This window comes from Mobula hypostoma, chromosome 3 (genome assembly GCF_963921235.1).
Source record: "Mobula hypostoma chromosome 3, sMobHyp1.1, whole genome shotgun sequence".
Taxonomy (NCBI): Eukaryota; Metazoa; Chordata; class Chondrichthyes; order Myliobatiformes; family Myliobatidae; genus Mobula; species Mobula hypostoma.
In genome coordinates this window covers 95,071,409-95,215,587 of record NC_086099.1, presented here as the reverse complement: position 1 = coordinate 95,215,587, position 144,179 = coordinate 95,071,409, and the positions used below count along the sequence as shown (strand labels likewise).

The window sequence follows — 144,179 nt, the reverse complement described above, 5'->3', positions numbered from 1 at the left end:
CTTCCCAGTCCTCTAACTTCCAAATAATTTTTGTGCTATTACATGCTCTCTCATTGGTTTTATGTTGACTTTGACTTCCCTTGTCAGCCACAATTGCACCATCATGCTTTTAGAACACTTCTCTTTTTTTGGTATGTTTCTATCCAGCATCTTCCAAATTGCTCCCAGAAACTCCAGCCATTGCTGCTCTGCCATCAACCCTGCTAGTGCCCCCTTCCAATTAACTTCGGCCAGCTTCTCTCTTATACCTCTGTGATTCCCTTTACTCCACTGTAATAGTCATACATCCAACTTTAGCTTTTCCCTCTCCCATTTCAGGGTGAATTTTATCATATTATGATCACTGTCTCCTACAGGTTTCTTTGTCTTAAGCTCTCTAACCAAATCCGGTTCATTATACAACACTCAATGCAGAACAGCGTACAAATTCGCTCTCGGGTTCCCGTACCAACTTGATTTTTGCAAATCTGCCAGTATATTGAAAACCCCCATAACAATCATAACATTGTCCTTTTCACACGCCTTTTCTATCTCCCATTTTAATTTATACCCCATATCCTGGCCACTGTTCGGAGGCCAGTATCTAACTCCCATCATTTTACCCTTGCAGTTTCTTAACACTTCCCACAATGATTCTACATCGTCAGATATTCTGAATCTGATATTCATCAGCCAGAGGTTTTAAGGGATATGGGTAAAGCTGAATATTTGGCATCAGATCACAGAGAAGCCTAGATCGTCTGGTTTGGTGGAACAGAACTGAGAGATTAAATTGCATACTCCAGTTCCCATGACTTGTTGTTATTGCCCAGCAATGATTTTGATAGTGATGCCTACAAGGCCGGCCAGACACATTGCACACTTTTCCTTCTGTTTGACCTTCAATGTAAGAAAATGAGCATCTGGAAAGTAACACAGGATGTCACGTGATTTAAAGATAGACATTAAAGTGAAAAATATTATTAACTGCTCGTCCACTGATGCTTTGTCTTTTTCTGTGTATATAAAACTCGTTGAGCAACTCACAATTGACTGCAGGAAACATAAACTGTAAGTGCCTTTATAGCTGGGATTCATAGTTCAGCAAACACAGTGAAAGAACAGATTGTCCCATCTAATAAAGGATTAAAGTGGAGCCAAGTATTATGAAGGTTTACATCATTCATTGTTGCATTCTGGTACTAGGGAGATGACATTGTGTTCACTGATTTAACAGAAAAACAATCACCAGATTATCTGAAGTACTAAATGCCACTAAATGACTACATATATGTAGACGAGTTTCAAGTAGTAAACATAAAGCACTTGAAATCAATGATGACTGGTTATCTTGGCCCATATCTCTCGCAAAAACGCCCCCAGAATGGATTTAAATGCAAACCCTTCTCAGACAAAAGACTTGATCTACTAGTAATTGTAAAGGGTTGAAACACATTTTTTTTGGAGTAGGGGTGGAGGCCATTGTGTCTTTCTTTAATTACAAGCAGGAGACATGTAGCGACCTGTCATAATTTTCTCTTTAGTATCACTCAGTACTTGCCTGCGCATGTCAATTTCTTGGAACTTGTTTTATTGCTTGATGTGAGAAATAAAGGGGGGAAAAACAGCCAAATAAAACCTAAAACAAAAGCAAACTATTGCAGCTTCTGACGATACAACACAAAATGTTGGAAAATGTTCACTGGATCAGACAACAGTTATGGAGGGAGGAACAAAGTGATTGTTTCAAACTAATGATATTCAATTAGAGCTCAACAATGAAGCATCACTGATTCAAACATTGACTGTAACTTGTTCATGAATTGCTGCCAGACCTAATAAGTATTTTCACCAATTTCTATTTTTCTTTCAAGTAAAATTCAAGTGTGTTGTGTTTTGTAACTCCAGAAATTAATCGAAAGAAAAACATGGGAGAGTCAGGGATAATGTGTGTCGAACTTCATTTTTTCACTTTTAGTGAGATGTTCATGTGGGACATGGTAGCATCATGATGTATGCCATTCATGTACTTTTACATATAACCCATAATGAATTATTTAAATAAAGAATGCTTATTCAAACAATAAATTTACTGATGCTGATTCTGAATTTACTATAGTATTCAAATATTACTGAAATAATACACACAACATTCCTCCCTGCTCAGCTATAAACTCCAAATCAACACATATATAGTATACTATATAATACAACTACTAGATTTCACATTTGTTATTGAGGGATAGTGCAGAGCACACCAGGACACCAACTTGCAGGATACTCAACTGAACTTCATTGATAACCCAGTATGTGGGTGTGGTTAACTGAGTGGATAGGAATACCACCATTAACTACCACTACATCTCCCCTTCTTGAAAAGAAATGGAAAAACTAGCTACATACTTCTTGTCCATAGAACTGCATTGAAACTATAGTCACTGGAATTGAGCGATTCAGGTCACTTTACCCATAGCATGTAACTTATGCTCCTTACATATAACAAAAAAAATTTGCCCATATTATAACTGTCTTTCTCTTTGTTTTTAATGCTCTCTCTCTCTCTGTTTTCCTCCTTTTTTCACTAATCATTTTTTTTAAAAGAATAGTCTCATTTTAACAAATGTTTTCAATATTAGAACTCTTTTTAAAAAAGCACTGAATCTAATGGAGTTCAGGGTAGACTACCTGAACACTCCAGCAATGTGAGAGGTCTAGTCTGCCTCCCTAGTCACTTGCCCTAAGCTGTTAGGCTCTGGAGTATATCTCTGTGGTGGGAGAGATAAACAACTCCATCCGGTATAGGTTCCTGGAACTGTTGAATTGGATGGAGATTCTTGAACAGGTGTGTCCACCTCAGGTAGGTGGTCCTCATCATAAAGATCGGTCAAACTTCTAAGCAAACTATATGCCTTTCCGACCAAGGCATTCAGCAAAACTGACACAACAGCACTTCTTTCACCTCAGATGGTTGAAGAAGTTTAGCATGAGTCCCCAAATCCTAAGGACTTTCTACAGGGGCACAACTGACAGCATTCTGACTGGCTGTGTCACTGCCTGGTATGGGAACTGTACCTCCCTCAATCACAGGGCTCTGCAGAGAGTGGTTCAGACAGCTCAGTGCATCCATAGATGTGAACTTCCCACTATCCAGGACGTTTACAGAGACAGGTGCGTAAAAAGGACTCAAAGGATCATTGGGGACCCAAGTCACCCCGACCACAAGCTGTTCCAGCTGCTACCATCCAAAAAACAGTACCACAGCATAAAAGCCAGGACCAACAGGCTCCAGGACAGCTTCTTCCACCAGGCCATCAGATTGATTAATTGACATTGATACAATTGTACTTCTATGCTATGTTACAGAGTCATAGAACATCACAGCATGGAAACCCTGTTGTACATACTATTTATTACAAATTACTATAAATAGTGCATTGCACATTTAGACAGAGACATAACGTAAAGACTTTTATGTGAAGGATGTAAGAAATAAAGTCAATTCAATTTAATTTGAATTCATTGCTATTTCATTTGCTTCAAAATTCTGCTCAATTCACTCAATATACATCACTAGTTCTCTCTTGTGCAATCAAACATATCCATCTTTCTGATGTAGCCAGCAATTTCTGCTTTTTTAAATTTATGATTATTATCACTCTGTATTTACTGTTTATGAACCTGTGAATTTCATCTGTTTTCTGCCTTTTTTGTTAAACTCGACTGACTTTTTCCTTCTGAAGAATGATCTTGCGCAATTTTTTTAAACTCAAATGTTTCTTTGCACTTTTTTTAAAAAATCGAACATCTCACTGTGCTTTAATAGGTATGTGGTCAATTGGGGTTTGCTTAAAACTTCCTTGTTGCCACTGTTATGTTTGTAAATCCAGAAATTAATTGAAGGAAACACAGGAGAACTGGGAAAACATGTGTCTAACTTTGTTTTTACTTTTAAATGAGGCACATACATATGACATGATAGCGATATGACGTATGCCATTCACATACTTTTACATATAACCCATAATTAATTATTTTAAAAAACAATAAATAAACCAAATATTTACAATATTACTGAAACTGAGGGGAATAATAGGACCATTTGGCAGATAAATGCGTGTTTGAGAAACTGGTCCAGTGGGCAGGGTTTCTGATTTCTGGACCATTGGGTTCTCTTCTGGGGAAGGTGTGAACTGTGCAAAACAGATGGGTTACACCTGAACCCGAGGTGGACCAAACCCCATGCAGGCAGGCTTGCTCGAGCTGTGGGGAGGATTTAAACTAATCTGGCTGGGGGATGGGAACTAGAGTGATGGGGCTGTTGGTTTACAAGCAGAGTCAGTGTTTAGTGAGATGCTCAGGAAAGACGGCAAAAAGTAGGGCAAATGTGCAGCCAGTGAGTTGAGTTGCAGTGTAAACGGGGGACAAACTCAAAAAGGGTGACAGATACAGGACTGGAGGTGTTATGTTTGAAATCACATTGTATAGGGAATAAGGTATATGATCTTGTAGCACAGTTAGAAATTGGAAGGTATGATGCTGGAAATATCACTGAGTCATGGTTGAAAGCAGATTACAGTTGGGAGGTTAACATCCAAGGAAACACATTGTACTGAAAGGACACGCAGGTAGGCGGATTGGGTGGCATGGCTCCGTGGTAAAAAATGAAATCAAATCCATAGAAAGAGGTGGTATAGGATTAGAACATGTAGAATCCTTGTGGGTAGAGTTAAGAAACTGCAAGGGTAAAAAGATGCTGATGGAAGTTATATACAAGCCTCCAAACAGTAGCTAGGATGTGGGCTACAAACTACAATGGGAGATAGAAAAGGCATGTCAAAAGAGTCATGTTACGTTGTCATGGCGGATTTCAGTTTGCAGATAGATTGGAAAAACAGGTTGGTGCTGGATCTCAAGACAGAGAATTTGTAGAATGCCTGCAAGGTATCTTTTTAGAGCGGCTTGTGGTTGAGCCCACTAATGGATTTATTGTTGTGTGATGAACCTGATTTGATTAGGGAGCTTAGGGTAAAGGAACCCTTAGGAGGCAGTGATCGTAATATGATAGAATTCATCCTGCAATTTGAGAGGGAGAAGCTAAAGTCAGTTGTATCAATATTACAGTGGACTATAGGGATGAGATAGGAGCTGGCCAAAGTTGATTGGCAGAGGGCACTAGCAGGGATGAAGGCAGAACAGCAGTGGCTAGAGTTCCTGGAAACAATTCGGAAGATGCGGGACAGATATATTCCAAAGAAGTAGTATCCTAAAAGCAGGATGATCCAACTATGGCTGAAAGGGAAGTCAAAGGCAAGATAAAACCAATAAGAGGGCATATAATAGAGCAAAAATTAGAGGATTGGGAAGCTTTTAAGCAACAACAGAAGGCAACCAAAAAAGCTTCGGGGGGGAGTGGAGATGAAATATGAAGGTAAGCTAGACAGCAATAGCAAAGGAATACCAATTTTTTTTGGGGTATATAAAGAGTAAAAGAGAGCTGAGAGTAAATATTGGACCACTGGAGAGGTAGTAATGGTGGACAAGGAAATGGTGGACAAACTGAATAAGTATTTTGCATCAGTCTTCAAAGTACAAGACACTAGCTGTATACTGGTTGTCTGAGTGTGTCAAGGGACAGAAGTGAGTGCAGTTACTATTACTAGGGAGAAGATGCTTGGGAAACTGGAAGGTCTGGAGGCAGATAAGTCACCTGGACCAGATGGACTACACCCCAGGGTTCTGAAACAGGTAGCTGAAGAAATTGCGGAGGCATTAGCAATGATTTTTCTAGAATCACTAGATTCTGGAATGGTTTTGGAGGACCAGAAAAAATGCAAATGTCACTCCACTCTTCAAGAAGGGAGGAAGGCAGAAAAAATGAGACCTCAGTGGTTGGGAAGATGTTGGAATCGATTGTTCAGTATCTGGTGTTGGGGCACTTGGAGGCACATGATAAAACAGGCCAAAATCAGCATGGTTTCCTTGAGGGAAAATCTTGCCTGACAGACTGTTGGAACTCTTTGTGGAAATAACAAGCAGGCTAGACCAAAGAGAATAGGTGGTTGTTGTGTACTTGGATTTTCAGAAGGCCTTTGACAAAGTGCCACACATGAGGCTGCTTAACAGTTTAGAGCCTATGGTATTACAGGAAAGATACTAGCATGGATAGAGCAATGGCTGATTGACAGGAGGCAAAGAATGGGAACAAAGAGAGCCTTTTCTGGTTGGCAGCCGGTGACTAGTGGTGATCCACAGGGGTCGCTTCTTTTTTTACATTTTATATCAATGATTTGGATGACAGGATCGATGGCTTTGTGGCCATATTTGCAGACAATATGAAGATAGGTGGAGGGGCAGGTAGTGCTGAGGCAGTAGGGAAGGTGCAGAAGAACTTGGACAGATTTGGAGAATGGGCAGAGAAGTGCAAATGGAATATACAGTAGAAGGAATAAAAACATAGACCATTTTCTAAAAGGGGAGAAAATTCAAAAATCAGAGTTGCAAAGGGACTCAGAACTCCTTGGGAATTGTGCACCATTCCCTTGACTGGTTTATTTATAGGTTGAGTTGGTGGGGAGGAAGGAAAATGCAAGAGGAATAGAATATGAAAGCAAGAATGTAATGCTGAGGCTTCATAAAGCACTGGCGAGGCCTCACTTGGGAGTATTGTGACGAGTTTGGGGCCACTTATTTAAAAAAGAATGTGCTGACATTGGAGAGGGTTCACAGGAGGTTCATGACGATGATTCTGAAATGAAAGGCTTGTCATGTGAGTAGCAACTGTTGGCTCTGGGAATTTACTTGCTGAAATTTTGAAGAATGAGGGGGGGACCTCATTGAAACCTATCAAATGTTGAGAGGCCTGTATTAGAGTGGTTGTGGAGAGGATGCTTCCTATGGTGGAGGAATCTAGGACCAGAGGGCACAACCTCAGAATAGAGGGAGGTCCATTGAGAACGTAGATGAGGAGGAATTTCTTTAACCAGAGGGTGGTGAATCTGTGGAATTCTTTGCCACAGGTGGCTGTGAAGGTCATTTCAATGGCGTATTTAAGATAGAGGTTGATAGCTTCTTGACAAGTCAGGGCATGAAAAGTTACAGGGAGAAGGTGAGAGATTGGGGCGGAGAGGAAATGGATTAGCCATGATCAAATGGTGGAGCAGACTCAATGGGCTGAATGGCCTAATTTTATGGTCTAAATATTAAATACACAACAAAGTGCTTTTAATTTACTCCTCCCCCTAAACTTAATTGATCCCTTTTGTTTAAAAAAAATGCTGGAATACATCCCCATGCTTACTGACAGCTGTCCCATACTTAGCCCAATTGTTTATTTCATCCTTATGATGTAGTCTGGTGAATGGCCATTGACCTGTAATGTTACCTCAATCTCTTCTGCCACGGATGTGACTTAACCTGTTGAATGCTTATGGTGATTTCTGTTTTTTAACTATTGATGTGCTCCTTTAGATAGGAAGTGCTACATATTCTCAAATAATGTGCTGTAAGTAGGCGTGAACATAATGGAGGGCAGAGTATAAATAAAATGGCTGGTTCTGTCCTCGCCTCATGCCCCAAGATGCACTTCACCTTCCCAGTTGCTGGGCACATGTTGTATACAGCTTTTCAAAGGAACCAGTACAACGTCCACCAGCTGCCTGTCCAAACCCCGTTCCCTGGGGTCACTCAGAAAAAAGTGTCAGCAGGTCCAAGATGGTAAAGCCCCATTTTTTTGTGAATGGAGAGGAAAAGTGCCTCTTCTCCCGATGCTATGGCAACACCAACCCCATTCACTTTTGTGAGCCAGAAATTCTAGGAGGAGCCTCTTACTACATTACTTACCAGTTCTGAGCCAGGAAAAGCACTCAGCATCATGCAGTCAGGATGAAAGTAAGAAATCTTGTCCCTTGATAACTCTTTGGAAAAGGGTAAGTCAGTGCCCTCCCAAATGTCATCAGTCTGCTTAACGCACTGGGCTAAAGAACACTGCAACAAGATGATCCCTAATCAATGTTCATAGCTATATACTTACATAAAGATGCCTGAGATAATAACTTACCCAGTTCCACCACTCAACCAGCTTGTATACCTCATCACAATCTGCAATTCTGCCAGAAGTAGTGGTCTCATTGGCAAATTTATAGGTGGTGTGCGAGCTGTGCCTGGCCACATGGGCATGAATGGAGGGAGAAGAGCAGTGGGCTAACCATGTACTGCATCCTTCAGGTAAGCCCGTGTTGATTGCCAGCGAAGAGGAGATGTTATTACCAATCCACGTTGACTATAGTTTCTCGATGAGTTGCAGGGGGAGGCATAGAAGCCCATGTTTTGAAGGTTGTTGATTAGGACTGAAGGGATGGTGGTGCTAAATGCTGAGCTGTAATCAATAAATAGCAGCCTGATGTATGTATTGCCATTGTCCAAGGCTGAGTGGAGAGCCTGTGAGATTGTATCCACAGTTGTGGCAGTAGGCAAATTGCAGCAGATCCAGGTCCTTGCTCAGGCAGGAGCTAATTCTAGTCATGACCAAACTCTCAAGCACTTCATCACAGTAGACGCGAGTGCAACTGGGCAGTAGTCATTGAGGCAGCTCACCATGTCGTTCTTGGGCACCAGTATGATTGATGTCCTTTTGAAGCAGGTGGGAACCTCAAACTGCAGCAGTGAGAGGTTGACGATGTTTGTGAACACTCCAGACGGCTGGCCAGGGCAGGCTTTCAGTACCCAGCCAAGTACACCACCAGTACCTAATGCCTTGCAAGAGTTCAATCTTGAAGAATATTCTGACTTCAGCCTCTGAGATGGAAATCACAGGGTCACCAGATCTGTGTCTTTAGTATATGCGTCTTTATTACATTTTAAAACATCCGTTACAAATGTCGCAGACAGCAGCTAGTCATAAAACCTAAAAATAATGAACAATTGACAGTATTTGGAACTGTATCAGAATACATTAAGGTGCTCAAGGAGTACAAACATGCTTTTGGTATACATACTCTAGGTATAATAAAGGAGTAGAAGTACCATGATGGTACAGATATATTTGGCAATTATACTCACAGTACTCATAAATACAAATATTAAGGTGTGTAGCCAATGACTGTGTGTACATTGCTATACACTGAGCATCATTCAGAATGCTGATAAACACATATTCAAGGGCTTTGGTCAAGGTTCTAATAAAGACTTGAGTATAGACATGCTGTTGATGCAAGAAGAGATGCTCAGGGAATATGTTTACAGTGCTGATAGACGCAGCTATGCTCAAGAAGTCTAGTCACGGTAGGCACATATTCAAGGATTGTGGTCAGCAGGAGTGCAGTCGCACCTGAGTACTCTGATGTTTTGAAAGTCTGCTTTTGGCTTGCCTGGAGGTTGAGGAGGAGTGGACTCAAGCCTGCAGAAGGATTGGAGCTAGGGGGATGAAGGATTGGAGCTGGGGACGGGGTGGGGATGAAGGCAGGGGACGAGAGCAGTTCAAAGTTACCCAGAAATACTCCATCAACAGCAGCTTCCTTCAGTTACCAAGGCTCTACGTTCTGGAATTCCTTCTCTAACCTCCAATGTTTTCCTTTATTATGAGTCATAACACCTGGTCATTGCTGTCAACTCCTTCAGTGAGGGACCTACTTAACGCCAACATGTCAACAAAGCAACTCAGGATGTTTTACTAAATTAGAAGACACTGTATTGTTGGTGTTAATAGAAAGACAGTAAAACAATTCATGCAGGGAAGAGCTCAGGAGATGGGAGAGACTGAGGATGGGATAAGAGTTGGGAAAAAGTATATAACATTGCAAAGTATGGAATCAAGAGAACATTGGATAGATCATTAAAAACAAAAGTACAGCTGGGGATGGAGAGGAGAGCAACAGGGAACAGAAAAAAGGAAGGAATTCAGTGAAGTTTTTAAAAAAAAGCTAAAAGAGAATGAAAAATTAACAGAACTATCCAGACTCCTCAAATCTCAGCTTCAGAATCTACTGCAGGCAGGCACCTCACATTGTGTCAATATGTAATACCTTACAACAGTGATAGCACTAGGGCTGGACAACATGATTACTATTTATAAACAATATTCAAGCATTTTCAGATACTAAGGTTTTGTAGATATTTGGTTTGCATATGGTATTTGAGCGGATATCAGAATATGGGCCGTTAGGATAATTTACCTTTCTACACCAAGGAACCTGCATTTTTTTGTCTTGGCCTTCTTGTCACATTCCATTTTCACAACCAGCCAGTGTGTTCCTGCATTTGGTTTCAATAAATACACTCAAAGTTCAACTTTGTAACAAATGATTCTCAGCATCAGCTTCTGATCACAATCCCAATGGAATTATAGACAAGTGGCACAAGTTGCCCACAATTCTTGGAGAAATGTGTAGACTAGTATGTTCATTAATAATGTTACAGATCTAAATTATTACTGGTTCTTCCTTCCCAGTTCATGTGGCACGTTCCCTTTCTTCCTCAATATTCCTTTTTTCCATTATCTTCCAAAATATCTGGAAAACTGGGATTCCCACCTACAGCATGTTATGGGAGTTGATGATGGCTGAATTTCAGTATCAGATCAGAGCTGGAAAAGGTGGAAAGGAAAGCACTGGGAAGTACAGCAAGGCTATCTTAGCAAAGTGTAATGACCCTGATCACAACAGATGTGAACAAACCACACACTACTAGTGTTCAAAAAGGGGAAGGTATAAACACAATTGCCACAAATTAAGTTGATCGCTGGGAAAGTTGGGCTGTCAAGGTAGAGTGAGAAAGGGGTAAACGGAAACTCTTCCCCCATTTTTCCTGGTCAGTACATCACAGATCATTTGTAAAAATCACAAGTTTTGGAACAGAACAGCATTCAGGCCCTCCAAAATGAGATTACCAAAATTTACAACCAAGTTTCTAGATAAAGGATGATTGACAATATGCCTAGCACCTGTACCATTGCATCTCAGCACAATGATTTTACATATTTTAAAAATAAAATTTTATAATTTCAAACCCCACTTCATAATCCTCCATACAGTCCATTCAATGGTGAAAGGTGTTTTTAAATGATTGTTGCAAGTTCTAAACTCAATGAAGATAAAGCAAACAAAAATTCAAACCCAAGTATGTTATTATGTATCAACAGGCTTCCGATTAAATTAAACTGTTAAAACGCAATCATAATGTTAAATATTGCACATGGAAATTCTCATTTTTAAATGGAATCATTTAGATTTGGCTCTATCTCAGTCCATTTTTTCATCTTCCTCATGTATTGAATGCAAGTGCATAAATTTATGCATTAGTTGAGGGGATCTAATGAGCGCAGAAAATGATGATCTTCTAGTAACAGCAGTAGATGATTTTTGCCTGCTGATGTCCTTAGCTGAGAATGTGCTGCTTATTTGAGAAGGCTTTGCAAACTTATGTTGAGGAGCACCCAACAGCTGGAAATAGTCTCTCGGAGAATCGCTATTCAGGTACTGCCAAGGTTTTTTGCCACTATAGTCCCTTATATTAAGATTTGCCTTACATTTGTTAACTAGGTATTGAATAACTTTTATTTGTCCATACATAGTGGCTAAATGCAGAGGAGTATAGCCACAGTTAGATCTAATGTTCACATTTAAAGTAACCTTACAATTTTTCGCACAATTAATGAATCTAGTGAGCTCACGATGGTTGCCATGCTTTGCTATCCAGTGAAGGACTGTATATCCAGAAATAAAGTCTTTTTTTATGGCAAAATTGGGGTTTTCACAGAATAAGGCTCGCGCTTGTTCAAACAATCCTGCAGCCGTTTGCACTATCCACTGATGCTCTTTCGGGTCAAGTGGAACCAATGAAGATTCCTCAGATGGTCCTTTATATTTTAAGGGTTCCTCCTTTCCCCATTCTCTGTGGTTTGAGGTCTGCATTGAACTTGCTGGCGGATCCCTTACGTTCAGAGGTGCATCAATTACTTTCGGAACAGTCGTATGATTCTTGACTTTTGAAAGTGGTAGCATGTTGTGAGGAGGTCCCTTCGTCCCTTTAAGAGGGATTTCAGACGAATCTTTTTCAGGATACCATCCATTACCCATTGGCTGTCCACTCGCAGCAAGCGGCCTACAACCCAGTTCTCCCTGGTTCTGAGGGATACGTTCTCCTGAACGTACGACCCCACCAGTCAATGGCTCTTCTGGTACTTTTGGATTGCTCCGGCCTGTCTTCGAAGACAAGCCCCCACAATGACTGGCCAGTTTTGTACCACAAGGCGGAGTTTCCTCTGTTCTCTGAGAAGCGTACACTTGTACAAGATTTCCAGTGGAATTATCGCTATATTTACACGGTGCGAATTCCGGGACGGGTTGTACAGAATTGCAGTCTGGAAGTTCTTCATCGGTATGTTTTCGCTCTTTATATTTAGCAACAGGCGGGGCACCATGAGAAAAGATAGGCGAGGCGGTGGAAGACGCCCAAACAGGTCCATCACCATTGAACAATTTCGCAGTGTCACCTGTACACTCTACAGAAGCAGCGGGACTTCTGTTGCTTTTATGTTCTCTGGCGCTCTGTGCTTTTGGCTTACAAGCAACAGATCTTTCAACGTTGTTGAGCACTGACGCAGTGCGACTCCTTTGACGAACCGGTTGATCCTCACTCGCTCGTTTGCTGACTTCCCTGGCCGGCTCGGGCCGTGAGCGACTCGCCTCATCGGCGCGGTTTCCACCTCGCACCACGGCGGGCAGTCCTCCGGACGAGGTGTTCCGCGCCTGTACAACGCCGCAGGAAACGTCCGGATTCTCTCCGGCTGAGTAGTTGGGCGGCCGCCGGGTCCTGCCGCTCCCTCTCGGAGCCTTACCTTGCCGATGCCTTAGCTCGGGTCTGAGTGCACTCGGTGGCCCCGAAACCCGCCGACTATCCCGAGGCAGGCTACATTTGGCTACCCTCGGTTTCGCCTTCTCACGTTCAACCTCTCTTGGAGTAGGAACCTCTTCGGGGATGAACTCCGCGTATCTTTTCTTGAGGACGATGTATTTAACACCGTCTTCCACCTTCACCACGGCCAGCGAGTTGACAAACTTTTTAAACTGCTCTCGGTTCTGCGGCTGCCACTCAGGGTCCCTCAAGAAGCTTCTGAAATAAGCGGTCAAATCCGCATTCCGCACCTTTCCATGGTGGCGAAGGAGGAAATCCAAAACGGCCTCCTGACTGAAAGCTTCGGCCATCCCTCGGGAGTATGTAAACATTCACATAAGTCACTCCTGCTCCTGAACCCCGTACTGGGTCAGCGCCGCTCCCCTCTGCGCACCTGCCCGTACGGCCCGCCCACACTGCACGGCGATTGGCTCTCAGCCCTGATAGAAGTGTCAGTTATCAAACCCGGTGACAACTACTCGAGTTTCGGGTGTTTGTAACCAATCAGTGGCCGCGTACGGCGAATGGATAGCTTTAGGTGAGTCGCGGCAGTTCGACGTGCAATGTGAGGCGGATTGCGGGGCTTCTGAAGAGTAAATGGTCTGCAACATGCTTGGAAATAAAGTGGCCCGTTTCTAGTTGGTTACCGGTCGCAGGCTTCAGTTATCTGGCAAGAGAAAAATATGTTAACAACACCACGATTTAAACTGCTGTTAGGGAGGTTGACCAACTGTACAAAGGTATTGCAGATAAACGACCGCACACTATTTACCTGCCAATATCCCCGGCATTGTTGATTCAGCGGCAGGACGTCCCAAGATAACTTTTCCAAGACTAAATCCGGATTTCATACATGGGATGTGGGCGTTGCTGATAAAAGTGGCGTCATTGCCTGTTTCTTAATCACATTGGAATAGCACGCTGAGCCACTGCAGAGTGTAATTATAAAGTGCCAACAAACTCGTGGATAAATTGGTTTATTATTGTCATATGTATCAGGGTACACTGAAAAATGGTGTTCAGTTCGGTATTGCAATGTAACAGCAAAATTATGCTTAATTATAACAATTTTTTGATTAACTTTTTAAAAAATTAATTTAACGTCTTGGTGTCTAACGTTTGACGTTTGAACTCGACATCATCTGGACTTTCGATCAAGCTTCAGAATTACCACTACAGAAACCAAAAGCAGAATTATAACCGAAGACTATGACCTATGGACTTAGTTTCAATGACTCTTTACAATTCATGTTCTCAGTATCATTTTTTTTATTTGTAGAATTTGTCTTCTTTTGCACAATTGTTGTTTATATAAGTATAGCGTTTCGGAAATTCTATTGTATTTTTTATTTTTCTGTAAATGTCTGCAAGGAAATGAACCTCAAGGTAGTATATGGTAACATATAGGCATTATGATAATACATTTACTTTGAACACTATCCGATTTATCTCGCTATCCTGCTCTTCGTTTTCACTATTGCATCCAATTTCTTTTTAAAGTTAACACTGAATTTGTTTCTATTATTGTGCCAATTTAAATTTGTGACATCTCTACACCAAGAAAATGTATTTATTTCAACAAGATCCTTCATAGTTTTGGATGCTTTTATTAAATGTTCACTTTTACTCCATAGTTAAAAGGGAAACAATTCCAGTTTTTCAAGTGTCTCTGACGAACAAAAAGACTTGTCTGAATCAGAATATCATTGGCATATGTCCTGAAACTTGTTGTTTTGCAGCAGCTGTACATTGCAATACAAAATAGTTTTAAAATCTATAAATTACATTGAGATACATTTTAAAATTAAATTAAATAAGTAATGCATAAAAGAGAGCAAAAAATGGGAAAAATATAGTACAGTGGTGTATATGGGTTCATTGTCTATTCAGAACTCTGAAGGCAGAGGGGAAGAAGCTTTACCTAAGATGTTGAATGAGTGTCTCCAAGCTCCTGTACCTCATCCTTGATTGTAGCAATGAGAATAGGGTATGTCCTGAGTGATGGTGGTCCTTAATGATAGATGCCACCTTTTTGAAGCATCACCTTTTCAAGATGTCCTTGATGTTGGGGAGGCTAGAGCCCATGATGGAGCTGGCTGAGTGTGCAACTTTCTGCAGCTATTTCTAATCCTGTGCAGTGGCCCCTCCATACCAGATGGATCACAGTTAGAATGCTCTCACGGTACATGTGTAGTAATCCCCAAGAGTCTTTGGTGACATACCAAGTCTCCTTAAATTCCTAATAAAATATAGCCACTGTTGTGCTTTCTTTGTAATTGCATCAATATGTTGGGTCCAGGGTGGATCCTCAGAGGCGTTGACCCAGGACTTGAAACTGCTCACCCTTTCCACTGCTGATTTATGGATGAGTGTTCCCTTGATTTCCCCTTCCTGAAGTCCACAATCAATTCCTTGGACATTGAGAGCAAAGTTGTTTTTGCGACCCACTCAAACATCTCTCTCTTGTACATCTTCTCATTACCATCTGAATTTCTGCCATCAATAGTTATGTCATTGGCCAATTACTAGATTGCATTTGAGCTGTACCTAACCACACAGTTGTGAGTGTAGGTAGAGTAGATCAGTGGGCTAAGCATGTATCCTTGAGGTGCACCAGTGTTGATGGTCAGCAAGGAGGAGATGTTATTTTCGATCCGCAGTGACATTGGTCTCCTAGTGAGGCAATCAAGGATCCATTTGAAGAGGGAGGTACAGAGGCCCAGGTTTTGGATCTTGTTGATTAGTACTGAGGGTATGATTGTGTTGAATGCTGAGCTGTAATCAATAAACAGCAGCCTGATTATTACTATTGTTCAGCTGGTCTGTGGCTGAGTGGAGAGCTTGTGTGATTAAATCTGCTGTAGAGCTATTGTGGTAATAGGCTAATTGCAGTGGGTCCAGATACCTGGTTAGGCAGGAGTTGATTCTGGCTGTGACCACCCTCACAAAGCACTTCATCACAGTATATGTGAGTGCAACTGGGAGGCATTGAAGCAGCTCTCGCTGCTCTTCTTGGACTCTGGTATGATTGTTGTCATTTTGAAGCAGGTGGGAATCTCCAGCTGCAGCAGTGAGAGATTGAAGATGCCCTCGAACACTTCTGCCAGTTGGTTGGCACAGGTTTTCAGACCCTACCAGGTACACCATCAGGGCATGATGCCTTGCAATGGTTCACCCTCTTGAAAGATATTCTGACATCAGCCTTCACTACAGGGTCACTAGATACCACAGGGATTTGCACAGGTGTAGTTTTATTTTTCCCTTTTGAAGTGTGCATAAAGGAGTTGAGCTCATCTGGGAATGAAGCGTCACTGCCATTCATGATGTTAGGCTTCGCTTTGTAGAAAATAATGACTGCTTGATGTTCTAGGTTGGGTGAGCAGGATTGAGTCAGAACTGCCACATCTATGCAACATACTGAGTTAATCCTGAACATAGTCCACCTGCTTTACCTCTGGAAGACTCAACTGTAAAATATTGTGTACCCTCTTCAAGGCATGAATATATTTGAAAATTGATCACGGATCTCAAACTGGAGTCTCGTCATAAACATTTAGTATTGCTTTGTTACCCAACTTTATCTTCTTTCAATCGGTTTTGTGATCTGGTCATTGCTGTTTGGTGCCCATCTGTTATTGCTTTTGAGATATTGGTGTGGAAGTGTTTTCTTGAACCTGTTTTGGTCTTTCTAGTGCACATATTCATACTGTGCTTTTGTGTAGGAAACTCCAAGGGCTAGGCCAAGCAACTATGAAGGTTCAATTATGTGTTTCCAAATCAGAAGGGTCTACAATTTACAAAAATCTGGTGGTGGTGGTGGTGGTCCTATCCTCCTGCTGCCCTTGACCTTCTTGGTGATAGAAGATGAAAATTTGAGAGGTGATGCTGGATTAGCCTTTGTGATTAATTCCAATGTATGTGGTTGACAGAACACACTACAGCCATTGTGAGAGAGAATGAATATTTAGGGAACTTGACGGAGCGCCATTGAAGCAGGTTGCTTTTTCCTGGATGGTTTTGATTTTCTCTGGTTGGAACTACCATCATTCCAGCAAGTAGAGAGTATTCTATTACATTCTTGACTTGCACCTCATATTTATTGGAAATGCTTCCAAGCAAACTAAATGGACCGTTTCTGTGCTGTAGTGCTCTATAACCACATGACACTATGTCAGAAATGGAGCCACTTACTATGAGATATCCATTCTCTGATTTGCTCTTGTGGCTAGTTAAGATTCTGGTCAAAGGTGACTTCTAGAAAATTGATGTTGAGGAATTTAAAAAAAGATGATGTCATTAAATATTAAGGGTAAATCCTTAGACTCTTGCTTGTTAGAGATAGTCACTGCCTACGTATTTGTGGTGCAAATGTTGCTTGCCAACATAAAAACAACCAGCATAATCATAGATTGTACCCAACCTAGCCGTTCTATCTTCTCTCCTCTCCCATCTGTTAGAAGATACAAAAGTCTCAAAGCATTCACCAGCTGCTGTAATAAGACTATTAAATGGATCCCTAGTACAACAAGATGGACTCTTGACCTCACAATCTACCTAATTATGATCTTGCTCATTGTTGTTTACCTGCAGTGAACTTTCTCTGCAGCTGTTACACTTTATTCTGCATTGCTATCATTTTATCTTCTTCTACCTCAGTGTATAATGATTTGATCTGTATGGACAGTATGCCAGACAAGTTTTTCACTGCATCTCTGTACATGTGACAATAATAAACTAATGCCAAGATTTAAACAATTTTGTAATCATAGCAATAAAACCTTTCCACATACCTTATCGAAGCTGGCAGTGATGCCCGTCTATGCTAATCCCATTTGTCTGTATTAGACTTGTATCCCTCCTATCCAAGTACTTGTGCAACGTTGTATCTTCCCAACCAATCTCATTTTATAAATATAGCCCTTCATTCCAGGCAACAATCTGGTGATTCTCATCTGTACTCCCTCCATTTCTACCACATCCTTCCTGTAGTGAGGCAACCGGAACTGCGCATGATACTCTTAAGTGTAGTCTAACCAAGGTTTTGTATAACTGTAACATGACAGCCCCAATTTTTATATTTAAATATATTTCTAATATTGTCTCTTATATTGACTCTTTTCAATACGCTATTCACCTGTGTCAACTCTTTCAGGGAGCTATGAACTTATACACCATGCTCTCTCTGCACATCAATGCTCCCAAGGTCTCTGCCATTTATTCTATATGTACTATAATGAACATTGATCTCAAAGTGCATTACCTCACACTTCTCTGGATTGAATTCTATCAACCACTGCTCCAATCAACTTTCCAACTGTGCCCCACTGCATCCTGGGACAACCTTTTTCACTATATATCAAACAATTTTTTTGTTGCTTCACTTGCAGACTTGTTAACAATTCTGCCCGCATTGACACCCAAATACTTTACAATCAACAAAATCCCAGCAGTGCGGTATATCACTTGCTACAGATTTCATTTACCACTACCCTCCATTTCCCATCACCAAGCCAATTTTGGATCCAGTTTGGCAACACCCATCGGATCCCTTGTGCCTTAAGCTTCTTGACCAGGTTTTCATGTGGAAATTTGCAAAAGCTCATGTAAAGCACATCTAGCACTTTGCCTTTATCAATTTTCTTAACTGGAGGAAAGGATCTTGAGTGCCCTTTTAACAATCTTTCTACTTGTCAGCCTCCTTCAAACAATTCTGGACAGTCACGCATTAGTCTTCCCTATTCGTGCATTCCTCTTAAAATTGTATAATCTGTTTAATATTGCTTTTAAAAAATTTCTTCCTATCAAATTAATGCATCTCACAGTTGTGGGTTGCAAGTAAATTTTAAAATCTCCCCATTTCACCAACTTAATAACATTCTCCTGAAGTCTTACTACCCTTATCTTTGTTAATTATGTTAAGCTGTACAAATTCTTTATTATATTTCATTAGTATCCAAGTTGTAATTCAAAACCCCGATTTAGTCATATACCTGCTATTTAATAATTATATTTAATTAGAGTTTCAGTAATCATTTTAATTACAGTCAGTTTCATTTCTAATTATGGTTGTTAGTATGATTCTTGTATTGTAGTACTTGTTTTGGTGAATGGAAGCAACTTGGAACCAACTTGGAACCAAGTCAATATTTGAGATGCCTAAAAACGTTTATATGCCTTCACTAAATGCCAGATAATTCAATGATGAAATGGTGGTGAATTTTGGATCTATACCACACTGTGCTGATATTTTTTGAACATTGTTATTGTAATCAAGGAGCAAAGTATTTCTAGAATATTTCATTGCAGTATAATTAAAGCTATAAGACATCAGAGCAGAATTTGGCCATTTGGGCCTTCAAGTCTGCTCCACCATTCCACAAAGACTTATTTATTATCCTCTCAATCCCATTCTCCTGCCTTTCCCCGTAACATTTGGCAATCAACAACCTATCAACCTCCCTTTAAGTATATCCAATGACTCGGTCTCCACAGCTGTCTGTGGCGATGAATTTCAAAGATTCACCACCCTCTGGCTAAAGAAATTCCTCTTCAGTTCATTGCTGATCAACCACGAGCAAAGCACAAGTTAACTTCCTGGAATTTTGCCCGTATTGGGATTTATGAAATGAGGTTGTATTAAAGGAGTGACACGAGTAGACCATTGAAAAGCCACTGCTGCACAGGATTTTGTGCTGAGCTTTAGATTTTCCTGCCGTCCTCTTGGTTTAGTGGATTAATTTTAGACTTTATCTGCAAATATTACATATTAACTAAGATGGCACCCTAGCATAAAAATTTGTTTGCTGATGGTGGCATTGCAACAGTATAAATGTAATAAATGATTTGGATTTGTGGTTTAATGCCACAGCGTAGAAATTGAAATTCAGCTGACAGCACTAAATATACAAAGTCAGAGCAGCTGTGTGAGGGTACTTGTTTCTGAGATTCAGTTCCATTAACTATAACGAAGCCAAACTGGGGAATGGAGAACAATGCACACTTGATGTAATAATTGCGTATGTTCACTCAATACCTCCTCCAAGAGGATCACAACCTTATCATTGCGTTTGGACCCAAAGAGCTCTGTCGGCTGGAGTCAGAGCTTTATGCTTTGGCTCTCGGTAGGATCACCCATGCTAAACAGGCCAAAGGGTAGAGGCCAGACTAAGAGTGGTCCACTGATTCCCACAGGTTCGGAGGTTCAGCTCAGGGTTAACAACCCTGACCAATAAAACAAAAATTGTTATGGAAACAGCAATGAAGAATCCTTCTACATCTGAGTGTGACGGTATTCCTGAGTCTCCACCCGGTTGACAGTAGTGAAAACTGAGGAGAAGCTACTGGCATGATGAATGAAGCCCTAAACATCGCCAGAGATGGAGGACCTTCATTGCTGCCTAAACACCAATGGTGCAACAGGCAATGGGTACTCAATAACTAGATGGCACAGGGAAGACTTTCATATTGAAGATCTTCTAGCAAGAGTGTGGTAACAAGAATTATAGATTATACTTAAATTCCACCTTTAAAGTAGTAAAATGCAACATTAAGCACTTGCAAAAGCATTCTCAATCAAAACTTTCCCTGACAATTTTTGGCTCTTACTTCTCTCATTGTCTTAATTAGGACAAATGATCAAAGGTTGGTTATAAAGGTAGGTTCTGAGGTACTGAAGAAAAGATGTGGTGTGAGATGGAGCAAGATCTCCTTGGTAGCTGAGGGCATAACCTCAAGTGATTAAATCTGGAATTGATCGAGGCTAAAACTGAAGACTGATGGTGCTGAAGGAAGGGAAAACTCCAGGATTTTGAAACTAAAGGTGAACGTATTAAGACTGATGTTTTGCTTAAACAAGAAACATTGAATGCCAGCAGAGAAAAGAGTGATGAATGATCATGGCTTACTGCGTGTTAGAACAATGGCGTAAGAGATGGAGAAAAGTAGCTAGGTGGGTAAAATGAAACAAAAAGTTCACGATCAAGTTGTTGGGCAAGTCAGGTTTATATCAGATCTGATATCTGGGATCATCTTTCGCTAAATTCACATTTATGGAATGCGTTAAGTGTTGACATAGATAAGTAAGAAGGCATTTGCCTTCATTAGCCAGGACATCAAATATGAAAGTAGGGAGATGCAAAGTTCCAAGTAAAGATATTATCAAAGAACATACATATCACTATATACTATCCTGAGGTTAATTTCCCTGCGAGCGATCACAGTAAAGAAATAGAATCAATTCTGTACACAAAGACGGGCAAAATATAAGAAATTGTGCAAATACAGAACAAAATAATAATACCAAATTAATAAATATCGAGAGCATGCGTTATGGTAAAAACTGGAATATTTTGTCCAGTTTTGGTTGCAAAACTCAAAAGTAAGGGAGTTATTATGCTGGGTGCATTCCAGCACAATCACACAGGAATATCTTACCAGAGTGATGCTTGTGACAGGGTGTTTCATTTGTGAGGATAGGTTGGGTTTGCTATATGAAGGGTTTAGACAATAGAAACATTTAGTTGGGACAAATTAGCAAATGTAGTTAAAACCAGAGAGCACAGGTTGAAAGGGAGTGTTAAGAGGGTTGGAGTACTACGCAGATCCAACAGGAGCATTCCAGCACAGGTCCGACAAAGAGCTTGAAAAAGCAGCAATTTTTTCCAACGGGAGTCATTGATTGGAGTACTACGCAGATGCAACGGGAGCATTCCTGCGCAGGTCCGACAAAGCTTTACAACGGGAAACCCAGTCCCTATAAAAGAGAGATACCGTCTGGTGGAGAAGTCATTGTGGGAGCTGTCACTGGAGTAGTCTGAGGCAAGGTAGTAAGGCTTTGGCAAGAACAGGCGGAGACAAGGCGAGTTCATTCCTAACTTCTTATTCAACTCTAGAGAGAATAGGGGGTATGTCTACAGGGCCAGTGTTCTGTTCTGGGTGTCCAATGTGGGATTTCCAGGAGACTCTCAGCCTCCCCGATGGCCACATCTGCACCAGGTGCATCGAGATGCAGCTCCTTAGAGATTGTGTTAAGGAACTGGAGCTGCAGCTCGATGACCTTTGGCTTGTCAGGGAAAGTAAAGAGGTGATAGACAGAAACTACAGGGAGGTAATCACCCCAGGGCTACAGGAGACAAATAAATGGGTGATTGCCAGGAGAGGGAATGGGGAACATCAGATAGTGCAGAGCACTGCTGTGGCTGTCTCTCTCAACAATGTAGTCCTTTTTGAGTACGGTTGGGTATAGCTACCTGGGGGAAGCAACAGGCACTGTTGCCTCTGGCACTGAGTCTGGCCCTGTGGCTCAGAAGGGTAGGGCACTGACGAGGATGGCAGCAGTAATAGGGAACTCTATACTCAGGGGGACAGATAGGCGATTCTGTGGACAGGAAAAGGAAACACGGATGATAGTTTGCCTCCCAGGTGCCAGGGTCCACGGTGTTTCTGGACACGTCGACAATATCCTGAAAAGGGAGGGTGAGCAGCCAGAAGTTGTGGTACATATTGGTACCAACGACTTAGGAAGAAAGAGGGAGGCCCTGAAAGCAGAATATAGGGAGTCAGGAAGGAAGCTGAGAAGCAGGACCTCAAGGGCAGTAATTACTGCCTGTGCCGTGTGACAGTGAGGATAGGAACAGAATGAGGTGGCAGATAAATGTGTGGCTGAAGAATTGGAGCGGGGGAGGGATTCAGATTTCTGGATCATTGGGACCTCGTCTAGAGCAGGTGTGACCTGTACAAAAGGGACGGGTTGCACTTGAATCTGAGGGGACCAATATTCTTGTGGGCAGGTTTACTAGAGCTGTTGGGAGCGGTTTAAACGAATACACCAGCGGTATGGAAACCAGGATAATAGAGCTGGGGATGAACCAGCAGGTTTACAAGTAGATGATGGGTGTAACATGAATGTAGGAAAGATGTGAATGATTGGGTACAAATGCAGAGTTATATTGTACCACAAAGGCAAAATTCAAAAAGCAAAATGTGCAGGACTGAAGGTGCTGTATTTAAATGCACATAGAATTCAGAATAAGGTGGACAATCTCATGGTGCAATCAGAGATTGGCCGTATGACATTGTGGGCATCACTGAGTCGTGGCTGAAAGAAGGTCATAGTTGGAAGCTTAACATCAAAGGATACACTTTGTATCAAAAGGACAGGCAGTGATGGTGTGGCTCTGTTGGGAAGAGACGGAATTACGTCCTCAGAAAGAAGTGACATAGGGTCAGAGAATAATTAATCTTTATGGGTGGAGTTAAGAAATTGCAATGGTAAAAACACCATTACGAGAAGCATATATAGGCCTCCAAATAGTCGCCTACTCAGGGAAAGGCTATCTCAGATTGGGTTCTGTGTAATTACCCAGATCTTATCAGGGAGCTTAACATAAAGGAACCCTTAGGAGGCAGTGATCGTAATATGATTGAATTCCTACTGCCATTTGAGGGAGAAGCATAACTCACATGTATCAGTATCACAATAGAATAAAGGGAATTACAGAGGAATGAGAGAGGAGCTTGCCCAGGTGGATTGGAGGACAATACTCGCGGTGATGATGGCAGAGCAGAGATGGCTGAAGTTTCTGGGAACAGTTCACAAGGCGCAGGACAGATGTGTCCCACAGAGGAAGAAGTTCTCAAATGGCAGGGGTAGGCAACCGTGGATGACAAAGGAAGTTACTGAATATATAAAAGCCAAGGAAAAGGCATATAAGGTTGCAAAAGTGAGTAGGAAGATGGATGATTGGGAAGCTTTTAAAATCCAACAAAAGGCAACAAAAAAAGCTAAAAGGCAAAAGATGAAATATGAGGTAATATAAAACAGGATACCAAAAGTTTTTTTTCAGTTATGTAAAGAACAAAAGGGAGGTGGGAGTTAATATTGGACCACTGGAAAATGATGCTGGTGAGGTAGTAATGGGGGACAAAGAAATAGCAGATGAGCTTAATGGGTACTTCGCATCTGTCTTCACTGTGGAAGATACTAGCAGTGTGCCAGAGGTCCGTGAGTGTCAGGGAGCAGGAGTGAGTGGCATTGCTATTACAAAGGAAAAAGTGCTAAGCAAACTTGAAAGTCTTAAGGTGGATAAGTCACCTGGACCAGATGAACTACATCCCAGAGTCCTGAGAAAGGTTGCTGAAGAGATAACGGATGCATTGGTCATGATCTTTCAAGAAGCACCTGATTCTGTCATGGTCCTAGAGGACTGGAAGATTGCAAATGTCACTCCACTCTTCAAGAAGGGAGGAAGGTAAAAGAAAGGAAATTATAGACAAGTTAGCCTAACCTCAGTGATTGGGGAAGTGTTGGAGTCTACTATTAAGGATGAGGTTTCAAGGTACTTAGAGACTAATGATAAAATGTCAAAGTCAGCATGGTTCCTGTAAAGGGAAATCGTGCCTGACAAATCTGTTAGTGTTCTTCGAGGAAGGAACAAGCAGGGTGGACAAAGGAGGGGCAGAGGATGTCATTTACTCAGATTTTCAGAGGGCATTTGATAAGGTGCCACACACGAGGCTGCTTAACAAACTAAAATCCTATAGCATTACAGGAAAGATACCGGCATGGATAACGGAACAGCTGACAGGCAGGAGGCAGCGAGTGGGAATAAAAGAGGGCTTTTCTGGTTGGCTGCCAGTGATTAGTGGTGTTCCTCAAGGGTCAGTATTGGGACCGCTTCTTTTCACGTTGTTTGTCAATGATTTAGACAATGGAATTGATGGTTTTGAGGCAAAGTTTGCTGATGCTATGAAGATAGGTGGAGGGGTAGGTAGTGCCAAGGAAGCAATGTGATTGCAGCAGGACTTAGACAAATTGGAAGAATGAGCAAAAATGTGGCAGATGAAATACAGTGTTGGAAAATGTATGATAATGCATTTTGGTAAAAGGAACAGTGCAGACTATTAACTAAAGGGGGAGAAGGTTCAAACATCAGAGGTGCAGAGGGACTTAGGAGTCCTCAGAAGGCAAATGCAATGTTGGCATTTATTTCAAGGGGAATAGAATATAAAAGCAAGGAGATAATGCTGAGCCTTATAAGACACTAGCCAGGCCTCATTTGGAGTATTGTCAACAGTTTTGGGTCCCCATATCTCAGAAAGAATAGAACATAGAAACATAGAAAGCCTACAATGCAATACAGGCCCTTCAGCCCACAAAGCTGTGCTGAACATGTCCTTACCTTAGGAAAATAGAGGGTATGGGTAGCCCTAGGTAATTTCTGAGCTCCATATACCTATCCAAGATTCTCTTAAAAGACCCTATTGTATCTGCCTCTACCACTGTCGTCGGTAGCCCATTCCATGCACTCACCATTCTCTGTGTAAAAAACTTACCCCTGACATCTCCTCTGTACCTACTTCCAATCACCTTATAACTGTGTCCTCTCATGCTAGCCATTTCAGCCCTGGGAGAAGCCTCTGATTATCCACACAATCAATGCCTCTCATCATCTTATACACCTCTATCAGGTCACCTCTCATCCTCCGTCGCTCCAAGGAAAAAAGACCGAGTTCACTCAACCCATTCTCATAAGGCATGCTCCCCAATCCAAGCAACATCCTTGTTAATCTCCTCTGCACCCTTTCTATGGTTTCCACATCCTTCCAATAGTGAGGTGACCAGAACTGAACACGGTACTCCAAGTGGGGTCCGACCAGGGTCCGATATAGCTGCAACATTACCTCGCAGCTCCTAAACTCAATATCACGATCTATGAAGGCCAATGAATCGTATGCTTTCTTAACCAGAGTCAACTGTTTCATCAGCCTTGAGTGTCCTACGGACTTGGACCCCAAGATCCCGCTGATCCTCCACACCGCCAAGAATCTTACCATTAATACTATATTCTGTCATCATATTTGACCTACTAAAAAATGAACCACCTCACACTTATCTGGGTTGAACTCCATCTGCCACTTCTCAACCCAGTTTTACATCCTACCAATGTCCTGCTGTAACCTCTGACAGCCCTCCACACTATCCACAACATCTCCAACCTTTGTGTCATCAGCAAATTTATGAACCCATCCCTCCACTTCTTCATCCAGGTCATTTATAAAAATCACGAAGAGTAGGGGTCCCAGAACAGATCCCTGAGGCACACCACTGGTGACCGACCTCCATACAGAATATGACCTGTCTACAACCACTTCACCAAGTTGCTGGTGAACGCAGCAGGCCAGGCAGCATCTCTAGGAAGAGGTGCAGTCGACGTTTCAGGCCTTTTATATTCTGACGAAGGGTCTCGGCCTGAAATGTCGACTGCACCTCTTCCTAGAGATGCTGTCTGGCCTGCTGCGTTCACCAGCAACTTTGATGTGTGTTGCTTGAATTTCCAGCATCTGCAGAATTCCTGTTGTCTACAACCACTCTTTGCCTTCTGTGGGCAAGCCAGTTCTGGATCCACAAAGCAATGTCCCCTTGAATCCCATGCCTCCTTACTTTCTCAATAAGCCTTGCATGGGATACCTTGTCAAATGCCTTGCTGAAATCTATATACACAACGTCTACTGCTCTACCTTCAATGGGTTTAGTCACATCCTCAGAAAAATCAATCAGGCTTGTAAGGCACGACCTGCCCTTGACAAAGCTATGCTGACTATTCGTAATCATAGCACGCCTATCCAAATGTTCATAAATCCTGCCTCTCAGGATCTTCTCCATCAACTTATAGCACTGAAGTAAAACTCGCTGGTCCATAATTTCCTGGGCTATCTCTACTCCCTTTCTTGAATAATTGAACAACATCCACAACGCTCCAGTCCTCCAGAACCTCTCCTGTCCCCATTGATGATGCAAAGATCATTGCCAGAGGCTCAGCAATCTCCTCCCTCGCCTCCCACAGTAGCCTGGGGTACATCTCATCCGGTCCCAGTGACTTATCCAACTTGATGCTTTCCAAATGATCCAGCACGTGCTCTTTCTTAATATCTACATGCACAAGCTTTTCAGTCCGTTGAAAGTCATCCCTACAATCGCCAAGATCCTTTTCCGTAGTGAATACTGAAGCAAAGTACTTATTGAGTACCTCTGCTACCTCCTCCGGTTCCATACACACTTTTCGACTGTCACACTTGATTGGTCCTATTCTCTTACGTCTTATCCTCTTGCTCCTCACATACTTGTAGAATGCCTTGGAGTTTTCCTTAATCCTGTTCACCAAGGCCTTCTCATGGCCCCTTCTGGCTCTCCCAATTTCTTTCTTAAGCTCCTTCATGCTAGCATTATAATCTTCTGGATCTCTTTCATTACCTAGTGTTCTAAACTTTTCGTAAGCTTTTCTTTTCTTCTTGACAGCCTTTGTACGCCACAGTTCCTGCACCCTACCATCCTTTCCCTGTCTCATTGGAATGTACCTATGCAGAATTCCATGCAAACATCCCCTGAACTTTTGCCATATTTCTTCCATACATTTCCCCGAGAAAATCCATTCCCAATTTATGCTTCCAAGTTCCTGCCTGATAGCCTCATATTTCCCCTTACTCCAATTAAATGTCTCCCTAACGTGTCTGTTCCTATCCCTCTCCAATGCTATGGTAAAGGAGATATGTAAGGGGTTTCTTCTTTTATGTTACTGCTAAGGCTAATAAAATGGCATCTTTGTCACGTTAAAAATAAAATGGCTTCTCTGTGATGTTAACTGCTGGGACAGTGGTTCTCTCTCTAGCAGCTTGTTTGGGTTATAATTACTGATAACGAGAATTGTATTCATTTGCTAACCAATTGAGATAGATGTGATTCTTTCTTGTGTGTCTGTAAGCTGTTATTTTCGCGGGCTTTGGGCAGAAGGCGGATGGGGACAGAGAGAGGAGACACGATGCTGTAAGCTGGGCGATGGAACGGACCCCGAGCGGGAGTCCGAGGCCCAGGGTCTTTGGTGAGGAGAGGAGACACGGACAGACTTGAGTAGAGCATTTGGTCGATCACCGAGGGTGGTCCCATTCGTGGGTCAGCAGAGTTCAGGCGACATTGGCTGGAGGAAGGGGGACCCGGTTCTATAAGAGCTCCAACGATGTGTGGACGAACTGGTTAATAATAATGGCACCTTTTTCTTTTCTTTAAAAAAAAGTTAAACAATTCTTATTTTGTTCCTTTACTATCTACATAGTCAAAGTTATAAAGTGTAATCATTTAATCGCATATGGTGTACTGTCTGTTATTTGGCGTGGTGGGGTACATCACACAGCATCCACACAAACTTGATTATCCACTTTGGCGGGGCCAAAGCCTGCTCCCCCTGGATGAAAGCGAGGGGCCTGAGTGAGCCTGAGGCTTACCAGGGGGCTACAGATAGAATTGTGATCACTATCTCAAAAATGCTCTCCCACTGAGAGACCTGACACTTGACCAGGTTCATTTCCCAATACCAGATCAAGTACAGCCTCTCCTCTTGTAGGTTTATCTACATATTGTGTCAGAAACCTTCCTGAACACACCTAACAAACTCCACGACATCTAAACCCCTCGCTCTAGGGACATGCAAATCAATATTTGGGAAATTAAAATCTCCCATCATGACAACCCTGTTATTATTACACCTTTCCAGAATCTGTCTCCCTATCTGCTCCTCAATGTCCCCATTACTATTGGGTGGTCTATATAAAAAAAACACCCAGTAGTGTTATTGACCCCTTCCTGTTCCTAACTTCCAGCCACAGAGACTCCGTAGACAATCCCTCCATGACTTCCTCTTTTTCTGCACCTGTGACTCTATCTCTCATCAACAGTGCCACACCCCATCTCTTTTGCCTCTCTCCCTGTTCTTTCTGAAGCATCTAAAGCCTGGCTCTCAAATTAAGCATTCCTGCCCGAGCCATCCAAGTCTCCGTAATGGCCACTTCATAAATCCACGCTCTAAGCTCATCCATTTTGTTCATGATGCTTCTTGCATTAAAATAGACACATCTCAAACCATTGGTCTGAGCGCATCCCTTCTCTATCACCTGCCTATCCTCCCTCTTGCACTGTCTCCAAGCTTTCTCTATTTATGAGCCAACCACCTCTTCCTCCATCTCTTCAGTTTGGGTCCCACCTCCCAGCAATCCTAGTTTAAACTCTCCCCAATAGCCTTAGCAAACCTCCCCGCCAGGATATTGGTACCTCTGGGATTCAAGTGCAACCCGTCCTTTTTGTACAGGTCACCCCTGCCCCAAAAGAGGTCCCAATGATCCAGAAATCTGAATCCCTGCCCCCTGCTCCAATCCCTCAGCCACGCATTTATCCTCCACCTCATTCTATTCCTATACTCACTGTCGCGTGGCACAGGCAGTAATCCTGAGATGACTACCTTTGCGGTCCTGCTTCCCAACTTCCTTCCTAACTCCCTGTAGTCTGCTTTCAGGACCTCTTCCCTTTTCCTGCCTATGTCATTGGTACCAATATGTGCCATGACCTCTGGCTGTTCACCTTCGTGGACGTGATCAGAAACATCCTGGACCCTGGCACCTGGGAGGCAAACTACCATCCATGCTTCTTTCTTGCATCCACAGAATCACCTATCTGGCCCCCTAACTATAGAGTCTCCTATCACTGTAGCCACCCTCTTCCTTTCCCTACCCTTCTGAACCACAGGGCCAGATTCTGTGAGAGGCACAGCCACTGTTGCTTCCCCCAGGTAGGTTGTACCACCCCCCCCCCCAACAGTACTCAAACAGGAGTACTTATTGTCAAGGGTACAACCACAGGGGTGCTCTCTAGCCTCGGACTCCTGCCCTTCCCGCCCTTGCCTATAGCTCCTATATATCACCTCCTCACTTTCCCCAATCAGATGAAGGTCCTCGAGCTGCACCTCCAGTTCCCTAACACAGTCCCTAAGGAGCTGCAGCTCGATGCACTGAATGTGTTGTCATTGGAGAGGGTCCAGAGGATGTTCACAAGGACGATTCCAGGAATGAAGGGGTTAACATATGAGGAGTGTCGGGCAGCTTTGGGCCTGTACTCACTGGAATTTAGAAGAATGCGAGGTATCTTATTGAAACCTACCGAATATTGAAAGGACTAGATAGGGTGGATGTGGAGAGGATGTTTCCTATGGTGGGGGTATCCAGAACTAGAGGGCACAGCCTCAGAATTGAGGGGTGACCCTTTAGAACAGAGGTAAGGAAGAATTTTCTTTTAGCCAGAGAGTGGTGAATCTGTGGAATGCTCTGCCATAGACTGCAGTGGAGGCCAAGTCCATCGGTATATTTAAGGTGGAAGTTGATTGTTTCCTGATTAGTCAAGGCATCAAAGGATACGGCGAGACAGCAGGTGTATGGTGTTGAGTGGGATCTGGGATCAGCCATGTGGAATGGCGGAGCAGACTTGATGGGCTGAATGGCCTAATTCTGCTCCTATGTTTTATGATTTTATAGTGGGGAAGAATTTTCTCCCAGGTCGACGGCAACTGGAATCTGAAATACACTACGTGGTGGAAGGAGATGAGCACAGAAATTCTCACAATACTAAGATATCTCCAGAAGCACTTGAATCTCCAAAGTATAGATACCTAGAGGCCAAGTGTTGGAAAATGGGATTAATAAGGATAGGTAATTAGTGTTCTGTATGGACAAGTGGACCAAAAGGCTTGTTCCAATGCTGTAGATTCAAAAATTAAACATTAAAATAATTCAGCACATTTTGCTCTTGTCATTTTTCTAACCTTTCTTATCATCTTGTAAAGTTTAATGGCGGTTGGCAGACAAATACAAAGTGCATTACCTCCACCTGAGTTGGAGTGTGGTGCAGAGACAGGAAGTATATCCACTAGATCCCCCCTCCAAAGGAAAACTCAAATAACATCAAAAAGGCCAATACACTTCAGAAAGTCAAATACACATATACATTACAATGGCAGTGATATCCTGTGTTGGCACGTGGCCAAGTGGTTAAGGCATCGGTCTAGTGATCTGAAGGTCGCTAGTTCGAGCCTCAGCTGAGGCAGCGTGTTGTGTACTTGAGCAAGGTACTTAACCACACATTGCTCTGCGACAACACCGGTGCCAAGCTCTATCGGCACTAGTGCCCTTCCCTTGGGCAACATCGGTGGTGTGGAGAGGGGAGACTTGCAGCATGGTCTTCCATACAACCTTGCCCAGGCCTGCGCCCTGGAAACCTTCCAAAGTGCAAATCCATGGTCTCACAAGACTAATAGATGCCTATAAAGATATCCCAACAAATTTTACACGTTAAACCCTGTCTGATTAGGAAAAGGGGAGGTGCAACGAGACCTGGGTGTCATTATACACCAGTCATTGAAAGTGGGCATGCAGGTACAGCAGGCGGTGAAAAAGGCGAATGGTATGCTGGCATTTAGAGGATTCGAGTACAGGAGCAGGGAGGTACTACTGCAGTTGTACAAGGTCTTGGTGAGACCACACCTGGAGTATTGTGTGCAGTTTTGGTCCCCTAATCTGAGGAAAGACATCCTTGACATAGAGGGAGTACAAAGAAGGTTCACCAGATTGATTCCTGGGATGGCAGGACTTTCATATGATGAAAGACTGGATGAACTAGGCTTATACTCGTTGGAATTTAGAAGATTGAAGGGGGATCTGATTGAAACGTATAAAATCCTAAAGGGATTGGACAGGCTAGATGCAGGAAGATTATTCCCGATGTTGGGGAAGTCCAGAACGAGGGGTCACAGTTTGAGGATAAAGGGGAAGCCTTTTAGGACCGAGATTAGGAAAAACTTCTTCACACAGAGAGTGGTGAATCTGTGGAATTCTCTGCCACAGGAAACAGTTGAGGCCAGTTCATTGGCTATGTTTAAGAGGGAGTTAGATATGGCCCTTGTGGCTAAAGGGATCGGGGGTATGGAGAGAAGGTTGGTACAGGGTTCTGAGTTGGATGATCAGCCATGATCATACTGAATGGCGGTGCAGGCTTGAAGGGCCGAATGGCCTACTCCTGCATCTATTTTCTATGTTTCTATGTTCCAAAGATCTCAATTTAGCAAGTAGATGTTTCCTTTGTACCCAATAGGAACTACATTTGAGCTATATATGCTGCACCCTATTTCTTGACAAGTACACGTCCTACAGATGCCAGTATCATGCTTATTAATTCTGAACAGGGAATTATTCAACCTAGTATGTCCAATATGTAAATGTCTATGTATAATTTCTCTCCTTTTATACTTAGCTCCCAGTTGAGTTCCCACACCCTCTGAATTTTATATAAATGCCATCCTTTCTTTTCCTGATACCAACTTTGTTGCCATGGTGATTGAATGGACTTTTTAAATTATGCTTTTCATCTCCCCTTTATGCAAAGGCACCACTACGTTTATATCCTTAATTTTAAATGATTGCTTGGCAATAATGTTTGCCACCTGTTTCCTTCAACCCCAACATGGACAGTAACCCATGTGAAATGTATAGACCGGCCTCGATCCTGCAGGCTCAACAGATGTTGTCCAATCTCAAGAAGAATGTCTGGTCAACAATTTGAAATACCTGCTTTAATAGACGTCAAGACCAAGAAAAATCAAAGCTTACTCCTTTGACCCATTCTAAGGCTAAAATGATAACAATTATCTCACATGTGAATACTGATACTTTGATAATCTTTTCTTAATAGTCACCTAAAGCTCTGAAACAAACATTTGTATGATCTGTCACTGGATCTTTTGAACCATCTGTGTAGACATGTAAGAATCCATAATATCTGACTTGCATATATTGCTGAATTATCTGTGCCACTGATATACAATCATTCTTCATCTTAATCTTTTCCTGAAGGCCCAAGTCAGCCACAGGCAAAGAGAAAAAATTATGGAGCAGTGACAGAAAGGGGTGCACTGGGACCGTCGTCCACATTGAACAACCAAGATTTTGCGCCCATTCATTTCCCATCCACCCAAAACTGAAGATTTTATGAATACAGTACACTCTACTAGTGTTACTAATATTAGACAACCAACTTTATGTTCTCTTACATTAACCCAACAAACCATTGTTAACTGCAACCCGCACAGATATACAAGTTCTTCATCCATTTCTACCAGTAATGCTGAAATTCAGGACTATTTAATAACACCACAACATAATCTCACTGTTTAAGATTGAACTTTATCTTGGGGCTTTAAGACTGCTAGTGAGGTTGACCTACCAGCGACACATCCATAATCAAAGCAATCTGATTAAAGCAATATACATTTAAGTGACTTCCTACTTGCACCTCAATCACAACCAACTAGGCACTTGAACACATTAAGGGCTTTTTTAACACTTCTCTAGAATTTTATTTACATGCACCTTTCATGTCAGCCTTGTGTCCATCCACATACCTAGAAACTCTACCACTGATTTTTGTTTGAGACTTAACATACAACTTGAGATCAATTGTGGGTGCAATGTTCCTTTTAGAAAAACAAATAACTTGAGTCTTTGCAACAGAAAATTTAAACCCTCACCGATGTCCCCATTCCTCTACTCTGTTAATAGTTGTGTGCGTTTTCCTAACTATATAATTTATATTCAAACAACAGGGATTCTGCAGATGCTGGAAATTCAAGCAACACACATCAAAGTGGCTGCCTGGCCTGCTGCGTTCACCAGCAACTTTGATATAATTTATATTTCTGCCTCTTTTCCACAGTGTGCCACCATCATAAAACAATGTGGAAATGCCAGAGACAACGTTTAAGAAAATATCATTATTCATAATATTAAAAAGGAGTGGGCTACACACACTCCAGAGTCCCATTCTCTATCTCATACTTAGAAAATGTTGTTCCCACCCTAACTTGTATCTTTATCACAAAAAACCTTGAATTGAATTGAACATTCTACCACCAATTCCCATTTTTCCAGTTTAAGCAGCAACCCTTGTGTCCATAATATTTCATAAGCTTTCTCTACATCAAATAAAACTGCTACCACTGTTCTTCATCAACTTGGGCCTTACGAATATCGGATTCTAAACTTAACACCGAGCCCATGGTCACTCTCCCTTTACGAAATCCAGATTAGTATACAGCTAATTTTCCACTACCTTCCACCAAATAAGAAAGCCTTGCTATAACAATTTGTTTCATTTTTGCACATCCACGTGCAGTTAGTGAAATAGGTCTACGACTGTAAGGATCTGATTGATCCTTATCAGGTTTCAATATCAGGATAACAACCGGTAATTGCCAGGAATCAGGAAGTCACCCTTCAACCCATATTGTATTAAAACAATTTCAAAACCAATACAAGTTTTGAATCTGATAACCGTGTAAACATACTATAACAAATATCATCTTTCCCAGGTGATGACTGATCAGCACTATTAATAGCCCTTTTAAGTTCAGACAATGCAAAATTGACATCCAGACAGGAACTTGAACATTCTTTTTCCCACTCGGCAATCTGAGGATTGCTTGTCAAAACTATTTCTTGATAAGGCCTGTCTTCTTTATCCAAATTGGCTGAACTATGTACACTAACACATGTTTTTGCAGTTACTGTCTCTGAAAAAGCAGCATTATTGGCAACCTTTGCCCACCATACAAAACCAGTAATGCATCAAGTTTTCTAACACTCCATCTTCTGTTATCATACCCCAAACTTTCCCTACCTGGGTCTTTTTCTCCCAGTGCTATCACACTGCATTTTCCAATACATTTTCTTTCCCCATCTTACTACTTTTCTAACTATAGCTTGAGCTCTTTTATATCGTATGAAAGACAAATAGGAGTGACACTGCCTAGCTTCCCTAAAAGCTGTACTCCACTCCTTCACAGCTCCTTTACATTCATATGTCCACCAGGAACATCTCTCCCTTTATTATCTCCCAACAATCTGGGAATCGATTCCTCAGCTATTGAGTTGAGTGCAGAGCACAAGGTATTACTACTCAACTCCATATCCTCCAAAACCAAACAATCAGGAAATTTACTTTCACTTAAACCATCAAATACATCCCATTTTGCCTTTTTAAAATTCCATCTGGGGATACAATCTCCTTTCCTGTTACACATCAATTCTCACTTTACAGAAATGATTACTCTTCACTGTTGTATCATTATACCCTTCCCAGTTATACATTCTTGTTATATCCTCAGATACTAGCACAAGATCTTATACAGTAGCAGAAAGAGTTGCTAGATTTAGCCTTGTATTTGAACCATCATTCAAGCACACCACTTTCCCCCCAAAGCTCTTCCACTACCTTTCCATACACACAACCCCGCATTAAAATCTCCCCATCATATCTTTAATTTTCCCATTGCCACCCACGCTTTCCAATATATCAAGTGTTAACCTTTCACAAGGGTTATAACAATATATTATCTGTGCTTCATTTTCCCCATTTTCAACCACAATTCACTCAAATAACTCCAATTTCCAAAACTCTGTATGCTATCCCTTTTCTGACAAAGGTTGCCACTCCTCCATTGCCCATTTTCCAATCATGTCTTTTATCAATATAACCTTGTATCTTAAAACTTGGACAAGGTTTCCTGTGAACCTATAACATCAGGTTTATTTGGTAACTCTTCAATAAATTTCTTAAACTCTTGACCATTAGCTAACAGGCTTCTAGCATTCCGGTATAAGGTTAGAAAAAGGCATTACCAACCCTCCTTTGAAGTCTGCACATTTACTTCTCCTTGTAAGGGATCATTAACTTCTAGAGTTAAGTCTTTCATCTCTAGTTGTTTTTCTGCAGCTCTTAATACAATTTTAATTTTTTTTCTGTTCTACTTTAAATTTGTGCTATACAATTTGCCACATCTGCCATGAAAGTGACAAAACTTCAGTTTATCGACTTTGTGCACTTTACACAACATCTTTAAACTATCTGTATTCTGGATACTAATATTCAGAAAACATTGACACTGTCTTCTGTACTTTCTGCTGAGCTTCTGCATATGAAATGCCCATTTCCACCTGAACATACTGCACTTCCAGTTTTCTGATATACAGGACACCCTGCATAATCAGAGCTATGTTCTCCTCCACAGTAGCTACAGTTTAGCCTAACACCTTCTCCACAATTGCCATAATCTTGTTCTCCACCACACCACCTTACACAGTTGATACCCGATCAAACTTCTGGCATTGATAACATCTCAGAGGGGGCAACACATAGACACGGAGCGACCACTCTCCGCTGAACATCGACGACTCCTCCGTAGAGATCATTAAGAGCACCAAATTTCTTGGTGTTCACCTGGCAGAGAATCTCACCTGGTCCCTCAACACCAGCTCCATAGTCAAGAAAGCACAGCAGCATCTCTCCTTCCTGTGAAGGCTGAGAAAAGTCCATCTCCCACCCCCCATCCTCACCACATTCTACAGAGGTTGTATTGAGAGCATCCTGAGCAGCTGCATCACTGTCTGGTTTGGAAATTACACCATCTCGGATCACAAGACCCTGCAGCGGATAGTGAGGGCAGCTGAGAAGATCATTGGGGTCTCTCTTCCCGCCATTACAGACATTTACACCACATGTTGCATCCATAAAGCAAATAGCATTATGAAGGACACCACACACCCTTCATACAAACTCTTCTCCCTCCTGCCATCCGGCAAAAGGCACCGAAGTATTCAGGCTCTCACGACCAGACTATGTAACAGTTTCTTCCCCCAGGCCATCAGACTCCTCAATACCCAGAGCCTAGACTGACACCAACCTACTGCCCTCTACTGTGCCTATTGTCTTGTTTATTATAATGCCTGCACTGCTTTGTGCACTTTATGCAGTCCTGGGTAGGTCTGTAGTCTAGTGGGTTTTTTTTGTGTTTTTTTTACGTAGTTCAGTGCAGTTTTTGTATTGTTATGCAGCACCGTGGTCCTGAAAAATATTGTCTCGTTTTTACTGTGTACTGTACCAGCAGTTGTGGTCGAAATGACAATAAAAAGTGATAGACTCAAACCATATGACTCGTATAACCTAATTTAACTCTACCCAACAACTCACCCCCCAATCAAATTTACAACATTCATCTGTTCTAATTTGACCATGAAACATTTAGCACCCATAACTTTTCCCAACAACTAAGTTGTTTTTAACTTAGTCCATGGGTACATCTAGAAGCACTCCCCAGACTACTCCCCACATCCACTATCATTCAATATCTCTTGGAGTTACTTTTCGTCCTCTCATAGCTTTCAACTTCAAAGCTTTTTCACGTTGCTTACTATTTTTACAAAATACCAAGAGTGCTTCATCTCTCAAAGGTTTCGCACCCCCAATACAGTATATCCTACTGTTCCCCCCACTCCTAGATTAATTGGATTGATATCAGAAACAGTACCACATTCAAAACGCAACAATAGTTTAAACTTTTTAAAAATTTAAATCCTGCCTTCTGCCTTCGTCACAACTCGCCTTCCTCCACACAACTCCTATCACCCAATAACACTTCCCCTGTCTTCTCCATCGCTTCCTGCCTGACAGTAAACTCCCAACAGCCGGCTCAGTCTACCGCTCCAACCTCACCACGTCCTCCCCAGATCCAGAAAAAGCTGCACACTCTCTCAATTCTACACCCATCTGCTGATTGGCTGCGTCCCCTCCATACTCGGGCCTCTAACTGCTCGTTTTGAGATTGCCGATCGCATGAATACTGATTGCCTGTATTGTACCTTAACAAATCATCGTTAGTCATGTGCGAGTGTATAACGATAGAACTATTAAAGTTGTACATTTCAAGCTGACATTCAGGAGCAATACTCTGTCCAAAAATTGTTTTTCCCCATCAATCCTGGAATTTGTTAAAACTTGAACTTTGCACATTGATCAATTATTTGTGAATTATAAAGATTTCTTTATAACATTGGTCCCGCTGTTATTCATCTTAAATCATAATTTTAAAAATCTTTACATATACATCTGAAGGTGGCTGCTCTCCTCATGCCACTTCAAATTGATTAACTGAGAGGTTCCGTCTGTACACACTAAAATAAAACGCATTCTCAACGAGGAAGCATCATTACCGCGAGTGGTCCATTTGAACTAAAACTCTACGCCAATTCAATTAATATTTGATGCGCATAGCCGATGACACAACCAAAACCCTGTGATGTCCGCCGATCGTGGAAGGCTTCAAGTATACGGATGGGCTCCGTGTGACTCACACATGGTATGTCCTGCTTTTGCTTCATATTTCTAGCATCTTTAAGTTTGGGTTCGTTAACGATAATGATTATATTGTCGGAAATGAACGATTTAGCATGTGTTCCATGAAGTTAACGCATACACCCGTGATGCAAAGCGAAATGATTTGATTATCCAAATGTGTGGTTTGAATGGCACATTAAGCGGCAGCGCATTAAACATTATGTTATTTAAGGTGTTTTTAGAATTCCGAAGTAATATTACGGAGGAAGAGCCACCGACACTGAACTTCCAGGAGAGGCATTCAAGTGTCTGTTTATCTCCTCCTCCCGTGGACCACAGCAAGTCGAGGCTGCCGAGAGGGGTGTCCGCTTCCTCTAGCCCTCTAAAAGTTGCCGTGACGGCGTTTCGCGGGGCTTGTCCCCCACCGGGGTTGTTGCTACGATCGGAACAAACCCACTGCACGGAGGTACCCTGCTGCAGGAGGCGGGCAGCACGGGACAAGTTGCAGCCGCGGACCCGGCCGCACCCTCCGTCGCTGGGGCGCGGGGTGCCATATTGCGCGAGCCGACGGGCTGCGAGTCCCGGGACAGGAGGCGACGCGAGGCGTCTGTTCGTCCGACCGACCGACCGACCGTCGTGTGAGCACCAGCGGCAGCAGGCGGGATGGCTGCCGTCGTCGGAAGGAAACCCGTGAGTGCGCATTCCTTTCATCGGTGTGGCTGGAGAGCGTGACTGGACTCCTGTCGGCGATCTGAAATACCGTTAACTAGCCTGATGGGCTGTCGCAAGGCAGCGGCTAAGGGGTTAAAAACTGCAGCCCGATTAGTTGCTTCAGTTGGAAAAATTGCGTTTTAAATATTTCGGCGAAAGCTGCCTGATATATATATTTTAAAATTTATTAGCAATTAGGTGGCCGAGGTTGACGTGCCCAGTCTCCTTTCCGTTACCCAGGGTTAATGGCGTCGCTGAAATGTTGTATTTTTTTTACATAAAGCGATATTGGAGACGAGTTTTCGATTAAGACCACGGTTCTCTAGTGGGTGAAACAGGATGGGTTGCGCGTCCGCCTGCCTCGCCCCTCAATGTTGAATAGACTTCCTATCGTCGGAGGAAGCTGAGAAACCGAGGGCCTGTACTCGCGAACTGAGCTCTTGAACTTAGCAAGCTAGGCACTTGAGTTTCTGTAATTTTATTTTCTTGTAAAAAAAAATTCTAAAGGAAGATTACTGGCTGGTGTAAAACTTTCTCTGCTATTTTATAAACTAGGTTCTTTTCATTTGATTTCTCTCTCTATTGAGACGCAGATAGGATTGTCTGCACGGTTATATGCAAACGTGCATCTTGAATTAATTTTACTCTCCGTTTGACATGTGGCCTCTGAATACTATTGGTTTGGCAAAAAGGAGGAGGGAAGAGAGATCGGGTGGAGCCAAATTAAAAGTTAGATAATATGCAATTATTGATCATCTTAAAAAAAAATAACGCTACAATGCCCTCTGACAGCAGCATCAATAAAATAAAACAATGATGAATCTAGGCAGGAAGGCTTGATTGAATTGGTCTTTAAATTAACACTCAACAGCTTGTGCACGTACGCAGTGAGGGAGGGATAAAATGCTCCCTGTAAGATTAATAGTAGAAACGTATTTCGCTGGAAACACAAAAGGAAATGATGGAGCAGGCCTGGCGTGGGGGTGGGGCGATAAGAGTGCATTGCTGAAGTAGAGAGAGTATAGAATGAGTGATGTGGGCTGAGATAAATGTAAGATGTGGCCAGGAATGTAGAGTTAAAGATCACTAAGATATTGTGGAGCAGCAGAGAGATTTTTGAAATAAGCAAAAGGATCTTGGAGCTTTTAGGACGGCTGGGATGTTTCACAGACTGACTTTGTGCAGGAGAGGTCATGGGCTGTGTTGGTCTAGTCAGTATTTTTGCAGAAGGTAGAAGGAGGTGTGGAGGTGTTAAAAAGTGTTAGTAAAGCTTGTTGGTATTATGAGGTACCATTTTAGCAATAGGAGCGGAGAACCGTGTAAATGATGAAGTGATAGAACAATGTGGCCTTTCTGAAGCTTGAAGAGCTGATTTGTCAAATTGATTCTGTTCTTCACTCAGTTCAGTTGCTGCTAAAACTTGTCCATGGCTTTGTAGTTCTTTGACATTGACTGTTTCAACACACATCTAAGTGACTTCTCTTGTATGCAAATTTGAACTCATCCAAAAATGCAGCTCGAGACCCAACTCACTTGATCTCTTATCAGCCTACAAATTGACCTGCACTGGCTTCTAGTTTAGAAATGCTCAATCACTCTGGAAAAATTAAGCTAATGTCAGAACAAAATATTCTATTCTGTAATAAGAATAAAGTAAAAAGAACATTATGTTCATGAGTTGTATATAAAATTACAGTTAGTGTGGCGATACTGTCAAATAAGGCTGTCAGTCCAAGGAACTGAGTTTATTTAATACCTTTTGAGTTTGAAAATTTCTAAATTTAAAGTGGACATCATTTTTCAGCAGTTTTGTTTAGTTGCTGCAAGTCTTCAAGTCAAACATGGATTTGTGTGAGTTGGATGCACATTCTTAAATGTAACTAAAATGAAGTTCTAAAGTAATATTTAAGCATTGTACAATCCTTCATCAAATTTTGGCCAACTGGTTCAAATGGCAAAAGAAATGTGGTCTTTAGACTGCTTTGGGTAACTGGTATTGTAGTGAGTGTGTGTAATTTTGGCTTCCATTTAATGGTTTTTTTGTTTACTCTTCAATGTGGGAGCACAGCATGGTATCTGTTAATCAGCATTCATGATACATGACATCCATTTTAACTGATCAGTTCATTGCTTAAAACTTGGAAGAGAAAAGTTAATCATTTAGTTATAACTACATGTGCTTCTTAATCCCTTTCCACTCTTTGTTTTATTTTCAGTCTTGAGCTTGCTTGGATAATTAGAAGCTTGAAGGCTTTAAGCAGTAGTAGAGTCATTAGAAATTGAATCCGAGAAGCTAGAGCTACACCTTAAAGAAACCAGAAGTTAAGATGTTTTTTGGAGTTTTGTTGGACTTTGAGACAGGATGGACTGTTTAAGCTGGGTTTCATCTCTGCAAGAGATGGACCTGTCAGGCATATCATTTCCCTCTTTCCTGTCAAACCAACCAGATAATTAGAGTTGGACATCTATCACACTTGAGTTTTCTTTTTCCCCCCACTTTCTGCCTCGGATATGCTATGAAGCTTGTATCATTTAAACATCTGGCTGAGAAGAATATCACCACCCATTGGAATTCCTGACTGTTAGTGACTATTGAGTATAGCAGATGTGTATGTCTTAAAATAGAAAAACTCTTCTGATGCACTTAGAGTAAAGGAAAATAGTCTTTTGACCAGGCCAGGAGGGAATAATTGGCCCGATGCACAAATAAGGTATGTTACTTATTTAGGGATTTGCTTGATTTGATTTATAGAAAAAAAAATCCTCGTTAATGGAATTAACCTAAGTAAATACGTTAGTCAGTTGTGCAAGATTTCCAATAATGGGACTAAAGCATGTTTAGTTGGGGGAATGTAAATGCAACATAGCTCAATTTCTAGTGTTGTAGAGACAAATTTGAATCTTGTAGAGAGAACTGGGATATTTAAATTCACGAATTAAATCTGGACTAGAAAACTATATTTTTATAATGGTGAATATGAAATAAAACAGATTATTTTTATTCCCATCTAGATTCTAAGCACAGGGATTAGCAGCTCTAGACCCATAGCAGTTTGACTCGCAACTTCCTTTTATAGCTTGACTATAATAAATGATCACATGTCTCTATGAGATAGATCTTTATCAGATTAAAAATTTTAAAAATAAACTTACTTGCTACTATATGCTATTATATCCATGTATAAACATGGATGAGGGAAATCAGTGTAAAACTGCAAGATTTTAACTCTTCCACATAGCAAGTGGGTAGTTTGTGTGTATCTTGTTTTAGTGTTGTCCAGTATCTTCAAACAGTCTATTTGATTCCTGGAAACTTACAAGTCCCTCCTAAAAATCCAGTTTATGTTCAACCATTGAACAATGCCAAGATTGTGTTATTTTTTTAAAAAAAATTAAATTTCTGAGCAGTGCCATTTGATTGGTAATGAATATTGTGTTTGGTCTGCATTGCATACTATAACTGCCAATAAAATAAGATTAACAATGCATGCCAATAATACTAAGGCATGACACTGTCAGAATTTTGCTTGTTTTAATGGTGGAATGTGTATTGGTCTAATGTGGAAAAACATGCATATGGAGAATGTTCTTTTCTGTTGTGCTTATTCACTGCTTTCAATTGTGTAAGTTTAATAAAGTGAATCAAAGTGGGAATAATGATAGAAACCAGAAAATATTGTATCAAAGAGAAGGAAGTGGAGGGAAATTAAGTAGAGGCCCAGAGTTGCTAGGAAAGGAGGGAGAGCTTTTGAGTTTTCTGTAGACTTTGAGCTTTCACTGTTGTAGTTTGCAGGCCTCACTCTCCTGCTCCATAGCTGTTATGTAAATCTTCCCACTCAATCCAAATTAGTTCAAGTTTCCTCTAAATTTGTAATGAGGGTGGTTAAACCTATGAAACAAAGTAATATAAGTGTCTCTGGAAGCACACTTTATCCATGACAGACTTCTGGTGATTCAAATGCTTAATGCCAGAATAGAAAATATAAATGAACAGTTCAGTTGCATTGTGCAGTCTTTGGGGGGTGGACTGCAGCTTTGGGACTTGTCAATGGGCTGGCAATCAATGTGCTCTCAGCTTTCTATCTCGGGCAGCTTGATCACAGGTTGCCTACTTAACAGTTGGCTGTAACTATGTTGTCATCCTGAAGTCACAAAAAGTGCTCTGTAAATGCAATATTTTTTGTATTTGTAGTTATCTGCCATCACCAAATCCTTTCTGTTGAAATGATAAGATAGCTGAGTTATGGTACCATTACTTTTATAGGGGAAGATGTTCTCTTAATTTAGTCATCTAATTTTTTTTCTTTGCCTTCAGACTGTGCCCTTTGTTTCCCAAAGAGCTGCTTGAATGATTTGTGTGAGCAGAATGAATGCAGATTTTTTTTTCCCCCAGTAGGTTTGGTGGGCATTTCCTGAGAGTTCCATAGCGCCAGAAGTAACATGATAGTTGACTTGCATTGCTGCAGAAGTTGAAATTGCTGACAGTGGCAACTGGATGACATGCTGGATGAACTCAGCAGGTCGGGCAGCATCCGTGGAAAAGATCGGTCGACGTTTCGGGCCGGATCCCTTTGTCAGGACTGTAGGGGGAAGGGGCAGAGGCCCTATAAAGAAGGTGGGGGGAGGGTGGGAAGGAGAAGGCTGGTAGGTTCCAGGTGAAAAACCAGTAAGGGGAGAGATAAAGGGGTGGGGCAGGGGAAGCAGGGAGGTGATGGGCAGGAAAGGTGAAGAAAGAATAGGGGAAAACACAATGGTTAGTAGGAGGAGGCGGAACCAAGAGGGAGGTGATAGGCAGCTGGGGGAGGGGGTAGAGTGACATAGGGATAGGGGAAGGGAGGGGGCGGGAATTACCGGAAGTTGGAGAATTCTGTTCATACCAAGGGGCTGGAGACTACCTAGATGGTGTATGAGGTGTTGCTCCTCCAACCTGAGTTTGACCTCATCATGGCAGTAGAGGAGGCCATGTATGGACGTATCTGAATGGGAATGGGAAGGGGAAGCAGAGTTGACTGTAATGCTGGTTTGTGTTTTTCAGGGATTAACCATACATTTACAAAAGATGAGAGTTTGTATATATAGTCATGCTCATTAAAAGGGTCACTTTTTGGTTGGAGGGAAGGAGGTGGAGAGAATTGCATTAAATTTTTGTCGTGATGATAATGGTTACTTCCTGCCTCAGCACATTTAATCCATTTTAGTTTGGTTGTATAACTCAAGTATTTATATCAAGGTTCAAAGATGCCAACTAAATCCAAGAAGTGTTAAGATTCCTATAAGAGAAATGTGTTTATGTAGATATTTTCAACAAATTCTCCCATCTCCTTACCATTTGATTAATGGCTTTATTAATTTCCAATTTGAATGACAGTAATTCCTCCAATCTATTGTCTGTTATTACTTCAGAGCACAAGCTGAGTATTGTACTCATTAACATGGCTCATTACTGGGAAAATTCTCGTTATGAGTTCCCTTCAAAATTTGCTTTATTTTCAATTGATGAGTTTATAATGCATCTCTAAGAGTTTCTGTAAAGAATGTGCTGCATACTATTTGATGAGGAAAGGAGGATATTATGTGGGATGCGTGATCTGATTGGAATATATCTACTCTCTGTTTAACCCATTGGTGCTCATTAGGATTATAAATAGTATTTACCTTGCCCTTTCACTGCTGGTTTCTCATTTTTGTTGTGATATTGGAAGAAGCTCTGCAACTCAATGAGTTGATGTTGACCACCTATCTCATTTCTCCTTGCTTTTCTTGCCCTTGCAATGCTCTGTAATTCACAGCCAATGCTTATGAAGTGTCTTTGAACTCTCCTGTTTAATAATAACCAAGAATATCCACTGTGGCAGATTGATTTGCAGCACACTAACTGAAGGGTCTGAAGATGATTTATCTCTTATTATTTTTTGGATAATTACCAAGACTACCCTCAAAGCTTAAGCAGCTCTGGCTTGGGTTGGGTTTGAAACTAGGGTTGTCCTGGTCTGCTTGAACCAGTTGCTCATCTAGTATTAGTGGAGAACAGTAGTATTTCACTTTTCAGGCAGGTCAACAGTCGAAGTATCTCCTTGGGCAGTGCTGTATTTCTGTGTCGTATAGTTCTTTTCTGCCTGCCAAGAGAAGTTTTTTTTTTCCCTAACTGAGTACTGCCTTTTCTAGCGAATTTGTTATCTGTGTTAATTAAAAATATAGAGTTGGGAAGAAGCCATTTGCATTTAAGTTGACTTCACGTACTTTAGAATCAATCAAGCACTTGGGAAAATGTAAATACTGTGGTTGTACAGTTGAGGATGACTAGCCCTTGACTTGGCAGCACACCCTCACCAAGTATTAGGCCAGGTCACGTACTGAAGTCTGCTTTCAAAAGTATGTTCATTCGAATTTATGCAAACTGACTTTGTTTAACCCTTAAATCTTAAGCCTCATTCCTATCTTCAGTGATGACAGGGCCTCCATGTGAGTGCTAAAGAAAAGATGAATCATTTGCAGTTATATTCGGCAGAAAGTGCCAAACACGGATGATCCATCTCTGCTTCATCCTGAGGTCCCCAACGTCAGCAAGTGGTCTCCAGTCAATTTGATTCACTCCATGTGATGTCAAGATACAGTTGAGTGTACTGGATACAGTAAAGAATATGGTAACATTCTGCCGTTAGTACTTTTAAGGCATGTGCTTTAAAATTAGCTATGCCTCTAACTAAGTTGATTCAATACTGTTAGAGCATTTACCTAACAACATGTAAAATTGCCCAGGTGTGTCCTCTTCACAAAAAGTACGATAATATTGTCCACCTAATTACCTGCTAATCAGCCTCTCGATTTTCAGCAACTAATTGGTGCTGCTGTCAACTGTGCAATAAGTCAGTAATTGCTCACTAATCTCACTCTTGCGGGGGGTGGGGTGGGGGGTCATGGACCAATATCATTAAGCAGAGGGTCTGTGAACCGCAGGTTGGGAACTCCTGCTCTGTTGCTGAGTTTGTTTTACCTCGACTTCATTACACAGTTTTTGTAGTAATGTGGACCAAACTGCTGAATTCCAGAGATTGGGGTAAAAGTAATGGTTCTTGACTATTAAGGTAGCATTTAACCTTCTGTGGCATTAAGCAACCCTGCTAAATGGATGTAAAAGGAGAAGGTTGGAGTTATATTTCATGTTAAGGTATTTGTGGTTGCCAGAAGTTACTCATCCCATAGACTTCATTGCTAGCTGTAAATCGTGGAGCCCCTCCTGCAAAGGACCGTAAGAGCATCTTCATCAGAAGAACTGCAGGACTTCAAGAAGGTAGCTTAAGGGCATTCAGGAATTCCGGTTTAAGATGGTGCTGATGAAGCGCAGTGACGACATGCTGGCAGCAAATACAACTATTAATCTCCAATCTTTTTCAGACAATCGCTGCAATCAATTACATGTAAACTTCCCTTTGGAATTGAGCTTTTGAGCTGCCTGTACGACCTGGCATTTTTGTGATGTGAACTAAAGTGTAGAAGGTGCTGGATGGTTGCAGTGAGGCTTGTAGGGCCAAATGGAGGTGATGGGGCCCAGGTCCAGGCCCAGGCCCAAGCCAAAGAGTGGGGAACAAGCCAGTGTTTGGCCATTGCTGGAGTGGCCTTGGAGGTGATTTGAAGCAGCAGGACATAGATGAGGCAACGATATCAGGGCCCAAGGCCAGGGAACGACCTGCTGTTCGGCTGATTTAAACACAGGCCAAATTTAAAAGGTCAAGGGTCACAACTGGATACCAAGGACGGGCTGGTGTTCAGCTCACTGTTTTGCGAGGTTTCCTCATCCCTGAGGCTGTGGCCTGCAACTCACAAGCTCCTGGCTTTTTTCCCCATGAACTTCAGTTCTGAGTGTTATTTGCTTGCTTTTATTGTTTGCACGATTTGTGCAAACTTTTGTGGTATTCCACTTAAAGATTTGACTTGTGTATTCAGAGATGCTCTCCTGCATACCACTGTAGTAACGTGGTTATTTGAGTTGCAGTCATCTTCCTGTCAGCTTGTGCCATTCTCCTGACTTCTCTCATTCACAAGGCGTTCTCTTTCCCCCCCCCACCCCCAGAACTGTTGTTTACTAGATGCTTTTTTGTTTTTTTTTTTAACTAACTTCCATCCTCTGTAAACTCCTGAGGCTGTTCTGGAAAATCCCAAGAGTTTAGCAGTTCTGGATATTGAAACCACCCCATCTGGCACCAACAATCACAAAATTACTTAGAACACATTTCTTCCCTGTTCTGATGTTTGGGCTGAACCGCATCTGAACCTCTTGAACACGTCTGCGTGCTTTTATGCATTGAATTGCTGCCAAATGATTGGCTGATTAGATATTTGCATTAAAGACCAGATGTACATAATGAAGTGGCTGAGTGTAGCTAGCAATGGGCACTTTATATTTTCAATTCCTGGTGATAATATGGTTCTGATTATACTTCTACTGTTTTAAAAGATTTATGTACAGATAAAATCTATCAATAATTAATTTCTAAATTACAGCGAGGTTGTTCCTATGAATTACCTTTAGATGCCAGTGGCATAAAGGCAAAGGTAGTAGTGTTGCTCTCTCAGGTTCTGTCCTGATCTCGGATGCTGTCCGTGACCTTACACATTGTCCCTTTTCCTGTGAGAATTTCCTCATGTGGTTTCCTTCCATATTCCAAAGGGGTACTGATTGGTACAGTAATTGGCCACTGTAAATTGCTAGTGTGTTGTAGCATCTGGGAATATTTTTAAAAAAGTGATATCAATGGATGATAAATTAAAATGGATGGTTAGTGAAGAGTGTAGCCTGAAGGGTCTGTTTCTGTACTGTAAAACACTGATCTAAAATAGTCATTTGTCAAGGAACTTTTAGCTAATAACTATCCTCCTTCCAGGTGTGATGCACCATTGTCACTTCTAAGTTTCTGCCCAATGGAATGCAATTTCTTTTTTCAGTCTTGTCTTTGTCCTGATAGGATCTTCATGTTATCGTCTTAATCTTCATTAGGTAATGGTTTTGATGTGAACTTGAATCTCTCCTGTCTGGTCTCCACATTTGTGTTGTAATCACTTGCCAATATAAAAAAAAACTTTGACAGAAATCTTGTATGTTTAGGTTTGCTTTTGGTGCCAGGTAAGCTGGGTAGATCTTGTCTGAGAGATATTTTGATGATCTATAACTTGGATTACTTTTATCCTTGTGTAAAGATTAGCAGCCTCAGTACAGTCATTAGCATAGGTCTTCTGGCCAATCATTTCTGCAGTTATCATCAAGCACTCTTTGCTCTCATCCCATTTTCTCTCCACATTCCCATTAGTCTCCCCCAACCCACCCCCACCCACCACAAGTTGTATAACCTGCCTGTACACCAAGAAAACTGCGGTGGCCAGCTAACCTACGGACAAGCAAGTGTTAGGCATCAGCAAGGAGACCGGAGCACCCCAGAGAAAATCACTTGGTCATGTGGAGAATGTGTAAATGCCACAGAGATGGCACTGGATACCAGGATGGAATTTGGATCACTGGAGGTGTGAGGCAGTGGTTCTATATCTGTGCTACTGTGTTTTCCCTATTAATCCAATAGACCAAAAAAAAATAGGAGAAACAAAATTCCACTTGGCAGCATTGGGGAGAAGACCCATGTGAAGTTGTTATCCTTGCTGTATGGCTTCCTGAGGTCTCTTTACAGCACTGCAGTGGACGTGGCATTAACTTGAGTTGTAAGGGTAGAATGAGATTGAAGCCCATAAAATATAAGGGAGGTTAAATAATTGAGTCCTGTGATACCTCTTTAAGGGTGTTAACCATATAACAATTACAGCACGGAAACAGGTCATCTTGGCCCTTTTTAGTCTGTGCCAAACTCTTATTCTCACCTAGTCTCACCGACCCGCACTCAGCCCATAACTCTCCATTCCTTTCCTGTCCATATTGCTGTCCAATTTAACTTTAAACGACAACATCGAACCTGCAACCACTTCTGCTGGAAGCTCGTTCCACACAGCCACCACTCTCTAAGTAAAGAAGTTCCCCCTTATGTTACCCCTAAACTTTTGCCCTTTAACTCTCAACTCATGTCCTCTTGTTTGAATCTCCCCTACTCTCAATGGAAAAAGCCTATCCACGTCAACTCTATCTATCCCCCTCATAATTTTAAATACCTCTATCAAGTCCCCCCTTAACGTTCTACGTTCCAAAGAATAAAGACCTAACTTGTTCAACCTTTCTCTGTAACTTGGGTGATGAAACCCAGGTAACATTCTAGTAAACCTTCCCTGTACTCTCTCTATTTTGTTGACATTTTTCCTATAATTCGGTGACCAGACTGTACACAATACTCCAAATTTGGCCTCACCAATGCCTTGTACAATTTCAACATTACATCCCAACTCCTATACTCAATGCTCTGATTTATAAAGGCCAGCATACCAAAAGCTTTCTTCACCACCCTATCCACATGAGAATCCACCTTCAGGGAACTATGCACCATTATTCCTAGATCCCTCTGTTCTACTGCATTCTTCAATGCCCTACCAGTTACCATGTATGTCCTATTTTGATTAGTCCTACCAAAATGTAGCACCTCACATTTATCAGCATTAAACTCCATCTGCCATCTTTCAGCCCACTCTTCTAACTGGCCTAAATCTCTCTGCAAGCTTTGAAAACCTACTTCATTATCCACAACTCCACCTATCTTAGTATCATCTGCATACTTACTCATCCAATTTACCACCCCATCGTCCAGATCATTAATGTATATGACAAACAACATTGGACCCAGTACAGATCCCTGAGGCACATCACTAGTCACCAGCCTCCAATCTGACAAACAGTTATCCACCACTACTCTCTGGCGTCTCCCATCCAGCCACTGCTGAATCCATTTTACTACAATATTAATACCTAACGATTGAACCTTCCTAACTAACCTTCTGTGTGGAACCTTGTCAAAGGCTTTACTGAAGGCCATATAGACATCTACTGCTTTACCCTCGTCAACTTTCCTAATAACCTCTTCAAAAAATTCAATAAGATTTGTCAAACATGACCTTCCACGCACAAGTCCATGTTGACTGTTCCTAATCAGACCCTGTCTATCCAGATAATTATATATACCATCTCTAAGAATACTTTCCATCAATTTACCCACCATTGACATCAAACTCACAGGCCGATAATTGCTAGGATTACTCTTAGAACCCTTTTTAAACAATGGAACAACATGAGCAGTCGCCAATCCTCTGGCACCATCTCTGTTTCTAATGACATTTGAAATATTTCTGTCAGAGCCCCTACTATTTCCACACTAACTTCCCCCAAGGTCCTAGGGAATATCCTGTCAGGACCTGGAGACTTAACCACTTTTATATTCCTTAAAAGTGCCAGTACTTCACCTTCATTAATCATTATAATTTCCATAACTTCCCTACCTGTTTCCCTTATGTTACACAATTCCATATCCTTCTCCTTCGTGAATACGGAAGAAAAGAAATTATTCAGAATTTCCCCCATCTCTTTTGGCTCCACACATAGCTGTCCACTCTGATTCTCTAAGGGACCAATTTTATCCCTCATTATCTTTTTGCTATTAATATAACTGTAGAAACCCTTGGGATTTATTTTCACCTTATTTGCCACCTTATTTTCATCTTCTTTGAGCTTCTCTAATTTCTTTCTTAAGATTCTTTTTACATTCTTTATATTCCTTGAACACCTCATTTACTCCATGCTGCCTATATTTACTGTAGATATCTCTCTTCTTCCGAACCAAGTTTCCAATATCCCTTGAAAGCCATGGCTCTCTCATACTTCTAACCTTTCCTTTCAACCTAACAGGAGCATAAAGATTCTGTACCCTCAAGATTTCACCTTTAAATGACCTCCATTTCTCTATTACATTCTTCCCATAAAACAAATTGTCCCAATCCACTCCTTCTAAATCCTTTGACATCTCCTCAAAATTAGCCTTTCTCCAATCAAAAATCTCAACCCTGGGTCCAAACCTATCCTTTTCCATAATTGTATTGAAACTGTGATCACTGGACCCGAAGTGCTCCCCAACACAAACCTCCGTCACCTGACCTATCTCAGTCCTTAACAGGAGATCCAACACTGCTTCTTCTCTAGTTGGTACCTCTATGTATTGCTGCAAAAAACTATCCTGCACACATTTTACAAACTCCAAACCATCCAGCCCTTTTACAGTATGGGCATCTCCCACAATCACAACCTTGTGCTTACTACAAATATCTGCTATCTCCTTACAAATTTACTCTTTTAATTCTTGCTCCCCATTTGGTGGTCTATAATACACCCCCATAAGTGTTACTACACCTTTCCCATTCCTCAATTCCACCCAAATAGCCTCCCAAGACGAGCCCTCTAATCTATCCTGCCAGAGCACTGGTGTAATATTTTCTCTGGCAAGCAATGCAATACCTTCCCCTCTTGTCCCTCCAATTCTATCACACCTGAAGCAATCCAGGAATATTTAGTTGCCAATTATACCCCTCCTGTAACCACGTTTCACTAATAGCTACCACATCATACTTCCAGGTATCAATCCATGCTTTAAGCTCATCGACCTTTCTTATAATGCTCCTAGCATTAAAATAAATGCATTTAAGAAATTTTCCACCTCTTACTCTGTTTATCACCAATGGTACAAACAACTTTACTATTTTCTTTTTCTTCCTTCTTCCCTACATCTGTTCCTACACTCTATTTCCCCTCCCCCCTTGTATCTAGTTTAAATCCACCGGAGCCTCTCTAGCAAACCTACCTGCAAGAATATTTGTCTCCCTCCAGTTCAGATGTAAACCGTCCCACCGGAACAGGTCCCACCTTCCCTGGAAAACTGCCCAATTATCTATAAATCTGAAACCCTCCCTCCTGCACCATGCCTTCTGCCACGTGTTGATCTGAGCTATCTTTCTTGTTATCACGTTGTTTCTTTTGTTTTTGTAATTGGCAAAATCAGGAAAATGATATATCGTAAATGGCTTTAAAAAGCTTTACATATTCCCTGAATATTTTTCTGAACTCTCATTGAAATTTCAGTGAATACTTTTGAAGTTTATTGCCAAATATAAAATGTGTTCTTGAAATTGTCTACATAATGAAAAGCTTTGACGAATACTTTTGTAGGGCATCTGTCTTCCGTTTGTAGTGATAATCCTGAACTTCCTGTTGCACGCCATTTAAATTTTCAATCCTATTCTGTGGCCACCTCTGTCATAGTGAGGAACAGCATAAAAGAGGAACAGCATTTTCAGTATCACTTCACTGTCTTTGAACTTTGCAGCTTCATAGAACTGTTCTGCCATTTGGCTTTGTCGGGCTTGCGCCTCTATTTTGCCGTTTCAGTAAAATGTCTTGCTGGTGGTTATTACAAGTCTATCTTAACCTATCTATATGTAGCCTTTTGTCTTGCACACCTCTCCTCTCTTCTCCCCAGCTTTACTTTGAAAACTAAACACTCCACTTTATTCTCTGCACCCTGCACCCAATTCTGAGGAAGGGTCACTGGCTTGAAATATTGAACAGTTTCTCTTTGCACAAATGCTGCTTGAATGGCATAGTTTTGGTCATCTTGTTGCCTAAAATTTAAGTTGTTGTGATTGGGTGGTCATTTGGGATCGGTCTGTGAGTTAAAATTGCCATTTTGGAAGAGTAATCAGAATTTAACATTTGGATCACTAGATCCTAGTGGAAGGCCCACTTGTCATTTGGCCTGAATGCTGTTGTGTGAAAACTCCAGAGAGAATATGTGAATGGACAAAATGAAGAGCTAAGCTGTAGCGAATGCTTGCAACCCACATTCCTCAGAACTCTGCTGACCTTTATTCTCTTGCCATCTGAAAATTCATATTTTTAAAAATAAAGTGGATATCTTGATATTTTTCATATTTCTAATTCCATGCAGATTTGTGCTTGGGCTGTCTCTGTCCCCTTGCAGCTTCCCTGCCAGCTGGCATTGCATAGCATTGAGTTTGCTTGTGAGTTTCCCATGCTGGTTTGCACTTGAAGATTGATTGATTTCAATGGAACTGTACTTGGGTGAAGAGCAAATGCTCTTTAAAAACGGGAGGAAGTGGTGATGGTATTAATGCAAGGACAAATACTCATAAACAGTAAGCAGAAAAGCTGCCAGAAGTGGACCTTAACTCTATTTTCATGATATTGGAATGAAGTCCAAATGCTGAGTGATAAAGGATATTCAGCATAAAGCACACACTCCAGATTTTGCCATTGGAGAGCACCACAACTGAAGACTTAGTGACCATAGAGACTTCAGCAGTGGTATAGAGTCTGGATTTTTTGTGGTGTAGATGTGATATTATAACTGTACCTTCAGTATAAATAATAGTGGGTGTGGGGTAGAGGTGAATATCACAATGTCAGCATCTCATAAAAACAGTACGAATCATTCTTGGAACAAATCGGCATATATTCTTGAATTTCTAAACATGATTCTATATCATGTTACCTTAACTTCTGTTACCTGTTTTGAGGAAAAATAGTGGTGAGGAGTACACTTTTTAAAAAAAAAGTCGCATAGTAACTGAAGTCCTTTTCAGTAATTGAAGAGAAAATACTAGCTGTTATGTGATAAAGATCTAACAATTATTCAGATTTGTGGTGTTGTGTCAAGCAAATGTATTCACAACAATGTATGGTATGTTGCTGGTATTGAGTGGTTGAAGGTTTGAGATTTTTTTTTAATGAGTGGTTTCTGTTACATTAAACACTCAGCAAAGAATGTTGTGAATTTTTTGGATTTATTCCAGAGAAATCCTATGGAATGTGGATGAAATCTGAGGCTTCCTTAATTGAATGGAAAGCCATCTGAAAATGTTTTATAACTGACTTTTCCACTGAATAATTTTGCGATAAATAACCGAAATGAAGAGTGGCTGAAGAGAAAAATAATGCCGCAATAGGAGCAGAGAATGAAATGAATGTACTTCCAATGACTTTGTGTTCCTTCTAGAATTCTGTTTTGTATATGAAAGAATATACTTCAGTAGCTGAAATCCTGTATTCCTGATTTATACCTGTTTGTTATTTGTGGATTGGATTTCACACTGATTAGCCCACAAGATGTAGCAGAGTCAGGCCATTTGGCCCATCAAGACTGCTCCACTATTTAATCATGGTTGATCCATTTCCCCCTCAGCCACAATCTCCTGCCTGCTCCCCATATCTCTTCATGCCCTGATTAATCAAAAACGTATTAACTTCTGCCTTAAATATACCCAATGACTTCACCTCACAGCTGCCTGTGGCAACAAAGTCCAGATTCACCACTCTAAAGAAATACTTCCTCATTTCCATTCTAAATGGGTATCCCTCTATTCTGAGGTTGTGCCCTCTGATCCTAGACTCTTCCCACCATAGGAAACATCCTCGCCACAACCACTCTATTGAGGCCTTTCAACAGTTGATTGGTTTCAGTGAGATCCCCCTCATTCTTCTGAATTTCAGTAAATATAGGCTCAGAGCCATCAGTTGGTCCTCATTTCTGGAATCATTCTCGTGAACTTCCTCTGAACTTTTTCCAATGTCAGCACATCCCTTCTCAGATAAGAGACCCAAAATTGCTCACAATACTCCAAGTGAGGCCTTACCAGTTGTCACATACCCCATGACGGGTTAAAGATCCAGCAGGAATGGAAAACACTTTTGAGTCTGGTATTGCTATTAACTAATGATATTTATTAGTAATTATGCAATACAGTAATATAAATGCAGATATATCAAACAGGTTAGCAATGGAAAAAAATATATGTGGAAATATATAAAAACCAAGCTTCTTCAAGCCTATGGGTAAATGGATACAGTCTTATGATGATGAGTAAAGTTCAGTTCGTGGTATTGAGTTGAGTAGTGATGGAGAGAGATATTTGTAATCCTGGGTAAATGCCGAGAGAAGGCAATTACGTCGATGTTCCACAGATTCCACAACAGCAATACAAAATAACAATAATGGTAGGTTTTATCTCCGAAGTTGTTCCACTCCACACACGAAATATCACCGACGGTGATCTTCAACGAATATCCTTTCAACACAAGTGGTACCACACCCGAATTCAGCTACGGGTCATTCCAAAGTGGTGGCCACAGGATACTCTAAACAGAATCCACATATGCTTATCACTAAGGGGACCCTCTTCAGGGGAACCAATCCCAAACACACAACGTGATAGCCACTTATCCAGTTCTACGACATACAAAATAACTCCAACAGTGATTTCTTCAGTGAGCTACCACACCCAAACAAGGGTAACACACAAGTGGTATTCACAAAGGTTTTCCCCCCACCAGAGATCCCACTCTTGTGGATTAACTACGTGACAGTCACACCTTCGTATTTGAATGGAACTCAAACTCGCCCTTACGGGCTATAGAGGAGAGTGTCCAAACTGTGACCTCTGTCACTAGGTTTCTTCTGTTTCAAACCTTCCTCTCCCTTCTCTTCCTTTAAAGTCACCAAATGTGCCCACAAAAAGGAGACCGTCTTCTGTGCTGGAGTTATCAACCCAGGCGAGGGTTGGGCACACTAATAACTCCCCACCGGTCACACCTTTAACACACTGTGAGAGCCACTGATTGATCCTCCAAAAACCCACCGTTCTGCGGGCACAACAAAACTCATCCGGTGTCCAAAACCATGTGTCCATGTGTCTATCAGCTGACCTATTTATCTCACCATGCTGAACACCGGCTGTCCATCAAGTAGCTCCTCCCACCTCTCTCTGTAAGAACGCAGAAGCTGGCAGTGTCCTTGCAAAAGTGTCAACATGCTGCACAGAAACCATAACACCATCTCAAAGCAGTCTTCGCCTCTCTCTTAATAACAAGGTGCTTGTGTTGAACAACTCACTTTTTAAAAGCACAGTTCATAGGGATAATTCAGGATCCCGTCACACAGTGCATTATAAAGCATCAATAATACATCCTTTTATATTCCAGCCCTCCCAAAAACCATGCTAATATTGCTTTTGCTTTCTTCGCCGTGGACTCCACCTCAAATTTACTTCGGGGAATCCTGCATGAGGACTCCCAAGTCCCTTAGCACCTGTGATTTTTGAATTTTCTCTCCATTTAGAAAATAGTCTACCCTTTCACTTTGGTAGAAGAAATGCATGACCATACACTTCACGACACTATTCCATTTGCCACCTCTTTGCCCATTCTCCCAATCAATTTTAAGTCCTTCTGCAGCCTCCCTGCTTCCTCAACACTACCTGCCCATCCTCCTGTCTTCGTATCATCCGCAAACTTGGCCACAAAGGCTATCACTTCCTTCATCCAAGTCATTGACATAATGTAAAAAAGAAGTGGTTTCAACACTGGACCCTTGTGGAACACCTCTAATCACCTGCAACCAGCCAGAAAAGGCTCCCTTTATTCCCGCTCTTTCCCTCCTGTCTATCAGCTAAGGCTCTATCCATGCTAGTATCTTTACTGTAATACCATGAGTTCTAAATTGTTAAGCAGCCTCATGTATGGCACCATGCTAAAGGACTTCTGAAAATCCAAGTACACAACACCCACCATTTCTCCTTTATCTGGCCTGCTTGTTATTTCTTCAAAGAATTCCAACAGATTTGTCAGCAAGATTTTCTGTTAAGGAAACCATGCTGGCTTTGGCCTATTTTATCATGTTCCTTCAAGTACCCCAAAACCACATCCTTCCCAATTTGCTCAATATCATCCCAACCACTGAAGTCAGATGAAGTGGCCTATAATTGCCTTTCTTCTGCCTCTCTCTGCTCTTGAAGAGTGGAGTGACACTTGCAGTTTTCCAGTCCTCTGGAGCCATTCCAGAATCTAGTGATTTTTGATCATTACTAATGCCTCCACGATCTCTTCAACCACCTCTTTCAGAACCCTGGGGTGTAGTTGATCTGGTCCAGGTGACTTGTCTGCCTTCAGACCTTTTCATTTTCCCAAGCACCTTCTCTCAAGTAATAGCAACTTCACTTACTTCTGCACCTGACACTCTAAAACCTCTGGCATACTGCTAGTGTCTTCCACAGTGAAGACAATGCAAAATACTTATTCAGTTTGTCCACCATTTCCTTGTCCCCCATTACTATCTCTCTGCCTTAATTTTCCAGTGGTCCAATGTCTACTCTTGCCTCTCTTATTCTCTATATATCTGAAGAAGCTTTTGGTATCCTCTTTAATATTATTGATAAACCTTAGTATTCCATCTTTTCCTTTTATAACTTTTTAGTTGCCTTTTGTTGGTTTTTAAAAGCTTCGCAATCCTCTAACTTCTACTGTTTTTGCTCTATTATATCCCCTCTTTTGCTTTTGTGTTGGCTGTGACTTCCCTAATCAACTATGGTTGTTACATCCTTCATTTAGAATACTACGTTGGGATGTATCTAATCTGCACCTTCTGAATTGCTCCCAAAAATTCCAACCATTGTTGTTCTGCCATCATTCCTGCTAGTGTTCCCTTCCGATCAACCTTGGCCAGCTCCCCTCTCATGCCTCTGTAATTCCCTTTACTGCTGATACATCTGACATTTGCTTCTCCCCCTCAAATATGCAGGGTGAGTTCTATCCTATTGTGATCACTGTTCCCTATGGGACAGTATACAATATTCCGTATGCTGCCTGTGTTCAAATATAATACCTTCAGTCCTGTATTCATCACCTTTTTTGATTTGTCCCCCTTTTTACATTGCACTCATCCTGCTGACTGAATTTTTGCCCTACCATCAGCCTGTCCTTGCTAGCAAGTCTTCTGTTTGTAAACCAACTACCCCATCCTCCGCTCTATCACTGTGGTTCCAGTCCCCTTGCCAAATTAGTTTAAACGCTCTCCAACAGCTCAAGCAAACCTGCCCACAAACACACTGGTCCTTTTGGGTTCGGGTGTAACCTGTTCCTTTTGTGCAAGTTATATCTTCCCCAGAATAGATCCTAATGACTCAGAAATCTGAACCCATGCCCCCTGCACCAGTTCCTTAGCCACGTGTTCATCTCCCAGATGATCCTATTCTTGCCCTCACTGGCATGTGGTACAGGCAGCAATCCTGAGATTACTACCCTGGTGGTCCTGCTTTTCAGCTTTCTACCTAGCTCCCTAAAATCCTTCTTCAGGTCCTCCTCGCCTTTCCTACCCATGTCATTGATGCCAATATGTATCAAGACTTCTTGCTGTTTTTTTTTTCCTCCTCTCTATCACACTCATTAAGTTTTGTAGGGAACACCGGTTGACAGTCATAAGAATATGTCTGTTTCACTTGGCTGCTTTAATATCTGAACTGACGTCCTCTTGACATCTTGTAAATTCAGATTTGCATTTTAGACTTCTGCTTTACCACCTTTATTTTTATCTCCTTTCTCACTAGCTGTGAGTTATCATGCTGCCTCTTGCTGACTGTTGAAGTTTGATGAATTGGACATGAAGTTTGGTTAATTAACTACACCACTGGCCAAGCTTTCAGGATGCCCCCCCCCCACTTCTAATTGGTTAAGTTTTGAGTTATTTGCCTTTCGTGCCTCCTTGCGGGACTGTGCAAGCTTGAAGCTTGTATGTAAATACTGGCTGGTGGTGTAGTGGCATCTGCACCGGACTTTGAGGTGAGTGGCCCCAGTTTCAGATCTGGCTGGCTCCTTGCACACTTTCTATCCATGCTGGGTTGAGCACTGAGATAGCAACTCAGCCTCAAAAAACAACAACAAACAAACAACAGACACAAAATGCTAAAGAAATGTCAAGCTTGCTGCCTGATGTATCACAAGGTGCAGAGAGGAATAGTATCAGGATTTATTTATTAGTTTGTATATTTGTGCAACCACATGTATATACGGTATGTTTAGATTTTCAGTTTTTTGTCTGTTGTAACACGTAATACTGGAAGAACTCAGCAGGCCAGGCAACAGCTATGGAGAGGAATAAACAGCTGACATTTTGACTGTAACCCTTTGTCAGGCCATGAACCCTCATCCTGATGTAGGGTCTCAGCCTGAAATGTTAACAGATTATTCCCTTACATAGATGCTGCCTGCCCTGTTGAGTTCCTCCAGCATTTTGTGTGTTACTCTGGATTTCCAGCATCTGCAGAATCTCTTGTTTATCTGTCTGTTATTGCGTGATCTCCAAATATTTTTCATGTTGATGGGGTTGTTGCTCTGTTTGGAGCCTAAGAAACAATCAGCCATGTGAATAATTCTTGAGAATTTGTAGTACTGCAAGTTTAAATTCTTGATTGTCTAGAATAAACACCACAGAAGACTTGCATTCCAGAGAGCTCACTATGATCGGAAATTCTTAGAACTGGCTATGAATAAATGCAGTGCTTGAAATTCGTCCCTGTGCTAGATCCTGTAGTTAGTAAGTCTCTTGCCTTTTCGTTGGCACAAGCCTGATTGTCCGGGTAGGCCCATTGATTCTGCCGCCTCCTGCCCCACTGAACTTGTGTCTTTGTACCTTGACTCCATTCTATCAATTTCATCAATTTTGCTTCCAAGTTTCACCCTGCTCTTAAACTTTCTTGGTCCATTTCTGACCTCTCCTTCCCCTTTCTCAATCTATCTCCATCTCTGGAGACAAACTGTTGACTGACATCTTTTATAAACTACAGATTCCCACAGTTGTCTTAACTGTAAGTCTTACCACCCTTTTCTCAGTTCATTCATCTCTGCCACATCTGTTCCCAGGATGAGGCTTTCCTTTCCATCGGAGATGTCTTCCTCCTTCAAAGAATGGGGGTTTCTCTTCCTCCACCATTGATGCTACCCTCACCCGCATCTCCACTTTCCCATACATTCGCCTATACTCCATCTTCCCGCTGCATAAACTCTGGTAGAGTTCCTCCTGATCTCCCCATGACTGCATGGGTTTCCTTGCGCATTCAAAAAAACATGTGGTAGAGTTAGTGAGTTGTGAGCATGCTATGTTGACACCGGAAGTGTGGCAACACCTGCGGGCTGCTCGCACAATCCTCACTAGTTTGATTTGATGCGAACAGTGCATTTTACTGTATGTTTCAATGTACATGCGACAAAGCTCATCTTTATCTTTGTTTGTCCCTTAAGCTACATCTTTTGTTCGGGTAAGTCATCAGCGATTCTGTCCTTATGAAAATCAAAGAAAATCTACCAGTGCTCAAAACTGATGAAGGGTCTGGTATATAAAGGTTAATAACTATGTCTTTTGCTGACCCGAGTGTTTTAATGCTTTCTTGACTTGCCTTTACCAAGTATCCATATGCACTTCCAGTTTTCAACTGGTATTGTCAAATAATTATTAATAATAGGAACAGAGATGAACAGCCCTTTCTCCCTAAGCCAGAATCGTGAGGTTTTGTTCTTTCCAGTAACATTTTAATATTAACTGTCTCTTCATAGATCAATCACATGTCTGTTGGTCTGAGATTTGGTCAATCTGTGCAACACCACACAGAATTTTGGGTCACCAGTCAATCTCCAAGTTGAATTGTACAAATTTAAGATATTTCATTTCCATGCCCAGGACCTTAAGAATACAGTATTCAGTTTGAGACTGGTTCACTATAAATAGTAAAGTGCTTCATGATGCACTAAAAACTTGTTTTAAAGTGTGTAGCTCCAATTTTGCAGTATTTTCTTGCATAACTTTAGCTATACAGTACATTTCTATTTTACGAAAAGAAAACTTAACATCTGTGTTTAATGGGAAACCAGAATTGTTCATTTAATTTTTAACTGGTGTGATGATACAATGTTAAAATTGATCTTGATATCCAAATTCAGTGATAGGAGACTAGTAATTGATAGGTATGGGCTGTCTCAAAGTACATAACAGTGCCTATAAAAAGCATTCACTTCGCTTAGAAGTTTCATGTTTCATTGTTTTACAACATTGTATCAGTGGATTTAATTTGGCTTTTTTACACTCTTTAACAGAAGACTGTAGAAATCTGTTTTCACTTTGACATGAAAAAGTGAGCTAAATTAATTACAAATATAAAACAGAAAATAATTGATTGCAATAAGTATTCATCCCCTTCAAGTCAGTATTTAGTAGATAGATACACCTTTGGCGGCAATTACAGCCTTGAGTCTGTGTGGATAGGTCTCTACCAGCATTTCACATCTGGATACTGCAATTTTTCCCAATTCTTTAAAAAACTGCTCAAGTTCTGTCAGATTGCATGGGGATCATAAGTGAACAGCCCTTTTCAAGTCCAACCACAAATTCTCAATTGGATTGAGGTCTGGACTCTAACTTGGCCTCTCCAGGACATTAACTTTGTTGTTTTTAAGCCATTCCTGTGTGGCTTTGGCTTTATGCTTTGGACCATTGTTTTGCTGGAAAACAATTCTTCTTCAAAGTCGCAGTTCTCTTGCAGGCTGTGTCAGATTTTCTGCCAGGATTTCCCTGTATTTTGTTACATTCATTTTACCCTCTACCTTCACAAGCTTTCCAGGGCCTGCTACAGTGAAGCATCCCCACCGCATGATGCAGCCGCCACCGTACTTTACAGTAGGGATGGTGTGTTTTTGATGAGTGGTGTTTGGCTTATGCCAAACATAGCGTTTAGTCTGATGGTCAAAAAGCCCAATTATAGTTTCATCAGACCATGATGCCACCTTCCAGCTGACTTCAGACTCTTCCACATGCTTTCTGGCAAACTCTAGCTGAGATTTCATGTGGTTTTTCAACAGTGGCTTTCTCTTTGCCACTCTCCCATAAAGCTGTGACTGGTGAAGCACCTGGGGAACAGTTGTATGTGCAGTCTCTCCCATCTCAGCCACTGAGGCTTGTAACTCCTTCAGAGTTGTCTTGGGTCTCTTGGTGGCCTCCCTCACTAGTCCCCTTGTATGGTCACTCAGTTTTTGAGGACAGACTGCTCTAGGCAGATTTACAGCTGTGCCATATTCTTCGCATTTCTTGATTGACTTAACTGTACTCCAAGGGATATTCAGTGACTTGGAAATTTTCTTGTATCTATATCTTGGCGTGCTTTTCAATAACCTTTTCATGGAATTGCTTGAAGTGTCCTTTTGTTTTCATGGTGTGGTTAGCTTACTTTGAAGAGATCTGTTTTCACTTTGACATGAAGGAGTCATTCTGTTGATCAGTGTCAAAAAAGCCAAATTAAATCCACTGAGTCAATGTTGTAAAACACAAAAAATGAAAACTTCGGGGGGGGGTGAATAATTTTTTTTGGCGGGTGTGTCTGTGATGTCTTTTTCATGGCTTTTTTTTACAAGGCATGGAGCAAGGGAGAGACTGTGCGGTGCATCACTCCTCACACAGACATTTTCACAGTATTTTCCCTTATGAGGTCGAGTTGCGATCTCGACACTCAACTTGGCATGGAAAGCGTACTCAGGAGTGGACCTGACTGGTTTTGAATCCGGGAACCTCCACTCCCAGGTCCAGTGCCAATGTCATTGTGCCATCAGCCGGCCCGGGGTGAATAACTTTTGTAGGGACTAAGTAATAAATACTTACAGTGAGTTCGAAGGTTGTGAGATCAGTTAGGTATTAGGGTAAGTGAAGTTATCCACGCTGGTTTAAGAGCCTGATGTTTGAGGGGTACTAACTGTTTCTGAACCTCTTGATGTGAGTCCTGAGGCTCCTGTACCTCCCTGATGGCAGCAGGAAGAAGAGAGTGTGGCCTGGTTGGTGGTGGCTCTTCTTGATGGATGCTAATTTCCCACAATAGAGCTCCTTGTAGATGTGCTCAGTGGTGGGAAGAGCTTTACCTGTGATGATTTGGGCTATATCTATTACTTTTTGTGGGCCTTTCTGTTCAAGAGCACTGGTGTTTCCATAGCAGGCCGTGATGCAACCATCCAGTGTGCAATAGTAATTAGTGACAACATTGACTGTTCTCCTTCATTTTCTCTTCTCCATCTTGCTATCATTTTCCAACTCTATTTTGTCATTTACCCAGCAAAAATGATCACTTGTCATCTTTCCTCCTCTATGCATGTATTCACTGTTTGCCGCAGAATAAAACTAGTGAGTTGATTGTAATATATTTTTGCTATTGTTTTCGCTCAGATTTACAAACTTGGTTCATATTAGAAACTATATCATGGCCATGTCTGGTTTTCAATCAAAATGGGATAAACAGTTTGCAGGCATTTTTATTCTGCAGCACGTGTTGGATGAGTGTGTGCAGCAAGAGATTCAAATGAGCTACTTCAGTGCATAAACAACAAAAATTTTGATTTGGAGCGAAGTCTGTTGTACAGATTGGAAAATGTGAATACATGCCACTGAGATTCAAGTAACTTAGTATAATTTAACCAAGCCACAGCACTTTGCATAGTGTCAATCTGTATCTAGGAAAACTGCTCTGGCACCAATCATAAGGCTTTTATTTTACTTGTCGTTGGAAATTCTTGAATGGACGTGAGAGAAAAATGAAAGTATTAGGTCAGCTGTAACAGCTGCAACAAAAAGCACTGATGGGAATGAACCATGTTGACACTCTCTCGACCCCTGACCAGTTTCCCACAATTGGAAACCAGAGAGCTGAAATTGAGCTCCTAGTGTTGGAATTTTTCTTTAGAAGCTGCAGTGGCAAGCCTGTGATCATCTGGAGGGACTGGATATGAAGTTTGATTGCTCTTGGAACGATTTTCTTATTTAAAACACTTCTGCTTTTTCTTTAGAAATTTTAGAATTAATTATTGCAGGGATGATTTTCCACAAAGTTGACATTGAAGGAGCTTCATATGTTTAATATTACTGCCTCCATCCTGACCAGCTGCTGTTCAAGTACTATATACTGAAGTGAAAACCTTGATTTTTTTTCTCTCTGTTTTCCAACTATCTCACTATTTCTGTTTCCATTGTTGCTTGTATAATGTGTGTTTAAGGCTGAAGTATATCCCATTCCCTGCTCACTTTGCCTGTTGAGACTTTCAGTGACATGAGATTCTGCAGACACTGGAAATCATGAGCAAGTCACAAAATGGTGGAGGATCTCAGCAAGTCAGCAGCATCTGTGGAGAGGAATAAAGAGTTGCTGTTTCTGGTCAGGAGCCTTCATCAGGACTGGAAACGAAGGGATAAAAGCCAGATTAAGGAGGTGAAGGAGGGATCGGAGTACAAGTTGGCAGGTGTTAGGTGAGACTAGTTGAGGGGGAAGGTGGTGGGGTTAGGGGAAATGATGTGAGAAGATGGGTGGAAGAGAGCTGAAGAAAGAAATCTGATAGGAGAGGACAGTGGACCATGGCATAAAGGGAAGGAGGTGGGGTGCCAGCCAGGGGTAATAAACAGGTTTATTTATTTCATGGTCTACCGTCCTCTCCTACTAGTTCCTTCTTCAGACCTTGCCTCTTCCACCTATGACTTCCTCACTTCCTAACTTTTACTTCATTTCCCCTCACCTCCACCTCAACTGTTCTCACCTATCACCTTGTACTACTTCCCTTCCCCACATTATTCTGACTTCTGTCCTGTTCCTTTCCAGTCCTGATGAAGGGTCTCTCTCTGAAATGTTGACTGTTTAATTTTCTCCAGCGATGCTGCTGGACTTGCTGACTTCCTGCAATGTTGTTGTTGTTGTTCGTCCTTCGTAGTCGAAGATGACCATGGCTTCAAAGTCAAATGAGAGATTGGTGGCTGTGGGTCCGGAGGTGACTGATGAGGCCAATCCGGGCCCTGAAGGCTCGCCCACATGTGGGACACAAGTGGGTGGGTGCTGTCGTGGCAGTGGATGCTGCTCGGGCCTTGCGCACAGCACGCTTTCGTTGCGCCTCGATGATGCGCCTGACTTCAGCTGCACGGGCTCCTGTGGTGATCTTGCTGCGCCAAGCTGGACGGTCGAGGGCAAGCGTCTCCCATGTGTTGATGTCGACACCCAGGCCTTTGAGGGACGCTTTCAGGCAGTCTTTGTAACGTTTCTTCTGTCCCCCGACTGAGCGCTTGCCCTGACACAGTTCTCCGTACAGCAGCTGCTTAGGCAATGGGCTGTCTGGCATTCTGACCACATGTCCAGCCCACCTGGCTTGGGCTTTCAGCAGGAGGGTGTAGACGCTGCAGAGCCCAGCCCATTCCAGGATTTCTGTGTCGGGGACATTGTCCTGCCACCTGATGTGGAGGAGTCTGCGGAGACAGCTCAGGTGAAAGTGGTTGAGCTGTTTGGTGTGTCTGCTGTAGACAGTCCAGGTCTTGCTGGCGTAAAGGAGGGTGGTAAGAACCACTGCACAGTAGACCTTCAGCTTGGTGGTAAGGCTGAGTCCTCTCCGCTCTCAGACGTTCTCACGGAGTCTCCCAAAGGCGGCGCTGGCTTTGGCAATCCTGTTGTTGACCTCAGCGTCTATGTTCACTGCGCGAGAGAGTATGCTGCCCAGGTAGGTGAAGTTGTCGGCTGCCTGGAGGTTCTGGCCCTTCACCGTGATGCGCGGCTCCTGGTATGGCTTTCCTGGGGCAGGCTGGTACATAACTTCGGTCTTTTTGGTGCTGATAGTGAGACTGAAGTTGTCGCAGGCTTGTGAGAAGCAGTCCATTTCACGCTGCATCGCCTGCTCTGTGCTGGCATTGAGTGCACAGTCATCAGCAAACAAGAAGTCTCTGATGACAGTCTCTCGCACCTTTGTAACTGCCTGCAGGCGCCTGAGGTTGAACAACCTGCTGTCAGTCCTGTATCTGACGTGGATTCCTTCTTCGTAGTTATGGAAGGCATCTGTCAGCATGGCAGAGAATACCATACTGAACAGAGTCGGGGCAAGAATGCAGCCTTGTTTGACGCCATTTGTCACTGGGAAGGCCTCCGACTCGTCGCCGTCATCCAGAACTTTCACCATCATACCGTCGTGGAACTGCTGGACAATCGTGATGAACTTGCTGGGGCAGCCAAACTTCTCCATGATCTTCCACAAGCCTTCTTTGCTGACCGTATCGAAAGCCTTGGTTAGATCGACAAAGTCATGAAGGTGTTGCTCCTGGCATTTTTCCTGGAGTTGGTGCGCAGCAAAAATCATGTCCGCGGTCCCACGTTCAGCACGGAAGCCGCACTGGCTTTCTGGGAGCAGACCTTGCTCAAGATGTTGGAGAAGGCGGTTGAGCAGGACAAGGGCCAGAATCTTCCCCGCAATGGACAAGAGGGAGATGCCTCGGTGGTTGTCGCAAGACTAGCGGTTGCCTTTCCTCTTGTAGATGTGGACTATGCTGGCATCTTTCAGCTGTTGCGGGACCTGTCCCTTTTTCCACATGGACTGGAAGAGTACAGTCAGCTTTTGCATCATGATAGGGCCTCCTGCTTTGTATACCTCAGCAGGGATTGCATCGGGTCCTGGCGCTTTGCCATAGGAGAGTTGCTTCACTGCCTTCCTGACTTCATCTACTGTGGGGAGGGTGTCGAGGTTCTTGTTGATCTCTACCTGGGGCAGGCGGGCAATGGCCTCGTCGTTGATGTCGGCAGGGCGGTAAAGGATGTTGTTAAAGTGCTCAGCCCACCGATCCAGAATCTGCTTCTTCTCTGTCAGCAGCTGCGTCTCATCTGCGTTGAGGAGGGGTGAGGAGCCGGAGGACTGGGGTCCGTATACAGCCTTAAGCGCATCGTAGAAGCGCTTTATGTCGTGGCTGTCTGCATAGCCCTGGATTTCATCGGCCTTCTTGCTGAACCAGCTGTCCTGCATCTCGCGAAGTTTTTTCTGCACCTTTCTTCTTGCGTTGGTAAAGGCATCTTTCTTGGCTAGCGACGTGGGGTCGTTCTGATGCGCTCTGCAATGTTGATGTTTCTCCGTTAGTAGTGCCTGTATTTCTTCGTCATTCTCATCGAACCAGTCTTGGTTTCTTTGGGTTGCTGGTCCGAGATGTTCAAGGGAGGTAGTGTAGACAGCGTCTCTGAAGGCCGTCCACTGTTCCTCAGTGCTGGTCCCGTCTTCCTGTGGTGTGTCTGGCAGTCTGCCTTGGAGGTCATCGACGAATTCTTCTGCAACCCTGCTGCTTTTCAGCTTGGAGACATTCAGCTTTTTTGCAGTCTTCTGCCCTTGGGGTCTTCTCATGGGCAGAATGCGAAGCCTGAACTTGGACACAATGAGGCAGTGGTCGGGCCAGCAGTCGGCACTACTCATGGCTCTCGTCACTCTGACATCCATCCTGTCCCTCTTCCTGGTGATGATGTAGTCAATCAGATGCCAGTGCTTCGAGCGCGGGTGCATCCATGACGTCTTCTTACGGGTGGGTAAGAGGAACAGGGTGTTGGTGATGACAAGGTCGTGTGTGGCACGTCTTGAGGAGCAGAAGGCTGTTGCTGTTACACTTGCCAGTGCCGTGTCTTCCAATGATCCCTTCCCAGGTTTGGTAGTCTGTCCCTACTCTGGCATTGAAGTCTCCGAGAACGATGAGCTTCTCTGACTGTGGGATTGCTGAGATGAGGGCGTCGAGTTCTTCATAGAACTTGTCTTTAATGTCATCTGGGTTGGTCATGGTGGGAGCGTAGGCACTAATCAGCGTAGCACTCTTCTTGTTTGCAAGTGGGAGCTGAAGTGTCATCAGGCGGTCGTTGATGCTCTCTGGGTGCTTGGTGAGTTTACGGGCGAGGTTAGAATTGATGACAAATCCCACGCCTGCTTCTCGTCGTTAGCGCTGCTGCGACCGCTCCAGAAGAACGTGTATCCACCACTACGTTCTGTCAGCTGGCCCTTGTCTGCTAGGCGTGTTCCGCTGAGAGCTGCTATGTCCACGTTGTAGCGAGCTAGCTCTTTTACAACCAGTGCAGTTCTTCTCTCTGGTCTGTCTGCCTTGACATTATCTCGCAGAGTTCTCACGTTCCATGTGCCAAGGTTGAGCACCATCACTTTCTTCCGCGTTGGGTTTGAAGTCATGACTTGTGCTTGACTTGGATTAAAGTGAGGGAGAGTTGCGCAGGTCGTCAGCCTCACTCTCTCGTCCCGGCCTATCTGGACCCAGTGGCAAGACATAGTCGAGACGGCTGGAGATAGGTCAGGATGCAGTGGATGGCCAGCTGTGTTCTGTGTGTCTCACTGTGCCCTCTTAGCGCTCCACGACGCATTGCTGAGAATGGTCTTTCTGCCCGTTGAACCAGTGATGGTTTCTTCCGTGCAGTCTGCCGAATCCAGGCTTCACACGCGAGGTAGACAAGCCCTGAGTGTTGTGGGTCTACGGCAGTTCTTGCGGCGTGCTTGCAAGCCTCAGAACAAATTCTTCCTGCAATATTTTGTTTGCCATCCATGTTGTCATTCTTTTGAGTGGCTTAACCATCCGCTGCCAGTTCTGTTTGACTCGTCTGTGAAGAATTGTGGATACTTTGCAGCTTGCATTTTAGCTGTTTCAATGCCATGCATGGATTATCTTTGGGCTTATCTTTCCTCCCTAGGCACAGGGCCTTCTGCAATTCACTAAAGCTGTTATTTCCTCATAGTGATAGAGGTGATTGTTCAGGCAAAGGTTTCCTTTCTGAATTTGATATCTACTAATTCTATTAATGTAGTGAAAATCCGTAAGGTCATGGCCCGTGAATGATTTCCATAATTCTGTGTAGAAGGGGAGGGCAGTAAGGTTTTGTGTGTGTGCATATGAGGTAAATGGACCTGTACTGGTATTATCATTCTGTTGGACAAGTGTACTAATTCAGTATGTTTAAATCTACTGATGGCTCTACTGATTTCCTTAAGATGAATATGAACTCTATGCAAATTTCCTCCCTAAATATAATTTAAACTGTAAATCTTGACTAGAAACCTAATTGGATTGAGCTCATAATTACCTAGACTATATAAGCAGGCCTCTAAATGACTCTGATTCTCCAGAGTCTTTCTACCAACTACAAAGCATGTCAGAAGAATGATGAAATGCCCTCTACTTTCCTGGATGGATGCTGCTTGGCCTCATTCAGGTCAAGGTAGCCTGTTCGATAAAGGTTATGAACATTCTTTGCTTCTGTTACTGGCAGGTTATAGTAGCAGAGTGTACCTCTGGAAAATACACCACTGCTATTTAGAGTAGACTTCCATATTCTACAACCGTAACCACTAGGAGGCTAGCAGATGTGTGAGAAGGCTATGTCTTCTAAATACCTGTTCCCCATTGTCTTCATTTGGGTCTAATCTCTTGATTGTGGAACTCCCTCCTGTCCTTGAGCATCTTTGCCTTGGGCACTGCAGCACATTAAGGTGGCTTGTCACCTAGAGAGTAGTTGGGGACGTGCAATGAAAGTTGGCCATGCCAGCTCTGCTCATATTCATAAATTTAAACAAAAGCTATTTTCTTCAATTGTTTTTCCTTCCTGGCACTTCTAGTTCAGGTTAATGTTGTTTTATAAGGACTCATTTCTCTTGCAGTTCTTGGGAATATTTACAGTTCATAACATTGTTATTTTACTATCTTGTGCATATAATCAATCACAGTTTGGACTTTACAGTTTTCTTCCAGCTGCTGCCTTTCTGGTTTGTACTTGCAAATGTGTTTAATATCAGCAAAGCTTTTTATTTCTGAATTGTTTTAATTCCATTCCTGACATATTACTGCTTTGTATTGATTTATCAAAATGGCCCACTCCATACTAGTAGACCTCCATCTTCACCCCTTCATAAACCCAGACCCATACAAAGATCTTCTGCTTGGATTCTCTCCTAAGTTCCATATAGTAAAAGCTAGTTTCACATCTGTCCATGGCAGCAGCCCACATCTTTATCTACACTGAAAACTTTGTTCTTTTGGACTCCTACTTCCTATACATATCCCCACCCCTTTTCCATATCCGGATGAGGAACATTGAAGGGCTTGGGTACCGCATACCATGTCAAACGTCTCTGCTGTTTTTTTTTCTTTTCTGCTAGACTTTTCAACCTCTGTTTCTTCACTTGAGTCACCACAGCAAACTATGAAGGAAAACTGCATGGAGTTGGTAGGATTCTGCTATCTTCTGTAGCCAAAGAGCCTGACAATGAAGAACGAGTTTCTGATTGCTAGGGAGCTTCTGTTATTTACAGAGCTGTATCTTGCCATAGGCCCCAAACAATAGGGCATAATTGCTAGAGTTTTAGGAACTTCTAACATTTCAAAATTTCTGTTTGTACTTACAATTATGTGACTCTTACGATCAATGGAATTTGACTCTGGTGACTTTGTGCTTCAGTGAAAACTAGTATGATGGAAGTTGAGTGAATGTGCTGAATATAGAAAGTATGACCGAAAGCAAAAAAAAACCTTGGATTGTAACAGTGAACTTAGTGCAAGTTTTAAAAACTAATTCCATTGAAATCATGAATGGATATTAATCTACTTGGATAACATTTTAGTGAATAAAATTGCGCTCTTTTAGTTAAATTGACACTATTTAGAATTTAACTTTAACATTTTTATTCTGAATTTCCATATTAATGTAAATCCAGGAGTTTTGTAATACTCTTGAATTTGATCAGTTTGTCTTTCTCAGCTGCAGCCAAATGACTAAAATTCATTTTCCAAGAGGTACAGCAAAGGCATTTTAAAAACTGTGGAAGCCTCCAAGGATTGACTTTGCAGTAAAATATACGTGGCCTTCCACAGGTTTCATTTTGGCTCAGAACAAATTCTTCCAAGCTTGTTTGTCACATCAGGGTCGTTGTAATGAAGTTTGCATGTCAGCTGTGGAATGTACATCTGTTCTTCCTTAAATTTTGCTGATGTTCCTTTTTAGTGGTAGCCCAAACAATGATATGTTGGCATGTGGTAATTTGAAACAGTTATCTGGTATTAATTGGTTAGGCTTTAAATGTATCTGGTTAATTTGCGTCCTTGTTTATCCTGGGGCACTTCAGTATTTCCTGTCTCCTACAAATTGAGAGGGTAGCCACATTCCTCAGAATTCTCTACTCTTTACAAGGGTGATCAAATTTCTCCTTTTGTATGGCAATTGAATATACACTAATGAGGAGATCCAGGGTTGTGTGTTAAATTGCTATTGCACATTTTAAAATCTAGTTTGGAACCTTTGGACCAAAATGGGGTGGGGGGGTCTTTACCCAGAAATTCATATAGTTCAACAAGTAAATAGCAAACAGAATTTGATTCTCTGAACTTCAAGAGCCTATAACCAAGATTTGAGGTTCATGCTTTAAGTATCCTCTGGTCCCTTCACTGTTTAATGGTTGTAAGCAACTCCAGCCTTGTACTTTCAGTTAAGTTGTCAGTGCTTCCAATTCCGATTTCTGCGTATTCTCCCATGACATTCTAAGAGGTTACTGGACAGTCATTTAGAGTGTTTGTTATTTTAGAAAATCGTGTTCCAATACTGCTGGAGCAAAAGAGATCGCCTGGATGATGTGGCACCTCATACAAGTTTTATTTTTGCACAAGTCTCTGGATAATGCTGAAACTTGAAAGATCTTCCCTCTTCTCTCAACCCCACTTCCTTCCCAAAGGAGTTAGAGCTGATTGTAAAGATGTTGGCGCTGACTCAAAAAGTATATTATTTTCACTTATTTATGCAAGTGGGTTTAGTACAGCTGCAAAGTGAATATAAAATTTAGGTCTAGGTTGGTTGTCAGGAAGTCCGTTTTCCTGCCTGCAATTCTTAAAGTCCAGGCTTTTTTTATATTTAACTCGCAAATGACTGCAAAAGGTTTCATGCAGCCAAGTGTCTCTGTAATCTCCATCCAGTTCCCGTGTTTCGTTTTGTGTATAAACACTTCTTGGAATAAAGAAACATCCCTGCATTGTTAGACTTTTGCAGATACTGAGAAACCCACATATTTGCAAATTTTCTGAAAATAAACTTATTTAACAACGTTATCTTGAGGAAAAATTTGGTTTTGTGGCCTAAAGAACTTGGCTTGCAGAAGGTACACAATTATTCATTTCCCAGTGTTCCAGCAATCATATTTTAAATGTTTAACATAATTAAACAGAAATGTTTGCTATGTTAAGATCGGCCAAGTGATAAATATGAGCTTTCTTTAACAATTGCATCATATTAATTTTGAGTGTCATTTGTAGCCCAGTGGGTAGCAAATGAGTTGTTATATTTCCTCTATTGTAATTATGACTGCACTTCCCTAAAGTACCTTTTCAAGTTTGTAAAGTTTTTGTGCCACTTGAGGTGAAAACACAGCATTATTGCAATTTTAAAGCAAGAGCATATGATAAACTAGTTCATCAAGAAATGCTGTTATTAGATTGGAGTTTTTTGTAGATTAAATGTAATAAGCTGTTTGCAGATGTATCTGCATTCAGTATTCCACAACAACGATCAAGATTAAGGCAGTGTACAAACTTTTTCCCAAGTTATTCTCCTTGTTAACATTTTTCCTTCTTTATTGGCCTGTTGTTGACTTTGTATACAAATCCATTTGCAAACCTTTATTAATGTTTTGGGTTAGTCATGTGTACAGTTATCATGATTTTTCTTTTAAGGGACAGAATTGTGTTTTATGTTAACTGTCACCACTTAATTTTGCCTCTACTATATGGATATAATCAGGAGTGGATGAGCTATAACTGTGCTATGTGGAAGAGATATGGTTATGTCAGGACAAGGTCTAGCAGCTTGAAAAGTGGGGCCACAAATCTTTTTGAAGAAGCAAATTTCACACAACATGGGGAAGATTGGGTTAATTGCAAAGTCTGGTTTATTATTACTGACGTGTCATGAAATTCATTGTTTTGAGGCAGCAGTACAGTGCAAGATATGAAAATTGCTAAGTTACAATAATAGCACAAAGGAGAATATTGAGGTAGTGTTCATGGACCATTCATAAATCTGGTGAAGGGGAAGAAACTGTTTCTATAACATATTTGAGTATGAGTCTTCAGTCTCTTGTACTTCCTCCCTGATGGTAGTAACAAGAAGAGGGCATGTCCTGGATGGTGAGAGTCTTTAATGATGGATGCACCACCTCTTTGCAGATGTCTTCAATGGTGAGGAAGGTTATTCCTGTGATGGAATTGGTTGAGTCTACACCCTCTGCAGTATTGAAGGCTACATACCAGGCTGTGGCCCAACCAGTCAGAATGCTCTCCATCGTACATCTATAGAACTGTGCAATAATGTGACACACCAAATCTGCTTAAACTACTAATAACCTATAGCCACTGGTGTGCTGCCCCGGTGATTACATTAGTATATTGGGCTCAAGATAGATGTTGACACCCAGGGACATGAAGCTGCTCACAATTTCCACCGCTGATCTCTCTGAAGACTGTACGTTTTCCTGACTTCCTTTTCCTGATGCCCACAGTCAGGTCCTTCGTCTTGCTGACACTGAGTGTGGGACTGTTGCAACACCACCCACAGCCTATCTATATCACTCCTGTATGTTGTCTTGTTACTGTTGGCAGAATCTCAGAATTTACAGAAGGTGTTTGAGCTTTATGAGCACTTGTTTGCTTGTATCTCCTTTTTAAATTTGTGAAGGGAACATGGAGGAACCGTCACGAACTCCCATAGCCCCCAGTGATCCTGTGATTTCAGTCTCTGAAGGCCGGCAGACATTAAGCATCCAGCCTAGATGAGGTACTTGGCCAAGTACTAAAGATCTGTGCTGATCAACCAGCTGGAGTGTTCACTAAGGTCGTTAATTTCTCACAGGCACCCACCTATGTCAAGCAAGCTTCATTTGTACCAGTGCCCAAGGAGAAATGTGACCTGCCTCAATGCCATCATCCAGTAGCTTTTGCATCCATAGTGATGAGGTGTTTTGAGAGGTTGGTGATGAAACATATGAACTCCTGCCCGAGAATCGACTTGGATCCACTCCAGTTTTCATACTGGTGCAGCAGGTCCACAGCAGGTACCATCTCCTTGGCTCTTCACTCAACCCTGGAAATCTGGACAGCAAAGGTGCACATGTCAGGATGCTCTTTATCGACTACAGCTTGGCACTGAATATTATCATCCCTCAAAACTAATGAATAACCTTCAAAACCTAGTCCTCAAAATCTCCTTTTGAAACTGGATCTGCTTTTCCTCATTTGCACACTCCAGTCAATTTGGATGGGCAAGAACATCTCCACGATCTCCATCAGCACAGGTGCACCACAAGGCTGTGAGCTTAGCCCCCACTCCACTTGCTTTGCACTTCTGACTGTGTGGCTAAGCACAGCTTCAATGCCATATTTAAGTTTGCTGATGACACCACTGTCATGGGCTGAATCAAAGGTGGTGATGAACCAGCATATAGGAGGGAGATTAAAAATCTGGCTGAGTGGTGTCACAACAACAGCCTCTTACTCAATGGCAACAAGACCATTGACTTCAGGAGGAGGAAACCACTGTCCATGAGCCAGTCCTCAGCAGGTGGTGAGGTTCAGCTCCTCTGTGTTAGCATTTTGGAGTACCTGTTACGTGCTGGACCCAGAAGTGCAATTGCAAAGAAAACATCGCAGCGCCTCTACTTCCTTAGGTTTGCAAAGATTCAGCGTGACACCTACAACTTTCACAAACTTTTATAGATGTGTAGCAGAGAGTGTATTGACTGGCTGCATCACAGCCTGGTAAGGAAGCACAAATGCCCTTGAACAGAAAGTGTAGTGGATGCAACCCAGACCATCACACGTAAAGCCCTCTCCTCCATTGAGCATGTCTACATGGAATGTTGTCACAGGAAAGCAGCATCCATCATTAGGGACCCCACCACCCAGGTCTTCCTCGCTTTGTGCTGCTGCCATCAAGGAGGTGGTACAGGAGCCTCAGGACCTAGGTTCAGGAACAGTTATTACTTCTAAACCACAAAGCCCTTGAACTAAAGAGGATAACTTCACTCAACTTTACTTGCCCAGTCATTGGAATATTCCTGCAAACTGGACTCACTTTCAAAGACTCTCCATCTCATGTTCTCTATTGCTTATTAATTTATGTTGGGTTTTTTTGTGTGCACAGTCTTTTGCACACTGGTTCAATGCCCAGTTGGTGCGGTCTTTCACTGATTCTTATGTTTTTTTTAATGGATTTATTGAGTATGCCTGCAAGAAAATGAATCTCAGGGTTGTATATGGTGTTATTTACGTCCTTTGTTCAAAGTAAATTATCACTTAGCTCATGAATGGATGCATTGGGAAGGAGAAAACTCATGGCCAATGTTTTCAAAAATTTAGCCATTTCATTTTTTAAAATGTCTTTTTCCACTTGTGGCTCTTGCACAGTAGACATTTCACATTCCTTTGCCAAAGCCCATGAACAAAAAAATGAAGGCCACTTTCAAGACTGAAAAAGATGTGTTTTGTTAGATGTAGACTGTAATTCTTATGGCTGGGAAATGTAGTTGAGGTAAAGATGAACTATGATTTAACTAACTGACCAAGAAAACAGCAGGAACTGAATGGGCGTCATGTTGCCCATAATCTGTGTTTGAAGGTGGCCAGATTGATAGAAGTCATTGATAGAACCATATGCAAATTTATTGTATGTATGCATTGAGGATTGAAAAGCTTACTTGGCTCTTGTAGAGTTTGATACATGGGTGTGTTCAGTGCATTTACATGCTGATTTTTTTATTATAATTTGCAGCAATCGATGGATATTTTGAACCAAGCTTTAGAAATATCTATCATTTTATAAATTGATGCTTTGCTGTATGGCCACATTGACCTTTGAGGCATTTAATCGTGCTTTGTTTGGGTACACGCCACATCTGCAGTAGGTGAAGTACGTTGTTTTTGTCTTTAGGGTAGTAAATAGCCCAAAGAGCTTATGCAACTGACTAATGACCCATAGCTCTTCAATGTTACTAAAATTCTTGAATTTTTTTTTTGCAGTCTCAGGGCGAAGACTTGCGAAATTTGAATCTTGCTGGTCATGTGGGATTTGATAGCCTTCCAGATCAGCTGGTCAACAAGTCAACAACTCAAGGGTTCTGTTTCAATATCCTTTGTGTAGGTGAGTAACATTTTGCAGAGAGAGAGAACTACTTTTTGTGTTGTGCAGTTATCATTAACTCTATAATTTTTTGGTGTTTGAAAGAAGAATGTACAGAGAGGTTGCACCTGAAGAAGGCTTGGGCCAATATTTTAGATGGCAGGTTTCCTGATGCAGCTGAGAGTTTGGTTGAAGATGATTTGTTGTGGAGATTGGAAGCTGAACAAGGATTTAGAAGGGAACAAGCAAAGCTGGAAGTAGAAAACCAAAAGTAGAACTTTGAAAGATAATGGAAACAAAGGTTGAAAGCTACGCAAGGATTTTATTTGTGCTGCTTGCTTTTATACCTTAATGCGAGGAATATAATGAATAATGTAAAAACTTTTAAGGCTGAGTTAGACAGATGGAGAGATATTTTAACTGTAATTGAGACATGGATTGTAGAAGGACAAGAATGGTATCCTAATCGTTACATAATTTTCAGGTAAGATGGAGGAGGAAATGAAATGAGAGGGGGTTAAAGAAACAAAATGTGTGAAGGAACAAAATGTTGGTTAAAGAAACAAAATGTGTGAAGGAACAAAATGTTAGGGTCCTCCAATGACCCCATTAGGAGTGTAATATAGACATCTAAGCAGTCTGCAGCAATGGAAGAACAAATGTATTGGCAAACCTGTGACAAGTGAGTTTTGAGAAGCAGGCACCAAATATTAACTAGGAATCAGTCACTATAAAAAGGTTAAAGAGCATGGAATTCTTAAGCTGCAGTCAGGAGAACTTTCATTAACCAGAATGAATGTTTAAAGCCCAATAAGTGGTGTTCCAATCATTTTAGGGAATGAATCTGGGCAGCTTGAAGGAGATCATTTTGTGGTTGAGATCCTAATTCAGTTAGGCTTGACATGGATATGGAGAAAGATGCATGAAATAGGGAAAAGGGTCATATATTGGGGTAAGACCAACTTCCTTTGCTGGGAAGAACTATCTGGACATCTGAGCAGTCTTCAAAAATACCTAGAATTGACTGCTTGAAAGTAAATCTGTGTTAGAACAGCCCCTGGATACCAAAATAGATGAAGAGTAAGAAAGGATAAAAAGAGATGCTTTGTACTGGTGAAAATTTAGAAAAGTAGAGTATATAGGAAAACTAAAAGTTAAATTAGGGAAGCAAAAATGGGCATTTAAAAAAGTGGTAATTGAAAGAAATCCAAGGATTTTTCTATTAGTAAGAGAATGATGTAGGATCACAACCGAAACATGACCATCCCTTTGCCTCTTTGGTGCTGATGACTCACTGAGTTCCTCCAGCAACTTTATTTGCTCCAGGTGTCAGTATCTGCAGCGTTCTGTGTCTCGAAGAGGATCGTTTTTGACAAACTGGGCCAAGCAATTGCTGCTCAAATTGTTGAAATCAGACACTGTTAGTCACAAGATATTTATAAATCAATGTTCCTAGAAGGTAGTATTATTGAGTATGCAGCAGTCTTGGTGCTGCACAGAAGTGATGTTCTCCACAAAAAGGCATGAGTGTTGAAGCTTCAGCTGTAAAAGGCTGCATGGTCTGTAACTGATCTGTACAGGTCACATGCTCATGTGTACTCCAAATGAGATGAAAAGATGGGGTAGGGCAGTGGGGGATAGTTTAAGATAATTTCTAATCTGATTATGAGAAGCAGGGGACAGCATAATAGTGCAGTGGCTTGCAGAGCATTCTGCATTACCAGTGACCCGGGTTCAATTCCCACCACTGCCTGGAAGGAGTTTGTATGTTCTCCCTGTGAACGCATGGGTTTCCTCTGGGTGCTTTGGTCTCCTCTCACAGTCCAAAGACGTACCGGTTGGTAGATTAATTGGTCATCGTAAATTATCCCGTGATTAGGCTAGGATTAAATCAGGGGATTGCTGTGTGGTGTAGCTCAAAGGGCCAGAAGGGCCTACTCCATGGTGTATCTCAATAAACCTCTAATCACAGGTTGAATGTCTGCATGTTCTTTTTTTTACCCCCACAGTGTGCTGTCGGCCATGATGCTCAGAGTTCTCACCACTGCAATATCTGATTTACTTCAACTGTAAAGTGCTCTTTTTTAAAAACAAAATAAGTAAATTAAGCTTACACCATGTGTGTTCTTCTGTTTATACGGTGAACTATTTAACTGGACTGATCATGAGGTTTTTGACTTGTGGATCTTCGTATTTTTGTTGTACATAGCAAATCCCTTTTGATTGGAACAAAGTAAAAGTACGTTTGGATAGCTTCCAAATATGGCCCAGGTATCAAATGCTGTGGGACAGGCTTGTTCCAGGAGGCTCAGTGCTGCTTTTATTCATATCATTTTACTGAAACAGTCTGCAAACTATGGTAATGTATGATTTGAGTGGACAGCCGCTTGGCCTTGTTACTACTAACTGAAACCTTGTAAATTCTCGATTCATTAGCATTAATTTCTGTACATGTAAATCAGCTCAATTGGCAGTGAGTCATGCAAATGTGGAATTCTGCTTGTCCCTACCATTCCTTTAAAAACGCATTCAGTATTGATCCATGCAGATATTGATTCAAGATACAGAGTTTGGGTCCCATTAGGAAGTGAGCAGGAGGTTTGTGATGCAGCAAAGCTACAATAATCAAACACATCACTGTTGCCCTAGATATAACATTGGATGAGGTCTATCTGGTTAGGTGAATATTTTTTTTTATGAGGAGGAATATAGAGTTTTGTGGGAGTACTAAAGAATATTCATTTCCCCCACCCAATATCTACTGTGAATGACTACTCCATGACATCAAATCAAGATCACATTTAATATCACCGACATATGTCACAAAATTTGTTAACCTTACAGCAGCAGTACAATGCCATACGTAATAGAAAAATCTGAATTACTGTGTGTGTGTGTATTTTGTTAAATAGTGCAAAAATAAACAAAAAGTAGTGAGGTCATGTTCATGGGTTCAATGTCCATTTGGAAATCGGATGGCAGAGGGGAAGAAGCTGTCCCTGAGTCACTGTGTGTGCCTTCAGGCTGCAGTACATCCTTCCTGATGGTAACAGTGAGAACAAAGCATGACCTGGCTGATAGGAGTCCGACGCTGCCCTTTTGAGGCACTGCTACTTCAAAACGTCCTGGATGCTACAGAGGCTAGAGCCAATGATGGAGCTAAGTTTACAATCCTCTGCAGTTTACTTCAATCCTGTGATGTATCCCCCGCCCATACCTGACAGGGATGTAGCTGGTTCGAATGCTCGCCACGTTATATCTGTGGAAATTTTAGTGTTTTTGGTGACATGCCAAATCATCTCAATCTCCGAATAAAATATTTTTCTCTTTATTGAACTTTTGGTGTGCACGCAGCCACTTTTGTGAAAAAATTGTTTACACCATTTTTAAAAAAAAAAGGCTCAACATCAGTCTTATTCAAAATTCATACAGCATTCGAAATGATTCCATATTTGAAACCAATATATTCATTGTGCCACGCAGAATTTGAACCATACAAAGTATGATTAAAATTAAAGAGCATAATTTGGCATTGAATATCACACTGATTTTACTTGTATTTTGATGCAATCAAAATCAAATAGAATACAAATTAAAACATTAATGCTCTTCCAGATGTGGTTTTATTCCTTTCATGTAAAGGAAATTCAATTTCATTTTTAATAACGTCCATGTGAAGATTGGATGTTTTGTGTCTTGGATGATTATTTCTGTGCATTGGTAGCACAGTGAATGTTGACTGTTACAAATGCTCTACATTAAAGTATCTCCCCCCCTGCATTCAGTTTATTCTTCATCATGAATGCAGCAGTGAATGGAAAACAGCCTGAAGCTAGCCTCATGACTTGTTAGGCTGTTTGTCAAGCAGCTTTAAATTTGGTGTATAAATTGTTAATTGGTATTTACAATGCTGCATTCATGTATTAAGACAAACTCCAGTGTAAACCTACAAGTGAAAGGAAGTGATTATGAAACTCTTGTTTAACAGGAAATTTTTTAAAAATCCCTTAACCTAGAAAACCTACTCCTGCATCATCTGGAAGTTCTATCCAATACCTTATAAAGCCTCAGTATTACATCCTTGCTTTTGTACTCTAGTCCTCTCAAAATGAATGCAAACACTGTATTTGCCTTCCTTACCACAGACTCAATCTGAACATTAACCTTCAGGAAATTCTGCATCACGACTCTCAAGTCCCTTTGCACCTCCTGATTTTTTTCTCTCTCCATTGAGAAAGTAGTCCACGCCTTTGTCTTTGACCAAAGCGCATGACATGCACTGCCCTGCACTATATTCCAATTGCTATCTTGGTGCCAGTTCCCAAACTTCTGATTTAAGATGATGCTACTGAATGTGTTAACAACAGCTTTCTGGTAGTGAAAAAGCTAAAAAATCTGACTTAAAACATGACTAAAAATACCTTTTCTGAGGTAAATTGTGTTTAAATTATTGCCACAAAGTGAAGGGGTGGACAATGGCGACGAGAGTTCGGGGGAGGAGCCGAGATGGTGTGTTGCAGAATTATTGTTGATGGAATTCCGATGCCTGTACGACTGGCCAGGGTGCGAGGTGGATCACTCTAGGTGCCAAAAGGAGGAGTCCTGGCCTGGGCGGAGGAGATTTGGTGCCCGTACGACTGGCCTGGGTGTGAAGTTGGATCCCTCTGGGTGCTAAGCTGATTCGAAGAGCTTGAGAGCAGCTTTGGGCTGGGTGAGGAAATCTGGGCCTGAAGCAAGTTGTTGGGCAGCATGGTCTAGGCCCGGAGCCTTTCGCTGTAGTTGGGTTCTCGTGCGAAGTACGATACACTGTTTACACAATTTAAATGCTAGCCCATATCAGAGGCGAGAGCAGATTTTGCTCATCCTCCGCGATCTCCACTCCTTTCTCCAGGGTGTCAGAGCTTTTCGCTGTTCCGTTGTTTGGTCAATTGACACACCGGCCCAGGTAGACTGAAAATACAGTGTCAGTCAGGACAAAAGCCAATTTTGTTCGTTCTCCTCGATGGCAATCTCCATGGCGCCGAGGCTGGCTGCGCTGTATGCTGCTAACAGATAACAAGGCTTTGGGTCTGCTCCGGGCTGCTCCCAGGTTTGGTTCTGAGCACTCCATTTGGTTCAGGATGTTGTTTGCATGATTTGTGATTTTTGGTGCATCGAGTATTGGTCTTTTTTGTTTTTGTTCTTTAATTAGGTTATTTTGAGGCTATCTGTGAGCAAGCAGATATCTAGATTATATAATTTATACATCCTTTTGATAATTGCTCTTGAATCTAAGTCCTTCTGCAGACACCCTGCTCCAACTTTCTTTGTATTGTTCCCAAACTTGACCACAAAGCCATCAATTCCTTCATCCAAATCATTGATATATAACGTGAAAGAAAGCAGTTCCAACATCAACCCCTGCGGAACGCCACTAGAAAAGGCCACCTTTACTCAGACTCTTTGCTTCCTGCCAATCAGCCCATGTTCTATTCATGCTAGTATCTTTCCTGTTAAGCAGCCTCATGTGAGGCACCTTGTCAAAGGCCTTCTGGAAATCCATATGAACAACATACACTGACTCTCCTTTGTCTATCCTGCCTGTTATTTCCTCAAAGTCCAACAGATTTGTCAGGCAAGATTTCCCCTTCATGAAACCATACAGACTTTGGCCAATTTTGTCATGTGCCTTCAAGTACCACGAAACCTGTTCGTTAATAATAGACTCTTAACATCTTTCCAACCACTGAAGTTAGGCTAACTGGCCTGCAATTTCCTTTCTTCTGTCTTCTTCCCTTTAAAGAGTAGAGTGACATTTGTAATTGTTCAGTCCTCTAGAACCATTCCAGAATCTAGTGATTCTTGAAAGATTATTACAATGCCTACATATAGTGTCTTCAGCCACCTCTTTCAGAACCCTGGGGTGTACACCATCTGGTCCAAGTGACTTACCTACCTTCAGACTCTCAGCTTCCTAAGCACCTTCTCCTTAGTAATAACAATAGCATTCACTTCTGCCCCCTGACACTCATATTTCAGGCATTCTCCTTGTGTCCTCCATAGTGAGGACGGATGCAAAATATTTATTAAGTTCATCTGCTATTTCTTTGTCCCCCATTACTACTGCACCACTGTCATTTTCCAGTGGTCTGATATTCGCCATCGTCTCATTTATATATCTGAAAAATCTTCTTTGGTATTCTCTAATATTATTGGCTAGCTTACCTTCATATTTCATCTTTTCCCCTTATGCCTTTTTTAATTGCTTTCTGTTGGTTTTTAAAAAGTTTCTCAGTCCTCTAATTTCTAATTAATCTGTATCATGTGCCCTTTCATTTGCTTTTGTGCTGTCTTTGACTTTCCTTGTCAGCCACAGTTGCTGCCGCATCCTTTTTAGAATACTTCATCTTTGGGATGTGACTATGCTGCACCTTCTGAATTGCTCCCAGACATTCCAGCCATTGTTGTTTTGCCATATGAAGCAGGTATATATTCTGCTGTTAAATAACCTTGAAGGGATAAATATTGAGGGTATTGCTAATTAGTATAGAAGTAAGTTTTTATCTGAATTCAATTAAATTTCTTTGCCTTTCAAAAGCATTTACATTGGTGGTTCTTGATGGTTTGCATTGATGCTGTAAAGTCTATCTAAATTTAATTCTGTTTTCAACATGGTTCAATCTTCTAAATTTACTTGGCTATTTGGATTAAAATAATCAAAATTGTGTCTGGTTAAATCTGTTTTGAAACCCAGATTACATTCAGATAACACACATAAAAGTTGCTGGTGAACGCAGCAGGCCAGGCAGTATCTATAGGAAGAGGTACAGTCGATGTTTCAGGCACAGACCCTTCGTCAGGACTAACTGAAAGAAGAGATAGTAAGAGATTTGAGAGGGGGAGGGGGAGATCCGAAATGATAGGGGAGGGATGGAGCCAAGAGCTGGAAAGTTGATTGGCAAAAGGGATATGAGAGGATCATAGGACGGGATGCCTCGGGAGAAAGAAAGGGGGAGGGGAAGCCCGGAGGATGGGCAAGGAGTATAGTGAGAGGGACAGAAGGAGAAAAAGAGAATTTTTTTTTAATAATAAATAACGGATGGGGTACAAAGGGGAGGTGGAGCATTAATGGTACCTGGGATCCTCAAAAGGTCCAAATTGAGAGGCTTGAAAACGAATCCTAAAGCCAACTGGAGTAAGTTGATGGCAGAGACACGTTCCGAGAAAGGATATATGGCTGTAATAGCGAGTCTGAGTTAAAATGTGGTTGAAAAGTTGAAGAGCTGAAGAAATTATAGATGGGGAGCAGTGACAGAGGGTTTCACTAAACTCCCGTCGAAGAGAAGATTTAAACTTCTTCAGTGTAGGCATCACCGGAAGAGGCTTTGCAGTAGTGAATTTAAAAACGCAAACACGAAATCTGCGGATGCTGGAATTTCAAGCAACACACACAAAAAAAATTGCTGGTGAATGCAGCAGGCCAGGCAGCATCTCTAGGAAGAGGTACAGTTGACGTGTTGGGCTGAGACCTTTCGTCAGGACTAACTGAAAGAAGAGATGGTAAGAGATTTGAAAGTGGGTGGGGGAGATCTGAAATGATAGAAGACAGGAGTGGGAGGAGTTTTTTTTCTCTCTCCTTTTTCTCCCTCTGTCCCTCTCACTATACCCCTTGCCCATCCTCTGGGCTTCCCCCCCCCCTTTTCCTTCTCCCTTGACCTCCTGTCCCATGATCCTCTCATATCCCTTTTGCCAATCACCTGTCCAGCTCTTGGCTCCATCCCTCTCCCCCCCCCCCCCAATCTTCTCCCCTCATTTCGGATCTCCCCCCTCCCTCCCACTTTCAAATCTCGTACTATCTCTTCTTTCAGTTAGTCCTGATGAAGGTTCTCGGCCCGAACGTCGACTGTACCTCTTCCTATAGATGCTGCCTGGCCTGCTGCGTTCACGAGCAATTTTTATGTGCATTGCTTGAATTTCCAGCATCTGCAGGTTTTCCTCGTGTTTACATTCAGATTCTATCAACGGAAACAGCTGTTTGGAGAAAATACTTAATGCCCATGAACCTGTTCCCGGTAAAAATGTATGAAATGAAAAATGGTGCTGGAAGTGCTCAGCTGGCCAGGGAGTATAAAGAAGCTGAGTTAACATTTCAGGTTACTGCAGGTCGTTCGGGTTCCAGCATCTTTTAAATAAGATTTTGGAAGGATTGATGGTCTTGTTTAGCAAGTATTGAAATCAGTTATGGTATGTTTCACCTGAAATACATCTGTCTCTATCCTATTTACAGCATCTTGATCAATTTAAATTTTTGTGGTTGCAACATTTCTTAATATCAAAACTCACTTGGAATCCTGATCTCTTGATTCACAAACATACTGTAGGAATTGCCATGCAGATTTTTGAAGGATGTTAATCTAGCATGATGTATGTTTTACAGAAATAGTATTCTTCAAATTGGTGAAATCTTATACCCCTATTGGATTACAAGTTTTGTATGAAGACAGTGGATACATTGTAATGGGCTGATGTAGAGCCTGTCCGATTGTTTCCATGAGAGAAATGCAGTCTTTGTGAAAGGACTATATCACAAAAGTTGAAGGACCAATGAGTTCTGCCTTCCCTCACATTTTGTTTTTGTAACGTTTACTATTCTTGTTATAAATAAATTCTAAGCATCATTGGGGAAACTTAGTGTCAATGAGAATATAAAGAGTTTTGAACTAGTTTTGTTTGGAGCTAGTTTTGTTCCTGTTTTGATTCAGATTTATTTATCACACGTTTGCATCGAAACAACAGTAACGTGTGTCGTTTGCTTTAACAAAGCAGCACATCCAAGAAGGTGCGGACGGGGGGCAGCCTGCAAGTGTTGCTACGGTGCTCAGCAAAACCACGTAACACAACCAACCAGCAACACAACAACAGCAAAACAAGCCCTTTCCCTCCCTCCCTCCCTCCCCACCCACCCACATGCATGGGCAGTCCTCAAATACCAGCACAGGTCTCTGGGCCTCCAGTCACCAGCCTTTGGCCATCTGCTTTGACTTCTGAACCCTGATTGATCCCTGGTTTAGATGATAACTGGAACCCAAACTCAAACTCTGGGCCCACTGACTTACTGGCCCTCGTGGCTACTGGGACCCTCTGGCTTGGGCCAGCCTGACAGCCACAGATGCCCTTTGTCACCCATCCACGTGTGACAAAGTGCACGTTAAGAACTGCAGCCCCTTTGTAAGAATTCACTGGGATTAGTTTGTGCATCAAACTTAAACTTACTGTGGAGTGTAAAGTTTAATTTGAACTTTAGGAAATTTGACACTAAAATTAATTGAAGGGGATTTTGAAGGTGGTAATTTTGAAATTGGTGATGAAATTATATGACAAAGAATTTCACAACATGATATGAGGAAACTTGTCAAATAAATTTCAGCACAGGAAGATATCATTCTCCTCCCTATTGTGGGCTAAGTATTGATTGGATAAGGTCAAAGTCCATTGTTCTTTGTTATTATTCCAAGTACGGGCTTGGAGCTAATGATGTATTTATAAAGGGTACCAAACCCGAGTAGGATAATGCATTTAATTTGTACTGCCAAAAAAAAGGACTTGAGTGAATTGATAAAATGCAGCATTTGCCTTTTTTCCAATAAGCTTCAAGCAGTTCAAGTTATGTGGAGGCAGGAATTAGCTCCAAATGTATGTGTTCAAAATGTATATTTTAATAAAGTAGCATGTCTAAACATATATCTCCTTTAAATAAAACCTGCAATTATTTCCTTTCACTTTATCTGTTATATACTTCAAGTTGATCTATCTGACTGCTATCAAAAAAATAATGCTCATTCATGGATACAGTTAAGAGGCTAGTAATAACACACATTAACTCCAGCCTCTTGGACAACCTTGAGCCACTGCTATTCACTGACTGCTGAAACAGGTCTATAGCAGATGCCATCTTTGTGGCTCTCTACTCGTCTCTGTAACATCTGGACGGTAAAGACACCTACATTTGACCATTGTTTATTGGCTACAGCTTAGCCTTCAACACTATAATTCTAAGCAAACATCACCAAATTCCAAGACCTGGGAGTGAACACCTCCTGCAACTGGATCCTTGACTTCCTGACCAACGAACTGAAATTAGTAAGGATAGGCAGTAACACCTTTGCCACAATTATTCCCAGCACTGGTGCTCCACACGGTTGTGTCCTAAGGCCCCCACTTTACTCCCATATACTCTCATGACTGCATAGCTAAATTCTTCTCTTAACTCCATTTACAAGTTTGCTGATGATACCACTGTAGTGGGCTGTATATCAAATAATGGTGAGCTAGACTACAGGAAGGAGCGAGAGAACTTAGTAACATAGTGTCATCTTTTCCCTCAATGTCAATAAAAAGAAAAGGAGTTGGTCATTGTCTTCAGAAAGGAAGGTGGAGCATCTACTCCTGTCTACATCAATAGTTCTGAGGAGTGAACATCGCCTGTTCTGGTCCAACCACAAGGATGCCATGGTCAAGAAAACTTGGCAGTGCCTCCACTATCTCAGGAGGCTAAAGAAATTGGGCATTATCACCACTGAACCCTTACCAATTTCTATTGATGCAATATGGAAGGCATCCAATCCAGATGCATCACGGCTTGGTACGGTAACTGTGACTGCAAGAAACTGCAGGGAGTTGTGGATGCAGCTCATCACATCATGGAAACAAGTCTTCCTTCATGGACTCTATTCTTCTTGCTGCTCAGTTATGCAATCAGTACAATCAAAGATCCCACCACCCTGGACATTCTTCTCCCCTCTCCCACCAGGCAGAAGATACAAAAGCTTAAAAGCATGTACTGCCAACTTAAGGGCAGCTCCTAACAGCCGTTATAAGACTATTGAATGAATCTCTAGCACAATAAAAGGAACTCCTGACCTCTCATTCTATGTCATAATGATCTTGCATCTACTGTTCGCCTGCACTGCACTTTGTCTGTAGCTGTGCACTTTATTCTGCATTCTGTAATTCTTTCACCTTGTGCTACCTGAATACACTGCTATGATTTGATCTGTATGAACAGTATGCAAAGCAAGCTTTTCACTGTACCTTGCTATGTGACAATAATATTCAAATTGTAATTCCTATTTAGTGGTCTTGTGTGCTGACTTGTATGCTTAGTTGAACAGTTATGGGCTGATGTCGACTGTTGATAGCGCAGAAATACCAGCCTATATGAAGTTCAGGTCCCCACTTTTACTGAAAGGGTAAATTGGTTTGTTATTGTCACATGTACTGTAGGACAGTGGGGGAATAAACTTTGTTTTACATTGCATGCAATTCATATAGATCATTACATCACACCAGTACATCAAAGTAGTACAAGGGCAAATAAGCAATAACAATGCAGAATATAGTGTTGCAGTTAGAGAGAAAGTGTTGTGCAAGCCATGAGGAGGTAGGTAGTGCGATCAAGAATCCATCTTATCGTAAAAGTTCACCTAATCGTCTGGTAGCAGCAGGCTAGAAGCTGTCCCTGAGCCTGGTATTACGTGCTTTCAGGCTTTTTGAAATTCACTAACCCCAAGATAAAATTGACATGCTACAGAGTTAACTTCCTACATACCAATGTAGCTGCTGAGAATGATTCTTCAGAAATCGGAGTGGCCCCATTAAGAATTCTAAATGATGTTTCAGGCATGGTCAGTACTACACAATGTGAGTACTCCGTATTCACTGCTCAGCGTGTGGTCAGAATACCAGATTACCACTGGAAACTGCAAATCTACACATTATTTTCTTTCGTAGTTTTGCTGTAATCTATCACTAGTGAATTTGTTCTACTTTCAAAATGTGGTTAGTAATTACAAATATCAAAATAATTAGTTGCAGTTTGTTTAGAACCTAGTGATGTCGTGTTAATGAAATATCTTCAGTGTCAGTAAGTTAATTTTAGACTTCTTAATACTGATAAAATCTATAACCAACACAGCCCCTGTGCATTATATTCCCTGAAAGTATCCAATTTACAAAACCTCATCTGATGATTAATTTGGTGTCTAAATGTCTATTTAGGGGTAGATATTAGTCTTGCATCAGTTTTCTGAAGCAACACAAAGTAATCAACATACACAATTTCTTTTATCATTTTTATACGAAGGCAGTTTTAACATTGGTACACCAACCTGATTATCTAATAAAGCTGCTTATACCTCTGCAAGCAATAATGCTAATTCCTTTGAAAACAAGTAAAAGAAAATCATTGTTAACAAAACAAAAATGAGATATCAATGATGGTTTCAAGGTCCAGATCTTTCTATCAATATGTGCGCTTCCATCAGGTGCAGTGCACCAAACACAAACAGAAACACACCTGGAAGTGTTCAGCGTGTTGGGCAGCATTCGTAGAGCGGAGTGAACAGTCGACGTTTCAGGCTGAGACTGCTTAACATGACTGGAAAGGAAGTGTGGAGAATATCATTTAGATTGAAAGAGTATGGAGAAGATCTACAAGGGTGTTACTGGGTCTTGAGGGCTGAGTTATAAGGAAAGGTTGAATAGGTGAGAGCTTTATTCCCTGGAGTGTGAGATAATGAGGGGAGATTTGATAGGGGTTTACAAAATTGAGGGTTATAAATAGGGTAAATGCAATCAGGCTTTCCCCACTGAGATTGGGTGCGACTACAACTAGAGGTTATGGGCTAAGGGTGAAAGGTGAAATACTTAAGGGGAACCTGTGGGGCAGCTTCACTTGGAGGGTGGTGAGAATGTGGAAGAAGCTGCAAGTGGAGGTAGTGGATGCAGGTTCAGTTGCAACACTTGGGAAGTTTGGATAAATGCAGAAATGGGTGTGGTATGGAGACCTCTGGTCCAGGTGTGGGTTGATGCCATAGCCATTTTGGTTATTGTATTCTCCCCTTTCCCTCAGGCAGAAAATACACAAGCTCGAGACATGTACCATCATGTTCAATAACAGCTTCTACTCTGCTTTTATAGGATTCATGAACAAATCTCATTGTTTTTCTTCATCTTGCAATCTATCTCTTCACGGTCCTTGCACTTTATCTTCCTGCACTGAGCTTTCTCTGTAACTGTAACAATGCTTCGACTGTTCATTTCCCTCCATTGATTCTGCCTGACCTGAGTTCCTAGAGCATATTTTCTGTCTTGCACTTTATTCTGCATTGATTTTCCATTTCATATTGATTTATGTATTTGAATTGATCCACCTAGATTGCATGCAAATAAAAGCTTTCCATTTTATCTCAGTACATGTGACAACAATAAACCAATTGTCCACTCAGTTTTTGTTTGCTAATTTTGAAATGCATTTATTTTCTTCTGGATTTCCGATTGTCCGTTGGTCTGTATGAATGAAACTTTTGCAGAAGCTGCCAAGGATTACAGGCAGCTTAGAAATTATTTTGATATAAACGAACATAATTAAACATATGAACGCCGCGTGTTATACCATGATGCGTTTACGCATAAAGCAAGTGATAATGTTTGGAACTGAGCTGTTTATTGAAATAATCTAGGGTTTGTTTCAACTGTTACAGTCATTATTTTTGGTGAATGGAGGCATTCTGAAAATTGGTTCAGTCACTGAGTTTTCATGTATGGAATACTTTCAAAATGTATATTTCTTTCATTAGTTCATCAGTAATAAGTCCAAGAATAAATTTGGAGGAAATAACTGAAAAATATGGCATATTTACTTTGTTTTATATCTTTTAGGTGAAACTGGCATTGGTAAATCAACATTAATGGACACATTGTTCAATACTAAATTTGAAAATACACAGGCATCCCACAATGAACCTGGAGTCCGGTTAAAATCACGCAGTTATGAATTACAAGAGAGTAACGTACGGCTAAAGCTGACTATTGTAGATACGGTGGGCTTTGGGGACCAGATAAACAAGGAGGACAGGTAAGAGTTTTGAATATTAATAGCTCTCATTGAAAATGAAACCTCAGATGTACAATTTGGTGAAACTGATGGTAGCACCCTCCTGTTACTTTATCCAGGTGGACATTCAGCAGGGCTGAGCACACAAAGTATATCAGCTGGAGAGCTGTGTGCCCTCATATGTCCTCTCTTGTACTCCTTGCTTTCCAGCAGTTAGCTGTGTAATCAACAAGATAGTAGATGATGTGGTTGTATGAGGAATAAATTGCAATAGAGTAGCCGAACTGCTTAAGGTAATGAATCAAGGTTCCAATCTTTGTACAAACATAGTTTGAATCCTACTACTGCCATCTTGTGCATACCGGTTCCCTAAGACAGCACAATAGCATAACAACTAATGCAGGGGTCTCCAACCTTTTTGCACCGCGAACCGGTTTAATATTGACAATATTCTTGCAGACCAGCCGACCGGGTGGGAGGGGAGGTGTTAATCACGACCGGAATATAGGTGATAAGTCATTTATAAGTGGCTAATACACTCAATTTCGTTTCTAAAAGGGTTTATCTAAGGAATTTAATATTAAACACACAGCGCATATTTTCCTCGCATGAATATAGTGATAAGTCAATTATAAGCCACTTATAAGTCAATAGCATCATAACATTTTAAGTAACGTTTGGATATTAAACACACAGCACATATTTCCTCGTATGAACATATAAAATCATTGCAACACACCAATATCGCTGAATCAGTGGGAAGCCTGGGCTAGTCTCCCTGCAACGAGACGGTGCCATCAAGGGGTGATGGGAGACAGCGATACTCAAAGGGGGTTCCTTATGTCCAGTCTATTCCGCAATTTAATTTTCGTTGCATTTACTGCAGAAAATCCCGCTTCACAGAGATATGATGTTGGAAATGGAAGCAACGTTTTCAGTGCTTTCGTGGCTCTCTCAGTATATTCAGCCTTGACTTTGATCCAGAATACTGGCAGAGATATTATGTCAAACATACTTTTCAGCCCACTGTCATTTGCAAGCTCAAGGAGTTGATCTTCCCATGCTGACATGGATGATTCACCAGGGACATTCACAAATGGGTCATGGACCCATTCCTTTGCATGTCTTGGGTCATTCGCAGTTGGGAAGTAACGCTCGAATTTTGTCAACAGCGAAGATAGGTGATCGCGCAGCAGCTGTGAGAAGGACGGTGCAGCCTCAGTCTCTCCCAAAGTCCTAGCTAATGTTGCGAACATGTCAAATATGCCCCTGTCCACTCACCGTCCCCACATTTCCAGTTTGGCTTTGAAAGCAAACACTTTATCTGCCAACTTGAAGACAGTTGTCATTCTCCCCTGAAGTGACAAATTGAGTTCATTGAGCAGGTTGAAGATGTCACACAGATAAGCGAGTTTTGCTTTCCACTCCTCGTCACTGAAGTGTGCTGCCAGTGGTAACTTTTTTCCTGAAATAAATCTCTGTAGCTGCTCTCTTAACTCAAAACTCCTGGCCAGGGCTCTCCCCTTTGATAGCCACCTGACTTCAGTGTGTGAGAGAAGCGTTTGAGAAGCATCCATTTCCTCGCAAAGCTGCTCAAACAGACATTTCTTACCCTTAGTAGCCACTAAATGCGACGCTCTCAGAGCAGCAGCATTTGTGCAGGTGGTGGCTCTCAGCACTGGCTTCTGTTCTGCTTGCTCACGTTTTTTCCGCTCAAAAAACTCAGCAGGTTTGTCTTTAAGTGCAGGGTACTTGGACTCAAGGTGCTGAAGCGGTTTTGAGGGCTTCATTGCCTCATTAGACAGCTTGTCTCCACATATCACACACAGGGCGCTTGGAGCGTGTGAGTCACCAGTCGCAATAAAGCCATATTTTATGTACGACTGGTCGTATTTTCTGTTGAAGGAAGCTTTCTTTTTTTTTGTAGTCTCTGCCTCAGCTGTCTCTGCATTATCATCATCATTAGGCCTTTTATGTCCCCTACCACTTCTTCTAAAGGAACTCTCAAATGACATTTGTTTTTTACTCATCACACAGCCAAATCATATCGTTTCCTCGCGGCCCGGTGGTTAGGGACTACTGAACTAATGTAATACTTGATAATGCCAATGAACAGGGTTCAATTCATCCCACTGCCTGTAATGAGTTTGTAAGTTCTCCCTTTGACTACATGGGTTTCCTTCAGGTGTTCCAGTTTCCTCTCTCGTTCCAATGACGCACAGTTCGTAAGTTATGGGCGTGCCATCTTGGCGCTGGAAACACGGCACGGCAGCACTTGTGGGCTGCTCCCAGCATATCCTCGGACTGTGATCACTGACGCAAACAACGCATTTCACTTTATGTTTTGATATACATGTGACAAAAAAAAGTTAATCTTAAAACTTTAAAATTGGCATACCTAATGCCAGTATATCTTTTTCAAGATCTCCTGCTAAAACTGTGACGTTAATAAATTGGTGACTATTTGAAATTTATTGAAAGATTACATAATTACTGTGAGAAAAGGAAAGAGCTATGATTAGGGTTATTCTAACATCAAGCTGTCTCATCTTGATGCATTTAACTGGGAAATTTACCATGTTTACCAGCATCTTGGGCTGTGGAACATTTGATGCAGTTTTTTTTTGTAACCCTTATCCCTTACTGATTTGTTAGCATGCATTCTTGGAATGGGTCTCTTGGTCAAGAAATATGTATACCATTGGGATGAAGCTACGGCAGAAAAGTGAATTTAAAATTGCTCTAGCAATTAAGTGAATGGGCAACAAGTTATGTGTTCGTTAAGTGATATAGTTTACATGTATAGTCTATGATTAAACTGAAAAATAATTCTTGCCAACTTATGGCTGTGTATAATTGTGATTCCTAATCAGAAAAAGTTGTTATGATGCAAATATGCCTTGCTATTAAAATACTTCTGTCCACAAGTTATTGACGATTTACAAGACATACAGTAGTTCTGGTACTAATGGGTCTGTGACAATGAATAGATCTTGGAAACGTAAGAAAAAAATTGTGTTACAAGCAGATTATTCCATGATAAATGCCAATAACGTAATTATTGTCTTAATTGAGGTTAATTGTCAAAGTTTCGATATCATATTTTATATTTATTTATATCAGCTATGGAGGTTTTGAGATGGTCTGATATGTCTGTCTAGTAATTACAGTTTAGAAAAGATTTTCCTTTATTTTTAATACCGCATGTTTGGTTCCAGCTACAAGCCTATCGTCGAATATATCGATGCACAGTTTGAAGCATACCTTCAGGAAGAACTGAAGATCAAGCGTTCATTCTACAATTATCACGACACCAGAATTCATACTTGTCTGTACTTCATTGCACCCACAGGACACTCACTAAAATCTCTTGACCTTGTTACCATGAAAAAATTAGACAGCAAGGTAAATGTTATTTTTCTTTTATCAATGTATAGATTGCTAAATCTCCTGATAAAATGTTGGTGTTTTTGAAAGTAACAAGAATTGTCGAATTGGCTTTGCTGATATAAATTGTAGGACTATGATTCTTAGCTTGTTCCTATTTTTTTTCAAGTATCTTGGAACACTAAACATTCGTGTTTTAAATGTTTGACTCCTATAGAAGTAATGTTATGACATTGTAGTCGTCTTCCTTTCAATTAATTAAAGTGGTTGAGTCTCTGAATAAAAACAATTAAGCGTAAAAATAAGATTAAGATAAGAATAATTTAGTTGGGTGGCACAATAACATAGCAGGCACATGGATGTCAGTGAGTTAGACCAGCGGGAAGAGTTTAAAAAGAAGCCAGCTTTATAGAGCAGGTGACTGATTAGAGGGAGTCAGAGTAGTGGGGCTTCAGCTCAATGAGGCTTTGGTGATAACAGGTCAAGGGAAGGTAAGTAACTTGTGAAGAATAGGAAGTATGTCTGTGAGGCCAGTGTTCTATACTGGGTGTTGGATGTGGGATGCCCATGGACACTCGCAGCCTCCCGGATGACCACATCCGTGCCATGTGCATCGAGCTGCAGCTCCTTGGGGACAGGGTTAGGGAACTGGAGTTGCATCTCGATGACTTGTCTGGTCAGGGAAAGTGACGAGGTGATAGAGAGGAGCTATAGGCAAGTAGTCACGCCGGGGCCTCGGGAGACAGATCAGTGGATAATAATAAGGAGAGGGAAGGGCAAGAGTCAGATACTAGAGAGTACCCCTGTGATTGACCCTTAACAATAAGTACTCCTGCTTGAGTACTGTTGGGGGAGGGGGGGAACCTACCTGGGGGAAGCGACAGTGGCCGCGCCTCTGGCACAGAGTCTGGCTCTGTGGCTCAGAAGGGTAGGGAAAGGAAGAGGATGGCAGCAGTGATAGGGACTGTATAGTTAGGGGGTGAGACAGGCGATTCTGTGGATGCAGGAAAGAAGCACGGATGGTAGTTTGCCTCCCAGGTGCCAGGGTTCGGGATGTCTCTGATCATGTCCACAGTATCCTGAAGTGGGAAGGTGAACAGCCAGAGGTCGTAGTACATAGTGGTACCAACGACATAGGTAGGAAAAGGGAGGAGGTCCTGAAAACAGACTACAGGGAGTTAGGAAGGAATTTGTGAAGCAGGACCACAAAGGTAGTAATCTCGGGATTATTGCCTGTGCTATGCAACAGTGAGTATAGGAATAGAGTGAGGTGGAGGATAAATGCGTGGCTGATCATTTGGAGCAGGGGGTAGGGATTCAGATTTCTGGATCATTGGGACCTCTTTTGTGGCAGGAGTGACCCGTACGAAAAGGACAGGTTGCACTTGAATCCGAGGGCAACCAATATCCTCGCAGGGAGGTTTGCTAAGGCTTTTGGGGAGAGCTTAAACTAGAATCGCTGGGGGGGGGGGGTGGGAACCAAACTGAAGAGACGGAGGAAGGGACTGTTGGCTGACAAATAGAGAAAGCTTGGAGAGAGGGAGGATAGGCAGGTGATAGAGAAGGGATGCGCTCAGACTGATGGTTTGAGATGTGTCTATTTTAATGCAAGAAGTATCATGAACAAAGCAGATGAGCTTAGAATGTGGATCAGTACTTTGAACTATGATGTGGCCATTACAGAGACTTGGATAGCTCAGGGGCAGGAATGGCTGCTTAGAGTGTACCAGGCTTTAGATGTTTCAGAGGCCAGGAAGGGAGGCAAAAGAAGTGGGGACATGGCACTGCTGATCAGAGATAGTGTCACGGGTGCAGAAAAGGAGGAAGTCATAGAAGGATTGTCTACTGAGTCTCTGTGGGTAGAGGTTAGGAATAGGAAGGGATCAATAACTCTACTGGGTGTTTTTTTTTTATAGACCACCCAATAGTAACAGGGATATCGAGGAGCAGATAGGGAGACAGATTCTGGAATGGTGCAAAATAATAACCCAGTTGTCATGATGGGAGATTTTAATTTCCCCAATATTGATTGGCATGTCCCTAGAGCAAGGGGTTTAGATGGGGTGGAGTTTGTTAGGTGTGTTCAGGAAGGTTTCCTAACACAATATGTAGATAAGCCTACACGAGGAGAGGCTGTACTTGATCTGGTATTGGGAAATGAACCTGGTCAGCTGTCAGGTCTGACAGTGGGAGAGCATTTTGGAAATAGTGATCATAATTCTATCTCCTTTAGCATAGCATTGGAGAGGGATAGGAACAGACAAGTTAGGAAAGTATTTAATTTGAGTAATGGGAAATATGAAGCTATAAGGCAGGAACTTGGAAGCATAAATTGAAAACAGATGTTCTCAGGGAAATGTACAGCAGAAATAGGTATATAAAATTATGATGGGTATAGATAGAGTGAATGCAAGCAGGTTAAAGGGAACATTGGGGGGGGGCTTCTTCACACAGAGAGTGGTGGAAGTGTGGAATGAGCTGCCAGAGGAGGTGGTAAATGTGGGTTCTTTTTTAACACTTAATAAATTGGTCAGGTACATGGATGGGAGGTGTATGGAGGGATATGGTCTGTGTGCAGGTCAGTGGGACTAGGCAGAAAATGGCACAGCCAGGAAGGGCCAAAAGGCTTGTTTCTGTGTTGTAGTTTTTCTATGGTTTTCTGTGGTTTTCTAAATGTGGCAAATGTTCAGGGGATATATGCATGGTGTTCTGCTTAAGTACGTTTCAATGAGACAGGGAAAGGATGGTAGGGTACAGGAACCGTGGTGTACAAAGATGAAAATCTAGTCAAGAAGAAATGAAAAGCTTATGAAGGGTTCAAAAAACTAGGTAATGATAAAGATCTAGAAAATTATAAGGCTAGCAGGAAGAAGCTTAAGAATGAAATTAGGAGAGCTAGAAGGGGCCTTGAGAAGGTCTTGGGGTGAGCAGGATTAAGGAAAACCCCAAAGCATTCTACAAGTATGTGAAGAGCAAGAGGACAAGATGTGAGAGAATAGGACCAATCAAGTGTGACAGTGGAAAAGTGTGTGTGGAACCGGAGGAGCTAGCAGAGATACTTAATGAATATTTTGCTTCAGTATTCACCACGGAAAAGGATCTTGGTGATTGTAGGGATGACTTACAGCAGATTGAAAAGCTTGAGCATGTAGATGTTAAGAAAGAGGATGTGCTGGAGCTTTTGGAAAGCATCAAGTTGGATATGTCACCAGGACTGGATGAGATGTACCCCAGGCTACTGTGGGAGGTGAGGGAGGAGATTGCTGAGCCTCTGGCAATGATCTTTGCATCATCAATGGGGATGGGAGAGGTTCTGGAGGATTGGAAGGTTCCAGATGTTGTTCCCTTATTCAAGAAAGGGAGTAGAGATAGCCCAGGAAATTATAGACCAGTGAGTTTTACTTCAGTGGTTGGTAAGTTGATGGAGAAGATCCTGACAAACAGGATTTATGAACATTTGGAGAGGCATAATATGATTAGGAATAGTCAGCATGGCTTTTTGAAAGGCAGGTTGTGCCTTACAAGCCTGATTGAATTTTCTGAGGATGTGACTAAACCCATTGATGAAGGTAGAGCAATAAATGTAGTGTATATGGATTTCAGCGAGGCACTTGATAAGGTACCCTATGCAAGGCTTATTGAGAAAGTAAGGAGGCATGGGATCCAGGGGGACCTTGCTTTGTGGATCCCGAATTGGCTTGCTCACAGAAGGTAAAGAGTGGTTGTAGTTGGGTCATATTCTGCATGGAGGTTGGTGACCAGCGGTGTGCCTCAGGGATCTCTTCTGGGACCTCTTCTCTTCATGATTTTTATAAATGACCTGGATGAGTTAGTAAGTTTGCTGATGACACAGAGGTTGGGGGTGTTGTGGATAGTGTGGAGGGCTGTCAGAGGTTACAGCGGGACATTGATGGGATGCAAAACTGGGCTGAGAAGTGGCAGATGGAGTTCAACCCAGGTAAGTGTGAGGTGGTTCATTTTGGTAGGTCAAATATGATAGCAGAATGGTAGGACTCTTGGTAGTGTGGAGGATCAGAGGGTTGAGGTCCGAGTCCATAGGACACTCAAAGCAGCTGTGCAGGTTGACTCTGTGGTTAAGAAGGCATACAGTGCATTGGCCTTCATCAACCGTGGGATTGAGTTTAACAGCCGAGAGGTAAATGTTACAGCTATAAAGGACCCTGGTCAGACCCCATCTGGAGTACTGTGCTCAGTTCTGGTCACCTAATTACAGGAAAAATGTGGAAACTATAGACAGGGTGCAAAGGAGATTTACAAGGATGTTGCCTGGATTGGGGAGCATGCCTTACGAGAATAGGTTAAGTGAACTTGGCCTTTTCTCCATGGAGTGACGGAGGATGAGAGGTGACCTGATAGAGGTGTGTAAAATGATGAGAGGCATTGATCGTGTGAATAGTCAGAGGCTTTTTCCCAGGGCTGAAGTGGCTAACACAAGAGGGCACAGTTTTAAGGTGCTTGGAAGCAGGTACAGAGGTGATGTCAGTGGTAAGTTTTTTTTCACACAGAGAGTGATGAGTGCATGGAATAGGCTGCCGGCGACGGTGGTGGAGGTGGCTACGATAGGGTCTATTAAGAGACTCCTGGGTAGGTACATGGAACTTAGAGGGCTATGGGTAACCCTAGGTAATTTCTAAAGTAAGAACATGTTTGGCACAACATTGTGGGCTGAAGGGCCTGTATTGTGCTGTAGGTTTTCTGTGTTTCTAATGTAATGTTATTACAATGCCAGCAGCAGGCTACAATCCTGGGGCTGTCTGTGAGGAGGTTGCTAATTCTCCCCCGTGACCACGTGGGCTTCCTCCCACATATCAAAGACATCGGGATTAGGAGGTCCATGGTCACATGGCTGTAATTGGGCAGCACAGGCACATTGGGCCAGAAGGATTTGTTACCATGCTATCTCCAAATAAAAGTTATATAAAGAAAACCCATTACTTTAATTGTTGTTCATTTAAAAGTTACTACAATGCCATGTTACATTGTAGTGACTTGTCATTGTGATCACATTTACATGTTAAACATTACGGCCTGTTATGGGAACTCAAATGCATTTGAGTGGAAAATCCTACAAAAGGTAGTGGACTCAGCCCAGTACATCATGGTAAAATCCTCACAACCACTGAGCACATCTACATGAAACGTTGCCGTAGAAAAACAGCATCCGTCATCAAAGACACTCACCACGCAGGCTGTGCCCTTTTCTCGCTGCTGCCATCAGGTAGAAGGTACAAATACCTCAGGACTCGCACCACCAGGTTCCAGAACAATTACTACTCCGCAACCATCAGGCTCTTGAACAAAAGGGGATAGCTACACTCATTCTATTTCTGGTGTTCCCATAACCTATGGTCGCACTTTAAGGACTCTATCTTGTTATTTCATGCTCATTATTTATTGCTATTGATTTATATTTGCATTTGCACAGTTGGTTATTCATTAATCCTGTTTATAGTTTCTGTTCTGTGGACTTGCTAATTATGCCTGCAGAAAACAAATCTCAGGGTTGTATGTGGTGACATGTATGTACTCTGATAATAAATTTTACTTTGAACTTTTAACATTTTTGAATTTTGAACCTAATCAAAAGGAACAGCCTATTCAGATCACTTCAGATATTTCAAATTATATAACTATTGTATACAATTCCATGGTCAAATGTTCATCTTTTACCCATTGTAAAAAAATTCCCAAAAGAAGTGTTGATATAAATCAGGGTCCCCAACCTTTTTTGCACCGCGGACCGGTTTAATATTGACAATATTCTTGCCAACCGTGGTGGGGGAGGGGGTAGGGTTGCCAACAGACAAGAGTAGCAGTCTAATACGTTGTGTTTACCCCGAGAAAGACTACCATGACCATGAAGCCTTGCGTGGGCACCAGTGCGCATGCGTGTATGAGCCAATTTTTTTCTACAAATCGTTTTTAGTGATTCCGTTCAATGAAACTACAGTATACTGTACATACATTATTTCTACTTTATATAGGCCATGTATTTATCATGTCATTCCTGCTTTTACTATATGTTAAGTGTTATTTTAGGTTTTATGTAACACAGCGCATGAATATAGTGATAAGTCAATTATAAGCCAATAGCATCATAACATTTTAAGTAACGTTTGGATATTAAACACACAGTGCATAATTTCCTCGTATGAACATATAAAATCATTACAACACACCAACATCGCTGAATCAGTGGGAGTGCTGGGCTTGTTGCCCTGCAACAAGACGGTCCCATTGAGGGGTGATGGGAGACAGCGATACTCGAAGGGGGTTCCTTATATCCAGTCTATTCCGCAATTTAGTTTTCGTTGCATTCATTGCAGAAAACCCCACTTCACAGAGATACGTTGGAAATGGAAGCAACATTTTCAGTGCTTCCGTGGCTATCTCAGGATATTCAGCCTTGACTTTGATCCAGAATGCCGGCAGAGATGTTATGTCAAACATACTTTTCAGCCCATCGTCACTTGCAAGCTGGAGGAGTTGAATTTCCCACGCTGACATGGATGACGCGCAGGTAATGACCTTGCGTGCGTTCAACTTCAGCAATGGGCATGACAGGGAATGAGGAAAGATGTAGGTGACTCATATCGCCAAATCATATCGTTTCCTCACGGCCCGGTAGCACATGGTTGGGGACTGCAATATAAATAATCAAGATTTCAAAATTTTTCAAACTAACGTATTGTTATGGCTCCTATTTAATTTGAGTTTGATAGTTACCCTATCTCAGATGGCCTGTCCTCACGGAGTTCTTATGGAATGCATTTGTTGTTGTTTGAAACTGTGATCCTTTGGTTTTGAGCGTTTAGCCACATAAGAGTGGCGTCTCAACGCCTTCCACCTTCGCAGCCTGAGACACATCCTGGACATCAGGTGGGTTGACCGAGTCATCAACAGAGAGGTCCTGGCCCGCGCCCAGATACCCAGCCTCTTCACCCTGCTCCAGCAACACCGTCTCTGTTGGCTGGGCCACGTACACCACATGTCAGACAGGAGGATCTGGAAAGACCTGCTGTACAGGGAACTGGCCTCTGGCAAGAGAGCACAAGGGTGGCCCCATCTTCATTTCAAAGATAAGAGAGACATGAAGTCACTGAACATGAATGTCGAGAGGTGGGAGGACATCGCAAGCGATTGCTCTCGCTGGAGGCTGGAACTATGCAGAGGTCTAAAAAGAGGAGAAGAGAAGCTGAGGCTTGCCGCTGAAGAAAAGCGCAGTCGTCGGGAAAACAGCACCAAGACAACACTGGAGGACAGCGCCTTCAAGTGCAGTCGCTGCAGCCGTGACTGTCACTCCCGTGTGGGCCTCTACAGCCACAACAGATGCTGCTCTACCAACACAGACTGAAGCAAATCTTTCCAGGCGCAGATCCATGGTCTCGCGAGACTAAATGGATGTCACAATACAGTCAAGTGGGCAGGTGCAAACAAGTGATGTGCCCAAACTCTGTCTGCCTTTCTTTCTTTTGATCTCTCCAGTGAATCCAAGTTTCACACCTTTCGTTACATTTCACTTATTGAATGTTTGTTTATTTCTTTAGGCATTGTTGGAGTCTCTGGCTATCATCTGACAAATCTAATCAGGCTCACTTTGAAGTAGTAATAGGAAGTGAAGAAACCTTTAAGAGGCAGTAATCAATACAATAGAATTCACCCTGAGAAGCTAAAATCAGATGTACCTGTATTACATTTGAGTAAAGGTAACTACAGAGGCATGAGATAGGAGCCGGCCAAAGTTGATTGAAAGGGGACACTGGCAGGAATGATGGCAGAGCAGCAATGGCTGGAATTTCTGGTAGTAACTCAGAAGATGTAGGATCAGTTCTTTCCAAAGAAGAAGTAGTATTCTAAAGGGAGGCAATCATGGCTGATGAGGGAAGTCAAAGACATAAAATCAAAAGAGAGGGCTTATGATGTAGCAAAAATTAGTGGGAACCTAAAGGGTAGAAAGTTTTTAAAAACCTTCGGAAGTCAACTACGAAAGCAATGTAGATGAAATATGAAGGTAAGTTAGCTAATAATTTAAGAGGATACCAAACATTCATTCAGTTAAGGGTAAAAGAGAGATGAGTGGATGGCTGCAAAATGATGCTGGAGAGGTAGTAATGGGGAACAAAGGAATGGCAGGCAAACAGGATATATACTTTGCATCAGTCTTCACTGTGAAAGACACCAGCAGAATGCCAGAAATTCAATAGTGCCATGGTGCAATGAGTGTAGTCGTTATTGTTAAGGAGAAGATGCTTGGGAAGCTGAAAGGTCTGAAGGTAGATATGTCACCTGGATCAGATGGACTACATCCCAGGGTTCTGAAAGAGCTACAGTAGCTGAAGAGATCATGAAGGCATTAGTAATGATCTTTCAAGAATCACTATATTCTGGAATGTTTGTGGAGGACTGGAAAATCACAAATGTCACTCCACTTTTTAAGAAGTAACAGGAAGTTATAGGCCACTTAGCTTGACTTCAGTGGTTCGTAAGGTGATGACATTCATTATCAAGGGTGAAGTTTGGGGTACCTGGGGGCACGCAATAGAATAAGCTGAAGTCAGCATGGCTTCTTTGAGGAAATAACAAGCAGGATAAACAAAGGAAAGTTAGTGGAGGTTGTTTATTTGGATAGTTAGAAGGTCTTTGACAAGGTGCCGAACACGAGGCTGCTAAACAAGATGAGAGCCCAGGGTATTATAGGAAAGATAATAGCATGGACAGAAGGTTGGCTGACTTGCAGAAGGCAAAAACTGGTTGTCTGACAGTGACTAATGGATTTCCAGCATCTACAGATTTTCTCTTGTTTGTGTTTATAATCGATACCTGTATCCAGCTGGAAGCCTGAGAAGAGTTTACTCGGTGACTAGTGGAGTTCCTCTGAGCTAGGTGTTGGGTCTGCTACTTTTCTTTCACATTGTATGTTAATAATCTGGTAGTGGAATTGATGGCTCTGGCCAAGTTTGCAGATGCTGCAGAGATTAGTGGAGTGGGAGGTCAAGTTGCGGAAGCAGGAGGTCTGCGGAAGGACTTGACCAGATTAGAAAAATGGGCAAAGAAATGACAGATGGAATACAGTATAGGGCGATGTACTTTGGTGGAAAGAATAAAGGTGTAGACCATTTTCTAAATGGCGGATCAAATTCAGAAAATGGAGGTGCAGAGTGATTTTGGGGTCCCAGTGCAGGATTCCCTAATCGTTAACTTGCAGATTGAGTCGGCAGTGAGGAAGGCAAATGAAATGTTGACGACTAGAATATAAAAACAAAGATGTAAAGCTGAGGAGTTATAAGGCAATGGTTAGATTGCATTTGGAGCCATCTGTGCTCCATATCTAAGAAAGGATGTGCTGGTTTTGGAGAGGTTCAAGAGGTGGTTCATGAGAGTGATCCTGGAAATGAAAAGGTTAATATGACGGGAGCTTTTGATGGCTCTGGGCCTGTACTTGCTGGAATTTAGAAGAATGGGTGAGAATCCCATTGAAACCTTCCAAATATTGGAAAACCTTGATAGAGTGGATGTGGAGCAGATGTTTCCAATGGTGGGAGAGTCTAGGATCAGTGGGCACAGCCTCGAATACAAGGATGTCCCTTTAGATCGGAGATGAAAGGAATTTCTTTAGCCATAAGGTGGTGAATCTGTGGAATTTGTGTCTATAGACAGCTGTGGAGGCAGAGTCATTGGGTATATTTGAAATGGAGGTTGATAGGTTCTTGATTTTGAGGGCAGCAAAGGTTGCGGGGCATTGGGGTTGAGAGGTAATAAATCGGCGATGATTGAATGGTGGGGTGGACTCTGGCCAAATTCTGCTCCTGTATCCTATGCCCAATATTTAGTCAGTAAGTGCGTCATCCTTATCCTCTCTCCCTACTATGTTTCAGTTCAGATCCACTGGCTGCACAGATGGTCTCCATATTTGACCATTCCTTGATTATGTATATACTGTATTTCTCTCAATAACTAGGGTTTTAACAATGCTAATAGCACGTTAAAGAGTACTAACATACTAAATCATACACGTTCATTTAGGGATGCTAAATACTGTTATAGTATCACACACAAACTTACTAAAATCTCTTCTCAACTTTAACAGTGTCCTATTCCCATCGCCCTTGTGCTCAACGAGCCATTGTAGCTCTTGATCTGTGTGCATCCCAGTCTTTAAAAATCTCATCTGCATTTTAAAAACTATCCATGGCCTTGCCACTACCTGTATCTGCAACCTCCATCAACTATGCAGAGCATTGTGACCTTCAAATTCTTACCTAATTTAATGCAGCCTAGGCCCAAGCTGTGGCATTCCAGCTCTAAACAATGTTTTGGAATGTTCCTTTCAGATGTTGGAAAAATGTTCCTTAAAACCCTATTTCTTAACTACTTCTATGTTTGGAGGTCAGGTGAATGCCCAAACCTCCTAAAATGACAGTCTTGCAGCCACACCACATGCGATCTCTTTGCCTTTCCATTGTCGTAGCCAAACCCCTATTGGGTTTCAGTTTTAAAGGCTTACCCCTATCTATCTGACAGACGGACCAAAGAAATAAAATTGTAATTCCCATTCTATATTCAGATAGCCTTGGTAAATAAAGGGCAAAAACCCGTAAGGTAGGATTATGGATAAACATTGATGTATGAAGTGTACTTCAAGCAAAATTTGTTAGGCGTGGATTGGAATATCCTTTCTTATGAATTCCATCAGGAAAATTTCTGAATAGTGCCACATTTGAGTAGAGTATTGTACACTGGCTGAATTGTACTTTGGTAGAACCACACCCCATTAACATGGCACTTCGAACCACATAAAACAAGATGCATAAAAACAAAAACGGTCAGGATGGGAAGCGGTTTCTTCCCTCTGGCTGTTAGGCTTCTGAACTCCCTGTCGCATCGTATTCGAAGAGGCACTGGTTAATCTGTTTTCTGTACCTTACAATATAGAAACATAGAATGCTGCAGCGCATTACAGGCCCTTTGGCCCATAATGACGTGTCGATCCTGTAACCTACTCTAGAAGGTGCCTAGAATTTCCCTACCGCATAGCCCTCTATTTTTCTAAGCTCCACGTACTTATCTAAAAGTCTGTTAAAAGACCATATTGTATCCGCCTCTACCACCTTCTCTGGCAGTGTATCCCACACACCCAGCATTCTGTGTGTGGAAAAATTTAACTCTGACATCTCCCTTGTACCTACTTCCAAGCACCCTAAAACTATGCCCCCTCGTGTTAGCTATTTCAGCCCTGGGGAAAAAGCCTCTGGCTATCCACATAATCAATGCCTCTCATCATCTTATATACCTCTATCAGGTCACCTCTCATCCTCTGTCGCTCCAAGGAAAAAAGGCCAAGTTCACTCAATCTATTCTCATAAGGCACACACTCCAATCCAGGTAACTGCCTTGTAAATCTCCTCTGCACTCTCTCGATAGTATTTAATTTATGCACTTTAGTTTGTTTTTTATGTGTAATCTATCTGTAGATTTCATCCTTGCTTTCATAAGTTGTTATGTGTGTTAGGTATACTACTGTGCTTTGTATCCTGGTTCGGAAAAATGTCTTGTTTGAAGGTATACATGTATATAACTAAACAACAATAAGCTTGACTTGACATCCTAACAGTACTAGAAGCTCCATATAACAAACTCCAGTAGAATCACATTTTAACAGTGTTGTTTTCTAGCTGTAATACACACTCTTGGAACTTTTCTTTAGATGAACCATACATCAGTAGTAACATAGCTCTGCAGAACCATATCCCAGTGGAACCATGTGAACATAATGTCAAACTTCAATATACAGTCATGCAGGAAGTAAAATAGACCTGCAGCTATAGAAACTGATCGGTAACAACTGTGAAGGGTTTTACTTTGGCTGTGGGCCAGTGTAGGTGAAACATGCCAAAGTTCACTCCTCAGCTCTTGAGACAGGATTGGAGAACAAAGTGCATTCAGATGTAGTATTCCTTGTGATTCTGTAGTCTGTCAGACTTGAAGGCTAGCTAATCATTGATACAAGGAGAAAGAAATGCTGGGAGGAAAGACTTCCTCAGTGTGAGAGAGTACTTCAGACTGACCTTTCTTGGACTGCACGACTGATATCCTTCCACTGAACCAAGAAATGGTATTCATTTTTTAGTCCACAAATCCACGTGACACTTTATTTTTAAAAAAAGTTTAGTCTTCAGATTTTCTTCATGCTATGATCCTTGGTGACTGCATCAAGCTATTTCTTTGCTGGGCTTGCCAGAATCCCTGGGAGGGGAACTGTACACTGACATGAGCTAGGTTTAACTGGGATACTGAGCTCAGTGGAGGGCATACTGATTGATGACTGACAAAGTTGCAAGGTTGACAGCTCGTTGGCAGAGTTACTAATGCTTGACAGTACGTGCTAGAAGATACTGCCCCAACTACGATCTGCAGTTGCGATGATGTGGCCCAGTATCCTCATTTGAGGTTGGATGTCAACTTTTGATGTTGCAGACGACACAAAGGTTGGTGGTGTTGTAGATAGTGTAGAGGATTGTCAAAAATTGCAGAGAGACATTGATAGGATGCAGAAGTGGGCTGAGAAGTGGCAGATGGAGTTCAACCTGGAGAAGTGTGAGGTGGTACACTTTGGAAGGACAAACTCCAAGGCAGAGTACAAAGTAAATGGCAGGATACTTGGTAGTGTGGAGGAGCAGAGGGATCTCGGGGTACATGTCCACAGATCCCTGAAAGTTGCCTCACAGGTGGATAGGGTAGTTAAGAAAGCTTATGGGGTATTAGCTTTCATAAGTCGAGGGATAGAGTTTAAGAGTCGCGATGTAATGATGCAGCTCTATAAAACTCTGGTTAGGCCACACTTGGAGTATTTTGTCCAGTTCTGGTCACCTCACTATAGGAAGGATGTGGAAGCATTGGAAAGGGTACAGAGGAGATTTACCAGGATGCTGCCTGGTTTAGAAAGTATGCATTATGATCAGAGGTTAAGGGAGCTAGGGCTTTACTCTTTGGAGAGAAGGAGGATGAGAGGAGACATGATAGAGGTGTACAAGATAATAAGAGGAATAGATAGAGTGGATAGCCAGCGCCTCTTCCCCAGGGCACCACTGCTCAATACAAGAGGACATGGCTTTAAGGTAAGGGGTGGGAAGTTCAAGGGGGATATTAGAGGAAGGTTTTTTACTCAGAGAGTGGTTGGTGCGTGGAATACACTACCTGAGTCAGTGGTGGAGGCAGATACACTAGTGAAGTTTAAGAGACTACTAGACAGGTATATGGAGGAATCTAAGGTGGGGGCTTATATGGGAGGCAGGGTTTGAGGGTCGGCACAACATTGTGGGCTGAAGGGCCTGTACTGTGCTGTACTTATGTTCTGTGTTCTGTGAAATATGTTGAAAGTTTCACTGGTTTCATAGGACATGTTCTAAATATGATTTGGAGGTTCACTGACAAATAAGAGTTACATCCTAATGTAAAAAATAGTTGCAGCACATATTTTTCACACTTAGTGAGCGATATGACCATCTTGGATCATGGCTTTTGTGGAGTGTATATTTTTTTTGTGAAATTCTATGACATTCAGGTTCATAATCACAGAAGATGTGATTTCTAGCAAGTCATATTCTAAGTCTCACAATACCTTAGATTCTTTAAGTGAATCTTTTTCTTGTGAAGTTGGATTGGAGGTGCAGTAGAAGTCCCTAACAGTCACAGTCTTTTCCTCTCAAATCTTTCTCCCTCGCCCCCCTCTCCCCCCACCTCTTGGTAACGTGGTTCCATCCAGGGCCCAGATTGCGCTCCATAGGAGGGAGGTCCTGTCCAAGATCAAGATTCTGTAGCTCTTTGACCAAATTTTCCAGATGGGAAACATTGCATGACCTCAGCACTGTTGCGGGATCTAAGATTAGACATTTGCCAACATGTCTTATGCTGCTTTTAGCATGCTACTGGTTATTCTACAGTAGAAAATGATTTAAAACCATCACCAACATATAAATGCCTCTCTATGTACCTCTATGCTTCAGTCCCGAATTCCTTCTCTCCCTCAATAGCTGTCCTCTTAAGGCCAGGGTTTTGATTAGAAAGACATGAGGAACTACCTGCTTTTGGTCATTGTTCACCCCTTATGAAGACGGAGTTTTAATCAAGAACAAACCACCTTTGTTTACAGCAAATATTATTGAGAGGGTAGAACTGGAGGTAAGAAAGAGGTTCTTTGTATAAGGTTGTCTTTCATGGATAGATTAGGTTGTAACATAAGTGAAAGTGGGTTAATAATGCAACTGCTCACCAGATCAACATTAATCAGAAATTGGTGCAATTTGAATTCAGTTCTTTGTTTTGCAATAATTTTAAAGTTCGAAGTAAATTTATTATCAAAGAACATGTGTGTCACCAGTACTACCCTGAAATTCATTTCCTTGCGGATATTCACAGTGAATACATAGAAACACAATAGAATCAATAAAAAACTGCGCACAAACAAAGACAATATGCAGAAGACAACAAATTTTGTACATCCAAAACAGAAAAAAAAACAAAGTAATAATAAATGAACGTGTTTATAGAATCCTTGAAAGTGAGTCTATAGTTTGTGGAAGTAGTTGAGTGTTGGGGTAAGTAAAGTTATTCACTCTGGTTCAGGAGCCAGTTGAGGGGTATTAAGTTATACTTAAAGTGTGGAAGGAAGTATTATGCAATTGTAAGTATGTGATCATTGCACAAAGAAACACCAAGTTTTCTCTCTTCTTTTTGCAGGTGAATATCGTCCCCATCATTGCCAAAGCGGACACAATCTCAAAGAGTGAACTACATAAATTCAAGATTAAAATCATGAGTGAATTAGTTAGTAATGGCGTACAGATTTACCAGTTCCCAACGGATGATGAAACTGTTGCAGAAATCAATTCAACAATGAATGTAGGTTGTAATACTGGTCTGCTTGAGATGAGCATTAATAACCCAATTCTTTTATTCTTTAAATAAATATTTTGTGTATTATAATATTTTTAAACATGAATTTTATAAATATATTTGTCTAATAGAATTGGACATTGCAATATTGTCTTTGTAGAATTATATATTTTCTTCCTAAACCATTATTTCTGCTTGAAAGCCATAGAGTTTTGATGGAAGTATATCGAGGGAAATAATAGTGGAGTGTTATTGCTGTCATTGGCTCCCTCGTAGGCTGATTCAGGAAGAGCTCACTTTCACTTTTGTTCTCTGCAGGGTCATCTTCCATTTGCTGTTGTCGGCAGCACCGAAGAAGTAAAGATCGGGAATAAAATGGCAAAAGCTCGACAGTATCCTTGGGGAGTAGTACAGGGTATGTTTGAATAAAAAGATAGACAGTGCCTTGAAAAAGTATTCAGCAGCCCCCACGAGTATTTCCGCATGTTACTCTCTAAATTTAAGATGCATTGAAGTAGGATTTTTTTGAACTAATCTACAAAACATTGTGCATCATGTTAAATCAAAAGAAAAATTCCAAAATCTGCCAACGATTTACTAAAAAAGTAAAATCCAAAATTGTGAGTCAGAAAAAGTATTCATCTATTTTGTAATTACTATGCTAACTTTCCTCAGGTGCAATGTATTACCTACTAACTCACCCGATTTGTTGATATAGAGAATTGGAGGATCGTCTGTTTTCTCTGAATTCATAAGAATTAATACTCCCTCTCTCTGTAAGGTCCAACAATGTGGTAGATTTTCAATAGACCAAACCAAAATGCAGGCAAAAGAGCATTGAAGACGAGCCAGGAAAATGATAATAGCTAAGCACAAATAGTTAAGTACATGCCTCCGAGCTCAGTGCAGTCCATAGTGAAGAAATGGAAACATTATGAAAGCATAGCCGCACTCCTAGGTCAGGCCGCCCTTCTAAACTTAGTTACCAGAGAAGAATGGCACTTGTAAGAGAGGGTACAGAGACGCTAAGAGTCACTCTTGAGTGAGTTGCAGAAGTCAGTGGCTGCATCTGGAGATGTTGTTCATGGCTGCACAATCTGTAAGGCCTTGCACAAAAAGAGTATTTGTGAAAGAGTGGCAAGGAAGAAGCCCTGGCTTAAAAAAAACATATCCTAGCCCATAAAGATTTTGCAAAGTGTTATTTAGAAGATCCTGTAAAGATGTGGAAGTCAGTCTTGTGGATGGATGAGACTAAGTTGGAACTTTCTGGCCTCAACACCAAGCAATAGGTGTGGCATAAATCTAATACTGTGCATCAGCCAGGTAACACCATCCCTACTGTAAAGTATGGTGGAGGTAGCTTCATGCTATCGAGATGCTTTTCAGTTGTGGGGAATGGAAATCTGGTCAGGAGTGATGGGAAGATGCATGTTGCTAAATACAGAGATCCTGGATTAAAAACTCGCTAGCCTCTGCCGGAAAGCTTAAACTGGAGAGGAAGTTTGTCTTTCAGCAGGATAACGACCCAAAGCACACTGCCAGAGCAACCATGGAGTGGCTTCAAATGAAGAAAATTAATATCCCTTAATGGCCCAGTCAGAGTCCTGACCTTAACCTGATCGAACATCTCTGGTAGGACTTCAAGATTGCTGTCCACCTCATCAACTAACTTGGCACAGCTTGAGCAATTTTGCAATGAGGAATGGGGAAAACCTTGCTCCATCAGGTTGTACAAAGCTAACAGAGACTTATCCAAAAAGCCTAGTGGCTGTAGTAACTGCGAGAGGTTGTTAACTAAGTACTGAGCAAAGGGGGATGAATACCTCTGAACTGCTGACATTTCCGTTTTTGAATTTTTAGTTTTTCACACTTTACAATCTTCTGTTTTTTTGGGCTCCACTGTGGTGGAAAAGGAGTATGTGATTCACAAATAAAATTTCTCAGTTAAATCTATCAAAATCCCTGGTTGTAATACATTTTTATGTGAACAAAGGGTTGGGGCTTGAATACTTTTACAAGACAATCTATTTGTCTAACCTCCATGGGTTTCTTGTCAACAACAATGGAAAGGGCAATTGCAAAATCGAGTTATCTTCTCAGTAATACTGTAGTAGAGAACTCTATCATTATTTGTAACTGCATTGGAAACTTTAACTGATAAATTTTATATGTTTTAAGAAAAGTTAACATCCTTTTTCACAGAAATAAACCAATTCTGGATTGAATGTTAAGGGCTGGTTGGAGCATCATTTATGTTGTACCAGTTGGTACACTGAGTGCCTACAAAATATTGTAATTAAAGAGAGTAATCATTTGATTGTATATGCATATATCTGCTGATTTTGGGGTTCCCCAGTTTTGCATGCAAATTATTCAAGAGAAATTTCTCTAGCAAGTACAAACCCCATTTCCAGAAAAGTTGGGATATTTTCCAAAATGCAATAAAAACAAAAATCTGTGATATGTTAATTCACATGAACCTTTATTTAACTGACAAAAATACAAAGAAAAGATTTTCAATAGTTTTACTGACCAACTTAATTGTATTTTGTAAACATACACAAATTTAGAATTTGATGGCTGCAACACACTCAACAAAAGTTGGGACAGAGTTAAAATAAGATTGAAAAGTGCGCAGAATATTCAAGTAACACCGGTTTGGAAGACTCCACATTAAGCAGGCTAATTGGTAGCAGGTGAGGTATCATGACTGGATATAAAAGTAGCGTCCATCAAAGGCTCAGTCTTTGCAAGCAAGGATGGGTCGTGGCTCACCCCTTTGTGCCAAAATTCGTGAGAGAATTGTTAGTCAGTTCAAAAGGAACATTTCTCAACGCAAGATTGCAGAGAATTTAGGTCTTTCAACATCTGCAGCACATAATATTGTGAAAAGATTCAGAGAATTCAGAGACATCTTAGTGTGTAAAGGGCAAGGTCGGAAACCACTGTTGAATAAGCGTGATCTTCAAGCCCTCAGGCGGCACTGACTAAGAAACCGTCATGCTACTGTGGCAATTTAGATGAGTGCACATTTCAGCTAGTTTTCAGAAAAAACAGTCATCGAGTTCTCCGTGCCAAAGATGAAAATGACCATCCAGATTGTTATCAGCAAAAGGTGCAAAAGCCAGCATCTGTGATGGTATGGGGATGCATCAGTGCCCACGGCATGGGTGAGTTGCATGTATGTGAAGGTACCATTGACTCTGAGGCGTATATTAGGATTTTAGAGAGACATATGTTGCCATCAAGGCAACGTCTCTTCCCGGGACGTCCATGCTTATTTCAGCAGGACAATGCCAGACCACATTCTGCACGGGCTACAACAGCGTGGCTTTGTAGACACAGAGTGCGTGTGCTTGACTGACCTGCTGCCAGTCCAGATCTATCTCCTATTGAAAATGTATGGCACATCCTGAAGAGGAGAATCAGACAACAGAGACCACGGACTGTTGAGCAACTGAAGTCTTATACCAAGCAAGAATAGACAAAATTTCCAATTGCAAATCTGCTACAATTAGTATCCTCAGTTCCAAAACGATTAAAAAGTGTTATTAAAAGGAAAGGTGATGTAACACAATGGTAATCCTGCCTCTGTCCCAACTTTTGTTGAGTGTGTTGCAGCCATCAAATTCTAAATTTGTGTATGTTTACAAAATACAATTAAGTTGGTCAGTAAAACTATTGAAAATCTTTTCTTTGTACTTTTGTCAGTTAAATAAAGGTTCATGTGAATTAACATATCACAGATTTTTGTTTTTATTGCATTTTGGAAAATATCCCAACTTTTCTGGAAATGGGGTATGTACTTGTCACTTCTACTCAAGAGCTTTAAACTACTGGTTATGTGCAAATGTAGTAAAATATTGAGCTTGGTGAATGGGTCAAATTCTTGAGTTTTGTTTTAGAGTAAGTTTTAAATGGTATAAAATAGTAGTTTTGGCATATTCTTCCTTGTGATGTCCAGTGATAAAGTCTGTAGAGCTACAGATGCAGTGGCCAAGATGCTGGGGCAAGCTGCCTTCCTCTTCTGAGCATGACATGCATTACAAGCTGGTTAATGTAGTAATAATTCCTGCAATTATTAAATGTTGTAAAGGTCTTTTTTAAAAATATGCATTTACAAAGTTGTATAGTTAAACAACCCTGCTTGCCTTTCAGCTCCATAAACTGGCCTGAAAATTATCTGAAAACTCGCTCCGTAGCAAGTTTTAGTGGTGATTTCTTTCAGAATAATCCTTGGGCAGTTTCAAATTACAGCTTTAAAAACGCAAGGAATTTAAAGTATTTGCTTTGCTAAGCCCAAGTGAGAAGAGATCTGGTATATTTCAGCATAATACCTAATTGTAGAAAAATTTTGTTTGTTTTGTTGTGAAAAAAGAATTTGAAATTATTATCCTGTTTGTCTGCGCATGGACCAGCTGCATAAACACCATGTCTACAAAAAGAATGTCAGAAGCTGGGTGTCCTTCAGTAAGTGATCCATGCTCCCCCAAAGTCTCTCAATGTGTTAGCCGCAAGTCATAAAGCAATGTGATGGAGTATTCTTCACTTGTCTGATTTGGCACAGTCTGATATCATCCAGGTCAAACCAGCTTGTTTGATTGGCACCCCGTAGTCTCCATCCCCAGCACATTGTGTTCAGAGAATGAAATACAGTTTCTTCCCTAGGGCATTTCAACACCACCTCCCAAGCCTCCAGTAGCCAGGATGCTGGGGGAAAGCTGCCTTCCTATTCTGAGCCTGGAATGTATTACACACTGGTTAATGCAGATGTAATTCCTGTGGTTATTAAATGCGTAAAGGTCCTTTTTTAAAAATCTGGTTTACAAAGTTGTATAGTTGAATAACCCTGCCTGCATTTCAGCTTCATAAACTAGCCTGGAAAAATGTCTAAAAACTGCCTGATAATTGCAAGTCTGCAGGTTCCCTTTCAAATCACAAACCCTGAAAATTCAAAGGAAAATGCAGATGCCAGAAATCTGAAATGAAAAACAGAAAAGGCTGAAAACATTTGTGGAAGGAGAAACAGTTAATGATTTGGGTCTAAGACCTTTCGCCATACTGCTGAGTTTTGAATGTATCCCACATCAACCTGCCGTGAAAGGAATATTAATAGATTTCCTTATCATTATCTAAAACGTGAGATTCAGTGCCACTGGAGGAGCACGGACACCAGGACTGCCAGTGGCTCAGCACTGCCACCTTAAGGACAGTAAATGGATAAATACAACAAAACAGAGCATAGAGCAGTACAGCACCAGAACAGGACCCTGGGCCCATAATGTTGTGCCAAATTAGTAATCAAATGGCTAACTAAACTGATCTTTCCTGCCTACACAATGGTTGTATCCCTCCATTTACACCATATTCATGTGCCTATCTAAATGTTTCTTAAAAGTCCCTGATGTATCCCCTCTGCCACCAGCCCAGGCAGTGCATTCCTGTTATTTGCATGTAGGCAATGTGTTAATGCCTGTAATGCCCAAACATGACACCCCCCCCCACCACCCTCGAAGTTTATGGACTAGTACTATAAAGGTTTTAAGAAAGTACGTGTAATCATAGTTGAACAGCATAGAAACAGACTCTTAGGCCAGCCTGTCTGCACTAATCATGTTTGTCTATATTAGGGCCGTATCTTTCCAAACCTTGTCTGTTTAAGTCTCTAAATGCTTCTTAATCAGATTAATTGTTTCTGATTCCACATCCTCTGGCAGTACATTCTAGACATTAACCACTCTGTCTGTGTGTGTGTGTGTGTTTTTAAAAAAAATCTTGTCATTCAGACTGAAATAGATTTTTAAGATCCTTTCTTTTACTCCAAACCGATCTCCACCCCCCGCCCTTGTTTTTGATAGCCCAACTTGGGGGAAAGAGGTTTTGACTCTCTACCCCATCCCAGCCTTTTCTATCAGATCACCCCTCCATTCCAGGAAAAGCAAGCCCAGCCTTTTCATTCCCTCCCCACACTTAAGATCCCCCAATCCAGGCGATATTCTGGTGAATCCTCTTCATTGCAATCGCATCCTATAGTTAGACCAAAACTGCACATAATGCTTCAAGTTAGGAATAACAGCCTGATTCTTGGATGCTGTTCCTGGACCGTGTCAAGTTTTATTTGCAATCTGAGTTTCAATAATTTATGGAACGAATTGATAGGCTTTAGAAATTGTAGAACAGTTGCTGCCAAAACAAATGTCTTACTTACTTCCTTTTATTTCTATTTTGGGAAATATGAATAACTTTTTATAGTGGAAAATGAAAATCACTGTGACTTTGTGAAGCTCCGTGAAATGCTGATTCGTGTAAACATGGAGGATCTGAGGGAGCAGACACATGCACGTCATTATGAACTGTACAGACGATGTAAGCTGGAGGAAATGGGATTTAAAGACACTGATCCTGACAGCAAACCATTCAGGTACAGAACTAGTAGATCTAAGTGTTGAGGTTTGATAATTTGAGCATGAAATTATCTAATGTCATCGTTTGTTCATTATGTGCCATGTTATATGACGTGGGTGATCATGGTCTTTCCATGACCATGATTGTTCATGGCACATTTTTCTACAGAAGTGGTTTGCCATTGTATAATAGCAAGGCATTGGATTATAGTTTTTACTAAGAACATATGATAGCTTATACAAATACACAGCAAGCTAGAATAACTTCACATAAGAGCTTTGATTTCTGGAAAAAATGGTTAATTCTAAGTTTTAATTTTGATGAAGAATACTGTCCAGCTAATATATCAGGGATCAGTGCTGAAACACTGTATTTACATCATATGATGCAAAGATAATGCATTGCGTTCAAAATCCTTGTATAAGAGGTATGTAATTTTATTCTGATTCTGTTTTTATGTGTATGCATATGTTTTACATGATCATATTCACAATAAATTTGTCAGTTGAAGCTTTTTGCTTTTGAGCTGTGTGGTAATGGCATTGTTGATGTCTTTAGCAAATGCAGTGTATTCTCAGAGTATAATCCAGGTTCTTTGTTAATGCACTGTATGTGTCTGCAGTGACTAGATTTTTGTTTAAAAATGCATCTCTGTACTCCATTTTCTTAACAACTGTGGCATATATTAAATTTTGTTGCCAAGGCTTTTCATTTTCATGATGGATAGTAATTATATTTTAAATCCCAAATTTAGGATGAGGCAAGCAATATGCCTTGTAGATTTTGCTGAAGAGCATGAATGCCCACTTGGTGTAGAAACTGAGTCTTTCTAATTGCTTGTGTTTGTTTTGAAGTTTGCAGGAAACCTATGAGGCAAAGAGAAATGAATTCTTAACTGAGCTGCAGAAAAAGGAGGAAGAGATGAGACAAATGTTTGTCATGAGGGTAAAAGAGAAGGAGTCTGAGCTGAAGGAGGCTGAGAAAGAGGTATAATTGTATCTCCTGAATTGCATGTTAACATGAAATCATGGAGTCATGCAGCACAGAAACGGGCCATTGACCCATCAAGCCTGCATTGACAAACAAGCTATTTACATTAATCCTACACTAATCTTGTATTCTTTCCACTTTCATATCAACTCTCCCTGGCCTGATTGTATTACTCACCTATACATCTATTATCAAAGTACATATCCATTATACAACCTTGAGATTCATCTCCTTGCAGGCAGACACAAACAATAAAACCTAAAAGAACCCATTTTTAAAAAAAGAGGACCGACAAACACCCGATGTGCACAGTGGGAAAAAAACACAAATCGTGCAAACAGTAAAAGCAAGCAAATAGTATTCAGAACTGAAGTACACAAAAGAGAGTCCATCCACAGGCATGAAGTCACAACCTCAGTTCAGCGCAGAGCCGAATAAACGTTGCAGAGTAGTGTATTGAACCGGCCTGCCCCACGTCTCCGGCCCCAACATCCTGACCTTTGCAATCAGGCTCTGCGCTTATATCTTCGTTCAAACATCGAGTTCTGTTGCTTTGGTATGGGGCCTGGGCCCCACCACCTCCATCTGGCTTGTGTTATTAATAATAAATGTAGTTGTTTCCTTTGCTGTGTTTGCCACCGATAAGTAGTCACGGAGCTTCACCAGCGCTATTAGAGGCTCAGCCATAAATCGTTGGAATGTGGTGAAAAATGGGATCCATAGAGGATATTTACATAGTCATGGTGCAAATGCCATCTCAGCAGCCTAGGAGGTTGGAGCTGTGAGCAGTAACTGTACCAGCTCTGCTGATGTATCCTTCCCCTTTAAATGCCCCTTTATCACCTTGAAATATTTTTTTGTGGGGATTGATAAATGGATTTTTCCCACAGTGGAAGCCAGACACTGTATATCGATTTCAGACAAGAAAATCATGCATAGAGCACTAGCATTTACGTTTGTATATTGTTATGTTTTGCCTCCATTTTGAAAGAAAGAAAGTTTCCTTTTTTTTTTACCTCTGGCCTGTTGCACTTGCATTCCCTGCAACCATTTTTTGCAGCCCTGCTGAAACCTGGCTGTTATAATTATCCACAGGACAAAGTGAGTCACAAGCACAACTAGGCCTTAAATGCACCCCAGGCCATCTGCCCTGCAATTTTATTAAATATCTGAGACATCTAAAAACAGATCAGGGGACTTGTTAATTTCTCACATTTAAAAGTACTTTAATTGAAAACACTGAATGAAACTAAAAAGCATTTGCACTTCTTGATCAAATTTAGCAACCTTTTTCAAATGAAAGGGGCTGTGCCCCTTGAGCCAGACTATGTGAGGGTCTGGATGCACAAGGCGACTGGCCCTCTCAGTCTGGGACGTCTGTGCTCTGACTCTGGAACTGAGCTGGTCCCTTAGCCAGGTAGCAGGTCAGACCTCAGCTTATTCTTAGCTTCCACATTGCAAAGGGCAGACACAGAGGTTAGGAGTGAATTGCCCTGCACACAGCAGTTCCCTGAGGAATCACCAGCAAAAAAAAATCTGCAGCTGGGAAGTTGTATATTAAAAAAAATAGATGAGCAATTATGACAATTGTAAGTGGTTAAATATTCTTGTTGCCATTTTGAAAGTCAGTTGAGAGGTCAGGGGTGAGACAGTGGTAGCAAGTTTTGTTCCCTTAAGGGCACAAATGATCTAGTTGGCTTACACAGATGGACAATTTTTAAATCAGCTTCCTTTTTGTTCTGTAGTAGCCCTGTAAGTTACTGGATTTTAGCTTTGGTTTCACAGTTTGCCATGACAAGACATGAATCTACACATTAGGTTTCTGGTCTACGTCATTTCACATTTAATCCAGTCCATCCCGTATCTGTGTATTTTTGCAACTTCTTGGTGCACGTGAAGCAGATCTGCATTTGAACCATGTGACTTAATTACTATCCGCAGCTTCATGAGAAGTTTGATAACCTGAAGAAGACTCATCAAGATGAGAAGAAGAAGCTAGAGGATAAGAAAAAGGACCTGGAGGATGAAATGAATGCTTTCAACAAAAGGAAAGCAGCAACTCAGTTGCTTCAATCGCAGGCTCAGCAAGCTTCCCAGACAACCAAAAAGGACAAGAAAAAGTATGTCGATTTTCAGTATATTTGTAAGCTTCTGGTTTATCTTTGCAACTTACTGTAAAGATCTCCTAAACCGACTTTAAAGCTCAAAAGGAAGAGTGGTGTGAGGGTAAGGGTGGGAGTAGAAGCAAATCAAAACCTGCTTCTCAAGTGGCTGGCAGCAATAATATTTACATATGAGAGAATTGTGTTAACCCCTTTTCCCTCAAGCAGATATCATGTCTTGTTAGATGAGAAGAGACCAGATTACCCAGAAATGTCCCTGTAGGTTGCTTGCACTTCCTAAAAATTACTATGAAAAATAAAGTTCATTTCTAAAGGGTAAGTACCCATCATATTAACAGGAGCTGGACTGAATGTGAACTTACTGCAGAGTTTTGTCTGTTTTCGTTAAGGTTTGGGTAATTCTAAATAACTAAAAGAATTAAAAGTGAAATATAAAAGAAATAGTGGAATTAATTTTACTCCATACATTGAGGTGTTTGAAATGTAAGAATACTAATCTCATGACACTGCATAATTTGTGCAGTGTTAATGAGGTTTTGTTGTATTGTTGGTTCTGAAGAGTGTTTTCAGGGAAGTATTATGCTCTGATACCACTTCTGTCATCGTCAAAATCTTTCTGCAGGTGGCTTAAACTTGGATGGTAAAGAAATATTTTCTGGGTCAAAAATCAATTTACAATTGACTTTCTCTACATTCTAATATTTGAGTTTTCATATTAAAGGCTAGAACTTCTCTTTAAATTTCCATTAAATCAAGGCTTTTTTTGTGATACTGCATTTATTTATAGCAAATTAGACCATTTACAACTTTAAAATTCTCTTGTAAAATAAACTTGTGAATCTTTATTACCTGTTTTATATTGTTGCAGTTTGCATTCTCTGCCCCTGCTACTGTAACAGTCACACTTGTTTGGGCCTGCAGAGTTGTGGAAATCAACCTCATCGCCACAACCATCTCTACAAGTAGTGATGTGGCCCAGTTAGTATATTCTGAGGTCGAGTTCCCAGCTTAACCTGATCATCTTGCAGCTTGGATCACTTCTGCCAAAAGGTTTTGGGACCATCTTGTCTCTTGTTGGCAGCATTTGAAAATAGTTTAAATGAATTGAAGTACAGGTTGCTCTATATTCCTAAGAATCTCCTGTTATAGAAAATAGCATTGCAAAACAATAGCTAGAGAATTTCAGGCTGAAAATAAGGTTATTTTTGCCAGAGTTTTTTTCAAAACTGAAGGTTGTTAATAGTCATAAGTTTATTTTGTCACTGAAAATTAAGCATGCTAAAGGCAGCTGGTTTCATAGAGTATCAGTGGAAGCAAGTGCTTCTTCATTTCCATTGGCCTCCCACAATTAATTTAGCAGCCTGTGTTAATAGAAAATGGCATCTGGTTACTGCAGAGAGGTTAGATGTGAACAGATTTTTTCCCAAGAAACAGGTTCTTTTTTACTGCTTGTTAACTTTTAAGTGGTTCTCTAGATGGCAATCAAGATTGCATTATTGCAGTTCAGCCTGCATAATACAAATATTGTTTCCTAATTCACTAATGGTGTTGTATCCAGTTTGCATTATGGAAATACATATTATAGGAGAAATGCTGGTAATGCAGAGATTGCCCAAAGAATTACAGACGACCTATTAATCGACCCTACAATTTTTACCCATTTATATAGATGTGAAAATGTAGTTGAGTTTAGTGAAAAATGTACGGAGAGTGGGATGTCATGGCCAATGAGTTGATGCAAAATAACTTGATCCTCAAAACAGTTTTGCATTCCTAGGTTGGTGAATGATTTTGCCATGAGTTACTACAACTGAATTTTTATTGTTTTAATTCACTAAGCTCTATTTAGTTTAGTTTATTTCTGTAATAAATTTACTACAACCCTTTTTAGTTTATCTGCTTGACCCTCTCTAAGTGGACTGTATGTTCGAAGTTGAAAGGGAATGATGGCTGTCAGGGAACCCACATTAACAACTAGGTAGTTTGCCTATCACCTTCTTTGTGTTGGCTGAATTGGTGTGGTCGATGTATAGAACTGTTGGGGGAACTGGATGAGTACTGTGCGCAAGTTATTGCCACTCAAAACACTTGTTGATAACAGGAGTAGCCTTTGTTGTCTTACCATTTGCATTGTGAGCATGCTGCACACAAACCTCTACCACATTAGCATGTTTTTTATATATAATTCTTCTGGAGTTGCTTGAAGACGTACAGGATAAGTGCATTCCTTAAAGTATGGCAGTGAGTGTTGCAAAGCCAGGTAGTGTAGTCATACAATTCAGTTATGAAGTCTGTTCCATAATCAAACTAAAGCATACATGTAGATAATAGGTAAGGACTAGATTGGACTTGGCATTCCATTACTATTGGTATTCTATCTTCTGAAATTACATATCTTGCTGCAGCATCTTTTGGAAGACAGATGAAAATGTACATGTGTATATTCTTGACGTTTACTCTTTTCCATATATGGTGCCTGACCTGCTGAGTTCCTCCAGCATTTTGTGAGTGTTGTTTGGATTTCCAGCATCTGCAGATTTTCGTGTGTGTGTGTGTGTATTATTTTGTTTTGTATTCCTTGGGTCAAAAGGGATGAGGTAATCAATGTCAGCTGCTTGGTTTACAACATCAGTCTCAGAATTCTGAGGTGTACACACTTGTGATTTTTCTCCATCGTGAAAAGAGGAAACTGATTCAGCACTTCTACATTCTATATTTCTGCAATACTTGGTTACACCTTGGCATGTGAAAAGAGTAATTCTTCATCTTCCTGGTTAATCCTGGCTGGCTTTCCAGTGAAGGCTGCTACATTGTTGGATAAGATGATCTGCAGAGATGCTGTCAGGTGGACACGGAGATACTGTTCAAAGCCAAAAAGAGAATCATCTCCGATGCCCTAGCCAGTGCTTTGGGATATTAGATGCATGTTTTCTCTTTTTTTTAATCCTTTAAATCCTTTCAGGCTGAATGCAAACATAATGAAGTTTTAACTCTAACCACCAAATTATATTAAATATAACATGGAATGATTATAGTGTGCTAGGCAGTGAAAGCTTAGTATGTGGATTCTGTTCTCATCCTACCTGTGATGAGATATCAATATAGAAGGCTGAAAATCAAATAATTTTATCTCAGGCAGCCTAGGATATAGAGAAATGTTCTATTAAAATGTTTTATGCTTCTCCATTAGCTTTGAGTAATTTGTGCACACCACCCTTTGAAATCTTGTCCCACAATTTGTAATTTCTCATCTTTGCAACCAGAATGAAAACCACCTACGTCTGCACATTGACTTTCCATTTGCTATGATTTTGCCCCTGCTTCTTCAATTTCAATTTGTAAATTCTTGCTCCCATATGCATTATTTGCTCTGCTTCCCATACTCCTGTCGTTTCTTGATTTCCTGGTGCGTAACTCTATTCTTTCATCCAGGTCACTGATATCTATATAAGCATCCAAAGATATCAAAGATTCAAAGTATGTTTATTATCAAAGAAGTATAAGTTATACTACCATGAGATTTGTTTGCTTACAGGTAGTAAAAATAAATAAAAGGCCAACATCCAATACCCCATTATGATATCCCATTATGTACTAAAAAAGGAGCCCTTCAGGGCAAAACAAAAGAGATTTGTCAGATATTTTATGGAGTTTGCACTGTCTCTTTTTTGCTCAATTGCTGTTTTAGAAAAAGGATACCAATGCAAATTAGTGTCAGAAGGAAGACTTGGGAGAGGTCAGCACAAAAAGAAAACAAAATTAGTTTAGGTAAGCTGACAAGCTGAACGTACAGTAGTTCTAAAATTATCTGTTAGTGAAATTATAGTGAAGAATCCTAGTTCAAGTACAGTGATCAAGATGTTGGTAGGTTTGATACCCAAATCAGGTTAACTTAAGTGTTTAAATTAATTTAGTTTCTTGGTTGCATTTAGGCAATTAGTTAAGCTATTTAAGCAATTGTTTCTATAACAGAATAAAATAGCTAAAAAGATGCTTGGGACTTCAGTCAGTTTAATCTTTTAGCTGCTTATGTGTAAATGCTTCTGTGGTCTTTATACACTGAAAATCCTTAGTTTCCTTAAAATAATTTCTCTGTTCATTTGAGTGAAAAGAAATTGCTCGGCAACTCTGTTCTGTCTTCAACCAGAATATTCGTCTCCTGCTCTATCCTGTTCTTAAATGACTAACTATCAGGAAAAATTTCCTTTAATATTCTGACATCTGGTAAATGTCATCAGAAATATAGTTGTTTTTACTGCAATATGTTATTAGAAGATCGGTCTGTTGGAATGATGTACTCCCCGTGTGTGTGATCTTCCTACAGATCTTTAAATTCTTTTGTAGGTTGCACGGTTATCTTTTATCTTGTTTTGACTTTATAGGGAAAGTAAAACTATCAAGTAGATGTTGTTGAGACTTGCTTCTAGTTCAGATTATTTATCTGTACAGAACCAAATTGATTTTAATATGATCAAGGTGGTCATTCAACATGGCACTCGTGAATTAGTGTCAGAAGGAAGATATGACAGTGTTTGGCAAAAAATATTTGAGTGTGGGTGGGGTAGATGGTAAGTTTCAAGTGTGACATTCCCAAAGTTAATATTGGTTAAATAATAGTGAAAAAATAATTCAGGTACAGAAATCATGGTGCATAACTTTGCATATTCCATTTCCTTGCTTTGTTAATAGAAAAACAGATGCACTGTCACAACTGCAGTGTTTGGGAATGTCTTCGCTATGTATCTTTTTTAAATATAGTGGATTTGGTTAATTGGGCTGTCAGTTCACTAGGACAGCCACTTATTTGGGACAATGTGGCACCTAATTGGGACAGGAGACTGTTGCTGAACAGCTTCTAACTAGCATCAGTCGTGTGCACTTGTGTGGCCTTTAGACACTATGCCATGCTTAAAGCAGACAGTTTTCAAATGGTGTCAGTAGCATGTGTTTGTGTTCAAAAAGTTGTGATTTTTGTCACTGATAATTCGCAAAAAATATGCAGTAAGGCAATTCAGGACTCTCTTGCTCACTGTGGCTTCAAGCATTCAGGCTTGGAGATGCCAGAAATGACCAGAAGTGATAATGAAACGATTTCACTACTTCAGCAAGTTAGGAACCTGCAAAGAATTTTAAGGTAGCGACAATCATCTTGAATGTTACAATGAAAGTGAAGATTTGGAGTATGCAGTTATCAAAAACATTCTATAAGGCAGTCCATTACCTCCACTAGGTGTCTGCGCTGGTTTTGTTCATCTACAGTCAATCAGAAGAACACAGAAGCATGCACTGAATAAATTCCTCCGTCAATAAATACAGTATTAGGAACTAATGCACAGTTTTATAGTACTGCAGTATTATTGGTAGTGTTTTTAATTTCGGTACTTCATTGAAATACATAATTTGTACTCAGTTAAATGGTAGTTTGGCTTTTTTATACTTTTTAAACTATTTTCATGAAACTTTGGCTATTTGGGGAAGCTGCTTAATTGGGCCAAAAGGTACTGGTACTGATGTGTCCCAATTAACCAAAACCCACTGTATTTAGTTTTTGGGTGATGCTTATATAATTGGTTGTATGGAAACTTTCAGTAATAGGAAAAAATAGTTAACTGAATAGCATGTCATCATTCTCCAATGTAACTAGCATGAAACCTGGAATATGTAGCTGAGACAAGAACATCAAAGTAAATCAGGAAATAACTTGAAATTATCTGGGTGCTGTTGCTTTTGCTAATGTTCAGAGCTAGTGACATTAAGATAAAACAAAGCATAATTTGTATCCTTGCCATTCTTCAAGCATTCTTTTTCTGATTTGGACGAAAGTTCACGCATGGGATGGGGAAAATGGGGTTGTTATTATAGTGGGGTAGTGGTGCATAGGAGTGGTCTGCAGCAGCTGTGGCTGAGTCTCCAGCTGTATATGCTTATCAGGTTTCACGTGCCAAAGTATTTTGTTAATTAAACAATCACACCATTGTTTTTGCTGTTTTAGTTATTTCACTGTTTGCTTAATTTAACGTACCATTAATGGTTGAGGACTGTTAAAATTGTATGACTTGCACTGCATTCAGAGTATGTTCTGTTGCATGTTTCCTACAACACGTTCATATTGATAGGTGTCTCCCTTACTCACTCTTGAAGTTCTCAAATTCAGTTTCCCCAATGGACACTCCCCCTTGAACCCTTTTCACGCAGTATGAAATAGGAGTTTAAGTTCTGTGTGTTTGTGTTTGCCACGACAATTTTAGTTTGGTTCAACTGATCAGTATCTTGAGAATTTTGAATATCCCGCTTAGATATGTTCTGTTTTCTTTAATCTGAATACGTAGTTTCCTGGAGCCAGATGTCACATAGACGTTTCTTATACCATAAGCAGATCTGCACGTAGCTCTGGAGTTGAGATCTGGACTCCGGAATGTCGTGAGCTGTAATAATGTTGCACTAACCATTACGCTACTGTGCTGCCCACACAATTCTGACAAGTTTGCATATGAAAGCACTTCTGAATCACTGCTAGGCAGCATAAATGGCAACGATCCCAGTCCCTGGGGAAGCCACAGTGGTCACCATGCACAGCACATTTGCTCTCTGCTTTTAATGCAACAAGTTTCTGATCCAGTTCATTAACTGTTCAGTGATTCCTTGCATGGTCTTCCCATGTGGCACTAAATCAAAAGTTTGCTGAGTTCAGGATACATAATCCCAAAAGAAGTGCTCTCAGTTCACGGGTTCCACGACCCCTTGAAGAGCTCTGGCAATAGTAGCTCTCCCTGTATTACAGCATAATTTTTTTCTCTTTTCTGACCCCCCCCCCCCGAAGATTTGCTTTTTTCCCTCCTATTGCACCCTCCTCTGAAGAACTCAAATAATTTCCTCATGTCAGAGAGCAGACACTTCCAGCATAATTCTTTTGCGGAATTTTTATATGTGATTATTTTGACGTGTCCATGTAATGATTTATATATTTATATCCATATAATTCATATTATGATTTTTTTTAAAGAATTCTTTTTCACAACCATCACCTCCCTTGTTTTTCTTGGGGTGAGGGGGGTAGTTTGAGGCCTCATTCTCATTCATTGATTTTTAACATATCCAATTGTAATAGTTGCTTTTGTCCTTTATTTTTCTCCAAAGTTCTTAATCATCAACTTTACTTTAACTAGATGGATTTAAAAATAAAAGGTTAAAAGACCACACCATTAACTTGGTTTTAAAATTCTTTCAGTAATACAGAATTGGTTTTGGAACTATTTGGTGTTTTCAGGTAGAATGTTCGAAGGTATCAGTCATTGCTAGATATCTTCACTTCTTGTGGCAAAAATGGTAAAAATATCTAATAAGTAAAGTTTTAAGATGCTGCCAAAATGGCCATTTATAATTTGGATTGTGATCAAATTATAGATAACTTATGTCAACTTAATTTTCATTTGTGCAATCATGTTTCTGTCGTAACTTTTTCTGTAAAAGGTTCCAAAAACATTTCTAGATTATTGAAATAATTTCAAATCTTGGCTGGAGTGATGCTCTTTGACTATTTTTTCCACTCTGCCTAGTTTGAGTGAGCTGATTTAATTCGGATACAAGTACAAATACTGCAGTTGACCTTGGCATCCTGTAACTCACGAGTGGAAACATCTGCATGATTGCTACCGGATTGCTGTAGAGTGAACTTTGTCTGAAAGCCCATTTGCTCTCACCCAGTCAGGTGACAATTGGCCTTCGCTATGAAGACCACTCCCAATCAATTAGCGTGCACAATTTGGGCTCTTGAAATGGGAAATACAGTAGGTTCAATTGGTTGAGCTCTAACGGGGAAGCAGACTGCAGTAAGGCTGTGATACAAACTCTAAATCAGCTGCTGTTTAAGAACTTTTCAATAGGCAACACCTAAAATTTAGATTAGATTAGATTATGAGGACATTCAATCCTCGTTTATTGTCATTTAGAAATGCATGCATTAAAAAATGATACAATGTTCCTCCAGAAAGATATCACAGAAAACACTGGACAAACCAAGACTAAAACTGACAAAACCACATAATTATAACAAATGATGTAACAAATGATTAAGCATTTAACTTGTGACCAGTGTCATGATGATGAGCCATGACTTCTTTTGGCCTTTTATAGTAGGTTGTGTTGTTTTAGCACTCCTTGCATTTCAAATGACTGAACATACAGGTCTAAATTACCAGCAAAAATCTCTTTCCAATTACTGCTGTAAGCTTTAAAATAATTTATTACTAAAAGACACCATTTTGAGTGAGCATCACAAGCCTGGGATGGGGAAGTGCGTGGATCACAAGATGCTTGTAAATCTGCCAGAATCCAAGACATACACAGGATGGGAGCAGCATTTAAACTACCGTATCCTTTCTATTCTCTGGGGAGAGAAGGCTCTGTCACAGCTCTGCAGAAGATGCCTGCAGCGCCACAGCAGGTGACAAATCTATCCCTATTCATTCTGCCAGTTTCCCAAACGCTCTTTCATGGGTGCAGTCTGTCCATTACCTGGACAAGACTTGTAACCATCTTCAGCAGTCCAAGTCATGTTTTGCAATAACAATCCAACCAACTGTTTTGGAAACTTAGATCCTGAATGATGAGAGGAGAGGGCAGGACCTGGAATGTCTCCCAAGCACTTTACAATACTCATGCCTGACTTATAACAAGAAACAGGGCTGCACCAGTCATTCCTCAGCCCTTTTAGATTATGACTAATTCATATACTTTATCCACCTAATACATCTTGTATTAAAGACTCTCAAAATTTGAGGCCAAATTTTTACTATTTGTATCATGAACAGTACTGACCTCAAGTTAAATTCTTTCAATTTTCTCTCATTTGATATTCTTAATATTCATAGTTTAAATCCATGCTCTTTTTGAACATTTGTCTTACATGTACCCTTCCTGTTTTTAATCTGCAGCTGTGTAATGTTCTAATATGATGACTTTGTCATCAAATCCAGTGCTTTTCAGCACGACGTACAATTTTAACAATGGCAGTTGCTAGGGAGTATGTGGCATTAGAACGAAAACCTAATGAAACAAACCCAGTAATTTTGAATTTCTGCTGACTTACTGAACTAAATTGTTATATTTCCATATATTGAAGATTAAGGTAACAGGGAGTATAGAACTGAGTCATTCCTCAAGTGGTTCTAAATGTGAGGAAACATTGCACTGAGTTTAATTACATAAAGAAATCACTCTTCAATGCTCTTGCCTGTAAAAGAGTCATTTGAAACTACATAAAGATCATTACATCATTTTGGTTTAGAAATTTAAGATATTTTGATTAGTCTGGTAGACGTTGTGGGTTTTATGCGTGGCATTCTTAATTCTTGCATGAGTTTGTTAAATATGTGAATTTACCAGCTCAAGCTGTGCTTTTTTATTTGAAACATAATTTGCTATATTTCTCAGGCTATTTATTTGTAGTTGTAATTAAAGGCAGCTGTTTGTAAATATGGTTTGTATTTTTAATCGCTGCTTATGGGATTGTATTGGAATGCTACACATTAATTTATAGCATATGATTTCTAATTGTTTTGTTTTGTTTCCTTTTGTTTGATTGCAGTGCAAGCTTCACATAAGCAACCCTGGCAAGTCAAGGATACCACCCTATCCATCTGCTTAGCTGTAACGCATCTTCCATCAAAATGTCCATCCATTCTTTTTTACAGAAATAGTATTAAAAGAATATTAACAATTGTCTTTTAATATAGGAAAATAGGAAAATCCTTTAGTGTGGATTCCATGAAATGAAAAAAGGAGTGCACCTTGTTTCTGAGGGGCTTGGGGAAAAGTAAAGTTTCTAATGAATTGAAATCAAACTGTAGTTAACATATTAGGCTAGTTGTCATATTCCATTTTGTATGCTGGAATTAGGGCAAGGCACTCTGCAGGGAAGGACTGATGTATATAGATCCTTTCCCATTTGGAATCTTACAGAAATCAGATCCAGACATAATAATTTGCAGATAACTGATTCACAGATTTTACTGTTGTTACCACAAGATATGGGCTGCTTCAGAAGTAACGTAATTTTATTTTGGATCATTTGTATGAATCTGATGTTTTCCTAGTTCCACGAATATATTTCTGATGTACGTGTGTTTCTGTCATTAATAAGGTGGAGTTTAAAATATTATTTGTACTTTTTTATATGTACGCACTAAAGCTGCTCTAACTTGGTGCTGTGTTTCCGTTTGGACAAATTTTCCCTTTTGGAACCCTTTCCCAAGTGGATGATTAATTCCCTCATGCCAGATGTGAATTTGCTTCTGTTACTGATGCTGATCTGTTTTCTTCTGGCTTGGTAATGCCTCTCCTCCACTGCTATTAAAACAAGCATCAGAATTATTGTGCCATTTTCGCAGATTCACACTTTTCAGTGGTAGGTTTCCGTTTTGTCTAAATACATGTGGCTCTGGACAAGGAGAGGTGGTACCTACCTTGAGGTATGCATGAATAGTCCTAACAATGCCCTCCATTTGAACTACGCGCATTTCAGTCACAAGCTTTTAACCACACGCCAGTTACTTTAAAACTCTACATGTTATAAGATGTGAAATTATACTGTTTGGTAAATTGGACCTAATCTATTGAATGATACATGCCATTTTTTTTAGAGGGAATCTAATTTGAAGGCACTGTCTTTAAAAAGACTTTGTTACTGCAGATTGCCATTTAAATCTGTATAAAGGTAATCTTGAAATTTGTATTTCTTCTCGGGGTTGAATTCTTATCAGTGTATTAATTTTACTAGTTTTTTTTCTCCTTTTTCTAAAAATAATGATACTGGTAAAGGCGTTACATAGTTTGATAGTTCAATGCCAACAAAACTATTTAATTACCCCTGTAGACCTTCAGTTCAAATTCCACCAAGTCCTTCAGTCTGCTTCATTTGGACAGAGCTTTTCCTCAACGTCAGCTGTGAGCTAGGTAGAACACCTGAAAATGATGTAGTTTATTGACTCTTGGAAAGAGAAAGAGTAACATAACTAGTTGTCCTTCTGAAATACTAATACCTGTCAGAAAGTATTAAAGGCCATCTTATTTTGGCTTGAAAACCTACTCCACTCCAAAAGAAAGGGAGGAAGGAGCAATATTAATGAAATCCTTAACTACACTTTTTCCTAATGACCTTACAGTAAGATTTAAAAATTAATCCTGCAACTATAATTTTGAGGGCTTGTCAAAGGAGAATGCTTTTAGCTCTATGCCCTTCCTGGATGATATTGGCTGATTACCCTGGCATCTGTTTTATTTTGTTTCTGTATATCTTCTGCCTTGTTTTCACAGTAATCCTTGGCTCTGCACGGAATAACTAATATCCCACAAATCTAATTGGATTGTACTTTCACCCTTGCATGTAAGTACGGGAGTTGAAGTTTTAATGTTCAGAATTGAAGCATATAGCCCAAATGATTGCTAGTCTGTACTCTGAGCTAATTTTATTAGTTTGGTTCAGAGCAGTTCCAGAACAACTAATATCTTGCACCAGCTGCCTCCCACTCCTTTCCTCTTTCTGTTTATCTGTAAAATGCCTTGCACATTAAGCGCTGCCATATTTTATTTTGCATTTATTGTGCTCCACATATATAATGAGGTAAACACTCTGGTAATCTTTAAGCATATAAATTTTAATACATTCATATGAACTCCAACATCTTAAATGAGCTTGTTGCTAAATATAATTATTTCTTTACGATGCACCATTACATACATATGTGTACCAAACCAGATGTCTCTACATTGCTTATGTGCAGTTCTTAAAGAGGTGAACTATGTGTACACAATGTACTTTTATGCTTCCTGCTTTCTTTATGTGAATTTATTGGGAAGCAAGTGAGGTGGAAGAGAAGAAATTAGTAAATCCTTAAATATATTTCAGATCTCAAAAGCTATGCTTTCATCACTGTTGTGGTTTTTAAGGTGATCATGAGTAACAGTAGTTCATTTGGATACTGTTATAAAATACTAAGCTATTTGTTATATCCACAATTTGTGTATTCTAGAGCACATATAAATATAATGGTGCCAGCACTGATGCATCTTGTTCAGATAGATGTTTTTGTATGACCCCTGTGTGGTGTGTGAAGTGTTTTCAATATTCCTCTAAAACCCTATGCATTGGAGATAATTGTATCACAGCTGCTTGTAACACTAATACAATTGGCTCCTAGAAGTGAAAGCCCAGAACCTGCATAACTTGCAACCTGTGTGACTTTCTTGTGCTTATGTGTATTTTGTGTTTTTTTTCTTTAAATTGAGAAGTTGTATTGTGGTCTTGTTTCATCAGTGTAAACTAGTAACCTTCCTTGTTCATTGTATGCAGCTTACTAGATGTGCTTGCAGAAAAAAGTCTATGTACTGTTTCTGTATACCTACACATTCTCCTAACGCTTTTGACTGTGAAATTGTAGGTAGAGATTTCTGATGTTGTGGATTTCTCTGGCATTCACTATTCTATATGATTACAGGTGGGAGGAAATCTGTCTCTTCACAGGACAAAGAAAAGTACATTGTATGTCAATTCCAATTTATGGCTCATAAGGGATATTTTGGGATATACTTATCTTCAGTTTAAAACAAAGATATTAGCTTCCAGGTCTTAAACGAAAAATACATTGGTTTATAATTAAGCTTCATGGGTCTAAAGTGGGGTACTGCGATTACACCAAGTAGGATACAATCTACGTAAAAGAAAAAAATGTGGTTTACATCTGGGTCAGGATTGGGTCTAACAGTGATGTCTGCTGCAGATTAATATTCTGCCAAGTTATTAGAAGGAAGCTAGCATCAAATGAATTGCACCACTAAAGGTAATAATAAAGGTTGACTGTCATCATGTTTGCTTTTTTTTAACAACTTGCCTTTTCAAGAAATTCCATTTGTGCACAGTTTTCCTAGTTTCTCCTTGGGGTTTGAAAGTGTGTTTAGACGGATTTATTCTGTTCCTCTTTGTTTTTACCCACCCTCCCCCTCTCTCCACTGTTTAACCAATATTCTTTCTTTAACTTTCCTCTATAGCTTCTTTATCTAGTTGTCCTGCTGCCTGTCCCCTTCTCCACTGGACAAGATACCCAAAGCTTTAGAAGAGCTACAATATATTCACACACCACGCAGAAGAATTCTTTCTTTGGTCATCATTTTATCTCTGCTCCTTGCTGGTTACATTTCTTGTACTGTAGCATGATAGATATGTATTTTATACATTTCATATGGAGGAAAATCCTAAAATATTCTACATGATAAAACCAAGACCAGACAATGCAATATTTATAAGCACCTAACCTTTTTAATTTGGGGTCTGTCTAATATAAAATTTTATTGTGGTATTGGAGACCATGGTGCCTCTGATAACATGCAGTAATCTTTTTGTTTAGGCCTGTTTTTTGATAGCCTTACAATTTTTACTTTTCAATTCATCTCTGTAAGTAAGCCTAAACCCACTTATAAAGACTACCTAAGAAATACATGTTTTTTTTTTGTTGATTACACATTTCAGACTCATGTATGCTAAATTGATTTAGTGGGAAAAGACCGATCAACTCTCAAAATGTTGACGCGTGATACTTCTTGTCACATAGATATCAGAGGGGAAACTGAAGGCGGCCAAGGTTTTTTTTAAAAATAAACTTATAACTGAATTTTTAAACTTTTTTGCTCAAGTTTTAGTATGTTAAATCAGGACCTTTTTATTAATATTGCATCCAGTGAAATGCTTTTAGTTGTTTTTTTGCAAAAATATCACCTTTAGTGTCTCCAGACTTTATACATCATCTGAACTACTTGACATCAGTGAAGCAGTTGCATTTGTTTACTTATGTAACATTTGGTCAATAATTGAAATCATTTCCAAGGATTGTTATTAAAGGTGAAGGGTGCAGGGGGGAAAGGCCATTTAACCCCTCTTTTCTGTGCCAACTATATAGAGTTACCAAGCTTAAATATCACTTAATTGGGTGTGAAGCCCTGTAGGTCACTACTCTTCAAATGCACCTTTCTACATTAATAAAGATTAAATATTTTGCAACAAGTAAAGTGCAAATAACGTTTATTCTAGTTTAGTGGCCAGTGTAAATATAATGAAGATATGAAGGCTGCAATCCTGATGTGGTACTGGATGAAAATTGTGCTCCAGTATAACCACACTGGCTTTTCAGATGTGCGGTGTTCTGATCTAGTTGAGTATGCTTTCCTGTAACAGATATCCTGTATTTGAACATTTGTTTGGAGACTGTGAAAAGTGAAATTTTACAACAAAATAAAGTGACTTTTAAACCACAGCTTCACCCTAATTCTCCATGTGATAAACACTCTAGGTTATGTGTTTCTTGTTTACTTTCATCTTTCATGCACTAATGTTTTAACTTTTTGATTCTTGATGTCTTCTTTTGAATTTAAATAAAAGCTGGATAAATTAAGTTCTGTATAGCTGCAATTTTGATATTTGTTTTGCAGTTTGCTATCAAATCACTATTTCATCCCCAACCTAGGAAGTTTCTCCATACAACAATGTATACTGGAGGTCTGTCAAAATTGCACATTGTCAGAAAAGGAAGATGTTGGCCTCACCTCGTGATGTAACTTTAATTCTCCTGGCTTGCTCACTGCAATTCAGATCTTGGATTTCAAAACTAGTGCTGCAGCAACAATAAAAATGCATTGAAACTATGAAATGCAAATTAATCAAATTTTTAAGCAAAATTAATGACCCTTGCATCCATTTTAACTCTGTTACATATAACTTTTCCAAACATAGGCACACTGCACCTTTAAAAGTATTTTAGACCAAAACTCCATCATGCATCTCTTTTGGGTGACAGTGAAGTTTTTACAGTATCCCTTTTTTTTTACTCCTTTGTTGAAGTAAGTATTTTAATAAAATTAAGGGGGAGCATTTCTTCCAAAATTAAGTTTGTTCTTGTCTAAAATAGAGAGATGGAAATCCTAAAAGGAACTATTGAAGAATAGTTGCCCTCAGTGTGTTGCAGCATACTGGTATGTAATTCTCTTAAAACTTCAAAGCGATTAGAAGCATCACATTTTGTGCAAGGAGAAAACATCTAAACCTAAAGTTGTCAAAAGAAGTCTCATTGGCCTTTTTTCCAAAATTTTAAAAAATTTAGAGCATTGCTTAAACAGTACAGCAAAATGCAAATAACCACCTAGATTTGCTTTTAGGAAGAGAAGTGAGTGCAGTTACTATTAAAAGGGAGAAGGTGCTCAAAAAGCTGAAAGACCTAAGGCTACATAAGTCACCCAGCCCAGATGAACTGCACCCTAGGGTCCTGAAAGACATAGCGATAGAAGTGGGAGGGTGACCAGCCAGATGTCGTGGTGCACATCGGTACCAATGACATAGCAAGGAAGAGTGAAGAGGTCCTGGACGGTGAGTTTAGAGAGCTTGGTAGGAAGTTGAAAAGCAGGACCTCAAGGGTGGTAATCTCAGGATTGCTACCTGTGCTGGGTGCCAGTGAGCGTAGGAATAGGATGCTCTGGAGGAGGAACAAGTGGCTGAGGAACTGGTGTAGGGGGCTGGGTTTCAGATTTAAGGATCATTGGGACCTCTTCTGGGGCAGGTGGGACCTGTACAAGACAGACGGGTTACACTTGAACCACAGGGGGACCAATATCCTTTCAGGGAGGTTTGTTAGTGCTATTGGGGAGGCTTTAAACTAGATTTGCAGGGGGATGGGAACCAGAGTGCCAGAGCTGACAGTGTGGCTGGGGTGAAAATAAATGATGTTGAAAGTTTAAGCAAATCCGCTGATAGAAAGGTTGTGAGTGGTGGTAAAAAATCTTCTGAGGTGTATATATATTTCAATGCCAGGAGTATTGCGGGGAAGGCGGATGAGTTGAGGGTGTGGATTGACACGTGGAATTATGATGTAGCAATTAGTGAAACTTGGCTACAGGAGGGGCAGGACTGGCAGCTTAATATTCCAGGGTTCCGATGTTTCAGATGTGATCGAGGCAGAGGAATGAAAGGTGGGGAGTAGCATTGCTTGTTAGGGAAAATATTACAGCAGTGCTCAGGCAGGACAGATTAGAGGGCTTGTCTACTGAGTCCTTATGGGTGGAGCTGAGAAACAGGAAAGGTATGGCCACATTAGTGGGATTGTATTACAGATCACCCAATAGTCAACGAGACTTGGAAGAGCAAATCTGCAGAGAGATAGCAGGCAACTGCAGGAAACATAAAGTTGTGGTGGTAGGGGATTTTAATTTTCCATACATTGATTGGGACTCCCATACTGTTAGGGGTCTAGATGGTTTAGAGTTTGTAAAATGTGTTCAGGAAAGTTTTCTAAATCAGTATATAGAGGGACCAACTAGAGGGGATGCAATATTGGATCTCCTGTTAGGAAACGAACTAGGGCAAGTGACAGAAGTCTGTGTAGGGGAGCACTTTGGTTCCAGTGATCATAACACCATTAGTTTCAACTTGATCATGGACAAGGATAGATCTGGTCCTAGGGTTGAGGTTCTGACTGGAAGAAGGCCAAATTTGGAGAAATGAGAAAGGATCTAAAAAGCATGGATTGGGACAGGTTGTTCTCTGGCAAAGATGTGATTGGTAGGTGGGAAGCCTTCAAAGGGGAAATATTGAGAGTGCAGAGTTTGTACGTTCCTGTCAGGATTAAAGGCAAATTGAATAGGAATAAGGAACCTTGGTTCTCAAGGGATATTGCAACTCTGATAAAGAAGAAGAGGGAGTTGTATGAAATGTATAGGAAACAGGGTAAATCAGGTGCTTGAGGAGTATAAGAAGTGCAAGAAAATACTTAAGAAAGAAATCAGGAGGGCTAAAAGAAGACATGAGGTTGCCTTGGCAGTCAAAGTGAAGGATAATCCAAAGAGCTTTTACAAGTATATTAAGAGCAAAAGGATTGTAAGGGATAAAATTGGTCCTCTTGAAGATCAGAGTGGTCGGCTTTGTGCGGAACCAAAGGAAATGGGGGAGATCTTAAGTAGGTTTTTTGAGTCAGTATTTACTAAGGAAGCTGGCATGAAATCTATGGAATTGAGGGAATCGAGTAGTGAGACCATGGAAACTGTACAGATTGAAAAGGAGGAGGTGCTTGCTGTCTTGAGGAAAGTTCGTGGATAAATCCCCGAGACCTGACAGAGTGTTCCCTCGGACCTTGAAGGAGACTAGTGTTGAAATTGCGGGGGCCCTGGCAGAAATATTTAAAATGTCGCTGTCTACGGGTGAAGTGCTGGAGGATTGGAGAGTGGCTCATGTTGTTCCGTTGTTTAAAAAAGGATCGAAAAGTAATCCGGGAAATTGTAGGCCGGTGAGTTTAACGTCAGTAGTAGGTAAGTTATTGGAGGGAGTACTAAGAGACAGAATCTACAAGCATTTGGATAGACAGGGGCTTATTAGGGAGAGTCAACATGGCTTTGTGCGTGGTAGGTCATGTTTGACCACTCTGTTGGAGTTTTTTGAGGAGGTTACCAGGAAAGTGGATGAAGGGAAGGCAGTGGATATTGTCTACATGGACTTCAGTAAGGCCTTTGACAAGTTCCCGCATGGGAGGTGTTAGGAAAATTCAGTCGCTAGGTATACATGGAGAGGTGGTAAATTGGATTAGACATTGGCTCGATGGAAGAAGCCAGAGAGTGGTGGTAGAGAATTGCTTCTCTGAGTGGAGGCCTGTGACTAGTGGTGTGCCACAGGGATCAGTGCTGAGTCCATTGTTATTTGTCATCTATATCAATGATCTGGATGATAATGTGGTAAATTGGATCAGCAAGTTTGCTGATGATACAAAGATTGGAGGTGTAGTAGACAGTGAGGAAGGTTTTCAGAGCCTGCAGAGGGACTTGGACCAGCTGGAAAAATGGGCTGAAAAATGGCAGATGGAGTTTAATACTGACAAGTGTGAGGTATTGCACGTTGGAAGGACAAACCAACGTAGAACATACAGGGTTAATGGTAAGGCACTGAGGAGTGCAGTGGAACAGAGGGATCTGGGAATACAGATACAAAATTCCCTAAAAGTGTCGTCACAGGTAGATAGGGTCGTAAAGAGAGCTTTTGGTACATTGGCCTTTATTAATCAAAGTATTTAGTATAAGAGCTGGAATGTTATGATGAGGTTGTATAAGGCATTGGTGAGGCCGAATCTGGAGTATTGTGTTCAGTTTTGGTCACCAAATTACAGGAAGGATATAAATAAGGTTGAAAGAGTACAGAGAAGGTTTACAAGGATGTTGCCGGGACTTGAGAAACTCAGTTACAGAGGTTGAATAGGTTAGGACTTTATTCCCTGGAGCCTACGTAGAAGAATGAGGGGAGATTTGATAGAGGTATATAAAATTATGATGGGTATAGATAGAGTGAATGCAAGCAGGCTTTTTCCACTGAGGCAAGGGGAGAAAAAAACCAGAGGACATGGGTTAAGGGTGAGGGGCGAAAGTTTAAAGGGAACATTAGAGGGGGCTTCTTCACACAGAGAGTGGTGGGAGTATGGAATGAGCTACCAGACGAGGTGGTAAATGCGGGTTCTTTTTTAACATTTAAGAATAAATTGGACAGATACATAGATGGGAGGTGTATGGAGGGATATGGTCTGTGTGCAGGTCAGTGGGACTAGGCAGAAAATGGTTCGGCACAGCCAAGAAGGTCCAAAGGGCCTGTTTCTGTGCTGTAGTTTCTATGGTTCTAGAGATTATGGAGGAATTAGTAATAATCTTTCAAAATTCATTGGACTCTGGCATTGTGCCAGAGGACTGGAAAGTTGGAAGGCAGCAGAAAGGAAATTATAGACCAGTTAGCCTGACCTCAGTGGTTGGGAAGATATTGGAGTCAGTTGCTAAGGATGAGATTATGGAGCACTTGCTGACACAGGACAAAATGGGACAAAGTCAGCGTGGTTTCCTTGAGGGAAAATCTTGCTTGACGAGCCAGTTGGAATTCTTCAAGATTAGAAGTAGGATAGATTAAGGGGATGCAGTGGATGTCGTATATTTGGACTTTCAGAAGTCATTTGTTAGCATTCATTTCAAGAGGTCTCGAATACAAGAGCAGGATGTGCTGCTGGGGCCTTATAAGGCACGGGTGAGGTCTCACCTTGAATATTGCGAACAGTTTTGGCCTTCTCATCTAAGAAAAGATGTGTTGGCATTGGAGAGGACTCAGAGGAGGTTCACAGGGATGATTTATGGAATGAAAGGTTTATCATACAAGGAACATTTGATCACTGTCTATACTCACTGGAATTTAGAAGGACGGGGGTGGGGGATCTCAATGAAACATTTTGAATGTTGAAAGGCCTACACACAGGTGTGGAAAGGATATTTCCAGTGGTGGAAGAGTCTAGGACAAGAGGGCACAGCCTCAGGATAGAGGGGTGTCCATTTAAAACAGATGCAGAGAAATTTCTTGCCAGAGGTTGGTGAATTTTGTGTAACGTGTCACCACTGGCAGCTGTGGAGGCCAGGTCGTTGGGTGTATTTAAGGCAGAGTTTGATTTGTTCTTGAGTGAAAGAAGTGCATGGAGTAAAGCCAGATCTAACATATAGAGAGGCTTTGAGGAAAGAGACGTAGAATAAATGGTGTAAAGGTAGTAAGGTAGAAGGGCTGAAGTGTGTTTACTTCAATGCAAGAAGCATCAGGAACAAAGGTGATGAACTGAGAGCTTGGATACATACATGGAATTATGATGTAGTGGCCATTACAGAGACTTGGCTGGCAGCAGGTCAGGAATGGATTCTCAATATTCCTGGATTTCAGTGCTTTAAAAGGGATAGAGAGGCGGGAGGAGGGCTGGCATTACTGGTCAGGGATACTATTACAGCTACAGAAAGGGTGGGTAATGTAGCAGGATCCTCTTTTGAGTCAGTATGGGTGGAAGTCAGGAACAGGAAGGGAGCAGTTACTCTATTGGGGGTATTCTGAGGGTAGCAGACACCAACAGAATCAACAAACTCATTCATAAGGCCAGTGATGTTGTGGGGATGGAACTGGACTCTCTGACGGTGGTGTCTGAAAAGAGTTGCATGCCATCTTGGACAATGTCTCCCATCCACTACATAATGTACTGGGTGGGCACAGGAGTACATTCAGCCAGAGACTCATTCCACCGAGATGCAACACAGAGCATCATAGGAAGTCATTCCTGCCTGTGGCCATCAAACTTTACAACTTCTCCTTTGGAGGGTCAGACACCCTGAGCCAATAGGCTGGTCCTGGACTTATTTCCTGGCATAATTTACATATTACTATTCAACTATTTATGGTTTAAGTACTATTTAATTATTTATGGTGCAACTGTAACGAAAACCAATTTCCCCCGGGATCAATAAAGTATGACTATGACTATTCTGTAGGCCCTCTGGTAGCAGCAGAGATACAGAGGAGCAGATTGGGAGGCAGACTTTGGAAAGGTGCAAAAATAACAGGGTTGTTATCATGGGTGACTTCAACTTCCCTAATATTGATTGGCACCTGATTAGTTCCAAGGGTTTAGATGGGGCAGAGTTTGTTAAGTGTGTCCAGGATGGATTCCTGTCACAGTATGTGGACAGGCTGACTAGGGGAATTGCTATACTAGATCTAGTACTTGGTAATGAACTGGGTCAGGTCACAGATCTCTCAGTGGGTGAGCATCTGGGGGACAGTGACCACCCCTCTCTGGCCTTTAGCATTATCATGGAAAAGGATAGAATCAGAGAGGACAGGAATTTTTTTAATTGGGAAAGGGCAAATTATGAGGCTATAAGGCTAGAACTTGCGGGTGTGAATTGGGATGATGTTTTTGCAGGGAAAAGTACTATGGACATGTGGTCGATGTTTAGAGATCTCTTGCAGGATGTTAGGGATAAATTTGTCCCAGTGAGGAAAATAAAGAATGGTAGGGTGAAGGAACCATGGGTGACAAGTGAGGTGGAAAATCTAGTCAGGTGGAAGAAGGCAGCATACATGAGGTTTAGGAAGCAAGGATCAGATGGGTCTATTGAGGAATATAGGGAAGCAAGAAAGGAGCTTAAGAAGGGGCTGAGAAGAGCAAGAAGGGGGCATGAGAAGGCCTTGACGAGTAGGGTAAAGGAAAACCCCAAAGCATTTTTCAATTATGTGAAGAACAAAAGGATGACAGGAGTGAAGGTAGGACCGATTAGAGATAAAGGTGGGGAGATGTGCCTGGAAGCTGTGGAAGTGAGCAAGGTCCTCAATGAATACTTCTCTTCAGTATTCACCAATGAGAGGGAACTTGATGATGGTGAGGACAATATGAGTGAGGTTGATGTTCTGGAGCATGTTGATATTAAGGGAGAGGAGGTGTTGGAATCGTTAAAATACATTAGAACAGATAGGTCCCCAGGGCCTGATGGAATATTCCCCAGGCTGCTCCATGAGGCGAGGGAAGAGATTGCTGAGCCTCTGGCTAGGATCTTTATGTCCTCGTTGTCCACGAGAATGGTACTGGAGGATTGGAGGGAAGTGAATGTTGTCCCCTTGTTCAAAAAAGGTAGTAGGGATAGTCCGGGTAATTATAGACCCAGTGAGCCTTACGTCTGTGGGGGGAAAGCTGTTGGAAAAGATTCTTAGAGAGAGGATCTCTGGGCACTTAGAGAATCATGGTCTGATCAGGGACAGTCAGCATAGTTTTGTGAAGGGCAGATCGCGTCTAACAAGCCTGATAGAGTTCTTTGAGGAGGTGACCAGGCATATAGATGAGGGTAGTGCAGTGGATGTGATCTATATGGATTTTAGTAAGGCATTTGACAAGGTTCCACACAGTAGGCTTATTCAGAAAGTTAGAAGGCTTGGGATCCTGGGAAGTTTGGCCAGGTGGATTCAGAATTGGCTTGCCTGTAGAAAGCAGAGGGTGGTGGTGGAGGGAGTACATTCAGATTGGAGGATTGTGACTAGTGGTGTCCCACAAGGATCTGTTCTGGGACCTCTACTTTTTGTGATTTTTATTAACGACCTGGATGTGGGGGTAGAAGGATGGGTTGACAAGTTTGCAGATGACACAAAGGTTGATGGTGTTGTAGATAGTGTAGGGGATTGTCAAAGATTGCAGAGAGACATTGATAGAAGTGGGCTGAGAAATGGCAGATGGAGTTCAACCCAGAGAAGTGTGAGGTGGTACACTTTGGAAGGACAAACTCCAAGGCAGAGTACAAAGTAAATGGCAGGATACTTGGTAGTGTGGAGGAGCAGAGGGATCTCGGGGTACATGTCCACAGATCCCTGAAAGTTGCCTCACAGGTGGATAGGGTAGTTAAGAAAGCTTATGGGGTGTTAGCTGTCATAAGTTGAGGGATAGAGTTTAAGAGTCGCGATGTAATGATGCAGCTCGATAAAACTCTGGTTAGGCCACACTTGGAGTACTGTGTCCAGTTCTGGTCACCTCACTATAGGAAGGATGTGGAAGCATTGGAAAGGGTACAGAGGAGATTTACCAGGATGCTGCCTGGTTTACAGAGTATGCATTATGACCAGAGATTAATTTGGAGAGAAGGAGGATGAGAGGAGACATGATAGAGGTGTACAAGATAATAAGAGGAATAGATAGAGTGGATAGCCAGCGCCTCTTCCCCAGGGCACCACTGCTCAATACAAGAGGACATGGCTTTAAGGTAAGGGGTGGGAAGTTCAAGGGGGATATTAGAGGAAGGTTTTTTACTCAGAGAGTGGTTGGTGTGTGGAATGCACTGCCTGAGTCAGTGGTGGAGACAGATACACTAGTGAAGTTTAAGAGACTACTAGACAGGTATATGGAGGAATTTAAGGTGGGGACTTATATGGGAGGCAGGGTTTGAGGTTTGGCACAACATTGTGGGCTGAAGGGCCTTTACCGTTCTGTACTATTCTATGTTCTATTAGGCATCAAAAGGTTACGGGGAGTGGGCTGAAGGGCCTTTACCGTTCTGTACTATTCTATGTTCTATTAGGCATCAAAAGGTTACGGGGAGTGGGGCTGAGGAGGGGGAAGAAAGGATTAGCCATGATTGAATGGCAGCACAGACTCTATTGGCAAAGTATATGGATTTTAAATAACCAAACAAGTTAGTCTGGAGTCATAGGTGTAGTTAATTTGCCAAGACAGAGGGTCCAGTGAGATGGAGGAACTGAGCGAAATACATGTTAGTAGGGAAGTGGTGTTAGGTAAATTGAAGGGATTGAAGGCAGATAAATCCCCAGGGCCAGATGGTCTGCATCCCAGAGTGCTTAAGGAAGTGGCCCAAGAAATAGTGGATGCATTAGTGATAATTTTTCAAAACTCGTTAGATTCTGGACTAGTTCCTGAGGATTGGAGGGTGGCTAATGTAACCCCACTTTTTAAAAAAGGAGGGAGAGAGAAACCGGGGAATTATAGGCCGGTTAGCCTAACGTCGGTGGTGGGGAAACTGCTGGAGTCAGTTATCAAGGATGTGATAACAGCACATTTGGAAAGCGGTGAAATGATCGGACAAAGTCAGCATGGATTTGTGAAAGGAAAATCATGTCTGACGAATCTCATAGAATTTTTTGAGGATGTAACTAGTAGAGTGAATAGGGGAGAACCAGTGGATGTGGTATATTTGGATTTTCAAAAGGCTTTTGACAAGGTCCCACATAGGAGATTAGTGTGCAAACTTAAAGCACACGGTATTGGGGGTAAGGTATTGGTGTGGGTGGAGAATTGGTTAGCAGACAGGAAGCAAAGAGTGGGAATAAACGGGACCTTTTCAGAATGGCAGGCGGTGACTAGTGGGGTACCGCAAGGCTCAGTGCTGGGACCCCAGTTGTTTACAATATATATTAATGACTTGGATGAGGGAATTAAATGCCGCATCTCCAAGTTTGCGGATGACACGAAGCTGGGTGGCAGTGTTAGCAGTGAGGAGGATGCTAAGAGGATGCAGGGTGACTTGGATAGGTTGGGTGAGTGGGCAAACTCATGGCAGATGCAATTTAATGTGGATAAATGTGAAGTTATCCACTTTGGTGGCAAAAATAGGAAAACAGATTATTATCTGAATGGTGGCCGATTAGGAAAAGGGGAGGTGCAACGAGACCTGGGTGTCATTATACACCAGTCATTGAAAGTGGGCATGCAGGTACAGCAGGCGGTGAAAAAGGCGAACGGTATGCTGGCATTTATAGCGAGAGGATTCGAGTACAGGAGCAGGGAGGTACTACTGCAGTTGTACAAGGCCTTGGTGAGACCACACCTGGAGTATTGTGTGCAGTTTTGGTCCCCTAATCTGAGGAAAGACATCTTTGCCATAGAGGGAGTACAAAGAAGGTTCACCAGATTGATTCCTGGGATGGCAGGTCTTTCATATGAAGAAAGACTGGATGAACTGGGCTTGTACTCGTTGGAATTTAGAAGATTGAGGGGGGATCTGATTGAAACGTATAAGATCCTAAAGGGATTGGACAGGCTAGATGCAGGAAGATTGTTCCCGATGTTGGGGAGGTCTAGAACGAGGGGTCACAGTTTGAGGATAGAGGGGAAGCCTTTTAGGACCGAGGTTAGGAAAAACTTCTTCACACAGAGAGTGGTGAATCTGTGGAATTCTCTGCCACAGCAAACTGTTGAGGCCAGTTCATTAGCTATGTTTAAAAGGAAGTTAGATATGGCCCTTGTGGCTACAGGGGTCAGGGGGTATGGAGGGAAGGCTGGGTTCTGAGTTGGATGATCAGCCATGATCATAATAAATGGCGGTGCAGGCTCGAAGGGCCGAATGGCCTACTCCTGCACCTATTTTCTATGTTTCTATGTTTCTATAATGTAATGAATATTTAGATTTGTAATAAGCAGCCAAATTAAATCTGTAAGCCACAGATTTGATTGCAAAATGATCAATATTTGTTTTCTTGAACCTTAAACTGTCAGTATGATGTTTTGCAGTTAAATCAACGTCCACTCATTACTTTAGCCAGTTTAAACTATACATTTGTGTTACATCAGCAGTTTGAATGCAGCTGTATCCCAGCTGGTCCTATTCAAACCCACAGCCTTGAACCAGATGTAAACCCCTTTGCAGGAAGTACTGTACTGTCAAAGTTGTCTCCTTCAGGTGACATAGATCAAGCAATCCACTCAGTATTTTCTCTTGTTTTGAGAGGGCAAGAATTCAAAAGCAGATTTAAAAATGGCATCAAATATTAGTTAAATTCCACTTAAAATAATGTGTACAGGTCTGATCCTAGGAACTGGAGCCTGTTAATATTAGTTCTACTGAAGAGCCTGGTTGCCAATTGACTTGGGATCTACTTATCATTAGAACAAGATTGAAGTATGTGAATTCTGTGGCACCTGATGTACACAGACTACCCAGACTTATAAGAACTTAACTTACAATCTCCAAATGTAGTGAAAGCAAGTAATGCTCAACAGCAAGAGATATCCTAAGCTGTGAAGTTGGGATTTGTAATGATATGAATGCACATCTAAAAGCCCATCTCTTATGTCTATATGGCTCAAAAATGTTTAATATGCCAGAGCTTTACCAATAAAGCCCAAATTCTTTCAGTACCATGACCAAACCCCAGCTCATGTGGTCATTCTACACTGGTACAATACAGAATCTCTACTCGGATTTCAGAGGTTCGATTCCAGTCAGAATATCTAATGTTCTTCCACCTGGCATATAGCATATGGTTTTGTGTACATGTGAAGCTATGGCTAAAATACATTCATTACTACCTACCAAAGCAAGTACGCTGTAGTATAGGAATTTATCTTCCAAAATCTCACTTTTATACATCAGTCATCACGCTGACCCTAGCAAATCGGCTGTTCAATGATTCCTTTTGAATCACAACACAAATCTTTAAGCTTTGATAATCTGACTGACCGTATTTTATTTGTACTTTCTCTGGCTCTGATGTTCCTGTACTTCAAGTTTGTGATCGATTACAAAATTAGTGTAAAACTTGGGGTTTGTGATGTTCCACTAATTCAACGTAAATGTTAACAATAAAATGCTATTTACTGTGCAAAAGTCTAAGGCGCCCTAAATTTTTTAAATATAATTTGTTTCAGATGTTTCATTTTCATCTTCTGCATTAGTATCAGTAAAAAGAGCAAATTTTATATTTCCATTCATTTTCCAAAAATTAAATGTTTATAAGTTCATTAAAGAAAGTAACATTAAGCAATAGACCACTTTTCAAATAAAAGCTTTGATACTTTATAGGTATGTAAAACCTATGTAACCCCTAAAACCCTCACCAAATTTTTATAGATGCACCGTAGAAAGCATCCTTCTAGGGTGCATCACAACCTGGTATGGAAGTTGTCCTGTCCAAGACCGAAAGAATCTGCAGAAGATCGTGAACACATCACACAAACCAATCTTCCGTCCTTGGACTCACTTTACACCGCATGCTGTCGGAGAAGTGCTGCCAGGATAATTAAGGACACAACCCACTCAGCCAACAGACTTTTCGTCCCTCTTCCCTCCGGGAGAAGGCTCAGGAGCTTGAAGACTCGTACGGCCAGATTTGGGAACAGCTTCTTTCCAACTGTGATAAGACTGCTGAACGGATCCCGACCCGGATCTGGGCCGTACCCTCCAAATATCTGGACCTGCATCTCGGTTTTTTTTTTGCACTACCTTACTTTCCATTTTTCTACTTTCTATTTATGATTTATAATTTAAATTTAATACTAATTTTTACTATTTTAATATTTAATATTTGTAATTCAGGGAGCGGAAAGCGCAGAATCAAATATCGCTGTGATGATTGTACGTTCTCGTATCAATTGTTTGGCGACAATAAAGTATGTCGGCCAGTGCATGATAAAACAAAGATAACAAACAGGTGCTAATGCTCAATGACAATTAGTTGAATGAACTAATCTGATATAGCTGAAACAGAAAAGGTGTAGAAGGCTTCAACAACCAAACTAAAAGGTGAGCGTAGGGTGTGGCAGATATGACAATTTAATCCTCAATTCTTACACCATGGCAAGAGTGAGCATAGCAACAAGATACAAGGTGGTCTTCCTGCATCAGTAAGGTCTCTCCCAAGCGGCAGACAGGAGTTTCAAGATGTGCTGTCCAAGCTCTTCTGAAGAAGCAGAGAAACGGGCAAGGTTGGAGACCAGAAACGCAGCGGCTGGCCACAGAAACAGTGCAG

The 144,179-nt window shown here is 41.2% G+C and overlaps 2 protein-coding genes across 6 annotated transcripts; one reads left to right on the top strand and one right to left on the bottom strand.

The window, feature by feature from the left end:
- Positions 1-8,813: 8,813 nt before the first annotated feature.
- On the bottom strand, positions 8,814-14,380 carry LOC134343475 (ankyrin repeat domain-containing protein SOWAHB-like). The gene is made up of 2 exons (XM_063042192.1): positions 13,640-14,380; positions 8,814-13,534 (listed from the first exon to the last, which is right to left on the bottom strand). The coding sequence occupies exon 2, from the start codon at positions 13,197-13,199 to the stop codon at positions 11,214-11,216; it is 1,986 nt and encodes a 661-aa protein (XP_062898262.1). The 5' UTR covers positions 13,200-13,534; positions 13,640-14,380; the 3' UTR covers positions 8,814-11,213.
- Positions 14,381-38,249: 23,869 nt separating this feature from the next.
- On the top strand, positions 38,250-131,739 carry LOC134344149 (septin-11). Of its 5 annotated transcripts, none has more exons than XR_010017376.1 (11): positions 38,250-38,593; positions 75,280-75,400; positions 89,078-89,273; positions 92,471-92,657; positions 107,397-107,558; positions 107,871-107,967; positions 113,805-113,973; positions 114,812-114,944; positions 116,889-117,067; positions 128,384-129,608; positions 130,115-131,739. XR_010017376.1 is itself a non-coding variant. In XM_063043467.1 (11 exons), the coding sequence occupies exons 1-10, from the start codon at positions 38,567-38,569 to the stop codon at positions 128,406-128,408; spliced, it is 1,296 nt and encodes a 431-aa protein (XP_062899537.1). In that variant the 5' UTR covers positions 38,250-38,566; the 3' UTR covers positions 128,409-128,453; positions 130,115-131,737. The 5 variants fall into 5 exon arrangements, 4 of the variants coding, with proteins under 4 accessions (XP_062899537.1, XP_062899536.1, XP_062899539.1 ...); XM_063043467.1 differs by having other exon boundaries at positions 128,384-128,453; positions 130,115-131,737; XM_063043466.1 differs by having other exon boundaries at positions 128,384-131,738.
- The last annotated feature ends 12,440 nt before the right edge of the window (positions 131,740-144,179 follow it).

Bases quoted from the DNA above. Each gene is read 5' to 3' on its own strand.
- LOC134344149 (XM_063043466.1), top strand. From the start codon at position 38,567: ATGGCTGCCGTCGTCGGAAGGAAACCC. The intron at 89,274-92,470 runs GTAAGAGTTTTG...GTTTGGTTCCAG, and splicing joins CAGATAAACAAGGAGGACAG to CTACAAGCCTATCGTCGAAT. The intron at 92,658-107,396 runs GTAAATGTTATT...TTCTTTTTGCAG, and splicing joins TGAAAAAATTAGACAGCAAG to GTGAATATCGTCCCCATCAT.
- LOC134343475 (XM_063042192.1), bottom strand. From the start codon at position 13,199: ATGTTTACATACTCCCGAGGGATGGCCGAAGCTTTCAGTCAGGAGGCC.